Raw genomic sequence first — 143671 nt, 5'->3', positions numbered from 1 at the left:
GATTTGCTATTATGTAGTTTATTGAAAACGTTTTAACAAGATTCATTTGAAAAATGCTTAGTCTAAAGTAATCACAACTTTCTGAAATGACTTTTTGAAAAGCTGTTTTTCTTCCTGAAAAATCTTCACGACGTTGTAGCAAATGACAGATCTCCATAGCTACATATTTAGATCAACAATTACTAGCTACAAATGCAAAAGAGCTGGGGAGAAGATACCATATATGTTTTTAATCAGGAAAGAAAGAGACGTTTCTAGTGCCATGCTATAGACTAAACTGCCACAGTTCTAAACTGATGCGCACATGGAAAATGTCAAGGACCCGTCATGCATGCATGGCAGGGACTGCTGTTTTATAATAGCTGATGGACACACGAGTGGAAAGGGCCTACAGTGCCATGTGCCAAGTGGCTAAAGAAGCCATGAGTGAGTGGATGTCATAGCTAAGTTGAGAGAGAAAGTCAGAATTCTCTCCCCATAGTGAAGAAGCCACACACTTTACTCAGAGCCTTGGTGTGTAAATCATTACAGTTACAAAGAATGGAACTGACAACACATAAAGGCATTGCAGTTCCTCCTTTCCCCCACTATGTTTATAAACTTTATAAACTGCCCGTTATTTGATCATTTTGACCTTCATAAAAGGTAGCTTCCTGTGATCCAATATAAAATATTCAATTAATGATTAATCAAGCTGATATGCTAAACGCACCATGTGAGCTTTGGGGACTAAGGGTTGGATGAAAAACACTTTCCCTTTCTGCAAACCCTTGGAGGGAAAAACACGTACTGATCCTGTTAATAATCGTTCCAAATGTACAAACCACTTTGGGATCACACTGTCATCTATGCATAGAAAACAGTGACTCGACAGCGGGGACGTAGCTGGTGGGAGCTTATGAGTCTGCACCCTCTGACGTACACATTCTATATAACAATGGCTGGGGAGATGGCTTCATAAGCTTGCTCTACAAATGAGAAGACCAGAGTTCAGATCTCCAACACCCATGTAATTGCCCAGTGTGGGAGAGTTAGAGAAAAGGCATCACTATGGGGCAAGCTGGTTAGGCAGATTAGCCAAACTGGTGAGCTCTGGGTTCACCAAGAGATGATTCTGCCTTGATGTATAAGGTAGAGAATGATGGGGGAAGAAATGGGCCTTCATATGAGTGCATGCACACACATACATGTATGCACCCACACATATATGAACATGCATATATGCTTGTATATCGCACTTGTACACCCAAAGCCTCAATGTTTTATTAATGTATATGCCATAGTTTGGGATGAAAAGTTCATGACGATGTACCATGAACATTGCAGAGCTAATGGCTGTTAGTGGACATGTATAAAATGGAGGACTTCAAAACAAACACATTAAGACCACCTAGGGAAAACAAGTGAGACACTATGCAATAATACGATGACTGACCACAGGAAACAATAAACTCTGGCCCACAGCCCTCAGAAAACAGCCCATTATTTCTAGCAAATACCCTTCAGAGTCAAACAACCATTTCAAATAAACAGCCATGATTTTATTAATAACAGATATCCACCCTGATTTTTGTCCCCAATCAAGAGAAAACCAGTGATGTTCCCACAACCAATTACACAGGATGTCTTGCCTGAAGTCAGCCACCTCCAGCTTCCACTGGCCAGCACCTTCCAGTCCGGCTTCCTCTGTCTCCTTCTGACACGATAAAGTTTTCTAGGCCTAGCGTGCCACCCAGTCTCCATCAAGTGACAGTGTCACACCCCCTTGCTTAGCAGCAGTTAGTAGGCAGCCTTGTTTTAGTTTCATTGGTTGGTCTTGTTTCCACCGAAGAGGAAGAAAGAGAACTAAGGGACGAGAAACACACAAATGAACTCAGTGCTAAGGCCGTTTCACCTATGAGAACTGCTGATGGAGGCAGCCCTGGAGCCCCCTGTCCAATCAGAGCAGGGTAGGGTCCTGCCATGAGCCACAGGAAGATGAAGTCATTTTACAACTTGTTTCCTTCATCATTACGTCTTCCTGTATACTCTACTCAACCTTTTATCCTGAAGAGACTCCCATACATAGATCTGTTTTGTTTGCCCTTCTAAATCTCAGTATGTATCAAGAGCTGGGAGTGGCCAGATTCTCCAGCACTCACTATAAGCTCTACTAGGTGAGGGATATGTGGAACTGCTCACTATGTGTCCAAAGGAAGGGCTGAAATAAATACCAAGATGCATCTAGCCAGCTAGCTCATAAACACAAGACTCGCATGAACACAACTCTTGACGTGCTCATAATGAAAATCTTGTTTCCTCTGAAGTCTCTAACCCAATACAGTCTGAGAAAAACTAGATACAAGTCACCAAATAAGGCCCAAGGGAACTCCTAGAGCAGGAGTCAAAGATCCGGGTGTTGTTCTAATTCGTCCATGGTGCTCCGTGCTGACTACGACACAGATGCATTTCTGAGCTCCATCTTTCTCTCATGCTCACTGGGTAGTGAACGTGAATCACCATTAATAATAATTTTCCACTGCACGTCCAGAACAATCCATCCAGAGAAAATTGGAACTTCTTCTTTACTGAGGTCCAGTCCCATCAATTTGATGCTCATTTTATAGAAAGGCCATTGAGCAAAATTAATGTACCCAAACAAATAGAGTTTGTCCTTGTAACTGATTCAGAGTATGACAGGAAACAAAGGGGCCGCCTTAATGGCCTCCTTGGGGAAATTTATTTTCAGAACATTGAGTTATTTTCTTCTATTCTGTGAGATTAAATTAAACTCCTTTTAAGAACAAGGAGAGAAAGAAAAACCTAGTTGTCTGCTTTCATAGCACACACTTGAGAGCGAGCGTCTTGTTCACTTGCTCGTCAGTGTCCATGTCAGAGTAGACTGCAATCCTGGTGTTATTTCAATTTTCTGTTTTCTTCATCCCACTCAAGCATGGCTTACCCCAAACCCTTTAACATGAAGAGTAAACTAGGGAACTACCAAAGGCAGAATAAGAGATTTCTTTAAAAATATCACTATGTCTGTCTGAGACATTGCTTTGGACATCATCACTGTGGGTTAAATGTGTCTTCCAAGATTCATGTGTTAGAAATGTAATCCCTCACTTCATGTTAATGGCACACAGATTTGGGGTTCTTGGTAAATAGGATTAGATGAGGTCATGACAAAGAAGGTCCTATGACATATTAGTGGCTTGATCAGAGGAGAGAGAGACTCTAACTTGTTCTGTCACAGCTCATGTCCTCTACCATGCTATGACACAGCAAGAAAGCCATCCCCACATGTTCTTTGACTTCCCAATGTCTAGAACCATAAGTAAGACAAGCCCCTATTCTTCATGCATTAATCAGTCTATGGTGCTCCATTACAGAAATGGAACACAGCCTAAGAATGACTATTCCCCCAAAACTCTAGCTATCTTTTTCTAATGGACTGGATAGGCCAATGATATTATCTAACTTACACTCAGGAACAAAACAACAAACAAACAACAAAAAGAAAGAAAGAAAAAAAGAAAACAATGCTCCTCTATGGTCTCTCTGCAGAAAACACATTCTAGTCTATGTGTTCATTGACAATCATTGTCAACGAACAGAAAAAATAGCCTCACTAAAGTCTCTTGGGGGAATACTGAGACCTGACTGAATAAGCTTGTTCAATCATATTGAGAGTAGGCATGTTCTAGCTGAAGAAGGGACGAGAAAGGTGGTCCATGTAACGGTTAGTTTATATACCTCAGGTTAGTTGGCCGCAGTAGTCACATTGATAAAAGGACAATACAGTTGTTACTGTGAAGCTACTGTGTACATATGGTTACCATCTGCAATCAGTTAACTTTAAGTAACGGACATTGCTCTCAACAAGGTAAATGGGCCTCGTGCCATTAGTTGAAAAGTTAAGAGCAATCGAGACTTCACAAGGAAACGTCTCCTGATGAGGTGTCTCCTCCTTCTTGAATGTCCATCCTACAGGCCTCTCCTAGAACTCCAAACTTTCCAGGCTCCACCACAATAGCCAAGTTTTAAAAATGACTCTTATCTTACTGTTCTGTTTCTCTGGAGACTTTGACTGATGCAGTCTAGGTGCAGAAGTAATCCAAGTCCTCAGATGAAGAGGCCTGAGGGACTGGCTGCACCAGTGAGGGGCAAAGGCCATGTCTACATAAGTGCAGGAAGTTCAGACTCCTGAGAATTTGGAAAACAAAGTCTGCTGAAAGGCACAAAAGTGTGTCAACATGCACATATGCATAGGAGCTACTGAAGCTACGAAACTCACATGAAGAGTGGGATGGTTGAGGCTTAAGTACTTTCTTCACACGATAAAGGGGCCCCGGGCATGGTGGCTCATTATACGATCCTAGCACTTGGGAGGTGAAAGCCGAAAGATCAGACGTTCAAGGCCAATTTAGCTACAGGAGTCTCCCCCAACCCCATAACACACACACACACACACACACACACACACACACACACACACACACACACACACGAAGGGGAGAGGGAATGGCTGTTAAGTACTTTTATAATGACAACGAATGGTTTTTAGGGAACATGATGGTGTAGATGCTGGTGGGAGTGGTACAAGGAAGAGAAGTGGATGATTTAAGAGCCACTTCAGAAGTAGAACTAATGAGGTGGCGGACAGAGTAATGGAAGGATGTGTAGACTAAATCATTAGCAAAGTCAAGTACACACTGACAATTACTTAATAGCCTAACGACATTTGCAATTTTCTTTTCAAGCAGGAAGGGCTGTGGCTGTGCTTCTGATGTTCCTTTGCATCTCATTTATTGCCCAACAATCCCAACTCTGAGATTAGAAGTTAAAAATAGCGTCTTCACGTGAGGGCTTTCAAAAATTGTTATAATACATTGGAATCCCAAAGTCAAACTCAGGGACCAGGAACTATGATTCACACATGCTCCAGAGTCAGAACTGATATCTTCCAATTGGTACAACTTCCTTGGACTAAGGCTGTACCTTTAAATTGTGGCCACCTTGAGGAGGCTTAGCAAAGAAGCAACTCCAAGAAGAACCTTTTCTCAAAAATATTGCAAATAGCCCTTCAAAATGGCCAAGAAGGGTAGAGGAGCTTGCCACCAAGCTTGGAGACTTGAGTTCAATCTCCCGAGACTCACAGGGTGGAAGGAGGAAGCCAATTCCCACAGGCAATCCTCTTACCTCTACACACTTGCAGTGGCGCACGCGTACACACACACACACACACACACACACACACACACACACACACACACTCACGCACAGTGTGATAGATGTATTGTAAATAGAATAGACTACAAGTGCCATTACATTTGAATCAGGTGTGTGTGTGTGTGTGTGTGTGTGTGTGTGTGTGTGTGTGTGTGTTTTCAGAACTCTTACTACTCTAGATCAGTCACATAGCATGGCAAGCAGCCTCTCAACTTTACAATTGCCACTAGTGAGTGAACTTCAAACTGTAAACCACTGCCTTAATTGCGGTAAAAAATAAAAAAGCCGCAGAACCAGTTCCCACAAGTTCTCATTCTAGTGTTTTTCATTTTCACACAGTCCCCTTGGCGGGCTGTTGCCACGCCTGACACACACATCGAGTTCCGAGGGCTGTGCTAGTGAGGCACCACACCACCATGCTAGCCCCAGGCATTCTATAGCCGCCCTCTCCAGGCTGTCTCTCGGCAAAATCAAAGCTCTAGAAACTTCTAGTTTAACAATTAGATTTATATGTTCAATTCTCAATCTACAATACATCCACCGAATACATACATCACTGCCGACTAATAAAGATCGAAACTGCCCACCTAGACAAGATAAAATTGACCTAGACCACCTCAATCAGCATCCTCCTCCTCTGTCTCCATCTTTTTTCTTTCCCTCCCACTCCTCTCTCCTTCCTAGACTTTTCCCCACCTACCCTTCCTTCTCATCCAATGATAGGCTTCCCCTTATCCTGGACCCGCCTTGCTACTTAATAACATTATCCTACATGCCTCATGTTTCCCCAACTCATGACCAAGTCGGATCAGAACTGTGCCTGGCACACAGCATTAGCTGATGGCACAGTTAGTTCAGTGCAGCACAGCTCCTCCCTCTTAGCATGCTGTCACTGTGACGCTGACTTCTGACTGTTCACTTGACACAATCTAGAACCGTCTGGGAAGGGGGTCTTAATGTAGACTTGTCTAGCATAGGTTGGCTTGTGGGCATGCCAGTGAGGAATTTTCTCTTAAACAAGGTTATGAACTTACCATTTTAAACAATATTGATTAGATTTATTCATTTTATATTATGTGTGAGTGTTTCGCCCACCTGTGTGTCCCCCTGGAACTGGTGTGTCAAGGATGGCTATGAACTACCATGTGGATCCTGTGAATCAAACCCATTGCCTCTGAAAGAGTAGCCAGTGCTCTTAACTACTGAGCCATCTCTCCAGGCCCTATAAAATTATTTTTAAATAATTGTATTATTCTCAGAGAATTGTATACGTGCATACAATATATTTTGATTATAGTTATTCTTCACTCCCTAATTCTTCCTAGACCCACTCCTCTTCCTGTCTCTTCAACTTCAAGTGGAGAAAAGTTATCCAAGAAATGCAGGCCCCGTACTTACCCTCGGGTTCCAGATTGTTTCCTATTGCTGTGATAAACCCTCTGACCAGAACCAGCACAGAGGTGTTTAATTGGCTTATACTTTCTGGTCACGGTTTATCATTGCAAGAGGAGGAACCGAAGTAGAGGAATGCTCAGCTTGGTTCTTATACAGCCCAGGTCTATCTGTCTGGGTTCTGCAGGCCCCTAGCTGAGATGTTGAGGTGATATTCACAGTGGGCTGGGCCCTCCCACATCAATCCTCAATCCTCAGACATGCCACACAGGCCAATCAGAAGACAAGTAAGGGTCTCTCTTTCCAGAGGACTCTAGTTTGTGTCAAGCTACAAACTAAACAGTACACCAATGCAACTTTGTTATCTCAGGTGAGAGAAAGCAACCATGTAACATGGGCTCTGGAGGCCAAGAAAACTGTTCAAATGCCAACTCTTCTCATCCGTTCCAGAAAGATGGATGAGTTATTTAGCTTCTGGAATGTCGGGATCTTCATATCTATAAGGCTAAGATGATGAAAACCTTCAGGGCTGGGGTGAAGACATGGGACATGAATCAAGCATGGGCCAGGTAGACAGCAGATGCTCTCCAGATGCCTAATTATGGACACTGCTCATCCCTTCTAGTCCTCAAATCTCCTTTCCCATCAGAACACATTCACCTAGTTTTAAATGTCATTCCCAGAAAATAACAGTGGAAGTCTAGAGAGCAAGTATCTGGAAGAGCTTAACCCACTTTCAGTGAGATTTTGAAGTACATAGATTGCTACCCGGTTTTGTTAAAAACTTCAGGTATAAACTATCTTTACATCTGAAATTTGTGCTTCTCTGATTAAAATATTGTACATTTTAAATGTGAATCACTTGCTGAGAAAAGAAATGCCCTGTTCTCCATCTCTGTGTCATTAGCTTTATCATTCCATTGTCATTCTTTTCCTATTTCAACAACTCTGGTCCATTAAGGGATGTAACAGAGGCCGGAGAGATGGCTCAGTGGTTAAGAGCACTGGCTGCTCTTCCAGAGGTCCTGAGTTCAATTCCACAACCATCTGTAACGGCATCCAATGCCTTCTTCTGGTGTGTCTGAAGACTGCTACTATGCACTCATAAACATAAATAAATCTTTTTTTAAAAAAAGAAAAAGGAAAGTAATAGATCCTCTGACTCTTCAACAGAACCCCTCTAATGCTAGTTGGAGACTTCAAGTCCTGAATGTCTTGTCTCCAACTCCTCACCTGCTCTTCATCTGCGCCCTATATTACCTTAAGCCACCTTCCAATGTGAATGGATTCTAACCTTTCCCTTTCTCCTTTTGGACACTGCCATGTTTAAAGCAGCTGACTTCTGTGCTATGGTGTTTTAATCTAAAACCAGCTTATGCTTTAGACACTTGGCTCCCCCAGATGGTAGCATTATTTTGGAAAGTTCTGGAGACTTAGTGTGGCCTAATTGGAAGAAGTGGGTAAATGGAGGAGGGGGAAGGTCTTCGAGGAGTACATTACCCTGGCTGTCCGTGTGGTTCACTATTCCCTACCCTGCTGCTTATGTGAGCAGCTCTCCTCTGTCCTGCGGCCTGGCCACCCTCATGCTCTGCTCAAGCTCATGGGACAAAGCAATCATGAACTGAAATTTCTGTTGTTAATGTTCCTCTGAAACTATGAGCCCCCAATTTTTGTTGTTGCTGCTTCTTAGGTGGTTTCTGTCTGGTATTTTGGCTATAGCCATGCAAATGTAACTGATACACATTATATATGACATATATATATACATACATATATATGCATATATATACATACACATATATATGCACACACACACACACACACACACACACACACATATATATATATATATAATGAGGTTTTAGAAGGAGTGGATGAGCTCATTTAAAGGTTGGGCCACCCCTAAAAGTGCCTATGATAAAGAGTCCATTCCTTTCTAGGTGGTATTCTGTGGGACCAAAGCAGTGAAAATGTCAGTGTGAATTACTCAAGGATTAGAATCTGTCAAGTTCAAGCATGAGATGTTGGCACAGTGGAATAGACAGACGTGTGCATGTGTGTCTGTGTGTAGGTATGTGTGGGGCTCTTGTGCATGTGTAAGTCGGTGTTGTATGTGTGTATGTTGCTAGAGATTAAGCTTGGATTCTCGTAAAACCTAAGCAAGTGCCCAGTCACCAGGATATATCCTGAGCCTGACACTGGGATATCTTAATATGTTTACAGAGCAGAAAGCAAGTCTGTCCTGGCTGACTGGTTTGACACCACAGATTGGCACTGCTAATTTACTCACAAGTTAGATACTTTACTTACAGGGAATGAGACAAATCTCCAATTCCAAAGGTTTTAACAAAAATGTGTGTAAAACTCATTATAATGTAAAAGCACTTCTGCAAAAAGTATATTATTGAATGAGGGGTTGGAGGAGGGCTCAGCAGTTAAAAGAACTGGCTGCTCTTCCAGAGGACCTGGGCTTGGTTTCCAGGACCCACGGTCATGGAAGCACACAACTGACTGGAACCCTAGTCCCCATTTTTGGTGCCCAGGGACACATGTGGTACACAGACATACAGGTAGGCAGGCAGGCAAAACACCACATACAAAAATACATGATAAAAGAAAACATTGGGGGCTGGGGATTTAGCTCAGTGGTAGAGCGCTTGCCTAGGAAGCGCAAGGCCCTGGGTTCGGTCCCCAGCTCCGAAAAAAAGAACCAAAAAAAAAAAAAAAAAAAAAAAAGAAAACATTGAATGAGCATGATTCTGACATGAATATTAAAATTTCTATCTTCTCAACCGAGTTAAAAAATAAGATCTCTTGAAAAAAGTTATAACATAATCATTAATAACTTGATAAGTTTTGTTGCTCGAAAAGTGGTTTATAAGCCCCTCAGGATGCATCCCACAAATTAACCAAGTAAATAAATGAAACCAGATATGAGTGAAGTACCTGATGATAAATCATAAACCTTTTTCATAACAAATCACTATAATTTTTAGTAGAAATCTTAGAGTTTTTATAAAAATTGCTGTCATTAACCATTTGTTTATTTGTTTGAGTTTTGGGTTTTGTTTTCTTTGAGACAAAGTTGCTCTATGTAGCCCTGGCTGTCCTTGATCTCACTCTGTAGACCAGGCTAGCGTCAAACTCAAGCTTCTGCCTCTGCCTCCCAAATGCTGAGACCAAAGGCATTCGGCACCACCACTGAGCTGATTGCCATGATTTTGCTAGTAAAACTATTTTCCATAATTCACCTATTTACTTGGAAAGGCTTTTCCTCAGTGTATAAATCTCTAAAAAAAAAAAAAAAGATGAGCAAAACTGATACTGAATCTTGTCTCATATGAGAGGCGACATTTCTTTACTAACCATGAGCTGAGAAAACTGTGACACTATTCATTTCACTAAAAGATGCATTTGTAACAAAATATGTCATAGGAGATGATATCAGACTAACCCTCTTATGGATCAAAATTATAAACTTTGGATAAAAATCTAAAAGCAATTATTTGAAGATGCAGGCAGCCAGCCAGAAGCAGGCAGGCAGAAACTGGAGGGATGGCTACTTTTCAAAGGATGTTAACATAATGAGTGAGATTTATGTTCAAACATTTTGCTTGAGGGCACTTCCTACTATGTACTGTGCAAGGCAGCTGGCACTCAGTCAAAAAGCTTCCGTTTTACTGGGTTAAGGAGCGGTCTCAAAGTAACTGGAAACCCCAGGGTGGGGGGTGGGGGGGAGTTCTGAAAAGCACTCGCTGAGGTACAGAACTTCTGAATCTCCACGTGTTCTCTACTCAAATCCTTGCTGCATAGGGGAGACTATGCAAGGAGTCCAAGAAAACAGCAGCTGCATTGTTCAGAGACATTGTCAGAAGTCTGACTGCAGACAAGTCAATTACTTACGAGAAAAACACTCATTAAGGGAGATGACAGAATTTAGAGCATATCACCCACTGGAATATGTGTGTGTGTGTGTGTGTGTGTGTGTGTGTGTGTGTGTGCACATACATACATAAACACACAGACACACACATACACACATATATATGAACATAAAATATAAAATTTTGGCTTGTAGTCAATAAGGAGTAGAAACTGACTTCAACTGGCCCAGTTTCATTTAGAAAGTCATTATATGTTTTCAAGAACTGAAGAAAAAACATGGTTGTGATAAATTAATGATATTTGGGACTCTCAGCAGAGAAATGCATGGAAACTCTAGAACTAAAGTTGTGGAAATATTTAATTTCAATTGGGGGCTTTGACCCCACATTTTATATACATACAACTTTTATATTTACAATAATCAACATTAGAGCTGGGGAGATCTACCTTCCATGTTACAAGACTCTATTTCCCTGTTGATAGCCCCATTTTATAATTTCCCATGTTCCATCTGGGCAGCTCTAAACTTTAAATGGCTCACTCTCATGGCCACACTTTTATGACTCACTCCAGGGTGGTTTTCTCCTCTCTCCTCAGACCCCCAGCCCAGGAACCCCAAGCCCTGCCTATCTCGATTTTCCCCAGCAGTGAACTGTAGGCATCTTTGCTTAACTAATAGTTTTAAATTAAGGAGCAAGGTCACATTATACATGCAGATTTTCCTGTTCCTGGGAGCAACCAGGCCTTGTGGGGAGGGGCAGTATTAAGCATTAAAATTTGTAGCAAAAGTTCAAACCTCAACAATTAAGGTAAATTTTTTAAAAATTTACCGAGTGAGTTGAAAAGTTATTTTATTAGATAGCTAAAAGCTCAGTGAAACAAATTAAGAAAAGTTTCCATCATAAACAAAAGTGATTTTTCAAAAAACAAGCTTAAAAGGAAACAGGTAGGCAGAGCCTTGAGGGGCAATATCAAGAAGTCTAACATGCAGTTGGTATTTTAGAAAGAAAAGAGAAAATGATATGGAAAAAACATTTGAAGATCACCCCCCCAATTATTTTACAACATAAATCTACAGCTTAAAAAAAATCTCAGCCAGGACTGGAGAGATGGCATGGTGGTTTAAGAGTACTAGCTGCTCTTACAAAGGACCTGGGTTTGATTCCCAGCACCCACACAGTGGCTCACAAAAAAACCTTAGCAAAATCCAAACAGGATATCTCTAAACAGAAACCACACTATGGTGTAGTTATTTAAAACCAAAGACAAAGATGAAATCTTAACGTCAGCCAGAAAAATACTTAACGTCACAGTACAAATAGGACAGGTAGCTGTACTCAGAGATAATGAAGGCCACAGAAGATATTTTTAGAACTGAACTTGGATGAAGGCCTTAATGTTAGCTGTTGTGGTTGGCATCTAGAATGCCCTCCGCAGCTCACGTTTTGTTCCCAAGCTGCTGGCACTGATTTGAGAGGTGGTATAGCCATCAGGAGGTTGGGCCTGGTGGTGATAGTGCTTTTGATATGGGACATGGCTTTTGCTCCCTGTGTCTCCCCTAATGGGGGGGTCTCTGCCTCATGAACCTCCTGTAAGACCTTTTCCTACTTTGATGGCTTGAAACTTCTGAAATCATAATTTAAAATGATCCTCTCCTCTCTTAGGTTGTCTCTGTCCGGTGTTTTGGTCACGGTGGTAAGAAAGGTGAGCAACTGGCAATCCACTATCTACAGGAAAATAAATCACCCCAAATAAATAAGACCATAGACATCATCCCCAGATCTGCGTTATAACTAATCGTGTTAAGTTCTTCACTCAGGAGAGAAATGGTACTAGGTAAAAAATCAGACCCACAAGAAGGAATCGAATAGTAGCTTAGTAATTACAGCATAGTGTAATGCTGACTTTAGGAAGAATCTTCACAGGTAAAAGAAGGAGCATATGACGTAAATTCAAGTATGCAATTCAAATTTACAAATTATAAAAACTCTCTATTTTATAGCCAGTTTCTTTTTAAGATTTGATTAGATTTTTTTGTCCTGATGCCATTTTGTGGGCATCGATTATGGAAATAGTGCCACATTGTTATGTCATGTTTGCTTTAAAAAGTCGACTTAGTCTTTGTCACACTAAAAAATTCAATATTTTCAATATTAAGAAGGAATGAAGAACACTAGAAATAGTAAATATAAAACACTAGAAATTATTAATTTGCTTAAAATACACGACTGTTTAAAGCCAAAAATTTACGTTGCATTTAATGTGTGCGGGTCTATTTTACATGGCAATAAAAACATTAAAGGCAGATAAATGAGCTACAGTTTTGCAGGGTTCTTGTATTTTATGACAATTAGTATAATATAACCTCTTAATACATTAGAATAATTTAAAGTTGTATACCATAAGCCCCAGAGCAACCATTAAAATTTTATATAAAAGAAGTATTTATTAGCAGAAAATCAGTGGGGAGGCTAGAGTCAAAAAATACTAGATTAACACCAAAGAAGAAAAAAAAAACCAAGCAAACAACCCCATCACCACCAGAAAGGTTGAAACAAACAAGATAAAAACGTCAAAATGGTAGATTTAAATCCATTCATGTTATCATTACATTATATGTAAATTCTAATTGAAGTATAAAGACTACCAAACTAGATTTAAAAACTCTAAACTGTAAACTATATATGAGGCATAGAAGAATTAAATATGAAGACATTAACAGAATGAAGAGTGGAAAATATTTACCAAGGACAAACAAGTCTAAGAAAGATAGAGCAGTTATACTACTATCAGACCATACAGACTTCAAAGCCAGAGAATAACCAGAGATAAGAAAAATAGTCACAATCAGTAAGAAGGTCAAATCAGGACTGGTGCAGACCTTGCTACTGATCTTGTGTTTTATTCTGCAGGACTTATAGGCTAGAAAGAAAACAGTAACTTTTCTAAGTTGTCCTCTGACCTTCGCATACTTTTAATTAAAAAAGTGAAATTATTAGGAAGTCATAAAAGCCAATCAAGCAAAAAGTACAAATCCACAGTAATAAAGATTGTAATAACCTCCTCTGAGTACTAGATGAAAAAGTCTGTGGTCAAATGGTTAACCTACACAACACTGTCAATACTTATTATTTATAGAATCAACTGGGAGATAAAAACCACTCAACCGCCTTGGAGGAACACTGTTTACTGGTGTGCTCTCTGTGGATTGTTCTGCTTTCTTATACAACCCAGGATCACCTGTTCAGTGAATGGCATCCCTCACAGTGGGTTGGGCTCTTTCATATCAATCATTAATCAAGAAATTCCCCACAAACGACTTTGATGTAGCCAATTCTTCAATTGAGTGTCCTTCTCCCCAAGAGAGTCTATTTTGTTTTTGACAAAAACTAACCAGCACAATATTTAAGCTAGAAATAACAATTCAGGAAAGAGCTTAAAGGTTTGAAAATATATTTCAAAGTAGTAGCTCAAAGAGTAATTAGAAACTATTTTCAGCTGAGTCAAAAGTGAAGCACACTACATCGAAAACAGTGGAACTGCAGCTAAAGCAAATCTCTGAGGACAACTCATAGCTCTAAAAGCATTATATTTAAAGGGTAGGAGCCTCCTCGATGTTTTAATCTTTACTAAACAACTAGAAAAAGAAAAGTTAAAAAAAAATGAGTAGGAAGCAAAAAAAAAAAAGTCAGTGAATTAGGAAAAAGAAATTAACATAGCCAAAATACAGCCTTTGAAAGACTTCTAAATGTTGATACGCCTTAGTTTACATCAGTCAAGGCAAAAGAAAACTATAAATTACCATTATCAAGAATGTCTAACAAATGGACTGACCCTGGACTCTGACCCCATAGGTAGCAATGAATATCCTAGTAAGAGCACCAGTGGAAGGGGAAGCCCTGGGTCCTGCTAAGACTGAACCCCCAGTGAACTAGTCTATGGGGGGAGGGCGGCAATGGGGGGAGGGTTGGGAGGGGAACACCCATAAGGAAGGGGAGGGGGAGGGGGATGTTTGCCCGGAAACCGGGAAAGGGAATAACACTCGAAATGTATATAAGAAATACTCAAGTTAATAAAAAAAAAAAAAAGAAAAAAAAAAAAGAATGTCTAACAAAAACTTCCTTCTCGATGTTAGTATCAAATAAATGTATATAATGTACAGATTATGGTTACAAAACCCCACTTTTGTCTAAAGAGATGCTCCCTGCTCTTGTGGACTTCTATTCCAAGATGTTAGTCAAACAATCATATATATATATATATATATATATATATATATATATATGTATGTATAACATATGGACTATAGTAATAGTTCTCAGTCTTCACGAACTTTTAGAGAGAAGTTAGTGAAATAAATGTATGTGTACATAGTAGTAAAGGAGGACTATTAGGTTGGAAGGGAAGCACTTCCGCGGAAACGGTACTGGTCCAGGCTCTCTTGCTGGATCCACAGCAGTGGCAAGCAACAACACATCCTGGAGTCCAGACACAGGTGGCCCGTGCTGCCCTGCCCCGCCCCGCCCCGCCTGGCCCTCGCTTGCCCCACCCCCAGTCCTTCTGCGCAGGCGTGAGGAAGGCGTCCCGGGGCTCGAGGGGCGGGGCGTGGCCGGCGGCTGGGCGGGGCGGGCGCGGGCTGGTGGACTGGTGAGGTGGCGTCGGTGGGAGCGGTCCGCCGCGGTTCGGCGTGATGCTCGGGCCCCAGTCCGGAGCCCGGCGGCTCTGAATGCCCGAGCCGCCCCGGGACATCATGGCGGAGGCCTGCGAGGCCACCCGCCCCTCGGAGGATGAGGACGAGGAGCGGGAGCCGCTGCTGCCTCGTGTCGCTTGGGCCCAGCCGCGGAGGGGCGCGCCCGGGAGCGCCGTAAGGCTGCAGGCGGACCAGGGCGCGGCTGTCCTTCGCGAGCCCGCCACCGAAGAGCCGCCGGTGGTGTCCGAGGACCGGTCGATCTCCGCGAGCTTGTCCACCGAGCTGGACCGGACCCGCAACGCAGTCTCAGGTGCGACCGGTGTACGCGCGCGTAGCCCGCCCCTCCCTGCCTCAGTTTCCTCTCACCTTTACCCCTGTGGCAGGAGTTACAGGGACCCCTAAAATCTCACTCTATAGGCTCCCCAAAAGAATCAGTCCAACTGGGAACCAAACACTGAAGGAAACTTCACCCAGGACTGTGACGTAAGTTGTTTGTTCAAGTTTGGACTTAAGTTCTGAATTAAGAACTCACAACGATCCAGAAAGTTCTCCTCGGAGTCATGAGTTTACGGGGCGGATGAGAGCTGAGAGATGTGAGGAAAGAACGACCATTTGCCGCTGGGACAAGTTTCAAAACTTTCTATTAAATGTTGCTATTGTGACGTTAGCCAGAGGGGGCAGAGGCGGGTGAAACCCTGCCGCCAGCTCTCTGAAAAGTATATTTGTGCGCTTAAAAAGAAAAACACCTTTTCGTTATCGTGTGGGCTGATTTTAAGTGGACCTTTGAAAGAGAGGCTAACAAGAAATGTTTAAACTAAAATTCAGGCATGCTATTGTAGGCCCGGATGTCTGTGTGGTGAGTTTAGACCGGTGGAGTGGAATTTGGCTGAAATGGAGTATTTTTGTATGAGATCCATCTGGAGTCTAGACTGGCTTTTTTGTTTGTTTGTTTTGTTTTAAAAAAAACTCCTACTAGTTAATAACAGGATGGACCCAAAGGAGTGGCATATGTACTTTTCAAGAGGATCATTCTATATGACCCTTTATGGAAAAGCCACAGGGAAGGTAGTTATTAATAATTCATTTCCTAGAGGTTGTTAAGTCTTATTTGACCTACCAGTGTGCTAATGTGACTTGAAATGATTTGGGCAGAACAAATCAAGAGTTCTAACAACTTTTATGCAAACACAAATCCTCGAAGTAGTCTCTTGACATTAAGTACCCGTCTACCATTACCCGGACATTAGCTGATGGACGAGTTCCAACACAACACTGAATAGAGCAAGGGAATGTGAAGTTTCCCACTTTCACAAATGCACCTCTGTTCAACCAGCTGCAGTGGACACTTTGACCACCTAGGAGTTAGATTCTAGTCTGTGAGGTAGCTGAGATCCATGTGGCTGCTACTTGCCCCAGAGTTAACCTTGTGTGTTAGATTTAAATAGAGCCCAAGGTCTTGAAAAACCTTTACTGTTGGACTGGGTTGAATTGGTTGGTTTGTTTTTCTCCCTTTGTTGATTTGCTGGCAACACTTACATTAAGGCTAAAAAGGTCAAAAGGATAAGAATGTGGTAGTTGGAATGCAGATGGATTGTCAGAACTCTTAACTTCTTGGTGGTGCTATCTGTATCATATTTTGCAGTTAGTTAAGGTGATCTTTGACCTCACAGCAGCACAATAGGTTAGTTGTCTCAGACCCCCTTTGTGAGAACTGAAAATTAGTAAAGCTGTAATGACTGGCGGCTCCTATACTTGAGGAGTAAGTAGTTTGCACAAAGTCACTTATCCAGGAAGTGGTCAAGACTAAGCCACTTCTTTTCTCTTCCAGGTCCTGAACTTGTCTGTTTTACTATAGGAGTCTGTGTTATAGAACAACTACTACTTTGGGGTATTATGTAGGTTCTTCTTAATAGGATTTTTTCCCCTTGATTCTTCATTTTACATTTTTAAATAGGATTTTAAAAATAGTTTGAAACTATTAAAAACTAGCAAAAGGTTTATCATTGGATAATTAACTAGGTTTTTGTTTTATTTATCAAAAGTGTCCATTAGCTCTTTTGTCCACTAATCTACCTACCATTCAGATGTCAGGAGAACACCTTTAATTTTAAGATAGGCTTTTAGATTAATATTGACATTTCTGGTGTCTTAACTATTTTGTTTTTTTTTTTCTTTTTTCTTTTTTTTTTTTTCGGAGCTGGGGACCGAACCCAGGGCCTTGCGCTCGCTAGGCAAGTGCTCTACCGCTGAGCTAAATCCCCAACCCCTTAACTATTTTATTTATACAAACAAGAACTTTATGTTCTTGAGCCAATAGAGGATGTCATGTATCTGTGGTCTTTATATTAACAATGTCGTTGGCAAAGTCTCATAAACTATGGTGTTATCAAGTCAGTATTCGGTCATCCTAATCAGTGAATGAGATTGTAATAAAGATGACAGTTAATACTGGTATACTAGCTGTGTGTGCTGGGCAGAATTCTCTGCACGTCACTTGTAACGGATGGTAACCAGCTTATGAAATAAGTGCCACTTTGGATTCCCCCATGAAAAAGCAAACTTGGTTAGGTGATACCTGTAATCCCAACACTTAGGTAGGTGAAGCAGAAGGATAGCCTTGAATTTAAGCATAGTGAGTACCAGGCTAGCTAGGGTTGCATAGCAAAACTCTCAAAAACAAAACAAAACAAAACAAACAACAAAAAAAAAAACCCATAAAACTAAAATAAAGGGTTTGAGAAAGAAGCAGGGGGTAGAGAGATGACTCAGCAGTTAACAGAGTCACTCACATGGTGGTTCACAGCTTCCTATGACTCCAGTTCCTTGGCATCTGATGCAGTCTTTTTATCTCTATAGACACCAGGCATGTACAGGATGCGCATACATACCCATGGGCAACACATTCACATCATAAAATAAACAAATCTAAAATGCAAATAAAGAGGCAAAACGTAACTTGCTGAAGTCTATTGGGTGGAAGGAATCTCATCACTGGTGGTAGGGGTGCCTGATCAGGGATCAAGAGGCAATAATCTTAAGTATTTCAGGGCAGGTCTTTAACAATACATGTTTCCTTTGTCTTGACAGTCCACCATACCTGAACTTTGAAAGTAAGCAATTATGGAACTAAAAATGACTGCTCAGCCTGCCAGGTTCAGAATACAGCTATTGCAAGCTGAGCATGCTGACTCACTCCTGTAATTCTAGCAGGAGTAGAAGGCTGAGGCAAGGAGGATCAGGCTTGGGGTTAAGGCCAGTCTGGTCTATATAGTGAGTTCAAGGCCAGCCCAGCCTAATTCAGCGAGACTCTTCTCTACAAAACAAACACAGTTTTCAGCCATCCTTACCGATTTATTACATAAATGGACATCATTCATCAAATATTTGATTATCTACTGACCACCAGTAGAATGTAAGTCTTGAGGAACCCACAGCAAGTAACCTGTATCAAATGGTGGCCGGTGGTTAACTGCTGTATCTCCACATAGCTTTGTATCCCAGAGGAAGTAGTGGTCACTTAACACAGTTCTGATGAGCTGTGCATGTGACTAGACAGGGAAAGCTAAGGGTTCCTGGGAAGCCTGGAGCTGGGGTCTTAGATGAAAGGGCCAGGGGAGTGGCATCAGTCGAAACCCTTGGGGCATGCTTAATCACCAAACTCATTAGCCCTTTTTCTAGAAAGAACTCTAGTAAGATGTAGGAAAGATGGGTAAAATATAGTCCTAATCTTCGAGGGAGGATGAATTCTTGTTGGTTTATTTAAATGAAAGTATGTTAAGTTACCAAGCCTGCTTATATTCATCTAACCATAAAAGGTAACACGATAGCTTTTTAGAATCCGTATTTTCCAGAGCACCCATAACAGCCTTTGGTGTAATCAAATGGATGCTTCGTTAACCTTTTAGATGGCTTTCTTGAGGTCCATCTATGTGCTAGGTACATGTGATACATCAGAAATCAGAACAAAGTTCTGTGCTTTCCCAGAATTCAGGTTATTTTGTTACAGTTTTAAATGTGAACAGTGAATGGGAGTTGTGGGAAGGAAGCTTAGTTTTCTATGGAATCATTAAAGACCATTCAGAGAGTAAGCTGGATGGACATCTTTAAAAGCCAGGAACTGAATAAGGCTGGAACTTGACTACAAGGCCACCACCTCTTAGAGGTGACACAAATAATGCTGCAAAGATAAAATTGAGATTCTCCTTAGAAAATATCTTTTGAGAACCGAAATGGTGTTAAACACTTAATTAAAAATCTTTTATTGAAGAAGAAAGAAAAAAATTGAATTTTCTGACATGTACACAAGTCAAAAGAACAGTTCCTTTAAAGTATGAACATAATTTTAACTAAAAAGCAAAGTCAGCAGGGCTGGAGTGTAGTTTAGTGCTACAAGGGTCTTTAAGTTCAGTCCCTCTCACACCCCTTCACAGAAAGAAAATGCAATTAACTATGTTTTCTACTACTGAAACTCAAACCAGGTGCCAACAACAAGTCTTCCAACCAAATCACCCATAGCACATTAGGCACAAAGCAGCGTGATATCAGTGAGTGTTCAAGTTAAACCCATTACCAGTGTGTATTTAAATCACCGAATGTAAGAACTTGTAGAATGTAAATGCCAAGGAAACAGCTAATGAAAAATTAGCTACTGAAAACTAATTGCTTTGATTTGAATATAGTTGAAGCTGCCTTTTGTCTCATGATAGTTAGGGCCGGCTATCTATCTATCTATCTATCTATCTATCTATCTATCTATCTATCTATCTATCTAACATAAAAGTACCTTTGTAGATTGTGTTGGTGAATCCAGGCCATCTTCAAATAAGAGAATGGGCATTTCCAGTGGGGAAGATGCTGTTTCTTTAAGAGTCTGAGAACATCCTGACTTATTGTACAGAAAGACCTCTTGGTTGATCTGATTTGGATTAAGCTGAGTTACTAAATATTTAGAGAGTGGTTGTGGGTTCCGTGACAGCAAGGAAGAGAGTGTGTGTGATAAACTTTAAAGTATAACCCATGTGTCAGTTCAGTAACATTTAATAGTAACAATGTGCATGGAGTATCCTAAGGAACTGTTGCAGATGGGAGAGACCACAGTGGTCTCAGAGTTGAATCTTTTTAATTAACTAGTAGTGTATGGCAGGGTCCTAAGTAACTAATGATCACTATAAGGCCTCTTCTCTTGAGTTGATATCAGTCTAGAGAGTCTGTGTTCTGCAATGGGTTTCTTAGTTCTGGAAGCCTTATTCTGTGGAGAGACTGGGAAACTGAAGGATGGGGCTGGAGAGATGGCTCCATGGTTAAGAGCATTTACTGCTCTTCTGAAGGACCTGGGCTTGGTTCTCAGACTCATTGCCGTCTGTGATTCCTGTTCCAGGGCCTCCAGGGTTCTCCTTCAGCTTCCATAGGCACCAGGTACTTAGTATACATACATACATGCAAGCGAGACATATAAAATAAAAATAGTTGTTTTTTTTTTTTTTTAATCTCAAAGATAATAATGGTGGGGGCATTGAATAGGCAGGGAATGAGGCTCTGGTAATTCTGAGCACTTTGGTGTGAGAGGAAGTGGACAGTGAGAGACTGGGGAATATGGAGTGACCTTTGTCTGTGGAAGAACTGTCACAGAAAGAAAGGGGTAAATAGACTTTGGATTTGCTCCAGATGCCAGGTCTAGGATAGAGAGTCAAACTGCAAGAGACTTCATTTCTGGAAAAAGAAGTTTGTGTTTGTTTTCGTGTATACAAAAAATGTTAGTAAGGAAAAGAAATGATATTTCTTTGAGATCATTTTGTTGTATTCCCTCTCAAGATCACTTGCTGGTGATACATTTTGGCTATATTAGTTCCCCAGCACTAGGAACAAAGTTGAAATAAGTAATTTTTCAAGATCATTTTCATTTAGAACCTATCCACTGGGGCTACAGAGATGGTTCTGCTCTTACAAGAGGACCTGGGTTCAGTCCCCAGCACCCACACGTACGGACAGTCAAACACTCATGCACAGATAGATCATATTGTTTAAGGAACCTAAGAAATATCATTTGACTATTGATAATGGTTACTGGTGTCTTTATTATTCAAATAAATATCAATGCCCACTATATCCTGATCCCTGTCCAGAGTCATCAAGGTTAGAGGTCCTCACTTAATTCTTAGTTATTTTCAAGGGACTAGTAAGGGTTGTTTGGAAGGAGTATAGACATGATTAAAATACTTTGCTTATTTTTGGTAGGTTAAGTTGTGTCCAAATAATTCTTTTTGTAATACTTTTGTCAGCAAAGACTTTTTTAAAAAAGTAAATCACATTTTTATTTCTGCCTGAATTGAAGTTGATTGTGTTTTGAAGTTTCATAATAATGTACATAGAGAGTTGAAGTACCTTCCAAATTAAAATGGACGTGGCTTTCGGTTTGTTTTGCATTCTGAATGATTCATTAGTAATTCACCAGCAGGTGATTAGTGACTGCTTATTTATCATGTTCTAGAAACTGCAAGTTCTGAGGACACACCAGAAAAAGAAATCCTTGTCTGCTCAGAGCTGACAAAACAAGTCAGAGATATGCTCAAATAAAGCAGAGATTAACAGCAGTTGGGTAACGGGAAGTAGAGGCCATAAGGACATGGCCTTTTGCTTAGAGTGAAATGGGAAACCCTTAGGCTGTTTGGTTTATGGGATATTATTGTGAATTGGCTTAATTTAATTAGGAAGGAGTTGATAGGGCTGATTTCATTATAGGAGCAGAGGTTATAAGAGTTTGTGTTTTGGATACTTATGGTTGGTTTATACCTCATATGTGGCGATTGAGAGGGTGAGATCGTTGATGAAGCCAAGGTTTTTGATCCAAGCAACTGGAAGAAGATATCGCATCAGCATAGGGCGACGTGGCTGTATTTGGGAGAGGTGTAGAGATACGGAATTAAGTTCTGAGGGTAGTGAGTCTTGAGCTGTCTTAGCAACCAAGAAAAGAGGTTGGGTACAGAAGTGGGGGTTGAGGGTGGAAGCTGGGAGTGAAGAGTGTTGATACAGGAGAACAGGAGAGCATGCAGTAGACCTGGGTGATAGATACATTGTTAAGTCAGTACACTGGGAGGAGTAGTCTGCTGGAAGAGTGTGGGAGAAGAGCTGTAGAGAACAGAGGGGCAGCTTGATAGAAAAATGCAGTGCTGCTGAGGCAGAGACAGCGGATCCCCAGGGCTCACTGGCTGGTCAGCCTAGGCTAATTGGCAGGCCCCAATTCCCAACAAGAGACACCTGTCTAATCTTAAAAATGTTGGGGTTGGGGAGGTGGTTCCAGTCAGGGAGGTAAAGGGGCTTGGCTGCCATGCCTGACCACCAGAGGCCGATCCCCAGGACCCATGTGATGGAAACTGAAAAGATTCCTGAAGTTGTCCTCTGGCTTCCATGCATGAGAACGGCACACATAAAAGCAATGAATAAATAAGTAAATGAATGACTAAATAAATGTTTAAGGTCTGTGTGTGTGGTGGGGGTTGGTTAGAGAGATAGCTTGGCAGTAGGAGCACTGACTGACCTTCCAGAAAACCTGAGTTGTGTAGCTCTAGTCCCAGGGGACCTAATGCTCTGTTGTAGTGTCTCAGGATACCAGGCACAGACATTTGTAAGCAAAATGCCCATACACACACACACACACACACACACACACACACACACACACACACACAGAGAGAGAGAGAGAGAGAGAGAGAGAGAGAGACAGACAGACAGACAGACAGACAGACAGATACTGTGATTTAAAAGGATCCCTCCTGAGGAACCCATCCTGAGAAACACCCCAACGTTGACCTTTGACCTCCGTGTGTACTCATACATGTACCCAGGGACACACAGGCACCTAGGGTCAGCTAAGAGGATCAACGCTGCTATCTGATGTCTGCTTTGCTGCTTCTGTATCTTACTGTCCTGGGGGTGCTTACACAGGTCCTGGGGGTGCTTACACAGGTCCACAGTAAGAGCATGCACACAGCTGGTCTAATGTAGTGATTGCTGTTATTTCAGAAACAAACACATTCTTGGAAGATCCAGAATTTGCTGATGTTGTACTGAAAGCAGAGCAAGCGATAGAAATTGGAGTTTTCCCAGAGAGGATCTCTCAAGGGTCAAGTGGAAGTTACTTTGTGAAGGATTCTAAAAGGGTGAGAACTTCACATATATTACCCAGACTTTCAAGACACTACCGTAAATGTGAACTGTCTGAGTTTCTGAAATTATCTTCCTATTACATCTGTCTGTTCCCTCTTTTCCAAACTAAAGGTCAGCGGTTACTGTTGCTTTACTAAGTGCTCAATAATAGAGGAGTGGAGCTGCCCATAGCCAGTTGTAGCTTCCGTTCTCATACTCTGTTTAGTTTCAAGCGTTTATCTTGTACCATATTTACTTGAGGATTTGTTAAATGCATGTTCACAGTCCCTCCTTTGTAGCCCTGATACCTACCGTATTGACCAGGTACAGTGCAAGTTGGAACTCTCAAAATCTGTCTAATGTCACTTCCCAATGCTTGATTTAGTTTTTAAGGAATAGTTCAATGCCCCAGGAATATTTTCCTAGCAGTATGCCAAGGAAAGTAGGCATGGTGAAGCTGGAAGTCATTGGAGTGAAGCAACTTGAAGTGAACTCTGACTCTGGAGTGGAAAGAGAAGTCGATATGTGCTTTCTCCACTGAGTCCAGAGTTTCTCAGAAACGGTACTGTCCTTTCTAAAAGCTTTCTGTGTGGTACATAACCCATTGTCCTTTCTTCATGAAGGAGAAAGTTTATTTCAACCCCCCTCCCAGTAATTGAAGTTACATTTTAAAAGTGATTTTTAAAGCATAATCCTATTTGTTAAAAAATGAACACAGCCAGGTATCGCATATGTGCCATGCTCAGATCCACATTTTTTCTGTAGGGGAGTAGGAATTTGGAGACAGGGCTGGTGACATCTACTCTGCCTGCCTTGTGAGTGCCAGGCTTACAGGTGTATGCATATTGCCTGGTTTTCAGTGATTCTAGGGACAGAACCCAAGGCTGCATGCATGCTAGGCAAGCCCTCTGCCAGCTGGGTTATACCCAGCCCATTCCACCTCCACCCCTTTTCTTATTGTAGGCACTGTCAGTATTTCAAGTTTTGTTGTTATTGTTGATGATGATGATGATTTTTGGTTTTGAGGCAGTCTTCCTCTGTAGTTCATGCTGACTTAGAACTCATTCTGTAGCGGCAGGATATCTCAGCCTCTCAAGTGTTGGGGGGTCATAGATGTGAAGCCACAAGCCTTACTTCCAGGCTTGACTTCTTAAATTGTTCTTTTATTATTTTTAAGTTAATTTTTTTAGAACTTACTACATTATAAATAAATTATGTTTAAATTATATTTTTATTTTTTTGTCTAAGATATTTGAGTCATGAATTTAATAAATACATTTTGCTAGATTAGTACTAATAATTGTAGAAACTTTTAGACACCCATAAACATTTTTTTCTTTTTTCTTTTTTCTTTCTCCTCTTATAACAAGAGTTTTGTTACATGTCTCAGGCTAGCCCAGAACTCACTATCCTTTTGCCTTAGCTAACCCAATAAGTTCTTGGATTACAGGTATGTGCCACCATCCATGGCAAAAATTTTTCTTGCTGGAAGAGAGTTATGATGGGTTCATGAAAAACATATCTGGAAAAACCTTAGGTGAGAGCTGCTGACAGCGTAGATGTTCAGTGTATGTTATTTGTTAGCATTTTTTTAAGAATTACTTGTGTACATAGTATGTGTCAGGAACTGTTCTGAGTACTGGAGATAAACTAATGGACTCCTTGTCTTTTTTAGACTGTTTAGCACAGTGGGGAAAAGAGGTAGTGAGTGAATGTCTTCATTGGATATTTAGTAGATCATAAGTAATACACAGTACTGCTTGCCTTCATCAAGTACAGCCTGAGACAGGAGAAATTCTTAAGCTTGTGAGTTTGAAATTGGGCTGGACAACCTAGCCATAAGGAGAAGGGGGCAAGTGGACTTGGGGAGGGGGCATAATCTAATGTTACTGTGTAAGAGCAGCAACACAGAGCACGTGAAATCAATATGGTTAAAGGGCATGAAGCCTCGCCTTGCTTTCTAAGGTTTGTCCAAGCACATTTTGCAAAACACTGATACATGGGATTGTTGATTTTAGATGCAGTTAGTTCTTAGGATGTGATTGGCATCAGTCATCTTGTACTTGGGAGTTACACGGAAATCTTATTTATTGCCATGCATTTTGTGGATTGTTACCCATCTGACCTTTAAAGACTAATAGGACTTCTACTTTTTCCCCATAGACTATAATTGGTGTGTTTAAACCCAAATCAGAAGAGCCTTATGGTCAGCTGAACCCCAAGTGGACCAAGTATGTCCACAAGGTTTGCTGTCCCTGCTGTTTCGGCCGAGGCTGCCTGCTTCCTAACCAGGGCTACCTTTCTGAAGCCGGTGCCTACCTGGTGGATACCAAGCTTCAGCTGGGCATTGTACCTAAAACAAAGGTAAAGGCGAGCTTGCTTTACATGTCTGAGTTCCTGCACGTAGCTCACTTAATGTGGACCCTCAAGTGAAGACCCCAGTGGCAGAGCCTAGAGTAGAATCCCTTTGTCGTCCAGGGTCTGGAGCAGCTGGTTACGTGTACTTGGGTGTAGCTCCATACAGTAGTGAAGGGAATGTCTGTGTTCCTGGGAGTCACAGATGCTAACAGAAAGGAGAGAGGACTAGTGTTTAGAAAGCACAAAAGATCAGGGTGGATCTCGAGATTCCTTTGACCCTGCTAATGTTAGCTTACTAATGTGGCCACAATATTGCTCTTGTCTTCTTTGGGGGCTGTATATAATTTTACTTGATGCCTTCCCTAAAATGTTTGTTCTTAGTTCTGTATTTCAAGGTTCTTATTTTTTTTCCCGCTGGAAACCTTGCTCATTTACAGTTTTAAGTGGATTTGATGGTCTGTGTGAATAGAAACCCCATGATCTAAACTCTATTTGTCTAGGTGGTTTGGCTTGTCAGTGAGACATTTAACTACAGTGCGATTGACCGTGCAAAATCAAGAGGCAAAAAGTATGCCTTAGAGAAAGTACCAAAAGTAGGTAGAAAGTTCCATCGGATAGGACTTCCTCCTAAGGTAAGTCACTCTATAATACGCTTTGCTTTCAGAGCAGTTGGACATGTACTTCCTAAGCTCCTGGGGTGAGGCATGTAGCTAGACATGGGCACCCTGCTGAAGGCTGTGGAAATACTGAAGAAGAAAAGCCTTTCTCCTCTTGAGCTCATAGTAACAAGGAGTTTCAGTGCAGCTGTGTAAAGATGTTTGGAAGGAGCTCTGAAGGGATAGAAAAAAGATGCCTACAATAGAGTTCCAGTTCCCAGTAGAGCACTTGGCTGGCATGCATATGCAGGTTCTGTGTCAAGTCTTTTCTGGGAGGGGAGTGTACTGAATTAGGAAGAGTGAAGAAGATGTGGGTTAAAAGGCTTCTTAAGTTACAGAAAAGTACAGGTTAGACATAGAACTAGTTTCCAATCTCAGCCCTTCTGGAAACAGTTGCAGTGTTTACAAAATGAGATGAAAACCATGCCATCTTTCAGGTTGCTAGGCTAAACTGAAGTCATTCGCATCAAATAGTTGGCACATAGCAAGGACACAGTAAGTGGTAGTTAGGTAGTTCCGTGTGTGTTCACTTCGAGCCAAATTTATTATTTACCTTTTCAACTAAACTCAAAGGTCTTTGGTCACCTAGCTTAGCAAAGATGCAGAGAGCTAATGAGAAGGGCATTCTAGAAAAATTCTTTAGCATTTATTTTTAATATATTTGGCTTATAATAATTTTATTGTTTCTATGCAAGTGTCTAAGATTTTGAGTAAAAAGTGATTTTAACTTGTTTTTCTATTTAATTACATTTCAGGCAGTCAGTTTTGAACATTTTTGCCATTTCTTTGGATGAGCTAAAATAAGTGTGACTAAAGGAAAACCTAGGAAGTTAAATTTTCTAACAAGCGTGTGTAGTGTTAAGCCAGTGAGCAGGCTTCTTCATGGCAGTGTATTTCCTTGCATTTGTCAGGAAGGATAGGTTGCTCGTTATTGTGCATCATTGCTGATGAAATTTGTATTCTGACACAACTTATATAGCATTAAACTCGTAATTTTAATAATAAAAATGCATCTTCAAATGGGCATATCTTCAAGGAAAAGACTCTTTTAAAAGCCTTTGGAAAGGCCACAATCAGTTGATTAAATCTTTAAAATGTATGACATGATTTCTTATTTGCCCAAAGAATCCATTGTATTTTAATTTTTTTTTTTACTTGAGTTTTGAAAAGAATACAGAAACACCGCTTCAGTGAGAAAATTGTACTATCGTGAAATAACCAAGACACTGTACCTGGTCTCTCAGTTAAAGTCATGTTGATGCCTATTTTAGCAAGTAACCTTCTTAAGGGTGTCACCTTCAGGGCACATTTATTCGCTTTTTTAGTTGTTGTATGTTTAAGCTAATATGTCAAATGATAAACGTGGCTTATCTAGATTAATGTTCAATGCTATTTTTCTTGCTGTGCTTATGTAACAACTGAGAAACTTAAAAAGTAATGCCTTTGTGCTTGTACTTTTCCTTTCTAACTATTGTTCTTGAAATTATAGATTGGTTCCTTTCAGCTGTTTGTGAAAGATTACAAGGAGGCTGAATATTGGCTTAGGAGGTTTGAAGCCGAGCCTTTGCCCGAGAACATTAGAAAACAATTTCAGTCACAGTTTGAAAGATTAGTGATTCTGGATTACATCATCAGAAACACAGGTATGGCTTCTCTCACTTGCTCCATCTCTTTAGCTGTAAACCAGCTTCTCGTTACTAAAATCAAAACCATAAATATTGGTTCAAGACAGTCCCAAGGCCCAGTACTCTTTGGTCTTGAAAAACAGGAAGAGACTTTCTTAATTAAATGGTCTTAAGTTAATATTAAAACTGGTCCAGAGTACTCAAATGTTGACATTGGATGAGGCTGCTTTGAATGTGCTTACCAGCCAGGGTGCATGTGCTTTCTTTCTTACTCAAGTAAAAGGCATTATGTCTGATTAAATTAACCTTGATCTAGCCATTGCCTTTACCTTACAGGGTGGTTCTGAGGGTCAGTTTAGTTAGTATAGGTAAAACACTTAGAACAATGATCTGTCACAGAGAAAAGTTTAGTAATGTCAGCTTACACTGACAGTTTTTTTTTTAAGTTGTGTTAAATCATAACTTTTCTGTTCTTAGGGTTTTTATTGCTGCAATGAAACACCATGAGCACAAAACAAGTTAGGGAAGAAAGGGTTTATTTGGCTTACACTTCCATATTGCTGTTCATCATCAAGTGAAGTCATCAAATGAAGCAGGGACCTGGGGGCAAGAGCTGCTACTGAGGCAATGGAAGGGTGCTGCTCACTGTCTTGCTCTCCATGACTTGCTCAGCCTGCTTTCTTACAGCCCCATCAGCCCAGGGATAAACTACCCACAGTGGTTGGGCCCTCCCCCAACAATCACTAAATAAGAAAATGCCTTACAGCTGGATCTTATGTAGGCGTTTTCTCAACTGAGGTTCCCTCCTTTCAGATAACTCAAGTCTGTGTGTCTGAATGACATAAGACTAGTCATAGCATATCTGGGGGGAATCTGCTACAGAAAAGCAAGGAAAATCTCAAAAACTTGGGGATTAGATTTCTCCCCTTAGTACGAAGCCACACTATCTGTAAGTATCAACTAACAGACTTATTTCTTTTGAAAGACAGGGGAAATGATAATTGGCTAGTCAAATATGACGAGATGAAATATGCAAAGAAAATTGAAAGTGAGGTAAGGAAATTTAGTGTGTAAAGTATGTGTTCAGTTTACATAATAGATTTCTTGAACTTGTTCTTTGCCTTGTTGGTGCCGGTGATGGGGGGTTATTTGTGTAGTTTGTTTATTTTTTTTTTTATTTTTTTTTTCGGAGCTGAGGACCGAACCCAAGGCCTTGAGCTTGCTAGGCAAGTGCTCTACCACTGAGCTAAATCCCCAACCCTGGTTATTTATTTTTAACGCAGCGTCTCACAGAGCCTCAGCTGGCCTCAAACTTGCTCTATAGCCATAGTTAACCTTGAACTCTACTCTGTCTCCCCAGTGGTGGATTACACTTGTACATTGCCCACCCAGATAGAGCCTTGGTTTCCGATCCCTTTCCTCTGTTCTCGTCTTCCCTTCTTTTGTTCATATTACATTTCCTATGTGTAAACACAAGTGGGGGCTTGTGTGCAAATACACTTGAAGGCCAGGGGTCAACTTGGGATGTCATTCCTCAGAAGCCATCCACCTTGCTTTTGAGACAGGATATCTCACTGGAGCTTGCCCAGTAAGCTAGGCTGGCTGGTTATTGAGTTCCTGGGGCCTGTCTGTCTCTGCCTCCTTAGCACTAGGATAGCAGGTGTGCACTGCCATACCTGGCTTTTTCATGGGTTCTAAGTATAAAACTCAGGGTCTCAGGCTTGTGCTGCAAGCATTTACCCACAGAGCCATATCCCCAGCTCTATACTACATTCCCAGAACAAAGACCACTCCTCTTTCCTCTTTCTTTTTCCTCCTTCCTATCTCTTTCATATGTGAATTGGAGACCTGAGTATGATGTACACTCAGTACTTCTATAAAGCTTCAGACATTTTTAGAAATACCACCTTTACCCTCCTTTTATGTAATAAAGGCTTCTGATATCTAGGGACATGTGAGTATTTACTAATTCTGTTTCTTCTGAGTATTTTGATTCAGTGTTAGGTAATAATGACACTATATACTAAAATGAAATATGTTTTACTTGTGACTCATATCTTCTGAACTTTTAAAGAAGTACTTCCACTTATGACAAACGGTTTAAACTTACGTAGTAGGTTGTATGTTCACATTCTCTACAGATCTCAGATTCATTGCTATCAGCTGGTTACCTGTCTCAGTTACTGTTCTACTGCTGTAAGAGACACCATGTCCAAAACATCTTAAAGAATAAAGGATTTATTAGGGGCTCGCAGAGGATTAGAGTCCATGACTGTCATGGCCGGGAGTGAGATATCAGGTTGGCAAGCATGGTACTGGGCAGTAGCTAAGAGCTCGTATCTTGGTCCATGAGTACAGGGCAGAGAGAGCTAACTGGGAACCGCATGGGCTTTTAAACCCAAGCCCAGTGGCACACTGCTCCAACAAGGCCTCACCTTCTTATTGTTTCCAAACAGTTCCGCCAGCTGGAACCAGGTTCTCAAACACCTGAGCCTATGGGGGCCATTCTCATTCATAAGTTCAGATTTCAGATATTTACATAAGGTACACTTTTAGGATAGTTTAAGTTTAAAAGAATATATAGACTTGTAGACTTAAACAGTCTTGTAGACTGTTTAAAATACTTTCTTCAATATTTGATCTTCACTCCCAAGTTAGCACTTAAGCTGTTGGCGTCACTTTGCAATGTTTGTACTGTTAAGTAGTTATTCGGGAAATTTGAAAATTGGTATGCATAGTGCTTAGTAATATCAAAAGACAAACTTTAGTCATAAAGTAACTTAAAAGTACGCTAGTAAAAGAAACTGTTTTGGGGCTGGAGAGATGGCTCAGTGGGTAAGATCACCATCTGCTTTTCCAAATAACCTGTGTTCAACATCCAGCCCTCACATGTGCCTTACGGTCCTCTCTGTAACTCCAGTTCAGGAAGTATGTCGTCCTCTTCAGGTCCCTGCGTGTGCTGTACATACATGGAAGCAAGACACCCAGATACATAAAATCAAATATGTTTTTACAGAAAAGCAAGAGTAGGCAAATACCCGGCATGTAAGCAATGGGGCTGTATTGGAGACTCTCTCTAAAGTTAGCATTGTCCAACTTTTCTCCAGAGAGGAAAAAATATGTTACATAATTTACTAAATAAACATGTAACCCTAATTTTTAAAAGTAACAATTATGAAATGTTTATTGTTTTTGAAGACTGTTTCTTGTATGATTTTCCCATTCTTGCTGGAAACCTAATTTTAATTTTACAGATTTTCAAGAGAGCATACACTTAAACCTCAATAAGTATTGTTTGTAAACTGATCATTTTGAAATATTTTTATAGAATCTTATCAATAGATCATTTTTCTCCTCTTTAGGAATCAAACTGGATCGATGATAAACAATTGCTTATTAGAATAGCTGCAATTGACAATGGGCTAGCATTTCCCTTCAAGCATCCTGATGAATGGAGAGCATGTAAGTGTTTAGAGTTCTCCCAGAGAGGAAGAGCTCAAAGGAAAGCAGACAACGTGTGGTTCACTGCGGCTCAGTTCTAGCCCTGGAGCTTTGAGGATATAGTAACTTGGGTCTTGCTGTTGTTTGTGTACTTCTCTGGATGAGCTGGTTTGGTTTGGGCCTTGGAAATAAGTTTGGCAACTCTAATTTCTACGGTATTAATATAGGAGTGATCTATCACACGGTCTTGGTAGATTTCTATGCTGATGTTTTGGGCCTCATTCCTTTAGCAAGATTCAGACCCAAGTGCCACTTCCTGTCTCTCTTGCCGCAGAGTTATCGTTTTGATACATTAGGAGCCAGTTTTGGAACTTTTTTGTTTGTTTCATTTTGTTTTTCTTACAGGGATTTTCTGTGTAGCCCTGGCTGTCCTGGAACTCCCTCTGTAGACGAGACTGGCCACAAACTCAGAGATCCACCTGCCTCTGTCTCCCAAGTGCTGGATTAGAAGCCTGAGTGATCACCACCTGACTATGGGATATTTTTGTTGTATTTTAAATTGTTCTTGAATTTCTCCTCTTCCTCTTCTTCCTCCTCTTCTTCTTCCTCCTCTTCCTCTTCCTTCTCCTCTTCCTTCTTTACAAGATTTCACCGTGTAGCCCTGGCTGGCCTGGAACTCACTCTATAGGCAAGGCTGACCTTTAACTCAAGAGATCCATTTGCCTCTGCTTCTGGAGTGCTGGGATTAAAAATGGGTGCCCCACACCCAGCCATTGTTAGCATTTTCATAGCATCCCTTAGTACTGTTTTCCAGTGCACTGTGATATGATGTAAGAATACGACCTATGTGAATATTTTTCACATTGTTAGTAGTTTCTTCGTGATTGTAAACATGATCAATATAAAGGACTTTATTTGAAATAATATGGGCACAAAGTTTCCTATGTTTATTCATTAAAACTTGTTAGTTATTAGTTCTAGAATGCCCTCAACTTGTCTTTAACTTAGTTAGCTTTTGAGAGGCTAAAGGTGATTTTTTTAAATGAATTTCTTCTTTTGACTTTTTGTTTTATATGCAAAAGACCCAGTGTTTAATATTCCTGGGTTCATTTGTGTAAAATGTAATACACTTTATTATTCTCCGTGGGTTTGTATTTTCTCCTGTTGTAATGTTGCTGCATCACCTTTCATTTTGTCAGCATTTACTGGTTGTTATTCTCTACTTTTGTTTTTAATGTCCACCATTCTGTTTTAGGTATATGACATAAGCATCAGCTGGTTTCTTTTAACCCAGTCTGAGGCTTTAATAGGTAGCTTAAAGTGTTGGTAAATTTGAAGTTACCTATTTTTTTTAAATTTAACCTAAATTCTAATTTGTTTGCTTTTCTTTCCCTGTGTTTTGTGGAACTTATTCAAAATGCCTTGTGGTTGCAGTTTGCATTTTATTTTTCCCACTAATCACTTGAAACCTATATGCAAATTGCTTTTTTAAAGTGGTAGGTTTGTAAAGTTCCCATAAAACATCTGGGAAGTTTTGCCAAACATGCAGTTGGGGATCAAGGGTCTGGAGCTTACAGAAGAATTAGTATTGAGGGTGTAGGGATGTTTTAGCTGTCATCTTCATAGTGAAAGCCATGGCTTTATTTATTGTCATCCAGGGAAATCATGGAAAACAAATACCATTGCCTGATACAATGCCAGGACCATAAATACTCAATAAAAGTTTGATGAGTGCCCAGTGAATGAAGGGAAAGGGGGACTAATAGAGTCTTGGGAACAGTAACATTAAAAGAAGGCAGAGAAAGCCAGCTGAAAGGGGGAGTACCTTCCTTACAAGACAGAAAGAGAACTAAGAGAGTGGTATCCATAAAGCCACAATGGAAGAATTTCATAATAGGGGTGAGACTCGGCACATCACTGAGGCTGAGTAGCCTGACTGCACTTGGGCTGTGAGAGGTCCTTAGGCAGGCCCAGAGGAGCTGGAGGTGGTGGATGATGATAGCGGAAGTTGAAGGACAGGGTTTGGAAGCAGAAAGAGACAAAGAATAAGGGCCTTTTAAATGAAATTGTTAAGAGAATGGAGAGAAAACAGTAGCTTAGAGGAATGTGGGCCATACATGTAAAACACAGAGTTTAAGTCTCACACCAGGCAAAGAGGTAGATACAAGTAAGGGATGACCCTAAAGGCAGTTGACTCTTCTTCTCATTGCCGTGACCAGATGCCTTACTGAAGTAATGTAAGGGAGAAGAATTTGTTCTGTCTCACGGGTAAAGGCACACAGTTCATCTGTATAGGGAATGAATAGTGGAGACATTAAAAACGTGAGGCAGGCCTGTGCCCACATGGTGGTGCTCCTATATTCCAGGATCCAAGAGGCAGAAGGAAGTGGATCTCTTGAGTGCAAGGCCAGCCTGGTCTGTATAACATGTTCCAGAATAGGTAGGGCTATAATAAGAAACTATTGTGGGGAAGGGGGACAGAAGCATGGGGCAGATACTTTACATTTTTAACCATTTAGTTTAACTATAATTTCCTATCTCCACTCCTGTAGCCCTACATCCACTGTTTAGACCCCATGTACAGAGCATCTTCAAATACCAGGTGTTGAAACGCATGATGTTGTGAGGGGCATTTCACATTCAGACTGTAATAAGTAGAGTTACCTGGTTGGTGATTCTGGAATCTATCGTGTCTCCTCCTTTCCTGAGATTCCACCGGGCTACTAATCTTCCCAGTCTATTTCCTAATTACTTAAAGTTTTGGAACTTCCTCTGTGTACAAGTTCCTCAGATCCTGATCATTTGTAGTTATGGAAGATAGGTTCTCATCCATGGGACTTAACCTGGGTGTGTGAATGATTACAGGTTCCCACCACTTTCTTAACCCCAAATGTGATGTGTTCTGATACGGTTTTTTGAGATAGGGCCATTTGAATTAGACTCATTATCAGATCCCACCTCTTTATTGTGCGAAGCTGAGAAACAAGTCCAGACGAGACCTTCTGTGCTGCGGCATCCTGACTGGCCATCGGAGCTTAGAGTCTGAAGAGCTCATATTGTAAAGAATGATTGTGTTCTCAGAGTTTCTTTTTCCTTTATTTGGGAGAAGCTGGGAATTATAGGGAAGAACTAGGTAAATGTGAGTCCCAACAAGCTGTTACTCATTCCTCCCTCGTGATTAACATGTGTTTCCCACTAGATCCATTTCACTGGGCTTGGCTCCCTCAAGCAAAAGTTCCTTTCTCTGAAGAAACTCGAAACTTGATTCTACCCTTTATTTCTGACATGAACTTTGTCCAAGACTTGTGTGAAGATCTTTATGAACTTTTTAAGGTAAACATGATTAATTGGGACAGTGTTTCAGCTTCACAGGTATACATTTACTGTTTTCCATGTTAAATTTTATTTTTTATTTCTGTGTTGCTGAGGATTGAACTGAGGGCTTTTGGCATGACCACTGAGTTCCCCCTCAGCTCTCATACTGTTTTGAATGACCATTAGGACTGTAGGACAGGCTGCCATAAGAAGGGGCCACAGGCTAGGCCACTCATGCAGTGCCCAAGTCTTCCTCAGTTTGGGGGCTAGAAGTCTGAGGTCAGCTGGGAGCATGGTCAGCTTGTGTTCATTGACTTCTCATTCGTTACATCCGCACATGCTCTGTGAGAGCAGGCTAGCTCTAGGGCCGCTGCTTCTACCGGGATTAGCCCCATTCCTGGGAGGTTCACCTCCATGACTTGATTACCACTCAGAGATCTCTTGTCCAAATGCTGTAACATCATAGGTGAGAGTTCATCACACTGGAGACACGTAAGCCTTTTTTCCATAATAAACACCATGCTTTCTTATATTTATATTCAACTCTAAACATATAACATCCCTGCAACATTATTTTAATCATCTAACTATTGGTGAAAAAAATGTTGAGAAAAATCAAGTTCATTGCCCAAATTTGGAATGTAAATAAAGATCTGTCTTACATCAGCAGCTAAAAAATATTATTTATCATTTTAGTATATGGATGTTTAGTCTGCATGGGAATCTGTGTCCTGTGGGAGGGAGTATGGGGGCGTGGTACAGGGACTGGAAGAGGCTAGAAGAAGGTTGTGAACAACAGTGTAGGTATTAGCGATCAAACTGCAGGTACAGCCACGATTTTCATTTCATACCCATAGTTTACTCTTGGCCAGATGGACACATGTATGCATAGTTCTTAGGGAGGAAAAGATAGACAAACGTTTTCCCATACGTTAGTTTTTAGAATAATTAGTTTTGATTGCCAAAGAAAATAAAGACTTTAAAAATAGGCCTACATTTAACCTCATTTGCTTACTTGTCCTAATAGCATAATCTGACACAATAGAGAGGGATTAGCAATTTTGTTTTTATAAATCATACATTGGTAAAGTTATATTTACTAAGTATTAAATCAAGACTTTTTTTCAAGCTGGAAATTTACAGAATTACTCTTTAAATTGTAACGTGTGTTTTGTGACTTGATAGGATTTAATTCTTATAAAAAGCCTGAATTCATTGACTCAAATTCTTTCTGGAAAAGTAGGAGGGGGTATAAGCAAATCTCTTCCGTTGTTCTGGGCCTTTCCAAAACTACATCAGATTAAAGCAGTCTTTTCTCCTGTTTTCAATAGGGAAGCTTTCTTACGGCCTTATTTACTACGTGGAAGGGTTGGTTTGTTTAAAGTTTGGGATTTGTTTTAAAGGTGTTGGTGTTGGGAATTATACTAACCTCCTCCGCCCTTTCTGTAACAGACTGACAAAGGATTTGACAGAGCTGCTTTTGAAAGTCAGATGTCTGTGATGAGAGGCCAGGTAGGTCACTGTTTGATATTGTTTGTTGAGAAGAAGGTCTCCTTTCCAACTTTCCCCACTGTGACATAGTGTGGCTCCTAAAGCCACCTGTCACGCTGCACCTAGATCATTCAGGTAGTGGTGCTAAAGTTGATTTAAGTAGCACTGCATCTCTACTACCCTATAAATTAGCTATTTTTCCCTTGTGTGTTGTTTGTTTAGCCAGTTGTTTGCTCAGCGTAATTGCTTCTGCCCCTTTAAGTGCTCCACATGGAATCTGGCTTGCACAGTGCATGTGGGCAAACATTCTCTCGCTGAACTACATCCTCAGCCCCATTCGTCCCCATTTTGCTGACTACTTTCTGTGTGTTCCTAACTTTTTCTTCCTCAGATACACCTGTGTGAACATTTCCATACCAAATTCTTTTGCCAGTAGGTAATTTTCCATCTGGAACACACACAGTTTTTCTAGAGCAGTCGCATCAGTAAGGTTGAATGCCCACAGTGAGAGAACTACATCATTTCAGCTCAGTCTTGCACTCTCCCTCAGCATGTGGACCTGAGATAGAGGCTCGAGGTCTGATGGCATGGGCCTGAAACTCATGCTCCCTCACATGCAATACCGTCTGCTTCAGCTGATTTCCAGAAGGAAGATTAGAGATGAAAACTGGTTTTAGTGACTCCAAACTAATGTTCTCATCCTAAAAGCATAGATTTAATGTACTGTAGCTATTTGATGCTGGGATGTGGCAGAGAAGAGTGTGAGTTCGGCCCTGACTAACTGGTAGTGGTACAGTAGCAAATGTAATGCATCCGGTATCTGCAGACTTAACTAACCAGAGAGCTAGAGTGCAGAGCCCTAAGAGCCAGGGTAGGAATCCCTGTGGAAGAGATCGCATGAAAGAAGAGTTGTGACCGAAAGGACATAATGGAGGGGGAACTCTTACCCTGGGCTGCTTCTGTGCACTCCCTGAAACTGTGTGTTGGGTGAGGGCAGGTAGGACTCAGCAGCAGGATCCCTAACGGTAGAGGCTGTGGAGAGGTGAAGCAGACAGTGTTGTCCATGTTCTTCACAGTCGAGCCAGGGCCAGGGAGCCCAACTAGGAGGCTGCTGTGTCAGTGGAAGGGGGAGGGGAACCAGTGGTTATGCTTAGATAGCAGAGGGTTATCCTCCCCAAATGGATTGGAACTATACTTACAGGTAAAAAAAATTAAACAGTGAAGACCTGGTTTGACTTTTTGCTTGAAACAAATTCACTTGGCCTATGAGTGGGTTCATCTTCTAGATTCCTGTCCCTGAGTGTATAGAACAGTCTGCTTGTATCCTCTGGAGCTCTGTCCAAAGTTCTCAAGCAGACACCTGAGACCAAGCACTGCAGATGAATAACTGATGATGACGTTTGATAAGCAATGACAGTAAGAACATGAAACAGTTATAAAATATACTGAAACGTACAAATGGCCTACTTTTTAAATTTTCCTTTCAAAAAATTTAAACTTAAGTTGACCGTGATAGGTAACTGTAACCCATAGATTAAGAGGGAACTTTGTGTAGCACCATTTTAAGTTAACACTGTTATAAACAATCTTGTAAGTTTCATTTATGGATTGAAGTTTACACGTGAGGAATTTAAAAAAACAAAACAAAAAAGCATTGTATCTGCCTAACATTGAGTTCTGAAGTTAGATAAGGCGGTTGGTATCTTTATTTATAACCTTTCATTAACAAAGTAGTTAACTATTAGAAAAATAGGTACAGTAGAACTGGGTATAACAGTGCATATTTGAGATCAGTATGGACCACATAGCAGGATCTTATTGGGGGTGAGGGATGTTTACAGGACAGGTCAAGATCTGAAGAAAGAACAAAAGGGTGGGTAGTATTTGATCACATAATTTGACTTGATATCCTGATTTTATTTCCTCTTTTGAATATGTTTATGATTTCTGTACATGCATGTGTGTTGATATGTGTACACAGGCACACATGTGTGCATGAATGTAGAAGCCTGAGATAGACATCAGGTATCTTCTTGGTTACTTTCCTCCTTACATATTGAGACAGGTCCTCTCCTTGACCCTGAGACTGTCTTTTTCCTAGTCTGACAAGCCAGCTTGCTTTGGAGCTCTCCCTCCCATCTTTGCTTTTCTTGCATGTAAAGGTGGGCTGTGAGCCAACCTTGCTCTGTGTGGGTTCTGGGAATCCAGTCTCTGTTTGGTCTTCATGCTTGCATAGCCAGTGCACTAGCCAGTGAACCATCTCCCAGACTCAGTTTTTTAGTTTTAATTTGATTTTAGCTTTCTGATACCCAAAAGGCATAATGTATTTTGACCATGGATCTGATTATGTAGCTCTCTAATTTTAGCTTTAAAAAAAAAAAAACTGCCCTAAAAAGGAATTAGTCTTTCTTTTAAACTAAATTTCCATTAGAAAATGGTGCTCATCAGTAAGGATGTGTTCTACACAGAGCACCATCGTCCCATCTCTGCCCTGAGCCAAGAAGCCTGTGCTATTGCTGTCAGCTCATGTCCTCTCCAGTGCTTGTTTTGTTTTGTTTTTGTCTTGTGGTTTTTTTTGTGTGTTTGTTTGTTTGTTTGAGACAGTCTTTATAGCCCTGATTGTCTTGTAACTCATGTAAACCAAACTGGCCTTAAACCTACAGGAGATCCACCAACCTCTACTTCCAGAAACTATCTCATAACAAAACTAAGAGGAGGGGCCAGGCCAGGCATGGTGGGAGGGGCTAGGTGTGGTGGCACACTTCTTTATTTCCAGCAGAAGCAGAGAGATAGATCTTTGTGAGTTTGAAGTGAGTTCCAGGACAGTCCGTGAGACCAGTGAGACCTAGGTGTCAAGTCTCATCTGGGTGAAAACCTCTGGTCCCCACATGCTGGAAGGAGAGAACTGATTTCTGCAAGGCGTCCTCTGACCTTCAATATATTTCTGCAGTAGTTGCACACATGATAAACTAAATATTTTTTAAAAGTTGGTTTTAAAATCAACATGTTGAATATTGTGAAGTTAAGCAGAAAACCCATATCTGTGGTTTTATGTATGCAGCATGGTGGTTTTGTCTGCTGAGCTGTGAAGAAACCAGTCATTGCCGCTGTCTGCTTTTACCATTACCTGTGCTGAGACTAAGGTGGCAGTGCACGCCAATTGGAATAGAATGTTAAACATTTTGTTTATTTATTATGTATGAGAGTACACCATTGCTGTTTTCAGACACACCAGAAGAGGGCACCAGATCCCATTACAGATGGTTGTGAGCCACCATGTGGTTGCTGGGATTTGAACTCAGGACCTCTGGAAGAGCAGTCGGTGCTCTTAACCACTGAGCCATCTCTCCAGCCCCCTGGAATAGAATTTTTAAAAGCCCAAGTTAATTAGAAGAAACTAGTCAGAACTCTTCTGTAGTCTTAGTGGTCCACATTTTTAGGTTCATGGTATGGACATTGCTTATAAACTTAAAATTTGTAAGTTGTTACATAATAGCCTAGAAACTTTGAAAGACATTGTAAAATATAATCTAACTACAATTGTTAGTAATGATTTACATCCCTGATATATTAAATAGCTGAAATAGTTGAATCTAGAAATATATCTGATTTATGCTATTCAAAGTACCATCAAGTTTGCTCACAAATGTCTTCCTGTTGAGGCTCCTGCTAATCACTTTTTCATAAGAACTGGGGGGTGCATAGCGTATGTATATCAGATGTTTTTTTTATACCTGAAGGGGGGCGTTAATGACATTCCTAAAATAGAAAATAAGGAACATTTTCTACAATGCAGGAAAAAGGGAGATGAATCATGACCGTCTGTCTATGGTGTGGACACAGCACTGTGGAAGTAGTGGCAGGTGGAAGTCTGAACACCTGGTCTACATAGCTAACCTCCAGGAAGCCAGGGCTACATACAGAACGAAAGAAAAGACTGAACAAAGGATAGCTGGCACAGTGACAAGCACCTTTAATTCTAGGATTCAGAGGCAGAGCAGGGACGATCTTTCCAAGTTTGAAGCCAGCCTCATCTACATAGCAAGTTCTAGGTCAGCCAGACCTACAGAAGGAGACACTGACACACTGTCTACATCCCAACTATATGAACAAAGGGTAAATTAGCTATGAGTTGAAGTTCATAGACATTCCTACATGCCCCAAAGTAGAGATTCTAAGATGTTTTGACTGAGCACAGATTATATGTATTCACACAGTAATAAACAAGTAAAAGTATGTGTGCGTATATATAATTCTTATATACACATCATCTGTATCCATACATATTTATATATTACTTTTTCTTATTTAATTTTCCTATTTGAAAGTAGGGTTTAAAGACTTTTTTTTATTTATTTATTTATTTTTTGGTTCTTTTTTTCGGAGCTGGGGACCGAACCCAGGGCCTTGCGCTTCCTAGGTAAGCGCTCTACCACTGAGCTAAATCCCCAGCCCCAAGACTTTTTTTTAAATGGGTGACTTTCTGACTTATCTCCTCTACTTGGGCCTGCTTCATGTTTCCCCTTCGAATGCACAATTTACCTATTACTGTTTCCTGATCCTTTGTCCTCTGCTAAAATGAAGGCAGAGAGAAATTATGTGCATTTATTTCAGCAGTCGTCCCAGCACACAGAAGAAAAGGCCTTGGAAATGGTAGGAAGGCAATAACTTCATTTGTTGAATAAGTGAGTCATAAGGCAAGCATTTAATACAGTATTTAAGTTCTCTGTCAATGGATTGTTTACAGCCTTTTGATTTCTTCAGTCTGATTTCACTGCTGCTGGACATCGGCACATTCTGCAGTGGGTTAAAATTCCAGTTCTAAAAGCTATTTAATTCTAATCTTGTGTAACCATGTGTATTTAAGTGTGTCTGCATCTGGTACATATTTACAGCACTTACTCCAAATCGATGAGAGTCTTCCGTCTTTCCACAGATCTTAAACCTCACTCAGGCGCTGAGAGATGGCAAGAGTCCTATGCAGCTGGCACAGATGCCATGCGTGATCGTGGAGTGCAGCAAAAGTGGTGGCCAGGGGCGTGTTGTACACCTGGGCAGCTCCTTTACCCAGACGGTCCACTGCAGGAAGCCGTTCTTTTCCTCCTGGTAGCAGATGTAAAGGGAACAGCTGTGTGGTGTTACTGTGCTGATAAAATATTAGTGACGTAAATCTCTGCTGCTGAGGGCACTAGTCGCCAAAACCTCAAATAATTCAAGTCTTTAAATATATAGAAAATAATACTATATTTTGAATGTAATCAAAAGTTTACGATTTTTTGTCCAAATATTAAATTTCTATTTCAGGGAAGAAGTGCTATATCTCCTATATTGTATTTTTATAGAAAAATTGTATTTTATGTTGTTATTACTTTAAAAAGTAACTTCATGGTTTACACATGCTAGAGAAAGGTTGACTTTGAATTCAGGAACATCTTGTATACTTTTTACACATGAGAAGAATCTTCTTGCATTCATTCCAAAAGACTTTTGAGGATGGCCAAGCCAGAAACTGCTCTTGTAGACTCTCAACAGAATAGCCAGTGGGTAGAGCAGACAGTGATGGTAAAGCAACTTTACCTTCATTTTAAAAGCTGCTGTTTCAAAACTGGAATCAAGTGCCCAAAAGTGGTCGTTACTGGGAACCTGAAAGTTATATTCTGTCTAAGTGACAGATGACTGTATTAATTTTTGAACTTTGGTATATTTGTTGATGAATTATTCTGTTTTAGTGAAGGGGAAAAAAATCTAAAGACATCTCCCTTCCCTTCTTTAAAACAGGAAATAACTGAGAATTGAATGGAATAATATAAATTTAAGGTAGATCTTCAGTATTTTTAAAATTATAACATTACCCTAAAAATTCTTGTTTTTTCTCATATGGGATCAAATAATTGAAAGTTCAAACACTAATCTTAGGCAGTTCAGTACTGCAGTTAGTGTTAAACCATCCCCTGAAGTGTACACTGAAGTCAGTAACAATGCTCAGGCACTCCTGGGGCAATCGGTGGCTGATCTCACCGGTCATTTTTAAGTTGCTATCTTATGATTTTTTTTTTAATGAGCTATTTTTACATGAAAAGGTGGCTATGTCCAGGTGGTTAAACTAAGGTGTGGGTAGACGGTCTCTCCCATCTTTGCCTGCATCTTGGTGGGTGTAAGGAATGAGCATACCACTGCCCTGAGGAGTCAGGGAAACCTGCATCCTCCTACCTCTTTTGACCTTCCATTAGCTGGGGGTTGAGAAATGGGAACTTGACTGGAATGTCAACCCATCCCACCACCTGGAGGTGAACACCAGTCGTCAGTTTGTGCCTTTGTGTCTTCTGCAAGGGAGGGCGGAGTTGCCTCTGCTGTGGTACGGCTTTCACAAATGATTTTCTTTTCAATGTTTTGAAAATTGCTATATTAATTTTTATAACAGAGAACCTAGTAAATTGCTACTGTTTTATAGGCTAAAATTGAGCTAGTTCAAGACTGTTTTTAAGTGTCTGACCATGTTAGAGTAGTTGGGGTATTTAAAGATTACAAGTGAAAGTACTTACGCTGTACTTTGTAGACATTCATGAACTTAATTCTTATTTAAATATTGTGGGGTTTTTTAATGAGCATATTTATATTGTCAAATATGATAAGCAACAGGAATAAAAATCATTGTCTTGAGGCTACATTGCTCCTGTGTATTAAATGCTTAGAATGCTTCTAGTTATATACAAACAAGAGGTAACTTGGGTGAAAGGGCTTGTTCTGACTTACCTGTTGGAGGGTATACAGTCATTATTGTGGGGAAGGCATGGACACCAGATATGGAGGCACTTGGTCACACCACACCTGTAGTAAGGAGGCAAAGACTGGGCAGGAAGGGGGCTGAGTTAAAAAAAAAAAAAAACAAAAAAAAAAGCAAAAACCTCAAGGCCTGTCCTTGTGACCCTCAAGACCTACCCCAGTGACCTTCTCATGGCCCACCCCTAGTTGGGGAAAAAGTATTGAAACACACAATCCTAGAAGGGAACATTGCACATTAAGTCATTGGACCACTGACCTATATCCTGAGGAACCTGCCTTTGCAGTGCTTACAGAAGCAGTGCAGTGAATTGGAGACATTAATGAAAAGGATACCATTCTTTTTCATTTAGAGCACTGTGCTAGTAAGCAAAACCTCACTGAAAACAAAGCATGCTTAAATGATAGACAAGCAGCTCGCATATTTTACACAGCCAGCTGCTTTCCCTATGTTGCTTGGGCAGCTGTCCAGACGTGGGCAAGAGATTCTTAGTATTATTCAACCTTTACATCTGTGGCAGCTTGACTGTAATTGACCCCATAGGCCCTTAGGAAGTGGCACTGTTAGAAGGTGTGGCTTTTAGAGGAGGCATGGCCTTGTTAAGAGTAGATGTGGCCGGGGTTGGGGATTTAGCTCAGTGGTAGAGCGCTTGCCTAGCAAGCGCAAGGCCCTGGGTTCGGTCCCCAGCTCTGAAAAAAAGAACCAAAAAAAAAAAAAAAAAAAGAGTAGATGTGGCCTTGTTGGAGAGAGTGTATCACCATGGGGTGAGCTCAAGCCGTGGCCAGTGTGGCACACAATCCCCTTCTGCTGCCCATGGATCAAGACATAGAACTCTCAGCTCCTTCTCCAGCACCATGTTGGTCTGGGTGCTGCCGTGCTTCCCACCATGATGATAATGGACTAAACCTCTGAAACTGTAAGCCAGCCCCAATTAAACATTTTCCTTTGTAAGAGTTGCCTTGATCCTGGTATGTCTTCACAGCAATAGGACCTAAACTACAACAACATCCTCTTTTCAATCAGAAGGTGACAAAAACGTGATGGTCTGAAGAACCTCTGATAGTGTCATTGTCTCAGATGGGGAAGGGTCAGTGGGCAGTCAGGAAAAGCTTGCCTGGCCTTGAGTTGGCAGCTTGGCAGCTAGCAGAGGGATCTGGAGAAAGGAACAAGGGTGCCCAGATGTCTGGGTGACTGGGAGCAATTGCACTGGACAGAACTGTCGGAATAAGCAAGGCCTGACAGGTAAAGAAAAGGTTTCAGTGCTGATGAGACAGGTTGCCAGTACTGCCGAGCCAGCCTGATTCACCCTGACAAAGGAAGCATTGTAGTAAATAGAGGAGAGATCCCCAAACCATGAAGCTAAGAAACAGTCCTGGCATCAGAAATCCACAAAATTTGAGATTTAAAGTTATTTATCTTTTGTTGAGACATATCTGCTCCTAACAGTTCCCCTCTGGCGGATTTAATGAAGAATCTGAACATCTCTACCTCCAAGTGAGGCAATACTTTGTGGCTAGGCAGCCACTAGACAAAATTGCCTGTTTCATTTGCAGACTAATGCTGTCCAGAAAAAGACACATTATGCAGAATAGTTGACTGATAAACTCTGCCAAGACAGGGTGATCAGCCCTTCAAAATCTGCATTTCAAGAGTCTGTCAGTTGATTTTGGGCCAGAAGGCTGAAGACTTGCGCTCACATGTTGCTAACAGGGGGCTGTGCTAGTGGAGATTTGTCTGTACAACCTCTCAGTTCTAGAAGCCATGTTAGGCTTCCTATGTGTATAGATATTTGGTCATTTTCAGATTTCTGATGGGGTTGAAGACTGATTATAGTCTCATAGCCTATCAGCCTGTATAACTCTGAAAATACATATTTTATTAGATAGTTATCAGATAGTATACAAGCTAGCCAAGATACAGATTTTAAGCCTTTCTTAAGCTGGAATGGATAACTAAATGTTCTGTTTAACTGATATAGTGATGGATGGGGTGTTGAGAATATCATATGCTTTATAAATTGTAGAATGGTAATAATTGTACTCAATTTATATATAAGTGAAAAGGCTTTTTAACTGGACAAAAAGGGGAAATGTGGTTTGCCCTGAAGTTATCTGTATTTTGATGCTAATTCCACTGCCCCAAGGACAGCTGCCTAGTCACATACTCAGGAATCAGGTGACTTCACCAGAACCTCATACAGGTGAAGGGCAGGAACAGGATAGAAGGAGGCCTGTCATTGGAGGAGAAGGCAGGATGGGCAGGAGAGAAATTCAAAGAAGAGGAGGGGACTAGAAGAGAAAGGAAGAGATAGGACGGAGGAGAGGGTGAGAAGCCATGGCAGGTGACATTAAGATTCTGCTCTGTGAGGAGTTGGGGATTTAGCTCAGTAAGGCCCTGGGTTTGGTCCCCAGCTCTGAAAAAAAAGAAAGGGAAAAAAAAAAGATTCTGCTCTGTGTATTTACAGGTTGTTATTAATGTTCGTAAGGGATGGATGGTACTGGGCTTTGTATGTTTAAGTGGGCAATTATATCTTATCAATTGGATCTAAGATTATTGTGTTGTGTCCTTTTATGTGACGGTTTGAGTGTAGGAAAGTGTGCGGCTGGGATGTGTTTCCGCCACGATATCTAGCAGATATCTTGGGGCACTGCGGTGCAAGACCTAGCGGGGTAAAAGAGAAACTATACCTTTTTTATTTTTATATTATTACAACAACACATTCCCAGCACAGGAAGCTCGAAAAAAAAAATCAATAGGAAAATTTACCTCAGTTAAACATGACTACAGCTTTCAACATGGCCTCAGAAAACACAAGGTAATAATCTGATAACATACCCACAGACAATGAGAGCATCACAGACTGAGCAGTGAAGCAGAACAAACAGTAATCTGGTTTTTAGGAGTGTATTACCCCATGCTTCCCCGGTTGGTCTCCACCTTGTGCACTCAGTGATCCCTGCAGCCTCCCCAGTAGCTAGGTCCATAGTTGTACATGGAACTACATCCAGCTCAGTCTAATGCTTAAAAGCATGACTCAAAAGAGGCAAAGACAGAGCACCATCACATTAAAATCAGATCTTAAGGAAGAGGGTAAGCCACAGAGGCAAGCTTTCAATACATGAGAGCTGACAGAGCTCAAAGGAAATGCTAGAGATAAAGATCTGTTTCAAAAATAAAATAGAACATGAACAAATAGATTACACAAAAGACTGGGGCAAAAACATCACAGTGAGTGTTGAAATGTCTAGATTATTAGCTGTACATCTCCAGCTTGCAAGTCTTGTCAGGTTTCAGTGAAATAAGCATCAGGCCCACATGTTCCTTTGTGGAGGCTCAGAATCCATTTCCTTTTAGCTTAGGCCACTCATTCCTTAGCTGTAGTCTGTCACTGTCCTTTACTGTTTTTGTGGCATTCAGACTTGAAGCTACGGCCTTATGCACACTAGGCAAGTTCTTTTCCATGAGCGAAGTCCAGCTCCCATTTTATTTTATTTTATTTTATTTTATTTTATTTTATTGACGGGATCTCACTAAGTTATGTTGCAGGATATTTGATCACATTTCCAACCGTGACATTGTGGTGTTTACTGGAAAAATATGTTTCTCTTTGTGGTGTGCCTCAGTCTTAGCACAGACCTTTAATCCCTCTGGCTGGGATACAGACACACCCTTAGCACACACCCTTAATCCCATACAATGAAGGTAAAGTTGGTCTGTAGAAGGAAGCACCCATATTTGAAAGTGATGTCTAATTGAGTGGCAGACAAAGTGACAAATCAAAGATTTGACAGGATAGGACATCCCGACTCTCAGGAGAACAGAGAGGAAGGAGAGGCTACTTAAGGGAGAGCAGCCCAGAGAAAAAAAGGAAGGGAGGCAGTAAGTATAGAGACTGAAAACATTCTAGGCCTAGGTAAGGTTGTGCAGAGGCTAGAAGCTTCCAGAACTAGGCCTAGGTTAGCAGAGGGAGGCAGTAAGCCTCTGAGAGGACAATTGATTGAGGTGAGTTAACATTACTTTTAGAAAGTTGCCCATGTTGTCATAGCCCAGGCAGACCTTATACTTAGTGTCCTTTTAGTTTCAGTCTCTGAGTAGCTGGGAGTGCAAGAGTGTAGCAGGCACAATCTACATAGGGCCCATCCAGGTAGAATAGTGTCTTGTGTGTGTTCATGGGTGTGTGCGGGTACATGTGCACAGATACATACATGGAGGCCAGAGTTTGACACCAAATGTCTACTCAGTTGCTCTCTGCCTTTGATTTTGAGACAGAACCTCTCACTGAAACTGAAGCTCACCAATTGGTCAAAGCTAGTCGGCTGGCTAATTCCAGGTATTCTCCTGTGTTTGCCTTTGTGTGTTAAGATTATAAGCATAATCCCCCGTGTCCAGCTTTTTACATGCAGGCGAGCTACCTACTGGAGCCACTGTCTCACCATCACTTGTAGTGCAGACTGAACCTAGGTCCTCATACATGCTTATGCACTCTACCACTGAGCTATACACCCTTATGCCCTCTCCTATTTAAATTTTTTATCTTATATATGTGTGTGTGTGTGTGTGTGTGTGTGTGTGTGTGTGTGTGTGCTGTGTGAGTTTATGTGCCCCACTTGTGCGCAGCATCCTGTGGAACAGAGGATGCCATTGGATCCCTTGGAACTGGAGTGACAGACAGTTACGAACCACCGTGTTGGTACTGGCTATCAGACTCAGGTCCTTTGGAAGAGCCAGTGCTCTTAATCACTGCCGAGCCTGCTCTCCTAATTTTAAAATCGGATGTTAAACAACTCCCATTCCATCTGTATCTTTAATCCCTAGACATAGGGCACCACTATCTCTCTACACTTTCTTCATGGGAGCCATGTGGACTCGATGGTTTTGTTTGTTTTGGCTTTTTGGTTTTTTTTTTTCTCTGTGTTCTGGAGAGCTGGACAAGCAGAGACAAGTGTCAGGTACCAAGATAAAGACATGAAGATCAGAGAAGAAATACAATGATTTGAAGATGATTTTTTTTGTTTTTTTTCGGAGCTGGGAACCGAACCCAGGGCCTCGCGCTTGCTAGGCAAGCGCTCTACCGCTGAGCTAAATCCCCAATCCCCTGAAGATGATTTAAATTAAACATTTAGAAAATTCAAGAATCTATATAAATGACTATTAGGATTAAAAACTAATTTTTAAATTAAGTAAGTTTAAAAGATTATATACATTATATATATATATATGCAGGATTAGAAAAATAATTAAAAAACACTATTTGTCAATAGTATCAAAATACATTAGATATTAGTACTAAGTCCAACTGAAGATACACTGGATTTCCACACCAGACTATGAAAGAGCACTGAAAATAAGGATTTAGGAGTTGGTTATAGCTCAGTGCTAGAGCGATACTTTGCATACTCAAGTCTCTACATTTCAGTTCTCAGTCTCACACAAAGTAAGATACATTCACATGAACAGAGGGCTTAAAAGCCACATCTCAAGTTCATCAGTTGAACACAAACTACTGTGACTTTTTGGCTAACACTGATACAGGTAGTTTTGAAGGGCATATGAAAATGTTTTGGCCAAAATAACTGGAAAAGAATAGTTGTTAGAAGTATTTTACTGGGTCTCAAACTTTGAAAGCTGTTGCTAGGCAGTGAGGTAAGATAGAACTGTAATCTCAGTAGAGAATTCAGAAGGAAGGCCTAGCCATCTGGTAAACTGATTTTTAATAAAGATACCAAGGTAATTCAGCAGGGAACAAGCCTTTTCGACAAAGGATACACACAGTAACCAGGTAACACACAGGATACAGCATCACTCAGGTGCCCTTCACCTCATGTACAGACTTACAAGAGTTTGTAAATGCCAGGCACAACAGAACAATCCTGTAAACCCCGACAGGGTTACTCTTGTGAGCTAGAGGCAAGGGGATCACAAGTTCAGTAGCTTGCCAGCACTGTGTACTAGGACTCCCTCGCCACCAATAAAAGAGAACTGGAAGTTCTAGAAGCAATAGACGATCTTGTCGACCACCTTAGTTAGGATTTCTATTGCAGTGATAAAACGTTACCAAACAGAACTCAGGAAAGAAAGGCCTCATTTCATCCTATACAGCCATATCACAGTCCATCCCTGAAAAATGTCAGGGCAGGAAGGCATCTGTGTTTAAAATTGGAGTTATTGCATAAAAGGAATGTGTACAGAAATAGATTCTTTGGAGTAAGTAGATTTCTTGGTGTATGGTGACAAAAAATAACAAAGCTGTTGTAAACTTATTGTCTTACCTGACAACAAAGAGTTAATGTAGAATCCTGTCAGGAAAGATGTGACATTTCAACAGGTGTTGGTACAGGTTCCTCCTGCCTTGGTCTGGTCTTTGAAAAACTAGACTAGCAGTTTCGGTGGCTTTGGGTCTTGTGAGTCATCTTGCTGGTCCTTTAGAGCTGAACATTGAGAGCACATCTTTTCAGTGCTCGGCAGCTAATCTCTATAGAGGAAGAGAGAGGCACAAGTCTCGCCTGCAGGCTTTAGAAGCTCCAGCAAAGAGCAGGCAGTTTTCCCAGCCTTGGGGAGTTACATAAACACCCAGGAAAAGGCCTAGGAAACTGGTCTAACAAGGTGTAGGGCCTGATGCCACGAGGGTGAATGACACTGCCTTTTATCTTCTGATGATTTAGGAAACATTTTCTACTCCTTAGAGTAATGGGAGAGTGCATGGAAACCGCATGCCTGGTTCAGGCCAGAGTGGCAACTGCCTAGCTTGTTTACTAAACAGTTTAGCTTGTGGCCACCTTTGCTCTCTGCCTTCGAGGAGATGGGAGTGCATACTGGCCCAGATAGCTAGCTAAAATGCTGTCATCTTCCCGGGACAGTTGCTGCTTCGCTTGTCTGCACAGCAGGTTTGATGACCTCCTTGTCAAATCTCAAAAGCCTACAGGGCAGGCTGAGTTGTCAGCATTGATACAGGAGTTTGGTATACGTCCTGGAGGACTGCCAAGGAGAAAGCCTCTGACTCTGAGCAAAGATGCTAAAGAGACCACAGTGGGGACTATGCACAGTGAAGCCAGGGAGCCTTGGTTTGCTGTGTATGTGTCGGCATGTGGATTGTAAGTATCCACGGATGTGAACAAACTCACTTTCTTATCTATCCCAAGTGTTACCTGGTACGGATTTCTTATTTTACCAGATTCTGTGCTAGAGTTTTCCAGACCTGACAGGACACCATCTGTTCTTGTAGATCCCTTCTCCCTTGCTCTATGCTTGATTGGCTGAACATTGTGGCAGCATTGAAAGCCCTATTACATCTTAGTTTCCATTGCTTTCTGACGACAGCAGACACAGCAGAAGAAAGACATGAGGGCCCCCAGGTTCAGTAAACCACTTTGGAGAGCACACACATTTTAACAATATTCACCCAGGTGCCTGTGTGTCCCCATTTTTAAATTCATGTTTACCCAGAGCTTTTGACCTGAGGGATTGGCATGATTCCATGACCCGCATTGAAGACCTCATGTTTTATAGGATTGTCGTTTTCTCAAATTTTCCCCTTTGGTTTTGTTATAGGGAACCCACAAGAGAAGACCACTCGGACACAATTTTATAGCCAACTGAAAGTCTTTATTCCACCGAGATGGAATTTCACTGATCTTTGGTATCCAAGTATTCAGTGTGTAGATAAGGGACTTTTCAAGGCAACCTCATCCTGTTCTCTCATTTAGGAATTGCAGTGGGAGGTTTTGCGCACACAAGCAATTTAACAGAAGCTAAGATAAATCAGCTGAGGTATCTTGACCTCGGGTTCCTAGCATAGAGCTGGGTAATTTTCCAAGGGGTTTTCCCTCAGGGAGATCAAATGCTAGTAGAGTCTAAAATGGCCTCAGCAAGAAGACAAGATAGAGGAGTTTCTGCACTGTCTTTCCCTGTCACAGTTTCCAGAAACTATTATCTCCCCTTGGGTTCTCTGTGTGACAGCTAATTTGTGTTTTAAGTTTTAAATTACTATGTTTAAAAGATGTGTTAAATGCCTTTAATTTGTAAGCCTCACTTGCCCAAAGACTAATAACTTCCTGGAATGCTGGGGGCTGTTCATCTAAGATACCAAGCCATATGTTTTCACTCCTGTGAACAAATATGGCTGCAATAATTACACAGGATGTGTGATTGATCACACATAGGCAGGAAGTACATCATGCAGTATGCTTGCCCCTGATTGGATGAAGGTAGGAAGTACATAGCCTTGTGGATTTGTCATTATAAGTCCCGGTCTAATGTAATTCAGTGCCATACTCTGGGAATCTTGAGTATGGACCCGGTCAACATTTAATAAAGCTTGCTTCAAATGTGGCTGAAAATTGTGATATGTCTTATTCTTATTGGGCAGGATTAACATCTGTAGAACAGGGAGGAAATAGCAGTCACCAGTCCAAAGGTCAATCAGGCTCCTTGGTGGTTTCGCTTACCACACAAGAGAAAAAAGCCTTTCTATGAAACCTCCCTCAATAACCCACTTGATTGTGTCTTCTGATTCCAGGTTGGACCTTGCTGCCCAAATGGGTGATGTTTGACTCTTTTCTCAGGAGAGCTATGTGTTATCTCGTACACACTCAGAAAAGCTTTATATGTGGGAGAGCAGGGTATAGGTCAAGGTTCCCTCTGACTCAGTCCCCCTGTTTTCTCATGCCTGAATTACACTGAATTGGCTCTGGGGTTCCTATACCTGAGGGTACCCTTTCATAAAACAAAGTTTTGCAAACCTTGACTCCCTTGGTGTGAAATCTATAGTTACTGTGGAACAGTTTCTTTGAAACAATATTTTTTTCTCCTTCCTCTTCTCCTCCTAAGCAAGGAGGTTGCATTGAATTCAATGTGTAGCAGAGGATGACCTTGGACTCTTGATTTTCCTACCTTCCTCCCAAATGCTGGAATCTTAGGCTTGTATTACCATGCCCAGTTTACTGGGGATTGAATTTAGGACTTCCTGCATACTAGGCAAGTGTGCTACCAATGGAGCTGCATTCCTAGCCTCTAAACACATAATTTCAAATAAAATAAATGAATGAAAAGACAACTACTCCTAATATAAGCTCAAGATTCGCTCTCTTCTTCATTCTGGGAGTGTCTGGGCTCAGACACTTTGAAACACTGAGTCTAGTTCCTTTCTGTTAATATCAACCATTGTATTCCTCAAAGACCATCTGGGCTGGGAGGGGGTTAACTCAGAACAAACAAAACATTAACTGTGTGCATGTTATGCTAGTAATAAACGATATGTGTTACTGTTTCCATTTTATAATACAAAATACAAGGGTATCTCTACAATATACCACTCAAAAGTATTCTTATCTGTCCCTCCTGTGCCCTATCCGTTCCCTGACTCAAGACAGAGGACTTCCGAGCTTGGTCTACCTCTCCCTCTACATGACCTTTGTCACTAATCTCTATGTTGCCCTCCAATGTCCTCTTCTAAGGGTGCTGTTTTAGGGACTTTTCTGTTGCTGTAACAAAGCACAGTGACCAAGACAACTTATAAAAGCACTCGATGTTGATGACTCCGGAGGGTTGGAGTCCATGACTGTGATGGCAGGGAGCATGGCAGCAGGCACTGTGTGGAGCAGTCACACAGAGATTATATCTGCTCTCCAAGCACAAAGCAGGCACTGGGAATGGTGTGGTGGTTTCCTTTTTCTGTGTTCTTGTTCTTCTTAGTTTGTTTTTGAGACAGGGTACTTCTACCTGGAACTCACTGTCCCTTGAACTCACCAAAAAGACCAGGCTGGCCTCAAACTGCCAGCGATCCACTTGCCTCTGCCTCTCAAGTGCTGGATAGTGCACCACTATGTCCAGCTTTGTCGTGGGAGTTTCAAACCACAAAGCCCATCCCCAGTAATACATGGCTACGCCTACCAATCCTTCCTAACAGTCACACCAACTGAGGACCAAGTGTTCAAATACATGGACATAGGAGAGCCATAAATACCACCACAAATACCTTAGAATCATTGGCTATCTACCTACCTCTAACCTATCACCATATTCTCAGCTTGATGAACAACCTGGTATTTCTGAAAAGACCAACACAAAGGAAGCTGATATGAGTTGCGGATGGATGGGAGTCTTGGAGAACACCTTCAGCCCACCATTTGTACAGCTCTATTCTGTAGCAGATTTCTTTATCTTGAGGTTTCCATTTTTCCATGTCTAGAGGGGACACTCACTTTAATAAATGAGTCCTATTTCCTCTCACCCTTCTGCCTAGCTCTCTTGCCAGAAAGGATTGGCAGGCCAGAAGAAGGGACTGAGCTGCTCTTCCAGATTTGATGAAGGGACTGTTGGAAACTTCTGTACCTGCGGGGCTGTCTTTTGTTGTCTTTGGGAGCCAGGGTCTCCTGCACACCAGGCAATCACTCTGCCATGGAACTGTGCCCTCCCATTGAGGGCTGTCCTGGCTTCTACAGACCCACTCCAAGGGACTTGTGCCCAGCACATCAGATAAGCTAAGGTGAGGCCAGATGTGACAGCATCTGCCTGTAATCCCAGGACTTTAGATGCTGAAGCAAGAAGATGGCCACAAGTCTCAGGCCAGGCTGGGTTATGTAGTGAATCTTGGGCCAGCCAGTGATAGTGAAATGTTGTCTCTAAAAACAAAACAAGAGCTCAGTGAGTCTCAAGGGCTCAGAAATGGCAGTTCTGGGATGTGTAGCTCTGCAGTGTTCTCACGGTTTTTCAAAGATTCCAGAAATCTCCCACGGTTCCTTTCTGTCCCATGCCTTTCCAGCCAAGCTTTACAGTCGGGGCTTTTTAGGCTGGAGAAGGAAAGCAGAGAGAGGACATCTAGGGGGCTTCCTGACCAGCTCAGCAGGGCATCACGGTCCAGATGTGAGTGCTACAGGGTATTTGAAAGGGAGAGTAGGAGAACACAAAAGGGGAGGAAGGAGGCAGTCTCACTGGGACAGCTGTATAGAGACAGGTTGCAGAGAGAACAAACTAGACATAGGTGAAGACAGAATGAGGCAGAGAACAAGAAGAAGCCAGAAGATTAGAACAGATTGTCAAAGTTAGTATGAGATCAAGCAGAGCCAAGAGAGAGAAGCCAGATTGAATCAGTCAGCTTGGAAAGGAGTTTGTGAGCCAGAACTACTGAGTTGAACCAGCCAGCTAGAGCTCAGAAAGAACTAGAAAGGACGAGCTTATTCACAAGAGATCTCAGAGGCTGAAAACATTCTAAGCTCAGCTAAGATTCTACGGAGGCTAGAAGCTTTCAGGACCAGGCCTAGGTTAGCAGATTGAGACCATAATCCTCCCAGACAACAATTGGACAGGCAAATAAAAAAAAGTTCTTTTACATCTGTGACTGAAGTAGTAAAGCAAAAGTCTGCAGAGACCATATTCTACCAAGAATCTGGAAGATTTGGGGGAGGCCGACAGGCAGAGCTACCTGTGGTAGAGAACTCAGGGCCGGGTTTGAGTCTCAACTGGAAAAGGATGTCACAGTAGTGACTACACGCCTCCATCATGATGGCTGTGGTGTCAGTTGTCGCTGTTGCTTGTGATTGATCAAAGTTTTTCAAGCAGAAGATAGAGACAGTGCTAAGACATCTTCTCCAAAAGATCTGGCTTCATGCATAGTGTTTGAAGGAGATTTGGGGATTCAAGGTCCCTGAAGACAATGGGACAGACTTCCTGGTACTTGTGGGAGTTCGCCATTTTGTCTAGAGACTCTGTGGGAGGAGTTTCCAAATTACTTGGGCCTCAGTCTTAGGACCCAGCTCCGAGTAACAGGACAGGCAGCCAGAGTCCACCCCTGTTCTCAGGTCTAGTTTCAGTTTCCATCAGAAACACCCCCCCCCCCCAAAGGATTTCAGAGTATCTCCGCATCCAGGAGTTCCCAGGATGAAATGAAGACACTGTTAGGCAATAAAAACACTCATAACTTACTGTCTATGTTATGACTATCATAACCCTGCTAGCAAATAAATACAGATGTCTGCTAGCCATAGTTCACACCTTAGAACATTCCAGTTGCTGATGGGATATGCACATAAGTGTTCAAAGCAAACCCAGAGGACCTTGGTGGTGTTGTGGCCTTCCCAGTTATTTGGATGTTTATGCAACAAAATCCCCTCGGGGGCAGAGTTTCTAGAATCCGTGCCTGTTGTGAACTGGGGAATAACTGTGTGCCTAAATATAGGTGTGGGGTTTTCTCACCAAAGTTTTTCCTCAGGGAAGAGAAGACTGCATCATTTTTGAGCCCTGTTTTATTATCATAATTATGCAGTGCCTCCTCACGTACTCATGTAGCTTATTCCAATCAGTGTGCGTACCTGTGCGTGTGCATGTGTATTAGGGATGTTACAATGACATGTTTTGCAATTCCATTGACAATGCGATGTGTGTACACATGAGCCTTGACTACTAACTACTACCACCATTTGGAATTAGATAGACTGATCTCTCCCACTCTGTTACTTTCTTTTAAAGTTATTTTAGCCATTTCTTTGCCTTTTCCTATACAATTCAGAATAATGCTTTGTATATCTGGATGATGTTTTGCTAGAAATTGTACTAAATCTGTCTGCACCGAACCTGGGAGGAGCTGGCATCTTTACTGTGTTCCGTTCTATGTAATGAACAGACTATGCTTCCACATTTATTTAGATCTCTCTTGATTTTTTTTTCGGCAACATTTTCTAGTTTTCTGCTCATGAGACCTGTGCACGTTAAACAAATACATGCTTCTTTTATTTGTAAAGTCTAAGTACGATATTCTAAATTTTATGTTTAGACGATCACTGCTAGTGTACAGAAATATGACTAATTATGTATGCTAGTCTCACCTCCTGAAACTTACCATCAAGTTAATCTAGAAGTTATAAAAATTGTCTCTTCTTTGATATTTTTTATGTAGACAAGTGCCACTGGCAAATGGGGACATTCTTTTACTGATGTACAAATGATAACAGGAATTCAATAATCACGTGCAAGAGTAAATGTTAGGAGCTCCAGGCATGGTGATGCATGTTTGTAATCCCAGCATTTGGGAGGTAGAGGTGAAAAATCAGGAGTTCAAGGTCATACTCTGCTACTGGGAGGCCAGGTTGGATTATACGAAACCCTGTCATAGATCAGAACAACAGAACAGAACAGAACAGAACAGAACAGAACAGAACAGAACAGAACAGAACAGAACAGAACAGAACCAAACTAAACCAAACCAAAAATCTAGACAGTTTTATGGCTTTGTAAAAACTCAATACAGCTGCTGAGCTGATAGTTCGGCTATTGTTTCAGCTCTTTGTTGCTCTTTTGGATCTATAATCTAATCAGATCTTTGTTCGAAAAATTCATCTCTTCTCCTGGTTATAGGTGTGCTCTTGGCATAGGTCTACCAGCTTCACCCAAGAACAGCCACGGGGTTGGAGGTGTGTCCTGCTCAGTCTCCCCGGCTCTGTGTCTGGCGGCGGCGTGATTCCTCCAGGACCCGTGGGGCGCTGTGGGTCCGGTGTGCCGCGGAGGCGCTCTTTCTTTGCCTCCTTGGTTGAGACAGAGGCTTTCGGGACCTCGGCGGAAAGATGGCGGCGCCCATGGACTGTCTTGAGTCCCTGGAGGGTGAAGGCAGCGTGGGGCGTAGGGCGTCCGGGGTGGAGGTGGCGCTTCCCTCGAACCCCGGGGCTCCCGCCCCGCAGTGCCCACACGGTGGGTCGGCGTGTGCGCCCAGCTTTGTCGGCTCTCGCCAATGGCGAGGCTTGGGCTGGATGCTCTGCGGGCTTTCCGGATTTGTCTCTGGAAGAGAAGGCTTTCCCCCCACCCCTGTCCCTCTTCCTTGCCTTGTGTGATGCTTGAATAACACCCGTTTTCAGAAAGAGTTTTTTTTATTATATTTAATAAACCCCTAGAGAGATCCTGGCTGTTGGAGCTTTGTCTCCAGAGCTGTTAACATCTCTACTTTGGGAGACGGGTTAGGGAGGTAAGCAGAATGTAGAATGCACGGAACTGAAGGATTCCTGTTGCCAAGTTCTTAGCAGAATTTAATCTGTTGATTTGATTGGTTTTTATTGTTTTGAAGTTAAAATGAACAACATCATCCTGGAAGCCAAATTAAATTTACCTCTCCGAGCTTTCCAACTGTAAAGCTCAGGGTTTCATTGGAAATGGTAATAGTAAACCTTGCCGTTCTCTGGGCTTTCTCTTTTGTTTTATTCAAGTCTGTTCCTTTAAACTTACTTTTTTTTTTTTTCTTCCGGATCTGGGGACCGAACCCAGGGCCTTGTGCTTGCTAAGCAAGCGCTCTACCGCCGAGCTAAATCCCCAACCCCTTAAGCTTACTTTCATTATGGACCCAAGCTGTTGACTTTTGTAACAGAGACAAAAAGCATTTTCTTCCTGAAGAGAGCAGTTTTTAAAATTATTTCTAATATTCAAATGCATCAATGTTGCAACTGAAGAAAATAAAGTTTATCAAAGAGGATAGTACATTGAATTATAAATTATACATAATGTCTAAATTTTATTTAAGGCAGAGAAAGCAAATAACTTGACACTTTTCTTCCTATTCTGGAACCAGGGCCCACTCTTCTCTTTGTAAAAGTGAGCCAAGGGAAGGAAGAACCACGCAAATTTTATGCCTGCTCAGCCTGTAGAGATAGAAAAGACTGTAATTTTTTTCAATGGGAAGATGAAAAGGTACGGTAACATTTTGACCAGTTTTACTGAGAATGATCCAGTAAACATGTAGTTTAAGCATTATATAAAATGATTTCTTTATTTTAATGCATTGGTATTTTTAAAGATTTTTTTCTTTCTTTTTCTTTTTCTTTGTTTTTTCAAGACATGGTTTCTCTGTGTAGCCCTGGCTTTCCTGGAACTGACTCTGTAGATCAGGCAGGCCTAAAACAGCGTCAGATCTGCCTGCCTTTGCCCCTAGTGCTGGGATTATAAGTGAGCGTCACCACTGCCCAGCTTAATTTTTAATTATGTGCATATGTGTGTCCGTGTATTTATGGGTATGTACACATGAGTGCAAGGACCTGTGGATGTCAGAAGAGGTCTTCGGATCCCCTGAGACTGGAGTATAGTCAGTTGTGAGCCTCCTGATGTAGGTGTTTCAAAGAGAGTTGGGCCTTAAGGTAGTATTTGGTCTCAACTGCTGAGCCATCTGTCTACTCTGAGATAAATAAATACCTTAGGAGGGATGAAAATTTCATGCTCTGGATTTTTTTTTTTTAATGTTGGGCATTGAAGTTAATACTTAACTCTGAACTTTGATACAGATGTGTTACTATCTCAAAAGAAAATTAGTTCCCTATAAGATGTGATTTGTTACATGTCTTAACTTCAATTTTATTATTTATTTATTTATTCATTCATTTATTGGTTCCTTTTGGTTTATTTTATTTATTTTTTTTTAAAGATTTATTTATTTATTATATATAAGTACACTGTAGCTGTCTTCAGATACACCAGAAGAGGGCATGGGATCTCTTTACAGATGGTTGTGAGCCACCATGTGGTTGCTGGGAATTGAACTCATGACCTCTGAAAGAGCAGTCGGGTGCTCTTAACCGCTGAGCCATCTCTCCAGCCCACCTTTTGGTTTATTTTTTATTAGTGTTTGGTATCTTACTGTGTAACTCTGGCTGTCCTGGGTCACTGTGTAGACCAGGTTGGACTCGAACTTACAGAGATCCTCTTGCCTCTGCTTCCCGATTGTGTCATTACTACTGGCACCTTCTACTTTGTAACAAGAATATTGAAAAACAACAGTCATTTATTTCTGAAGAGTTCTGGAGAATGAGAAGTCCCAGCCAAGGAGGGAGTAGTATTGGTGGTGTGTTCTGCCCTTCTGATAAGTAAGCAAACAAATAAATACGTTTGTTCTGTCTTTCAGTTGTCAGAAGCTAGACTTGCTGCCCGGGAAATTCATAATCAAAGATGCCAGCCTCCTCTATCCCGAGCACAATGCATAGAAAGGTACTGGTGTGATGTCTTCTTTTCTTTATTGTTTTGGCAGTAATGTTGCTTTTTAAACTTAACTTTCATTTATTTATTTTTTAACGCTTTCTATTTTAATCATTTGCAAGTATACAATTCACTGGTGTTGATTATATTCATGATCTATGCAGCTATTACTTCTGTGTCCTAAACATTTTTATCTCATCAAACAATCAGAAGGTTTTCACAATGAAGTAATAACTCCTTATTCTATTTTCCCAAAACCTTTTTGTGGCTATTAATTTGATTACTCATATATTATTCATATATTATTTGTTTTTGATATCTATGATTTTTCCCTTTTCTTTTTTTTTTTTTTCTTTTTTTTTTTCGGAGCTGGGGACCGAAGCTAGGGCCTTGCGCTCGCTAGGCAAGCGCTCTACCGCTGAGCTAAATCCCCAACCCCGATATCTATGATTTTTACATTTAGCATGTTTCCAAGGTAATCCATGTTACTATATGAGTATTTTTGCCTTCACATATGTCTGTGCAATATATTTGCACCTTGTGTCTATGGAGGCCAGAAAAGGGCATTGGGTCCCATGAAACTGGGGTTAGAGAGCATTGTAAGCCACCACATTCATGCTAGGAACTGGACCCAGGTCCACTGGAAAAACAGTATCTGTTCTTAGTGGATGAGCCACCTTTCCACTCCCTTGTTTATTTTTAAGTAGGATATCACTGTATAGCTCTGGCTGGATTTGATCTCATAATCCTTGTGCTTCTGCCTCTCAAGCCTAGCAGTATAGGTGAGATCTTTTTCAAGCTGTAAACATCTTAAAACCCAGCATTATCAAACTGTTATTGGATGCATTAGAATCCGTACATGTAGTTCCATAGGAAACCTGTGACAAAAATTCATGTCTGCCCTTGGGCATGGTGCTCTATGAGCTGGATGAAGCTGTCCAGGAAACTGACACCCCTTACCCCCATCTGATTGTCAGTTTGCAGATGACAGACAGGTTTTTGTTTATGGTGCTTTCTTCTGCTACCTGGGCATCAGCATTCAGCACTGTGAGGCCTTATTCTGGCCACATGAGAAGGAGTTCTGGGGTGTGTCTTGTCTGAGGCTAGGCATGGTTGTGAATAGCTTTAATCTCAGCATTGGAAGTCAAGATGGTGGTGCTCTGTGAGTCTCAGGTTAGCCAGAGCAAAGTAGAGAGGGATCCTGCCTCAAACAAAACCCTCAAACCCAACCCAAAACCAAATAAGTGAATAAATAAATAAAATCTCTTGCCTGAGCTTCCTTAGACTCTAAATCTTGTACTAGAGAGTGCTTTTCTAAATATAACTTGATTGCCTCTTCACTTCAGTACTTAACTAGAGAGAGAGGTCTGTTTCCTGTTCAATCCACAATGAGGAAGGTTGAGAAGGCAGTGGTATGAGGGAGCACTCCCTCAGGGCTGGTGCTTTGCAAGATGCTTTACCCGTGTGACGTCAATCCTGCCAAGATGGCCAACTTGGGTGGGAAGGGGCAGCTTGGAGCAGTGAAGCAACTCGAAAGTCATGCTGTTAGAACGTGACTCACACTTTCTGCCTCTCTGATTCAAAGGATCATTTTAGACATGAAAGCAGATAGCAATTAGTGATCTATAATAATTTACTATATGTAGACAGGAGATGAAGATATGTCAGGATGTGATTATCATAACTGTAGGAAACAATATTGATGGTTTGGGGAATAGAAACACATTGCCTATGCTTCCTGCCCTGCACCCCATCCCCTTTGCACCTGTAGGATTTGATCCTGGCTTTTTCCCCTCTGTTAAGTGTGATAGTGCAGTGATTCAATGGAACTGGACCATAGTTGTGGGTTTTTCCAACCTGGCCACTTTGTTCCCTGAAATAATGACTCATGAATTGTTATTATTATTTCATGAATAAATGCTCAGGCCTTAAGCTCATATCTCAATAATCCAGTTATTCTAATCTAAGCATGCCACATGGCTGGTTACCTTCTCAGTTTCATGTGACTGTCTCCTCAGAGTTTGGGGTGAGTCTCCTTATCTCTTTCCTAGACTTCCTCTCTCCGTCTCTCTGTCTCTGTCTCTGTCTCTCTGTCTCTGTCTCTGTCTCTGTCTCTCTCGCTCTCTCGCTCTTGCTTTCTCGGAACTCACATCTCCCATGTCCTCCTTTAGCTCATTGGCAACAGCGTTTTTATTGACAGGTGAATGCTTATACACAGTGCACAAGAGTTTCTCTCTATACTGGACCAGTCCGTGGGTAGAAAGAAAGGTTTATAGGGGATCAATCTGTCAAGGCTCTTTTTGGGGGTGGAGGAAGAGAAGAGAGCTAAATGGTGGAAAAGCAAGAGGATTTCATGACCATTAGCGGGATGGGGTCTTTGGGCTGATTGACCTTTGGGGGCAGATTAAGAGGGTAGTTTAAGGGTGACTCCTAGTAAGCAGAAACCCATCTTTAGTCTTGTTTATTCAATAACAATCCTTTTGTTTAGCCAGCCAAAGTTCTTCTGTTTAGGACATTGTCACCGCATAGCCATTTGGGGGGAGGGGGCATAGTGACATTGACACTAACGTTTGCTTGTTCTATGGAGTCATAGTCATATTATGTACGTAGCTTTGCTCTGTATCTCTGTTGCCATTCTTATCTGATACGTGTGTTTTCATGTCGTGTAAGGATATTTACTGGTGATATGGTTAGAATCTGACTGAGAGTAGCTGGGTGATCCATTTTTCTGCATAATAAACTTTAGTCTGGAGTGGGGTTCTGCTCTGTCTCCATGCTGCCAGAGTGTGGGGCTATGTTTCACACATGCCTTGTGTATTCAAGTCAAGCTCACCATTTAACTATCTTTCCAAACCTGATAGAGAATTTTATTTATTTATTTATTTATTTAGGTTTTTCATGGCAGGATTTCTCTGTGTAATATCCCTGACTGCCCTGGAACTTGCTTGGTAGACCAGGCTAGACTTGAGTTCATGTAGAGCCACCTGCCTCTGCCTCACAAGTGCTGGGATTAAAGAGTGCACCACTAAACCTGGCTCATAAAGAATGTTTTAAAGACTGTTTTTAAGATTTATTTTCTTTTATGTATTTTGCTTGCGTGTGTGTGTGTGTGTGTGTGTGTGTGTGTGTGTGTGTGTATTTTTTTTTTTTTCATCATGTGTGTTCCTAATGCCTGAGGAGGCCAGAAGAAGGTATTAGATCCCTTGGAACTGGAGTTATGGATGGTTGTGAGCCATCATTTCAGGACTGGGGGCAAAACTCTGGTCTTCTGCACCAGCAACAAGTGTCCTTAACCATGAGCCATCTTTCCAGCCCCTCTTAAATAATTCTTTATTCGCATATTTAATATTTAAAACTGGCTAAAATCTAAAGTATTGAATTTCCAAGAGGCTATATTTTGAGGGGAAAGCAGTAACTTCATCTGCCTTTTGCTGATCTCTTGACAGTATGTTTTGATAAAATTATCTTCAACATCATAAACCATGTGTGACCTATAACCTTAGGTTTTATTTCTAGAAACCTCCATTCCTCCAATTGTTTGTTCGTATACCAGGTATTTGTTGAGAGTTCAAAGAAAACATAAATGCTGGCATTGGAGCCCATGCATGTATGTATAGATACAAAGATGCACAGGACGAAGAACATGCTGAGTGTAGGCTGAATTCTTTGATAAGGTTTACGTGCCCAGGAAAGTGAGAACGTTGTTGCTGACTTGTGCATTAGCTGATCTGTACCCTGTAAAGATGTGGACTCTTAACAGGTTTTGAGAAATTCACAGAGGCTGAATTGATTTCATGGCATTGCTTCATGGTCAGTGCTCCTAAGTTTTATTACATGCTGTGTGGAGGGAAAGTTCTAGGTACAATACTCTTCTAAACTTTACCTTAAGATAAATCATGTTGAGGTCAAGTCAAACCTCAGTGGATCGATTACCTGTCCCCTTAACATGCCTTTGTGTTGAGACCAGGAGTTTATTGTGTGTGGATGAACCTAAGGATATACATTCTTGGGATGGTTTCCAATTACAATTCTTGTAATTGTCTTCTAATTTGGGTAATTTAACTATGTCAACTCATCTATAAATTAGCTTACTAAAGAACTATATTGCAAGTATAAATTGTCTTGAGACTTGATACTTAGTATAGGAAGACCTTTCTACTGCTTTGTTTGTTTGTTTGTTCGTTTGTTTTTTAGAGAAGGTCTTGGTAGGTAGTCCAGGCCAGCCTTGAACTTGGAGTCTTCCCGACTCAACTTCCCAAGTGCACACGAACCATGATTCCCAGCTGGCTGGGGTTCTGAAACTGTTAGAAAAGAATGGTGGCAGTGAGATGAATAGATCTTCGTTACCCAGTTTTCATTATGGGTCTGGGACTGTTGCACAGATTTCTAGTTTATGGAGCAGGATTTGATAAGCATTTGTTCCTAACATGGTCTTTGAATTGTGTTATATTTCATCGGTGCTCAGCTGACAGATTTACATTTTGTGCCTCAGCTTTGCTTTTCCTTATAGTTTTTAGCTGCCTGTTATGCTTTAAAACATGTTAATATTCTATTATATGGTGTGCCTCCATCCTTATTGTGACCTATGAAGTCTGAGGGGAAGATAAATTTGAATGTGGAGATCAGTGTTAATTTATGTGCATCCAGATAATTTTGTTTGGTTGATATTTCATTTGGTTATGTTTTTTTTTTCCAGAACTCATTTAAACTTAGATTTTCAAGGTCTGCTGTTAGACAAATGCCATAAACATAATTTGTGTACTCCAGGAAAGGCAAATGGAACATCAAATAGAGATCAATAAAAATGACATTTCAAAATGCTAGCCTGCAATTTGTGAATCATGCTGAGCCATGCGGCAGAATAAAATTTCCTCTCCCTCAGGGCATGTGCAGTAAACAGGAGGCAGGAGCTGAGTACTCTGAGCGCTTCCGGCTCCTGTTCCTTCTTCCCTCCAACTTCAAAAGCCTGTCTGAATGCTGAATTTAAAGCAGCATAGGTGAGCAATGTTGTGCTCCTGAGATATGGGATGAATGTAAAATCTTAGTTTATCTTCCATCAAGAAAAGCTTAACGAGCTGGTGCCGGAGCCCTCTGCCGAGCATTCTGGGAGGCCTTGAAGGAAGGAAGCGATTAGGGTCAGACAGTAGTGCTCTTTTCTCTTTGATATTGGTCACTCTCAGGTGGGTGAGTTGTCCTGCCTGCCCACTATGGCTTTTTGTATTAGTTGCTTTTCTGCTGTTGGGATAAAACCGCACAGCCAAGGCAAGTCTATAAAAGAAAGCCTTTAATTGGGCCTATGTTCCAGAAAGTTAGAGGCCATGATAGTGGACCCGAGAAATGGTGGCAAGAACAGCCAAGCGTTCACATCTTGAACCACAAACTGGAAATAGAGGGAACTAACTCAAACTGGCATGAGCCTTTTGAAACCTCAAAGCTGGCCCCCAGTAACATACTTCTTTCAGACTTTTCCTGTTGCCATGGTAAAATATTCTGACAAAAGCATCTTAAAGGAGAAAGGGCTTATTTTTGCTCACATCATGAGAGTGTGGTGTATCTTGGCAAGAATGTCCTGGCGTCAAAGGCTTGAGACAGCTGGTCACTTAAGTCTGTAGTCAGGACACAGAGTGCTCTATTAGTCTCCTTTTCATGCTGTGTAGGACACAAGTCCAGGGAAAGCGTTGCCCTTTATCTGGGCGGCTTTTCCCATGTCAGTTAAGCAATTCAAGGTAACCCTTCTCAGTCCTGTGTGGAGGCTTGTTTGTAGATGCTGTCAGGTTAGATCACTGCGGACCTTGCTTCCTTAGGTCTTATAAAGCCCGTGTGTGTTGTGGCTGGCAAGTGTGTTCATCTCCAGTACCAAATGTGTCCATTGGCTGTGTGGTTGCACTCTCTCTACTGAACCATGGCTTCACGGAGGACTCTTCATAGGGATCCCAGGAACATGCAGTGCTGACTTAAATACACGATGGCATTAGGAACTGGGACCACACTTTGATGTGAGCATGCAGTTGAGCTGCACCTCTGCTGACAGCAGTTATCCATCCAACCTCAGTGGCAAATACGCCAAGATAAAAACGTGAAAACATGTGCTTCGTGGTAGTGATGACATACTGGATTTTGCTTTGATCCAGAGTGATGCACTTTCTTTGATGGAGAAATCGTTCTTTCTTGGATGAAACAAGTTCTAAATCCTACTATAATGAGGTTGAAACACTCCAAATATTGAAGGCAGGCACTTCCTGCAGCTCCTTCCTCCAGAACCCATTCCAACCAAACAAACTCACACAGTTTGGCACAAACCAGTGGTTTTTATAGGTACAGTGCAAATTCCATACCCTGGTTTTTGCTAGTGGGGAGTACTTGGGAGGGCAGTCTTCATGATCAACTGGTATACCCTGCCCAAATTCCCATCCTTTTGCAGCTCAAGATTCATTCTCCACTCTGATACACAGTCTTAGCCAGGAGGTAGACTAACTGTTCTACTCTAAGATGCACTGTGGGTTTGTAGGTAAGTGGGTACCGCCTGCAGGGAAGACCCCAGGGGCCCAGGGCCTTCTGCCTCCTGCTCTCTGTGATCTGGAAAATGGAAGTCTGCACCTCTGGCATGGGAATAAGTCACCTGTATTTTATTCTCACAGCAACGTAGACCATTTTTGTTCTGTTGTAACAGTTCTGCATGCCTTGGGTTTGGTGTCCATCTACTTTGGCTTCTCTTTTGTTCACTTTATATATCGTTTACATTTTTCTCCTGTTGGGAGGTGATGGTGTTTCTTTTGTATTTTTCTATCACCCTTGAAACTTTCTTACATGTATGATATGTGTACGCAAGTGCAGGTGCATGTGGCCACAGCCCGGGCATAGAGGGTGAGGACATTTCTTGGGATTCAGACCTCCCCATCACTGTGGTTTTGTGAGTCCTGGGGATCAAACTGGCTTTCATGGCAAGTGCTTTACATATTCAGTCATCTTGCTAGTCCTCCTTTGTAACTCTGTACCCCATGTACAACCCTTTCTCTGACCTTCATCCATGTAAATGAGAAATGACTGTTTCTTATGTTTTATCATTTTCCTTTTAGTTGAAGTACTTTTCTTTAGATTATCTTTGATGCTTTTGAATATGTCTTAGAGTTCTTTTACTTGATTTTCTTAGTTTTGGTTATATGTGTGGGCCTACACACTATTCCAGTGCAAAACCTCCCTGCCCCTGCTGGATTCCACAGTCTCTCTCCTTCTGCCCTTTCTTTCGTTGTGCTGTAGTCCCCCTTTGTTCTAATTCTACGTCGAAGCTTTAGTGCCCATAATAGCCCTTTGGCACAACTTGCTGTATGTATCTATTTGGCTGAAAGTCAAAGCACTTTCCATTTTGAAGCAAAAGTCTTTTATTTAAATTTCACATAAGTATCTGCATGTGTCTACTCTGTTATTCCATTGATCTTACATGTCTACAGTAGACAAAGTCATGTCTGGAGTAGACTAGAGGTAGATTAGTGAGACTGGGGGTGGGGAAATGGGGAGCACCTACCAATGAGATGAGCTTTTTGTGGTGATAAAAATGATCTGGAATTAGGCTGGGGCAATGTAACACAACCTTGTGCATGCCCTACCCACCAGTGACTTGCACACAGAAACCTGTGAATTGTAGGAATTACATCTCAATTTAAAAGATGTGTCTGAGGCAGTAGAAACATAGTCCTAAGGCTTCGGAAGGAAGCCCGCCAGAGTAGCTACAGTCAATTCTTTTGGATGATTTCTTTCAGGTTTAAAGATTTATTTATTTGTGCTTTTATGTATGTGGGTGCTTTGTTTGCATGTTCAGCTACACACCAGAAGACAACATCTGATGGTTGTGAGATGCCATGTGGGTGCAGGGCCTTGATTCAGGAGCTTCAGAAGGACAGTGGGTAGTTTTAATCACTAAACCTTCTCGCCAGCCCTTCTTTTGATTTACTTCTCTTCCTACTTCCCTTTGGGTACCGTAAGGCAGGTGCTAGTTAGTTATTCCCATTTTATGGTATTGAGATTGATATTAGGTAGCTTACACAATCTCCCACCAGCCTTTCCTCTGGTGATTTTTTTCAGCAGTGAATGACCGTTGCCTTGTGGTCAGGATGGCAGAGTCTGATCGTTGCCCAATTCACGTGTGAGTTGTAGTTCTGTAAAGAACGCTGTGGAGCAATCCACTGTGGGCTGTCTCATTGCGTCTCATGTGGGAAAAAGTCAAGATATGTGTTCAAGTTCTTGTGTTATTTGTTTGGCTGCCCTGGAGACTAACCTCACAGCCTTGTAGTCTGTAACAGTACAATGAGTTTCTACATTAGCGTTTGCTTTGTAACCCTGCTAAGCTTGCTTGCTACTTTCTGAAGATTTTCTTAGGACCTTATGTGTTTGACTGTGTTGACTGTGAATCAGTAAACTTCAGTGTTCCCTGTTCCATCTATGCCCTTTCTTTTGTCTAATTAGGTTGGAAGAAACTCCACAGGTGCTGAGTAGAAAGGTAAGAATAGCTTGCTTCGAGTTTAGGGTGAAGACATCGAGTCAGCCTTGAGGCTCCTTAGATAGTCTTTACAAGGCTGTGGATGTTTACTCTTTTTTGTTTTTGTAAGGGATCTGCCTGCCTCCACCCCATAGCCACCCCTCACTGCTAGAGTTCATAGCATGTGCAGCTATTTGCAGCTTTTCACAGAGGTGCAGGGGATTTGAACCAGGTCCTCATGCTAGCAGAGTGTGTGCTCTCGCCTATTGAGCCATCTTTCCAGTTCTTGGGGCTGTTTCCCCACACTACTGAGGTAGGTCTTTTCAGCTTGCTGACCCCAGGGTTTGTATAGATGAGGATTTCCTGTCTTTGGTACACATCTCTTCTGGGGTCACGTGGATACTTCAGTCACGATCCATGCTGGCTTTATGCGACAACTGCCCAGTCCCTCTGCTCCCCCTAGTCATGGTTGTAGGTGACCAGTTGTACAGTATCTGAAAACTTACCCTGTATGTTCTGTCAGGGCTTCGAGGGTCAGAATGGTCAGTGTGGACCCAGTGAATACTCAGTGGGGAGAACCAGCTGCTGTGATCTGAAATGAGTGCTGCTGATGGCGGCTGGTCCTCCCACAGGGCATCTGTGGCTTAGGGCCTTCCTTGCTGACCTTACTGTGTGTCACTGAAGTTTCCTCATCTCCTCTCTCGGTCTTTTAGTCGTGAATAAAGCTGTCAGAGGAGCACTCATCATGGGGCTAGAGACATTTCAGTTGCAGGCAGGCAGCTGATTTCTTGCTCTAACAGTCTCGAATATTTGTCACTGCCTTGAGGCCTCTGAAGGGAAACTACTTAGTCGTTCCAGTGTTCTCTGGATCCCTCTTTACTTTCTGTTATGCAGGTCCCAACATTCGCTGGGCTGCCCCTGTTGACTTGCCCGACTGCAGGAATCCTGCGCGGTGCCATGTGTACTGTGTACATTTACACACCTCTGCCTGACCTCAGTGGGCTCCTTCTCTTCCTTTTGTGTTCCCTTCTGATTTTGTAACTGCCTTCTCATATATAAAAGTTACCAGCCTTTAAGACAGTGGTTCTCAACCTTCCTAATGCCATGACCCTTCTCATGTTGTGGTGACCCCAACCATAAAATTTTCATTGCTACTTCATAGTTATAGTTTTGCTTATTATGAATTGTAATGTAAATATCTGATAACGCAGGTGGTCTTCCACAACCCCTGTGAAAGTCACTTGACCCCCAAAGGGGCTGTGACCCACAGGTCGAGAATCACCGCTTTAAGACATAATGACTGTATTTTCTTTCTCCAACAATCTTTAATAAAGTGCAAGAAGAAAAACTGAGCTGTAGTAACTCTGAAATCAGATTTGGGAGCAAACAAATTTTAAGACTAGTTTGTTTTTTTTTTTATTGCATGAAAAAATTTTTTTTTATCTTTATTAACTTGAGTATTTCTTATTTACATTTCGATTGTTATTCCCCTTCCCGGTTTCCGGGCCAACATCCCCTAACCCCTCCCTCTCCCCTTCTATATGGGTGTTCCCCTCCCCATCCTCCCCCCATTACCACCCTCCCCCCAACAATCACATTCACTGGGGGTTCAGTCTTGGCAGGACCCAGGGCTTCCCCTTCCACTGGTGCTCTTACTAGGCCATTCATTGCTACCTATGAGGTTGGAGCCCAGGGTCAGTCCATGTATAGTCTTTAGGTAGTGGCTTAGTCCCTGGAAGCTCTGGTTGCTTGGCATTGTTGTTCATATGGGGTCTCGAGCACCTTCAAGCTCTTCCAGGTCTTTCTCTGATTCCTTCAACGGGGTTCCTATTCTCAGTTCAGCGGTTTGCTGCTGGCATTCGCCTCTGTATTTGCTGTATTCTGGCTGTGTCTCTCAGGAGAGATCTACATCCGGTTCCTGTCGGCCTGCATTAAGACTGTTTTTCTGTGTAGCCTAGGCTGGCCTGGATGTCATCCTCCGTTTTGGTTTATGTTGTAGACATGTGCTGCCCGCCACACCTAGCTCCAGGTAGTCTTTGTAAAGGCTTTGGTACTGTCCTGCTGGCTCAGGGAGGGGCTGCTGACAGCCGCTGTCAGTACTGCTAAGAACAGACAGTGCCCTAGGAACATCTTTCCTTTTAAGAGGTAATTTTTCTTGCTAAATATGTCATAAGAACTTGAAGAATGATCTTGATTTCTCGCTTTAAAATGACTGCCAACTGAGCCAGACTGTTTAACGTGTCAAAGTTAGAGCACATGGATTTGTCAATAAATTTAAATGTGCTAGTAGTTGCCATTACTACTAAATTGTTTGAGTAATATATTATATTCACATTTTAAATGGATATTGATCTTCATTCAGTGACTAAATTGGAGCATCTCAGTTCTTATGAAATTGCTGACTCTTTTCCACTTTGTAGGTATACAGTCAGACATAAATCCTCGCCAACGTTCCATAGATCCTGTTTCTCATTTTCACTTCTTTATGCACTACTCTTTGGGAAGTAAGAGTACTTTGTGGATGCTAAAAATAGCAAAAAAAAAAAAAAAAAAAAAAAGTTAAAACACAACCTGTTCTGTGTCTTTCGTTGTGTCTTGAAGGTACCTGAGTTTCATTCAGTTGCCATTGACTCAAAGAAAGTTCTGTCGAAGTTGTCAGCAATTGCTGTTACCTGCAGATTGGAGGGAGCATGGCGAGCACCAGCTATCAGCTGACATTTCCACCACCCAGATTGCAAGGCCCAGTCAGCTGCTCTACCCGCTGGAGAACAAGAAGACACACGCCCAGTACCTGTTTGCCGATAGGAGCTGCCAGTTCCTGGCAGGCCTCCTTGCCACCCTCGGATTCAGAAGAGTGCTGTGTGTTGGAGCACCAAGGCACGGTCCACTTTCAAAAGTTCTCTCAGGGCCATTCTATGCTTACGCACATTTTTTATGAAGCAGTCCTACGGTGTACACAGTTAGGCGTGAGGCTCTAGATGCAAGAGGACAGGGAAAGTGTGTCCGCTCAAATGGTGGATACTTTCTGATCTGAGATTGAAATTTTTATGTCAGATTTCTTGGTTAAATTCTGCCCTTAAAAAAAAAAAGAGTCTGGGGGTTGGGGATTTAGCTCAGTGGTAGAGCGCTTGCCTAGCAAGCGCAAGGCCCTAGGTTCGGTCCCCAGCTCCGAAAAAAAGAAAATGGAAAAAAAAAAAAAAAAAAAAAAGAGTCTGCAAAACTAAGCCATGCCAGATTCTCTGCAGTGCTCACCGCAACGTGTTTTGTTTGCTGCTTGTCTGTGGCATTTGTCGTTTCTTATTACGTTTGCTTTCATTACTCGCTTCAGGCTACACGAGCAGATCAGGCTAACAGCACCAGGTGAGAAGCCCGACATGAGGAGCCTTTTATTGGATATTGACTTTCGGTAGGTTTCTATTACCACATTTCTTCTTCATTCTCTCGTTTCTTTCTGTGTTCTTCTCTTCTGAACTGTTCCTAACCTGCCACATGCTTTAAGTAACATTCAGGAGTCGTGGTAGGTGACGGACCCCTTATCAGGTATATAAAGTCAACGCATAGCCTTTGTTTCAAATAAATTGGCATTGGATTTTTTTTTTTTTTTTTGATCCTGTGGAAGGCAGATTCTCCTCCGTGAATGAGTGCCCTTGCATGTGACTTAGGATTAGAGATCATTCCTACTAAATGCTTTTTCTCGTGTACTAAGGCTTCCAGGGAAATGGCACTGCCTCATTTGTGGTCAGAGTTTGGGGATTTTGTTTCATCTTCAACTCTTGGTCATGTGGTAGGATGTTCCTGATGATGTGCCCCTCTCAGTGTAGCGGGAGGAGGAGGGAGCGCTGCCGTGCAGTAGGCAGGTCATGGGCTGAGAGAAAATAGGTTTATTTGTGGGAGATAGCTACGTGTGGGCACTGCAGGGCACTTCTTGTATTGGGGTGCACCTGCAGTGCGGTTTGCCCCATACAAGGAAAAACGTCCATCCACTGCCTAAGTGTGCAGGCTGAAATGTTCCTTAGTCTGTAATGTTTGAAGTCAATTACTCTTGGCGATTTTTACATATCATTGACTGTATTAAAGGATCTGGCTTTGTGTCTTCCATTTAGATCTGTTTGAACAGTGTCACCGTATTTATATGAGACATTAAATAAGCTTTTTCTCCCTGCAAATAAGTCAGGATTAGAAAACTTTTACCTACATGTTTTATGGATGCCACATGTGCTCCTGATGCCCATGGTGGTCAGAAGAGGGTATTGGATCCCCTGAAACTAGAGTTAAGGATGGTTGTAAGCCACTGTGTGTGCTGGGAACTGAACCTGGGTCCTCTGTTTAGTGCACCAAGTGTTCTTGAACACTGACAGCCCCAAAGAAGGTTTGTAAAGAGTCAAATGTGCCACACAGCAGCATGGCCTGGGGCTGGGAAAATGTTGCTGGGGTAAAGAGTGGGGAGGTTTGCAAACATAAGGACCCAAGTTCTGGTCAGAGGTGAGCATGATGGAATGAACTGTTCGCCCTAGCTCTGTGAGACGGAGATGAGAGCATCGCTAGGGCTCGATGGCCAGCCAGCCTCACTGAAAAGGTGAGCTCCAGGTTCAGGAAGAGATCTTGTTGTGTGTAGTTGAGCCCTCTTACAATAGCCACAAAATAGAGTGGAGAAATGATTGAGGAAGATTGCCAGTGTTAACCTCTGACTTCCTCACACAGCCACATACCTGTCACCTCCAAAAGTACAGACTATACATGTACCTTTATACTTCCAGATCAACTGTATACTGTCTACAGCATACAATTCTTAGCTCTTCACTCCACATTCTCAGCCATTATGAACAGGACTGACCTGTTAACCACTTATCCCTGTTGATAGAACTTGTCTGTGTTCAACAGAAGTGATCCTTCTCAATGTGGTAATCCAGATTTCTTTTATAAAGATATACTTAAAATTGTGTGCTTGTGTGGGTATGTGCATGTGTGTGTAGGTACTCTCAGAGACTCAAAGGGCATCAGATCCTTCAGAGCTGGGATCAGAGGTGGTTGTGAGCCCCCTGGTATGGGTCCTGGGAGCTGAACGTGGGTCTTTTGCAAGAGCACTATGTGCTCAGAACTGCTGAGCCATTCATCTCTCCAGCCCTCAGTTGTATTTTTAAACTGAGTTGTAATTATTATCACTTACCTGTTTGAAGTGTGTGTTCCCCTGGCTTTGAGTCTGTGTTCAGTAGGTTGTGCAGATATACCACCATCTACTCTCAGAATATTTTATCTCTTTAATTTTTGATAGAGGGTCTCACTGTGGCCTTGAATGTGATTTACGGATCAAGTGCTGGGATTCCAGGTGTGATCCACTATGCTTGTGTTAGAGCATTCCTGTCACACAGACAAGAAACATCATGGTCACTGCTGCTGCCATCCACTTTCTGGCCCCATAGATGCATTTAATATGTGACCTTTTGTGTGGTTTCTTTTAGTTAACACAGTGTTGTCAAAAGCTTATAACATGCAGCATATAACAGCATTTTCTTTCTTTGTGACTTTTTTTTTTAAAGATTTATTCATTTATTATATATAAGTACACTGTAGCTGTCTTCAGATACACCAGAAGAGGGCATCGGATCTCTTTGCAGATGGTTGTGAGCCACCATGTGGTTGCTGGGAATTGAACTCAGGACCTCTGGAAGAGCAGTCAGTGCTCTTAACCGCTGAGCCATCTCTCCAGCCCTCTGTGACTTTTAATATCTATTGTATAGATACATCAATTTCTTCTTAAAATTCTATCTATATTTCTTTGTTTCCTAAAGTATTACTATTAGTAAATATATTGTTTTATGTGCAGAAGTTTAACTTTGAGATTCTTTTTTTTTTTTGGTTCTTTTTTTTGGAGCTGGGGACCGAACCCAGGGCCTTGCGCTTCCTAGGCAAGCGCTCTACCACTGAGCTAAATCCCCAACCCCCAACTTTGAGATTCTTATCGTGTATCAACAGTACCTAGTATTTTTTGAGTTCTTGGCATGGGTCAGGCCCTGTATAACTCGTTTCTCATAATAGCCCTATATAGTAGGTGCTGCAATCATTCTTATTTTCCAGATGGAAAAACTGAGGTACGAAGATGTGAAGTAACTTAACAAAGTCATTGTTAGTGAGCGAGCCAGAGTTGAAAGCCATGCAGTCTTAACTCCAAGTGGAAATATTATCCTTCTGGAGATGAACCTATCTCAGGCACTCCTCCCTTCTTCGCCAGGCCTCCCTCTCTGCGTTCCTCCTACTGGTTCCTGTGAGCCAGTAACTGTAGCTGAGTGAATTACATATTCAGAACAAGGCCTTCCTATTGGCTGCAAGTGCTTCCGTAGAGCCCCAGCCATCTGTTCCTATGAAAGGCCTTGCTTGTTTCGTGTTACTGGAGTCCAGGACACCTTCAGCTTTGTCCCAGTTATTGTCTGAGCCTCATACCACGGTGTTAGACCTCTACCTCTCTGAATTGCCTTTTATCATCCAACAGTGACTTTAGCTTCCTTTGTACTGCTGGGGGACTTTGGTGGCAGCAGAGTTAAGCTACCTTACCCCTGCTTACCCAGCAATAGAAAGGGGTCGTCTTTTCTGAGAGCTTTGGCAGCAGAACTCCAAAGTGCTTTGTTTAGCTTGATGAACTTGTGAGCCAGAGCCAATCCCCATTCTAGAAGCTGCCACCATGGGCAGCCCCTGACAGGGCAGAGGGAGTATGCTGCATCCAGGATGGAAACTTGACTGGGAAGCAGAACTGGAAGTGCTAGAGAGAAAAAGCTGATGTCTGTAACCGAATCATTCAAGACAAAACAGCAGGGTTCCTTCCTGTGTTAGTTTTCAAACTTAAGCAGGAATGGTGCAGTCCTAGTGCTTAACCACAGGGACTTCCTGGAGTTTATATTGTTGTATGATGACTCTCACTTTGTCCAAGAGAAGCTTCTTTGAAGGCAGCCGTGGTAGGGAGCACCGTCACAAAAGCAGGGGGAGGGAGGATGGTGGGGAAACAAGGAAAGGGGATAACATTTAAAATGTAAATAAAAAATATCCAATAAAAGAAAAAAATTTAAAAAAAAAAAAAGACGAAGAAGGTAGCAATGGATGCTTTAGGCAGAAAGGAACCGGAAAATTCACATGTATCTCCTGAAGAACTTCTCAGAGGATTTCAAGGATTTCAGGTTTGTTATGTAAAGGAAAATTTTGTAAAAGCTACCCAGATTTTTGGCTTTTTCCAATCTTTTCCCATGTTCTTAAACATTTAAAAAGATAGGTCCGCCCATTTCCTGTATTTCAGGTGTGTTCTTTTTAATTGAGATGTATTTTACACATACATGACAGTGCCCCCCAGGTATGTTCATAAAATTGTAGCACCACCTCACCTTTACGAAGAAACGTTCTTCCAGCGAGCATTTGCTTCCTGCCCCCAGCCTTTGCCCACTTCTTTCTGATTGTTTATGAGTTTGCCTGTTCCAGTATTTCTGTCCATGGGGTCACAGAGCAGGCAGCCTCTCGAGGTCCGTCCATATGGGATCATGCACTAGTATAACTGTTTTGCATATGTGAGTAATATCCCAAAGTGTGGCTTATGGCCTATTTTATTCATACTATATTTCCTCCAGTGGCCCATGTGTTAAAGGCTTGTTTCCCAGTGTCTCCCAGATGTGGGGCAGTAGAATCTTTAGGGTTAGCTGGGGCCTAAGGGGAGGAGGCCCTGGGTGAGAGAGTGTACCCTTGGAAGGTATTCTCGTAGCTCCCCAAGAAGCCTGGCCTGCTGGCTATCATTAGGATAGCCTGTAGTTGTAGCACTTAGGAGGCTGAGGCAGGAGGATTGCCACAGGTCCGAGGAACTCTAGTTTCTTTTTGCCTGTAAAGGCCTGTCTAAGGTTGTACCTCAGCAGTAGCTCTCCGTCTGTGGCTGTAGATAGTGGGGGCTGAGAGATGTGAGGTTAGCATTTGCTACGATGGCTTCTGAATGCTCTAATTTTAGCGTGAAAGATGTGAGACTCTATTTGGCAAACTATTATCCAAATAAAGTTAGAGCAAAAAATGAATTTCTGAGGTTCATTTCTGAAGTAATTTTATTCAGCTGTTGATTACGTTTCCTGTGGAAGAGCGTGCTTCACACTCGGTGACTGACTCTCATTTAAAGAGAATGAATGGCCAAATTAAGCGAGTGTCCTTTTGAGCGGTTTTCAAGTGCATGCTTTTCTGATTGGTTTTGTTTGCCTTGTTCAGTGGAGAGAATAATTTTTTGTGGCCAATTTCATTTTAAGAGGGCAATGTTGGGTTATTTTTTAAAAAAAAACATAATTTAAAATATGACTAATTATGTTCCCTTGTTTGTGCTTGATGGAAATCTAGAACTGAAATGTTGGCCTTTCCCCTCTCTGCCTCTGCACACTGCTGCCCAGACTGCTTTGGACAGGTGTGCTATGCTGGAGTTTGTGTAAATCAAATCCTCTCTTTAATTTTTAAAAGTGACTTTGCCTTCATGAAACAATGAAAGAGAGAGAGAGAGGGAGAGAGAGAGAGAGAGAGAGAGAGAGAGAGAGAGAAAATTAAAAGAGAGTTGTATTTTTTTTTAAAGACAGAATACACTAAAATAATAATATTTGTCAACAACTGCCTGCACCAGTATTGATTAAAAAACAAGAAAGTAGGGCACAGTGGTATATATATAAAATCTTATCACTTAGGAGCCTGTAACAGGAGGCTGTTCAAGGCTAGCCTGGGCTACAAGTGAGTTCCAGGGTAGCCTGAGCTAAAAATTGTCACCCTGACTTAGAAGATTAAGAAACAAATAAGCAGCGAACAAGACCCTTGGATAGGGGAACCTTGACATTTAATTAGCTCAGAGGACTTGCTTGTTTATTGGTGGTAACTGTCATTGCCCCTGCAGTTTGGGGATGGCCGTTAAGCTTGATGTACAGTTTGACTGTCGCTAAGGTAGCCAAGCCTTTATTTACTTCTTCAGCGCAAGTTAATATTGTATGCAGTGCTGACTGCCTCTTAGATATCATTAAGGAATGGCGAGCAGCTGCTCTTCCCTTTCCACAGAGCAGGCACCAGGGGTTTAGATCACGATGGTGAATAAAGACATAATTTCCTAGCATTAGTGGCACTGCGATGTAAGTCTTCATGGCTAATGTATATTAAAATAAAGGCACACTTTAACGTGTGCTGCGTAGCTGACATTCTCTCCGTGAATCCTGGGAAGCTGAGTCTCAGAACGGTTGACTGACTGACTGACTTCCTAAGGTTACACAGTACACACGGGTCTAGCATTTGAACCTGGACCACGGAGCCTGTGCTCTCACTGTGGACGGAGGAGAGGCTACGCCACAGCTGCCCACCGTGGGAAGCTAGCCCTGGATGGCTGGCCCGTTACCACAGCGATGGAGGTCATAGAAGTAAGGCTGAGCTCCTGGTTTTTATTTTATTTTATTTGATCGTTCCAATAGGATGGCATGGTTCATATGTAAAATTTTTATAACAAGACAGGCAAAGCTTAAGATACTTTGAAGTTTCACAAGTTCTGTGTGAAAAACTCAGGAAACTTAGCAATGAAGACAGCAAGGTGCAGGCACACAGATGAGGAGACAGATAGTTCAGCGGGGAGTGGAGGATTCAGTCTTCTACATAGTCAGATAAATAGAAACTTCAGCCACTGTGTGGTGCGAGTGATTCATAGCAAATTAGAAGAAAGAAAGATTATAAAATGTTAATTTCCGAAGCTGGCACTCTGATTCGTTTTTGATGGCATTTTAAAGTAGTAGTTAGAATAGAATAATTCATCCAGTAAATAAATAGTCCTCTGTCCTGGCACAAATTCAGCAAACTCTAAATGTTCATACTTCTTTCAGTATTTTATTGAGAAATATATTTTATTAAACTAATTTGCATTATACAAGGAAAACTTACATTAAGTACTTTTGTGGTGTGTGTGTGTGTGTGTGTGTGTGTGTGTGTGTGTGTGTGTGTGTGTGTGTGTGTAATCACAGGAGAAATAAGAGCTGTTGAACAGAAATGTTGACTTAGTGTTTCCTTAAATTTCTAACTCTGAGGAGCTAGAGAGATGGCTCAGGAAAATACTGCTGTCTCAGAGGACTGAATGACTGGTTCCCAGCTCTCACATCAGACGCCTCACAAACACTGATAATCCTAGCTCCAGAGACTGTGGGCGTCTTACACTCATGTACACAAATCCACATGTAGACTACAGACATATACACATAATCAAAAATAAAAATAAGATCTTAAGAAACATTAATCCAGAGAGACTTTTCTAAATTATAATCACTCTGCAAACCTACATTGCATAATATGTTTTGTAGCCCAATTTATATGTGGTGTTTTGGTCCATAAGAGCACGTGTGTTTCGTTTGCTGGTGGTGTAGTTCAGAGAGTTGGACAGAGGACCTTTGGAATGTTAATTAGGCAAGAGTTCTGTCACTGAGCTCTGTCTCAGCCTTTACTTTCTATCTGAGACAGGGTCTTGCTAAGTGGCCCTTGAACTCACTCTTAGCCCTAGCTGCCTTTGACCTTACAGTCCTCCTCCTTCAACCTCCCAACTACCTGTGCTTACAGGCCAGAACCACAAGCCCACTTGGAACCTGTATCTTTTATGTATGATTATTCTTTGTGTTTGGCACTGGCCTTCTTAAGAAAATAAATTCGATGTGCACTGTTTCAGACTCCCTTAAGTTATTGTAAAGTATTCTTTATTTTTTAAAAAGCCAAGGATGATGAAATTTACTTAATCAAAGTGTGATTTTGGAGTTTATAGTTTAGTGTTTGTTCATTTACTGTATGTACGTATGTGTGTATGTGCCTGGGCATGTCACTTGGTAATGAATTATTTTACAGATATTCACAGTTTTACCTGGAAGAGAGCTTTTGCCGCTATAACATGTTCAACCATCATTTCTTTGATGGAAAGGTAAGACTTACGACCGTCATCTCTTTCTTCAGTTTTTGTTGATTAACAAAGTCAGGAGTGCCTTTTTTGTTGTTGTTGATGTTTTAAATCGGTTTTTAGTGTTTATTTTTCCTTTATCATATGTTTTGTTTACTGGTATTAGGGATTGAGTTTAGGGCCTCGTGTATGCCAGGCAAGTTCATCTCCTTCCCTGGTTATTTATTGAACAACTAGAGAAGTCTTTGTTCCCTTTTGTTGTTTTTCTTCAGACGGGGTTCTGCTATAAAGTCTGCATGGCCTGGAGCTCTCTGTGTAGGTTCGATAGGTTCGCTTGTCTTCAGACATGGGAGCTCTTCTTGCCTCTGCCTTCTAAGTGCCCTACATGGCACCCCCACAGGGCTCCGTGGGCCTGACGTCCATTAACCTTTCCTTCGTGTTCAAGATGCATGTGTGCTGTGTTCCTTCAGCTAGTCCATTGACCACAGAGCCTTTTTTCCCTGCTGGTCCCCTGACTTCTTTCCAGGGCTCTGTTCCAAATCCTTTCCTCCAGCTTCCCCTGAACTCCTAACCAGGTCAGAGTCTTCTTTGTTTCCTAACATACTGAATTAAATGCATATTTCAGGGCAGGGGCTGTATGCAAAATCTGTACCTTACCCTTGAACTTGAACTCGAAGTTTTTTTAAAAAACAATAAGTAAGAGCTAGATGGGCTAGCCCATGCCTTTAATCTTCATACGAAGGAGGCAGAGGCAGGTAGATCTCTGAATTTGAAACCAGTCTGGTCGTCAAACACCAGGCAGACAAAGCTACAAACCAAAATAAATACATTTAAACAAACACTTTAACAAAACAGAAGTTGTTTGGGTGTGCGTGGGGGGGGGGCAGCTTTCAAGGTGATACTGAAAATGTCACTGAGGAGAAATGGATCATACACCTACTTGTCTGATCCTAGCCGAAGCTATTAGTCATGGAGTCACATTTGTAATTAGCCAAATAGTCATAGCTGATGGGGAGGCTGTTCAGAGGTGTTTGGGAACGATCAAGAATGGTCTAGAACCTATCCGGAGGTGTCACTGTAAAACTGTGACCCATGTTTAACTTTGTAGTGTCCTTTGCAATATTAGATACTGATGAAATGGAAACCAAGCAGGATGACAATAGAGCTTTCAGGAAATGAACACAAATACTGAGTTATTGGTTAGGGTTGAAAATAAGTCTTGTGATGTAGCAGACCTACTTTTCCACTCATGGGGATCAGTTTGCTGTTGAGATGGGTGGATCTCAGCCAGGAGAGCTACCAAAAACCAAGGATTGAGACGAGCAGAGGTCAGAGTTAGGTGTGTGCCACTGTCCCCACAGGGCGTCAGTGGGAGTCAATGCACCTGACTGGTTGGGGCTGTGTGGAGAAGAGCTGAGGTCACCTGACAGTGGATGAGGGACATTTCACAGCTAGGGGAGGAGGAGGCAGGAGGTGGAAGTCAAGGCAGACTTGCTCTGTGGATTGTTCTGAAGAACAGAGGGCTGGGTGAAGAGTGAGGTCTACAAGTGCTGTGTTGCTAAGGCTGGTGGGTACTGATGTGGAGTGGTCAGCATAGCCATTTGAAGCGGGGTGGGTGTGGTAGGGGTAGAGGTGCAGGGAAGTGTGAACTTAGAGTTACAATGAAGGAAGTGGGTTTGCATCCTTGATGCTGCATTAGTGGGCTATGGAAAGTCTAAAGTTCTACTTAACCTTAACATCTTGTGTTTTTGGAATACTGAAGGTGTTGATTTGCACACTTCTTCCCAGTCGGTAGACTAGTGATACTATGATAGATGTACCTCCTGTTAACTGCATTCAAAGCAGAAACTGATAAATATCCTAGCCGCTGTTAGTTTGGCAGCTACTGGAAACACTGGCAGCCTGGAGGGAAAGTGTGTTACTGGCACAGTTTCCAGGACCAGATGGGTTTTTGCCGTTTGTAAACTTCCTTTATTTACTTGCTATGCATGTGCAAATGTGTCTGCTCTTACCTAATACTGTGAAGTGTGTGCGTGCTTACCTGCTGACTCACAGCGCTTACTGAGCCGAGCTTGTGGCAGTGGACAAGGCATATAGCAAACCCCACAACGGGTTCTTCCGAGTGTCCTCAGGGCTCAGCACCACCCCCTGCTCCTGTTTGTTGGACTGAATGTGTAGGTTGTTTTCACGGGTGATGGCTTTCTCCTTTTTGGGTTACTAAATTTAGTTTTTTAATTTAACTGTTTGAAATGTGGAGTTGTCTGATAGTGATGGTATTTGAATTTGCAATTTAAAAACCTGCTTATCAAGGAACCCGAAGATAAAATCTGACGTGAGTGACTAAGAGAGACTTAGGATGTCACTGAGGGACTCTGCAGTGGCAGGGTGACTTGGTGACGTTTCCAGCCCTAAGTGAGACCAGGCTTAATGCATTCTCCCAATAGGATAAAGGGCCTGTCACTGGTTCTAATTTAGAAATGACGTTTTATTTGTTACAGGCTGCCCTTGAAGTGTGCAAGGCATTCTTACAGGAAGAGGAAGGCAAGGGGGTGATTATGGTGACAGACCCTCCCTTTGGCGGCTTGGTTGAGCCACTGGCTGTTACATTCAAGAAGTTAATTGCTATGTGGAAAGAAGGTCAAAGCCAAGGTGCCTTTTTTTTTTTTTTTTAATTACTGCAAAAGGAGTGAGTGTTTATGTATCTGCTTCCTGTCAACACTAGCCAAGCCCAGCACTGATGGAGTATGCAGCTCTCGGGCTCTTTTTCAAAGCACATTTGATGCTTTTGATGATGGCAAACTTCATGATCATGGGGTGCTTCCTCTTACCTTAGTCATGGTTTGTTTGTTTTTTTAAATTGGATATTTACTATTCCATCCCCCTACCCCTGCTTCTATGAGGGTGTTACCCCTCCCCAACCACCCACCCCTTCCCGCCTCCCCCCTAGTCATGTCTTTAAGTGGCTTCTCAGGAACATGGTTGTAAGATTATGGAGCACAACTGGAACTGCTGTCATTTGTTCATAAAGTACTCACCGAGGGGCTGCTGGGTGCAGGTGTATTTGGGTGCTAGGAACAGATTAGTGAGCTTTGTGGCCCTTAGGTCTCCTGTTCCTGAAGTCTTTCTATTGCTGTGATAATGTCCATGACCTTGGACACCTTGGGCCAGAAAGGTTTATTTGGCTTACTCGTCCTGAGGCACAGTCCACTGAGGGAAGCCAAGGCAGGAGCCTGGAGGCAGAAGCTGATGCAGAGGTCATGAAGGAGTACTGCCTGTTGGTTTGTTCACCAAGGCTTCCTCAGCCTGCTCTCCCCTACAGCTCATGGCCACCAGCCCAGGAGTGGCACTACCCACAGTGGGCTGTGTCCACATCATCATCAATCAAGATAATACCCACTGGCCAATCTTACAGAGACGTTTGCTCAGGTGGAGGTGGCTTGAGACTTCTAGTGTTTGGTACAATTATCCCATTCGTCAGTACCCAGCTTCTGACCTGTGGGTGATAAATTCCACGAGCGGCCAGTGGTGGCCAGGCCTCTCCACTAAGTGAGCCACAAGAGTGTATGCTTCAAGGGACAGAAGTTAGGGGAGTTCTGAAACATGGCTCATTGTTAAACTCTACTTACTTACTTAGCTGCTCTTAAGATCACTCATCAGAACAAGGCAAGCCTGTGCTTTGTTTTAGGCATGTAGTATTTCCGTTGACCTTTGGAAAAGGTCAAGGTAGCATGGCACTGTTGCAAGCATCATGTGACAAGTGCATGTATAGAACAACTGAAATTTCTACTGAAGATTTTAGTTTTGTTTTTAGAATCACTTGTTATTTCCTTTTCCTTCTTTTTATTTATATTTTTATTTTTCCTGTGTTGTCCATTAGATGACAGTCACAAAGAACTGCCCATTTTCTGGATTTTCCCATATTTTTTTGAGTCACGGATTTGTCAGTTTTTTCCGAGCTTCTGCATGCTGGATTACCAGGTATAGTAACAGCCTGTCTTCTGGTGTGGTTGGGAAATGGATATGCTGCTGGGATGTTCTGATAAGACTAACCTTTGATTTTAGTAAATTAAAGTGTTTTGAAGTGTATCAACAACTAAATTATACTGTGTATAGAATAGTGCCTAGCTCCTAATGTCTCCAAGTTCTAGGGTACTTACTAAAAATACAGATTCTTGAATATATACATATACATATGTATATATTCAGATGACAACAACAAAACCACAAACAAGGGTTGGGGATTTAGCTCAGTGGTAGAGCACTTACCTAGCAAGCTCAAGGCCCTGGGTTCGGTCCTCAGCTCCGGGGAAAAAAAAAACAAAAACAAAAAGAAAAACCCACAAACAATAACAAAAAACCCACCTTTGTCAAACAAAATCAGAGAGTAAAGCCCCAAGACAGAATAGCTCCCCAGTGTCATGGTGACTGCTGGTGCAGCTGGGTGTTAGGTCACCGATCTGTGCTTTCTTCAGCACCAGCCCCCAGGGCCATCAGTGTGGATGTAGCTTTGTTCTGCTCACAGATATAGGAAAGTAAATCACCCTTTCTGGTTGGTGGAAAGTCTTGTTTCCTTTCCTGTGTGTCACTCAAGGATGCTAAGAGCTGTAAAGGGACATGCTATCCACTGCGCAGTGTCTAAAGAGGCAGACGGCTGTGTGTGAATGTAAGCCCACTCGAGTGGGCATTGTTCTGGCACCGCCAGATGTGACACAGGCCAAAGCCCAGGTAGCTCTACTCTGCCCCTCAGCTGATTTCTTTCCTTGGGTTCTCAAGTTAACCACCAGCCCTGTTGTCACTGTTACTCTGGGTGGCCATCAAGTGGTATTGTTCCTTCTTTTGTAAAGGCGGTTTTTCCTTTTGTGTTTCCTGAGCAATTGACTGACTGAAGGTTTTCAGCCCTCAAATTGTAAACATGTCTACCAGCTGTTGTGAGGTAGCACTTGCTTTCCTTGCTTTCCTCTGTCTGCTGTCAAAGGCGTGTGACACTGAAGGACACCCTGAAGTGATGATAGTTAGCCAGTGTGGGGGACCGCACCTGCCGTGCTCTGTGGAAAGCAAGCGTTACAATTTTAATTTTTTACTTTGTTTTCAGCCAGTTTAAGAGACTTTTTAAAAATTCTTCTCTGTTTTCTGTAAATACATACTTTTAAAGGTAACTACACAATCTTTATTTAGTAATTTCAGTTATTAAAATTAGTCTATCCTTTTCTTCTTTCTTGTGTTTCTTCTGTCTTTAAGGTACTATAATGAAACTGCCATAAGCAATTCTAATGAAAGGTATTTTGCCATGGCTTCCATAGTATAGACTTTGAAAACTGGGATTATTTTCTCATTTGTGATGACTTTTCTGTGGCTGTTGAACCATATCCACAGTATCCTTTGCGAAAAGTGGGTAGTATAACCTTGACTTCTAGGTACACAATAGCCTCCTTCAGCTGTTTGCCCTCCTCCAGCTTGCGGGGCTTTGTGTCTTGTTTGAGGGAGAGCTGCTTCAAGAGTTAGCATTTGCAGTGCAGATGCAGCTGACTTAGTCTGAAGAAGTTAACTAACTAAACTGACTCCAGTCTCCAGCGGCACCTGCTTCCTTTGGAGGAAGTGGTGCCCTTCTGTGATGATCGGCACACAGTAGGTGTCCATATATTTCATATGAATTGAATGAGAAGGAGCACCAACTCTAGTGGCGAGAGTTCTGAGTTTTAGTCTCAGCTCAGTTGCTTAACCTCTCTGAGGCTCTTCTTAAGTTATATGGTGAGTGACTACGATGACGATAATAATAATGATGGTGAAGTTAGCAATGTATGGAAAGGTGTACCCCGAATATAGCAATGTATGGAAGGTGTACCCCAGCCCTAGATATTCGACACTTGTGGAGTCCAGGCTGTTGTCCACATGATCACCATTCAGATAGCTGCAAGGCAAGGCAGAGCTTTTTCTCTGTCTTTTTTTTTTTTTTTTTAATACCTCAGACCTTAACGTTGGTTAGCACAGGTTTCCTGGAAGGCGGTTGCATTTGCATGTACAGAAGTGGCAAGAATTTGAAATGATGTTAGGGCAAAAGAAGACAACTCTTTCATAGGACAGGCAAGCGAATGGTGCTAGTATAGAATTGGCACTCACGTGTCATTTTCTTGGCCTGCCTGTGTCCTTAGGAAAGGGCTTTGGGAAGAGTTGACAGCCTGAGCTTACTGGAAATAATTGTACAATTCACTGTATTGTTAAAGAAAATGTTAAGGTAAGATCATGTGTGTCTGACTGGGAGCAAAGCAAAAGCCAGCCACTGAGAAGAAGAGGAGGAAGAAGAAGAGGAGAGGAAGAGGAGGAGAAGTAGTTCTGGAGACAAAACACAGAATGCCTGAGGCCTCAGGTTCAGTCCCCAGCACCACAGACAAATCAAAGTAAAGCTGCAGTCCTCTGTTTTCCAGTACAGGTCTTTCTGCATAGATCTAACCCCTTCCATGACCATCGCAGCCTCAATAAGACTTCAAGCCACAGTACACTGAAAAAGCTACAAACACCATAATCACTGACTCTTGTTGTAGGAGCAGGGAGGACACTGTTCAGATAAGAGCAAGACTCACATGCTGCAAATCTTCATGACACATAAACTATGTGGCCCTCAATGATAAGCAGGCAATGAAATAGTGATCAACTGTGGCTTTAGTAAGGGCAGATAAGAAGGAGGGAATCTGATTTCAAGTTAGACGCCTGAGACCTAGCACTGCCTGTAGAGCAGTGTGACTGGGGTGATTGGCTGCTCTCTCCAGAGCTCTGTTTGCCTCAGCTATAAAGTAAATGCTCAGAAGAGCAGAGGGGTGGCAGACCTCCTGGAAGTGCTGCGAATCATTCTAGTGATGTCCTAGAAGACTTGTTCAGAGAATGAATGCCGGGCTCACATGGCAAACTAACAAGACTGATTAGTGACGTTTGCCCCAGGATGAGGGGCTAGGAGCAGGACTGCGAGTGTCAGTGATCATGTGGTTAGCACGCCCCCGTGAGATGGTTTCATTCCTCCCCCTCCTGAGATGCTCTCTCTAGACTTCACGTCGTCTTACTTGGAGCACACCTTGCATGTTGACTTTGTCAAAGCTAACCTTGTTTATAGTCAGCCTGTGTAGGAAACCCTTCTAGCTCATTTTTACAGTAGAAAAGATATTTTGATAGGGATTTTGGGGGGCTGTTGAATATTAAAAGATGGCAACCAAGTTCTTGAACCTTGGTGTATAATGAGGACTCGGTAAGTGTTGAGTAGGGGCGCAGTCTACGTGGAAATTTAAGATCTGGTTTGAAGGATGTGAGGCTCACTATGGTGGTGGTGGGTGGTAAAGCCAAGGCATAGCCTTGAGATCTTAGTATGACTACACAGCTCATAGTCCTCAGAGAGGTGTGCAAATGCTAGTGTGGCCTGGCATACTGCCTGGAGCATAGTAGGTACAAAGTTTGCGCTCTAATGCCTCAGTCTCCATCTACCTTCAGTCGCGTGTCGCGGAAGCCATTTGTGTAGGGCTCAAATTAAAAGTTGGGGATTGCAGGGATTTTGTGCTTCCCTCATTTCTATACAGTACTTCATCACATTAATCAGTTCTGTGGGAGAAATTTTCTGTTTGAAAATGCCTCTCATCATCATTGTGAGTGAGATGTCAGGGTAATGACGGGAACATGGTGGATCAGCTCTAGCCGCAGCGATAGGCAATTTGCAAAATTGTGTTTGCTTTATAGCACTTCCACAGGAGGTTTATTTGTGTGGATGAAGCTATGAAATATGGATGTATGTTAGAGGTACATTAATTTACTCTAGCAGCATGCGTTTTACATACCATATGTTTATAGTTAATTAGCACAACAAACCCGCATTTAAAAATAATAATAATCTCAATTAGGTTATGCAAAATCGAGCAATCAGCCACCTTCCTGACACATGCATTCTCCAGCTCCTTGGGAAACCATAAAGAAGCTGCCCTTCCATCTGCTGTTGTAGCGCAGAGTATCCCACACAGTAGAGGTCCTCCCACTCTCTAACTCTCCAGCGTTTCAAAGTTTTCAGCAGTCTCGTGGGAAGCATGGCTTTTCTTATGACACTAGTAAGTTTATGAGCAAAATACCTTTCATTGAATTTAATAAGGTACCACATGTATTCTAGTCCACAAAGGAGTGTACCAGGGAAACATTATAAATTGAAATCTCTTCAAAAGAAAACTAAACTACTATTTTAGGTTGATTTTTTTAAAAGTAAAAGCCATTTTTGTGACTTGCCTCTAATAGGTAACATATATTCATAGGATTTTGAAAGTTGGAAAGAAGTGGCGAGGTAACCTGGGCTGACTTCCCAGTGTAATAATCCCTCTGCTGAATTCATGACAAGCGCTCATCCAGCCTCACTCGATGCTGTCGGGCAGAGTCCTACAGCCTTACAAGGCAACTCAATTTATTTAATAGCTCTAATCGTTAGAGAATTTTCTCATATTGAGATAAAATATGCTCCCCATTAACTCCTAACCATTGCTCCTGGTTCTGTTCTCCAAAGCAATAAAGGATAAGTCTGATTTCTATTCCATTTGAATCTCCTTCAGTTATGAACTGGCTGTCCGTTCCTCCCAGTCTTTTTTGAACAAACACTCCCAATTCGTTAAACTCTAAATCCTATTCTTTGCTATTATTTTCAGTAGAAATGAGCAAGTTTTATCAGTGTCTCTCTTAAATGTGGGGACTGAATGCAGGGCTGCAAATGGGCCCTTAACTAAGTCTTCCTTTGTTGGGGCACTGGGCATGTGTCAGTTTCCAGCCAGCCTACGTGGTGCAGTCAAGGCATGACTGAGGACGCCCCTGCTGGCAGCCCGTCAGAAACCCTTGGGACTTCTCACTTGTCCCTTCCTTCCCTCAGCTCATCTGCTTAGCTTTTTCTCACTGCTGCAGTTTGAGCCTTACTGCATGCATTTGCTTGTTACTCTGGTAATAGTGGGCTATACTGGGCTAAACCAGAGCCATGGACAGTCAAGCAGGCCGCCATCAACAGCTTGACTCTTAACAGTTTGGACAGTGTGGGGAAGTAGTGACTGCTGAGTGCTCAGCCCTAAATGGAACTCTTTTATATCATATTTGTATGTATTCGTTGAGAATCTCATTCATGCAGATGATGTATTTGGGTCATAACCACTCCTGCACTTTCTCTCTGACTCCCCGGAAGTGGGATACTTATATCAACATCTTCAGGGTCCAGGAAACATGGTAGAAGAAGGAGTGAAAGGATGTAAGAGTGAGGACGGCGAGGCGTGCTGTGAATGACACTTTCTGCATGGGATGCAATCCAAGTGTTCACAAACTCACAGCAGTTAGGATTCCTGTACAATACCTGTCCTCGGCCTACCGTGGCGGGGAGGTTGACGAGTGAGGATCCACCCCTAGCTGAGGAGGTGTTAACAACTGACGGCTGCTGGAAGAGGGAGTGAACGCAAGTCTTCTAGGGTGTAGTTGCCTGTAGGTCATCTATGCTGAGTAACAACCTCCACACCCATACACATGCAGATAGTTCTAATGATAGCTCTAACTGGACTTGGAGGGGTGTGTGTGTGTGTGTGTGTGTGTGTGTGTGTGTGTGTGAAAGAGGAAGTGTTGGGTGGGGCTAGAGGGAATGGGAAAGGGAGTTTGGGTAGGATATGATCAAGATACATTGTATACATATATGTATAGTCTAAGAATATGTTTTGTTTTGGGACAGGGTTTCTCTGTGTTGCCCTGTCTGTCCTGGAACATGCTCTGTAGGCCAGGCTGGCCTCAAACTCACAGAGATCTGCCTGCCTCTGCATCCTGAGCGCAGGGACTAAGAATACATTTTAAAAATTGTTTTTAAGAAAAGTCTGTCTCGGGCTGGAGAGATGGCTCAGCGGTTAAGAGCACCCAACTGCTCTTCCAGAGGTCATGAGTTCAATTCCCAGCAACCACATTGTGGCTCACAACCATCTGTAAAGAGATCCGATGCCCTCTTCTGGTGTATCTGAAGATAGCTACATTGTACTCACATATATAATAAATAAAATAAATCTTAAAAAAAAAAAAAAGAAAAAAAAAAAAAAGAAAAGCCTGTCTCATAGTTTACCTTCTTGCTTATTTAGTATCCAGCTTGTAAGCCTGGTCTGTTCCAACTTCCCAAGTGTATCTTTGTTTCTCATCAAAAGAGTTCATGGCATCTTATGTGGAAGTGCGGACCCACCTGTCCTGAGCTCATTACTGCCATGGTAATCTTGAGGAGGCTCTAAAGTAATGGTTCTCAAACTTGAGCATGTGAGGAGGGCTTGCTAAAATCCACTGCTCGACCCCACTTCCAAAGCTTCAGATATAGTAGAACTTGCATTTCTAACTGGAATTCGTCCCAGTAATGTCGGTGTTTCTGAAACACTTTTTTGAGTATTATTGATCTAAAGAAAGACAAGTTTAGTAGCTAGGTGAATTCGCAACAGATCGAAAACCAAACTAAGAGTGTGAATGGGTACTAGCTGAAGGAGGACAGGGAATTTAGGAATATAAGACAATGCTTGCTGGCCTCCCTTTGAAGATAAACAGTAAAAATCACAAGTTCAGATGCCGAGGGAGGTCAGTGTTAGGAAGAGTTCCTGTGGGATACACAACCAAGGGTGGACTCCTCTGCATTTCCATCTTCCTGCCTTATGTCAGCCAGACTCTGGACTAAGTGTTGACCCTCACTGTAACTCTCAAGGTCAGGACCTGTGACCTCCTTTACATTTAACAAACATTCCCCAGATTGTCTATGGTCATCTAACAGGTAAGTGACAGCCATGATCTGATCCAAACCACTGTTCATCCAAGAGTGCAAGGACAGATTTTGAGTAGAGGGCTGGACAGAGGCCGTGCTTTTCCTTGGCCAAGTAACAAGCTTTTCTCTAAGAGAGAGAGAGAGAGAGGACCATCTCAGTGATGTTAGTAACATCTTCAAACAAGGTGGGGGTTTAGCATCAGAAATAAAGCTTTTAGTTACAAAACAGACTTTGTTATGTGGCCTTTTAGATAAGTTGGAGTTGTTCCCATGAGCCACCAACAGGACTGTGATATAACACATCTTGTTTTAATGAAATGCCACTGCCATAGGGACCTTTGAGTTTGGCCGTGAGTAAACTTGCTTTTAGGACTTTCTTATTCTCTCCTGCAGTACCTCAGCGTGTATCTTGGCATCAGTTTGTTTGTTTATTGGTTAAAGAAGCTTAGAGAATGTTGACTCATTTGAGTGAATTTTCTTTTCACTTGTTAGGTAGATTATGATAATCATGCGCTTTACAAACATGGAAAGACAGGTCGAAAACAGTCTCCTGTCCGGATTTTCACCAACATTCCACCCAACAAAATAATCCTTCCATCAGAGGAAGGGTACAGGTGAGAGCCCTTTGAATTTCCCAAGTCACCTGAAAATGCTCTTCTATGTACCTAACAGTAAAATGCCTTCAATGGTGAATCGTGTGGTTCTTATATTACCCTCAGATTTGGTCCATAATTTCATACTGAATTGAATTCTGATTACCTCCAATTTTTGGAGCAAGTACCTTGTTTGCTTTTGTCGGTCCTGTGAATCTCAATGAACACATACCACTCATTTCCCTGTTTCTCTCTCTAGGTTTTGCTCCCTCTGTCAGAGATACGTCTCTCGCGAGAACCAGCACTGTGTGCATTGTAATTCCTGCACATCCAAGGTATAGTTCTCTTGTGTCCTCCCTGTTTATCTAGGGTTTGTTTTATGTTAGTTTGTTAGTTTTATTGCTTTTACAATGTTATGTTAATACTTGAATTCAGGTGTATTATTACCGCCTAGCCTCAGTACAGTAGTATTCTAGTTATAGAGTCCGCAGGCTTTTAGACATAATCTTATTTTGTACATGAATGGTGTGTGTGTGGTGTGTGTGTGTGGTGTGTGTGTGTAGTGTGTGTGGGCACATGTGGGCCATTGGCACACACATGGATGGTGGAGGACAGCCTGCAGGAGACAGTTCTTTCGTTCTACTGTGTAGGTCTGTGAATTCAGTTCGGGTCATCAGGCTTGGTGATGAATGCCTTTACTACTGAGCTATCTCTCCAGCTCTAAAACAGGCTTTTAAAGTACTTAATTTCTTTCATCACGGTAAATAGCTATTTCAATCATTTTCATATGGTACTTATGAAGAGTGCTTCAAATAAGGCACTAAGTGCTGAATTTATATGTCTGTTAAGGGTAAAATTATGATGTTTCAAATCAGGCTTTGGACCATTAGATACCATTGCTGTTCTGATGAAGTAATGGTTAGTGACATGTACTGTGCATGTTTTTATGTGCTAGGCTTGCTCCTAAGGGCTTTGCATGGGTTAACAAACACATTTAGTCCTCAAGGTAGCCCCTGAGGTAGGCACGGTTACTCTCCGCTCTTAACAGCTGCTGCAGGATAAGGGATCTGTCTTGTGTTGATGTCTCCTGTTGATGGGTTTTTCTCCTGTGTTTTCCTAAGAGCCTTTGTTTTTGAAAGTGTTGTAGATTCGCAGCACAATGAAGCAGAAGTATTGGGATGTACTTCCTCTCCCCGTTCCTGTGCACAGCCTTCTCTCATGAGTATCCTGGATTACAGTATACCTTGTGTGACAGTTGAGGAGTCCGTGTTTTACTCTGAGGTTCACTTTGGGACTGTGTTTTCTTTGGATTGGTTGAGGATATAATGTCCTGCTTCTGCCACTGTGGGCTTCAGAGTCACTTCACTGTGTTCCCTGAAAATTTTCTGCAACCTGCTTGGTCACCCTTCCCTAACCTCGGGAAACTGATCTTTTTTACTGTCTCTATAGTTTTGCCTTTTCCAGAGAGTCATAATATTGGAGCATGTGTAACTGCTTTTCAGACTGGCTTTGCTTACTTGAAACGGCCATTTCAAGCTCCTGTCTGTCTTTCTGTGGCTAAATGGCTCATCCCTTTAATGACTTCCCATTGTCTGGGTGTATCTCAGTTTGTAGGCATTCACCCACTGAAGGACATCGTGCTTTCGTCCAACTTTGGGCAGTTCTGAGTAAGCTTCCTGCTTGCCTCTCTGGAAGACAGGATGACCTTCCAGCTCCGTCGCTCATTTTGACTAAGCCTTGTCAGAAAGAACATGCGGAGTTCAGCTTGGCTAAACAGCACAAATTATTTTCCAGAGAAAAGTTTCTGTTCATGTGACTGTTAGTTTAGGAGTGGTCTGTATTAGCCCAGGTTATATAAAGTTTAAAACTGAAAGAAAATTTGTTTAGGAATGTGCACATGAGTGGGACACAAGCACAGGGAGACGAGAGCCTCACATCAGGACCACTTCTGTCCCGCGGAAGGGGGGATGAGGGGTGGGTGTCCCGCTGCCAGGCTTCGGGGGCTCAGGGCCCAGTTCCTGACCAGCAGTTGTTAATATCCAAAGGTGCACACATGTGTTCACTGTTCTTTTCTAGGTGTGCTTTATTTCACAGTTAAAAAATTACTCAAATAGTAACCTGTAATCTATCTCTCTAAATTACACGGAGCTCTCAAATATGAATTTCATTAAGGACTATGTAGTATAGATAACCTAAAATTATGAAATCATTAATTCTCTTGAAATTTTCATTTGAGTCCTTCTTTGTGAAGATTGGATGGCTTGAAGCGGAGTGGATTTTCAAGATCATTTGGATAAATCTAGTTTCATAGTTAAGGAAATTGAGGCCCATCAAGGAGGCATTTGAGTTAAGTGGAGAAATGCATAAATTAAAATCAAAGTATTTAATTGTGAAGCCCAGGAAAGGAAGAAATAGGGAATGAATAATTTACACATATTTTAATAAGACATTTTAATTTTTAATTGTGGAACTTGGCTTTTACAACAAATTGAACATTTTAAAATTTGTTTTTGTAGGATGGCAGGAAATGGAGCCATTGCTTTTTCTGCAAAAAGTGTGTGAAGCCTTGTAAGTGTTTGGGTGTGTGGGATCCTGGGAAAACGTTTTTGAGTTCTGTTCATATGGATAGAATTTTTATTATTTTCATAAAATAATGTAGAGATGACATTGACTTTTATAAAGAGCAACGTGTATGTCCTTCACAGGGAGAGCTGCCTGCCAGCCTGTATTGTGGCAAATGCTGTCATGTCCATGGCCTGCTGGGCAAGGGCTGACTTTGTTAAGTTATAACAGAAGACGGGTTGCTGTGGGATTCAAACACTGCTCCTCGATCTCTTTAGCCAAATTCAGAGGAGCTAAGCAAATCAGCCACAAGATTCGAAGTACACATTATTCATAATCACCTACCTCAGAAGTTAACAACATAAAAATCACATTAAAGGAACCTCTTCTGAAACATTATTTATCTTTTACAGCCTGGATCCATTGTAACACCTGCAATCGCTGTGCACTCCCAGACCATTCCTGTTTGGGGCCGAAAGATGGCTGCTTTATTTGTGGTTCGTTGGATCATAAACGCAGCAATTGTCCCAGCATTGGCGCCTCGCAGAGAGCTAACAAGTTAGTTGAATTCTTTTGCTTTCTAGAAAAAAGATTGCTCGTGTCAAGCTTTCTAGGAGCAATCTACCGAAGTGAAAAGCTTTCAGAGGGCTCAGGAGCTAAATTGCTACCTGATTCTCACCATTACGGGTTATTTCGTGGATTGCGGGCGGGCTGGGGGAGCACTGAGGATTCACACTCTGAGTGTGTGCATCAAGGAGCCCAGCCCTGACAGGTTAGACACAAGAGAGCCAAGATCCAGGAGAAAGTAGATACCATCACCTCTCCTATGCTTCATACAAAATTTAAATTTAGGGCGAAAGTTGAGACTTACTGAAGTCGGGCTCTGTGGGGCGATCAGGTGCAGACACCTGGTGGCGGGAGGAGGTAGTGGAGGCATTCAGCTAGAAGGAGCTCACCATTCTGTAGCAGAGAAGTGTGAATTCCAAAGTAGAGAAAGGCTGGATTTGTTGTGTTATTACTGAAAGCAGTTATGGGTTAATGTGGGATTCAAACACTGCCCCCTTGAACTCTTTAGCCAAATTAAAATGAGTGGAGCAAACCAGCCGCCAGATTTGAAGTGCACATTATTTATGTTAGTACTAGTTCTGTAAATTCTGTCAACATCGACACATGCTTTTTACTTAAATACTTAACATGTTATTCTTTTTCAAGATCGTTTTCACATCTCCTACCGACATTTTCATTGATAATGCAGAGTAAAACTCAGAGTAACCTGAGGCCAGGATAACGTGTTTAGGAAAAACTAGCAGCTGGGCTAGTCCAAGTGAGAGGGCGTCAGACTCTGGAGCTGAAGTTCCAGGCCGTTGTGAGCTTCCACAAAAGTGCTGGGAAGTTAACCTGGGTCCTCTAAACCACTGCGACATCTCTCCAACCCCTGAATACACCCTTTATAAAAATTAAAATTGATAATAAGGATCGTCTTGTCTAATTCCAGTGATTTACATTAAAAAACAAAAATAGAACCTTGGTGCTACACACTGCCTACAGATTACTAAATAGCTAAATTTAGCATTATGTAAAAATTGAGATTATGGTAAAAATTTCCCCTCATATTATTTGTGGTGAAATGAATGGATAATATGAGAGGTGTTTGAAGCTTTATCTGCTGTGATCCCGTCATAGTCCTCGTCTGTCTCATTGTCTGTCTGTCTAAGCCCAGCAGGCCATCTCCATTTAGGTCAGCCATGGAGCCAGGTTTCCACTTACACCAGGTGTTTGCTTTTGCCATTGTTTTCATAAATCTACTTTGTCATTAGTCCACTGAGTAGTTCAAGGTAGAAGAATACATTTTAAAAGTTGGTTAAGTGCATTTTATAATTTCCCCCTTAGAAGGCTTCAATAATAAACACAACCCATCTAGTTCTTGGTCTAGGAGGCCATTTACAGTGTCATTTTGAGTACAGTCAGGAGTCGACATGCCCAGCCTTTAAGTCTGTGAGTTAATGTATATGGAAATTGGATCTTCATGTTGGTGGGAGTTTTGATTTTAAGACAGTTTTGCTATATGGCTCAGGCTGACCTGGAAATTGTTTCCCCACATGCTGGATGCCCAGCCTGTACTACCATACTGGGGTGACATTGACTGTAGGCTCTCTCATAGGCTCTCTGTAGGCTTGCTGTTGAAAAAGCTGGTCTAGCCTGGTGTTGTGATGCCTGCCTTCCATCACAGCACTGAGGAGGCCAGCTGGGGCTACGTCTGGAACCATTTTTTTTTTAAAGCTAGTCTTTTATTGGAGTGTTTAGTAACATTCTGGTTGGGGGGAGGGGGGAGCAGAGACTGTCTTTCAGTACTGGATTTTGTCAACTTTTACTCAAAGAGCAAATGCGTTGTGCTACAGTGTGCCTGTGATCCTGCCTGTGATCCTCAGGTAATGTTGCTTCCTCCAGCCAAAGGACTCTTCTTGGCTCAGTTACTCCTCTCCAAAACAAACAAAAAACTCTGCGTAATGAAATTGACAAAAACATTTTAAGACATTTATTTTTATTTTATATTATGAGTGTTTTGCCTGTATGTGACCATGTGCCTGCCTGATGTCTGCAGAGGCCAGAAGATGCCCTGGGACTTGAGTCACAGGGTTACAGATGCCACCTGGGTGCTGGGAATCAAGCCTGGGCCCTCTGCAAGAGCATCAACTCCTCTTACCTTGAGCCACCTCTGCAGCCTCACAAAACGCTCCTTCATTATGAATGGCAATACTTTAACGATGTATTTGAGCATACCTGGCATGCAGGATCTTTCAGTCCTACACATTTTACAGCTGTCTTTTGTAGTTTGGTTTTCCATGGTTCATTTTCCTTTAGATGTGAACTGGAATGGTGCTGGCTCCCTCTTGTGGTGAAAGCTCATTCTGTCAGTTACATAAATTGTAGGTTAGAGGACAAATACTAGGTCAGTGTAAACTTAAGGCAAACTGAAATGAGTAATTTTACTCAGCCAGCGTATCACAGTTCATATTCTTTGCTCGTGAAGGTTTTGTTTATTTACATTGCAACTGAGGGCTTTTTAAATTCTTTCCTTGTGCTTATTCCCTAGTGAAACCTGGTTTATTTTTAATCCTGCTTATGAATAGATGAACCAAAGAGAAATTTAAAATTTGAATAGAAGACACAAGGCTTCATTGACTTTTCTATTAGAGATTATACTTTACTCCATTAAATTTGCTAAGTCCTTACTTATCAGGAAAATTTCCTACTGTAAGGAAATGAGTAAAAGAAGTTTATGTGACACACAAAGAAACAGTATAAAGTGGGTTTTATTTTGAGCTGGTGGGTATTCTCAGTCCATAGTATAACACATGGAAGATATAAATCTTAGCGTTGTACTGAGTGGCCAAGTCAAGAGGCTGAGAGCTGGTGTCCACGGATGATCCTGCAGGATGGCTGTGCTCCTAGTTGGGTAGTCATTACCAGGAGAGTCTGAACAAAGATTGTAGAGCCAGGCTGGCCCTGCCACTCTCTCCTTGGGGGGATTTTAGGACTTCAGAGCATTGAGTTTTTTACTGAAAAAAAAAATAGGGAGAAAGGAAACAGCTACGTAGCAGAGTTCCCTAGTTCCTAGTTCCTTGAATTGCAAGACCATGGCCACTCTTTCTTGTATTTCAATATCCAGTACAACCTATGCTAAGGGAACAGAAAATGAGGCCCACGTCTGCTGTTCATGAAGGCCTTTCTCCAGGTTTTATCCTGGGAAGACCAAGAAGGGCCTAGCTCACTATGGCTCACGGGAGTCATGGCCTCTGCCTCTCAACAACTGATGCTGGTAGATGTCAGGGCCATTGCCAGGTGTGCTCACTGGCACAATGTATGTGCCAGCACAGTCCTCCACAGGGCACGTGGCATGATTCTGCTGGTGTGAAGAAGTGCGTGAGCAGTCGGGACTCTGCCGTCATAGGCTGCCGCATCATGGTGCAGAGAGCGGCGGGCAGGGGATCTGTCTGCTGTGGTGGGTTGCACAGGGGCTGCACCAGCCTGTTAGTTAGAAGCTTGTTTTCAAGAAGCTTGGGACACAAAAGCCAGGCATCCCTTGAGGTGCTAGCTGGCACTTTTACACCTGTGAGAGAAAGGAAGATTAGCTTTGAGGCTTTAGGAAATGGGCCCTCTTTAATGTGGTCAGTTTTTCTTTTCCTTTAGTGCTGTTTCATTTTTCTGCCCCTGCTGACTGCCGCATGTATTAATCCCTTTCTAAAAAAAAATGTAATTCAGGGATTTGGAAATGGAAGTGCTGAGTTGAGCAGTATAAATGTAGCAAAGAGACAAGCCCATTGGTGTGGCTGCTCACTTCTGTGGCGTGTCTGTCCTGAATAGCTTGTTCTAAATCTGTAGTGACCATCTTTTAAAGAAATGTCTTTGGAAACGTTTTGCGTGATCAGGCCTCTGTCTGTTTCCTTGTCGTCATGGTTAGAACCCCGGGGATTTATGCTTACCACACAGTAAATTCTTTCACGTCTTCTATTTTCCTATTTGGATAGCCAGTTAATTAAACTTCAGCATAATTACATAATTCACTGTGCTCATTCCATAAAATAATTTAGCACCTTGCTTTTCAGCGCTGTCAGAAAGCAGAAGCAAAGAAAAAGTAATAAGATAAGAAGGGAGGCACTAAAGGACAATCCATGAATCACACATCTGCTCCGAGAAGAAGGAAGAGGAGGAAAAGGGCCCATCAATATCCTCGCTCCTAAATGTCCAGTGACTTGAGAATAAGCAAGATTTACAGTCCAACCTTTGATGCCATTTTCTCCGAGTGCCTCACTGGACTTAAATCCAGCTGCTTTCAAAGGTGTGCCCCTTCGTAAGGCTGGTAACAGGCAGGTGGCATTTGCTGGCTGAGTCCCTTCAGCTGCCTCTGCAGACCCGGGAGCCTTCTGTACGCAGTAGGTTGCCCGGCTCTCTCTCTACATGTCTTTCCACTCTTTAACTCCTGACAAGTCTTTATTTTGGCCTCTTTTGTCTGAAAAATGGGCATACAGCATATGTTTACTTACAATACCAGATAGAAATGCAAATGAAAATCTATACTTTTCCTTATGTCAGTCAAGCTTTTGTTTTAATTTAGGTATGAAACTTCTGTTAGTGACCACGCAGTACATTAAAGCACACAGCCCATGGGCCACATGTGCCCCAGGATAGCTATGAACGTAGCCTAACACCGAATCATAAGCACACTTAAAACTGAGACTTTGTGTGACTTTGGTCATAACTTGTTCTCACAGACTTTGATAGGAACTTTGTAGATGATGTCGCGTTGCAATGTCAAAAGTTGGACACATGGGGTTGGGGATTTAGATTTAGCTCAGTGGTAGAGCGCTTGCCTAGCAACTGCAAGGCCCTGGGTTCTGTCCCCAGCTCCGAAAAAAAAAAAAAAAAGTTGGACACACCCAGACTCTTTCAACAAAAAGTGTGATACATAATTATTTATAGATTGCATCTGGAGATAATGGGGGAAGTTGTCATTGAAGCACTGTAAAGATAAAAAGATTGTAATTGTTTTATTATTAAATCTTTATTTTTCAGTACTGTTTTCATTTGTTATTCTTACTTTTGTTTTTAACATCTTACAATGGATTGTTGTACGTGTGTCCATGTGTACCTGTGTGTGTACCCATGTGTGTCACCGCACTCATGTGCAAGTCACAGGACAACTTGTGAGAGTCTATGTTTGTTCTCCAGGGGGATTGACCAGAGTTGTCAGACTTGGGGGCACATGGCTTTACCCACCTCCGAACCTGTCTTCTGATGGTATGGGCTCACTCAGATGCTGGCTGAATGTTTGGCACGTTAGGGTCCTAACTCACATCTTTGTGAAGGCAGGATAGTGATTAACTCTGTCACTCCTGTTCTGGGAAACACTTGCTGGCCATGTGGCCTTGTCAGATCTCCTCTATAAGCCTCTGAGCCTCAGGATGGTGAAGGGAGCATCTCGTATATGCTGGCTTTGGTTTGTGATCTCCATTCTCTGTGGTGAGCGAGCTGTGTAACCACAGATGGTTATCTTCTTTCGTCCCAGTTGCCTAGCACTGGAGAGAGTGGTTCCAGATCGTAGAACAAGCAGTTCTTTGGTGCTCCGTTTGTCAGCCAGCTACCTGGCTTTATCTCTTTAAGACTGAATAGTTGTAAATGGCCTAATTTGCATAATGGCTTTTCTTGTTCCTAACCAGCTGCTCTGGAACTCATCCTGAAGCCTCTTGGCTTGGTGTTAGCTGGAGCCCTGTGAGTTCTCTATCCACTCCCTGTAAACCTGGATGGTTGGATGCGTGGTGTGAGACTCTTAAGCTTGGTGCAGATCGAATTGATAATGGTAAACATCAGGTGACATCAAAGGATAAGCCGATGGTTCAGTGGGTGCAGGTGCTTGGTATGCAAGCCTGCTGCTCTGCGTTCTTCCCTGGAACCCACGTAAAAAGCCAGATGGGTAATCCAGCACTCCTATGGGAGGTAGAGACGGAAGAACTGCCTGAAGCTCATGAGCTAAGTAGCCTAGGGTGCCTATGCCGCAGCAAAAAGAAGAGAAACCCTGAATCACGGCAGGGTAAAGAGAGAGCTGACTTCATAAATATTTGTAGCACATGTTCCCCTGCTCGCAGGAACATACACACGTACATGTGTATACACCCAAATATGTTATATATAGTGTCTGTATATAAATATGCATATGTATATTATATATATAATGTATATATGTATGCACATACACACACACACACATATATATATATATATTTTTTTTTTTTTGAAGACTAGTTAAGCCCTGGGAAGCTTTAAGAAACTTATCTCCCTGTGTTTTGTGTCTACTTGTTTGGTTTCTGTTTGGTAAAACCCAGGCTTTCGTGTGTGTGTGTGTGTGTGTGTGTGTGTGTGTGTGTGCGCGCACACGCGCGCATTGGACAAGTGTTCTACCCCTGAGCTTTACATCCTGTCACTGTACACAGATGGCTGTGATGATAGTCTGAGACCTGGATATCACTGAGTTCCCCTCTGTTTTCAGCCTGGGTAGGGTAGGGGCATTTCCAGATGTTACTGTGTCTACTTAACCATGGTCCAATCTATTGAGTTCTCTGAAACTCAGATATCTGAGGGACTCGGGCCACTGAAGAGTTGGGTCCTGGTGGCCAGTCATCGTTTGTATCTCCATTTTCCTTAATTTTAAGATACTATCAGTTATGAGGTAGACTGTTCAGCGAGGAGTCACGGAATATACCTACAATCTGGCTATTCTAGAGGCTGACGGGAGGACTGCTGGAACCTGTGCTCAGGCCTAGCACACTCAATACAAATAATTCACCATTGATTTTATCCTTGCTTTCTGTAAGGGAAAGGAACAGTGCTTCATTAGTTGCACATAATAGTTTTTAGATTTTTTGATTTTGGAAATACTGAAATGAAGAAAAATTATCTTAGAATTGAGGAACCTGAACCTTAGTAGTAGTCAAGAGTAAGGTATTAGAAAAACTCTGATACATGCATGTAATCCCAGCATTTTCAAGATTGCAATCCTATTCGAGTAATTAAGATCAAAAGTTCAAGACCACCTTGAGCAATTTGGTCAGACCCTGCCTCAAGTCAAGAGAAATAAAATACAGGGTAGGGATATGGCTTAGTTAGTGGTGTGCTTGGTATGAATAACCCAACAATGACAGAACAGACACAGGGAACAATGATAGACACATAGTACATATGAGGACCATTTGTTACAGGGTCTAATGGTGGTTGTGCTGGGAGGACACTGGAGCCTTGAACTTCATAAAAATGCACAAAAACCAGAAACCTTTTGTTGGTACCTGCCCACTTCTATGTAATATAAAAAGAAACCATGAAAAGCAGCCTACAGAGTGCCCTGGTTTGCTGCCCCCTCCTTACTATGTGCTTTTCGTCCTCTCCTATGGAGCTACAGAGCTGGGATACATTTCTGGCTAGTGAAGTAAATTCTGTGTGTGTGCGTGTGTGCGTGTGTGCGTGTGTGCGTGTGTGCGTGTGTGCGTGTGTGTGTGTGTGTGTGTGTGTGTGTGTGTGTGTGTGTATTTTCTTCAGGGAACTTAAATCCTTCCATATGTTATAATAACCTGGTGTACTCTTTTAGCTCTGTACAGATTAGAAGCTGACGGCAGAAGTCTCTTCATTGAGTTTGCCTGGATCAGCATCATGTATGACCTCCATTCATGGGAAGCTGACAGGCAGAATAACATGTGCCAGTCAGTGCACATAAAGTCCAACTTAGTGAAGGGAATGCTGTGTAGAAGAACGTGTTCTGCCTCAGCTCCCTAACTGTTCCACAAGAGCCCAGTGTGCTAGGAGCTGCACAGGTAGAAGGAACACTGCCACCAAAAGCAAAGGGAAAATCCAATTTTACTTATTTGATGTGATTTTAATCGGAACATTAAGACATGGTTTAAATGACTTGAGGGTTCGCTAAAGAGGTCATCTCAATAAAGTGAAGATAAGGTGGTTACTGTTTGGTGTCAGGCACTCTCAGTATCCGTGTTAACTCAGCAAGACGGAGGAAAATAGGGGCTGGAGAGATGGCTCAGTGGTTAAGATCACTGACTGTTCTTCCAGAGGTCCTGAGTTCAAATCCCAGCAACCACATGGTGGCTCACAACCATCTGTAATGAGATCTGATGCCCTCTTCTAGTGTGTCTGAAGACAGCTACAGTGTATAATAAATAAATCTTGAAAAAAAAAAAGAGGAAAAAAAGACTGAGGAAAATAGCACCAGAATGACTGAAGAGCTCAACACTCTGTGTCAAGGTGGCTTCTAGGCTATCAGCTGGTCAGTTCCAAGATTCTGAGTGTTTACTTACATGTCACTGTAAACCAGCAGAACTGTACTGTTAAATGTGCACTCTGGGGAGCTAAGTCTAAAACTGGGCATGGAGTTGCATGCCTGGAATCCCAGCTACTCTGAAAGTGTGGTAGTTTGAATAGGTGTGGCTCCCATAGGTATGTGAATGCTTAGCCCATAGGATATGGCACTATTAGGAGGTATGGCTTTATTGAAGGAAGTGTGTCACTGTGGGGATAGGCTTTGAGGTCTTCTATGCTTAAGCTCTGCCCAGTGTGGAATTAGAGTCTGTACTGGCTGGTTTTGTGTGTCAACTTGACACAAGCTGGAATTATCACAGGGAAAGGAGTCTCAGTTGAGGAAATGCCTCCATGGAACATGAAAGTGTAAGCTGAATAAACCTTTTCCTCCCCAACTTGCTTTTTTGTTATGATGTTTGTACAGGAATAGAAACCCTAAGACAGAGTCTCTTCCTGGTGTCTCTTCACAGCAATAAAACCCTAACTAAGACACCAAGGCTGAATTGTGAGTTTGAAGCCTGCCTTGGTAATGTAATGAGACTCCATATGGAGGCGAAGAGAAGGACCCTGAGGAGGTGGGCCTGTTCCTTCATCTGCAGACGGGGAGAGCGAGGCTGCACAAGCATCCTGTACGCTTGTTGAGCTTCTGCTCTGCTACTTAGCAGCTTCTCAGTAGCTGTGTGCAGCAGGCGGTTGCAGAAAGTTCAGAGTCTCTCGTACTGCAACCCAAAGAAAACCAGCTACCACTTCCTTAATTTTTCAGTTAGATTCTTTTATAAGTAGAGGTATGAAACTTGCTAAAGCTACCCACCCCCCAAAAAGACACCATAATTGGAAATGCTGCTTAGTGCTCTGTACCTTTTCATAAATATGAGAATTGATGTCTATAAAGATGGAATTCTTCAGGATGGATATACCATATCTTAAAAAAAGTGTCCTATGGTTGGACATTTGGTTTGATTTTTTTAAAACTATATTGAGCAAGTCTACGTTAACATTTTTTTTTAACCAAATCTGGAACTTCCTTAAAGGTAGACAAGTGTGTTAATAATCACTGTGTATTAATTACTATGCAGTGCAGTGTTTGTTTCATATGTAACAATAATCACACTACTAAATGTGTGTTTCATATAAATGCAAATATTATGGTTCTAGAACTCTTATTAGAAATTCTTCAAACTGGAATCACATGAGTTAGTCTCTGGATTTCTTTCCAAAACAGTAAATGAAGTAGTGGGGGTATCATGGTTTGATTATGCTTTGCACAGGGTGTGACTCCATTTGGAAGTGTGGCCTTGTTGGAATAGGTGTGTCACTGTGGGCATGGGCTTTAAGACCCTTACCCTAGCTGCCTGGAAGTCAGTATTCTGCTAGCAGCCTTCAGATGAAGATATAGAACTCTCAGCTCCTACTGCACCATGCCTGCCTGAATGCTGCCATGTTCCCACCTTGATGATGATGGACTGAACCTCTGAAACTGTAAGCCAGCCCCAATTAAATGTTGTCCTTATAAGAGTTGCCTTGGGGGTTGGGGATTTAGCTCAGTGGTAGAGCACTTGCCTAGAAAGCACAAGGCCCTGGGTTCGGTCCCCAGCTCCGAAAAAAGGAAAAAAGAAAAAGAGAAAAAAGAAAAAAAAAAAAGAGTTGCCTTGGTCATGTCTCTTCACAGCAATAAAAACCCTAACAAAGACAGAAGTTGGTACCAGAAGTGGGGTATTGCTATGATGGTCTGACTATGCTTTTGTCTGGAAGAATGTGGATTGGGGGACTTTGGATTTGGAAAGCAGTGGAATGCTTTAAATGGAGTTTAATGGCTATCTTAATAAGAGTATGAAAGACTTTGTTCCTAAGATTGGTTTGAACTGTGCAAACCTGGCTCAAGAAGGTTCAGTAGAGAAGAATTTTAGTATGGCTAGAGACTTTTTGTGTTATTTTGGTGAAGATTGTGGTGCTTTTTGCTCTTGTCTGAAGAGTCTACCTGAGTTTAAGGTAAAGAGATTTATATTAATTACATCGACAAAGGAATTCTTTTCAAAAAAGCCCAGTAGAGTTTGTTCTCTGGTTAAGTCTCACGAAGAACAAGTGTAGCAAGCTTTAAAAGGAAAAATATAAAATATATGGTTCAAGTATTAAAGGGGTGTAGGATGATGTCACAGGTGAGGCAGGCACAAGATAGAAGGAGGCCTGTCATTGGACAAGAAGGAAGGATGGGCGGGAGAGAAGTTTGAAGGAAGAGGAGGAGACTAGAACAGAAAGGTAGAGACAGGAGAGAGGGAGAGAGAGAAGCTGTGGCAGGATGATGGAGGCTGACGTAAAGATTCTGCTCTGTGTATTTACAGTTGTTATTAATGTTCCTAAGGGATGGTTGGTACCGGGCTTTGTATGTTTAAGTGGGCAATTATATCTTATCAATTGAGTCAAATGTTATTGTGTTGTGTGTTCTTTTATGTGACAGTTTGAGGTAGGAAAGTGTGCAGCGGCAGGAGACAATGGGCCTCCACGGAGTTGGGATGTGATTCCGCCAAGATATCTAAGATTTCTTGGGGCACCGCGGTGCGGACCTAGTGGGGTAAAATACAACTATACTTTTTTTATTTTTATATTTTTACAACAACAAAGGGGCACCAGGAAGTGAACTGGAGCTGAATCCTATGTTCTAGGAGATAACAGATTAAGGGATTTGGGGGTAAGATCCCATACAGCTAAGTTTAGATCCAGGCATTGTGGTACACACCTTTAATTCTAGCGTTATAGAAGACAGAGCCATGCAGATCTCATGAGTTCAGAGGTTTAGTCTGTCAAGATGGGAACATGGCAGCATCCAGGCAGGCATGGTACAGGAGTTGCTGATAGTTCTACATCTTCATCTGAAGGCTGCTAGCAGCATTCTGACTTCCAGGCAGCTAGGATGAGGGTCTTAAGCCCACTCCCATAGTGACACCTCCAACAAGGCCACACCTCCAAATAGTCCACCCCCTGGGCAAAGCATATTCAAACCATGACAGGGGGAGACAGTTTTAAAAAACAGTACTGTCTCTTTTTTTCCTCCACCATCATGCACTCTACACCTGATTCGGCTTCTTGCCATGTTGTCTAACAAGACTTTCAGAATCAAGCGATTCTTGGCCAAGAAACAAAAGCAAAATTGTTCTGTTCCTCAGTGGATTCCGATGAAAAGTGGTAACAAAATCAGATATAACTCTAAGAGAAGCCACTGGAGGAGAATGGAGCTGGGTTCATAAGCATTCACACAATGGCAAGACTGAGGGTTTATACTGAACTGAGATCATCGATCAGTCCTACCAGATGGATTTCAACAATTTTAACCTGGAGACTTGCTTGCATCTAAATTAGGGTGTTTGTTCAGTAATAACATTTAGAACCTTTCAAAAAAAAAAAAACTACTACACATGACAAAATGTAGACTTTGCTAAGAAGGATGAGAACTCTCCCATCTTGCAGGATGGTCTTTGTACTTAAAACTGTCCCCCAGAGAAGTTGTGATCAACATATTGATTATTGAAGTTGCCTGGCAGTCAGTTTCTGTCCAAATTTTCTCACAAAATTGAATGTTTAGATAGCCATAGAATAAATCCTGCTTCCTCTTAACTGTGGTGAGTTTGTTACAAGTTAAGTGATTATTTAAATAGGATGAGAAGTCAAACTATTTGTCCCGTGTCCGGGAGGGTACAAACACTTTAACATATTTTTCTGTAAACAGTGTTTTGTTTTGTTTTTAAATGTTAATTTCTGTCCAATGTTAATTCTCTTTTAGTTTGCTAAACTTCTGCCTGATAGAGAGGGCTTTTTGTTGTTTTAAATTCTACTGTGCAGCCAGCGCTGAAAACTACTATGAGTGTCCCAAAGGAGGTGTGTGGATCGGGAGTTTTGATTAGAGCCTAAACCTGGAACAATCAAGGGATTATCTGCATTGAAGCAAATTTCTGAACAAACGGCAAAGACCTTAAAGGGGTTCCCACTATGAGTGTCCCAAAGGAGGTGTGTGGATCGGGAGTTTTGATTAGAGCCTAAACCTGGAACAATCAAGGGATTATCTGCATAGAAGCAAATTTCTGAGCAAACGGCAAAGACCTTAAAGGGGTTCCCACTTGTCCGCGTATACACCGTTAAGGATCCTTTGGAGCTTGCTGGGTACTAGGCAACCCAGAGTAGCGGACCTTCAAGGCACTAGAGCTCGCTCCGCCCCTAGCCACGCCCAGCCACGCTCCTCTCACTTCTAGCCCCGCCCACCCCTGCTGTAGCCCAGGCCAACTTTGCCTTAGGCACTCGCTTGCCGCGTCCACATAGCTCCGCCTCATATCAAGCCCCGCCCAAGTGCGCAGCCCTGCGTTCTCCCCGCCCCACCTGCGCGCCGCCGCTTTGCCACTCACTTCCTCTCGCGAGGACAACCTAGCGTCGGCGCCGGAAGCTTCCTCTGAGCGCGGAGGGCGGAGTGAGAGGGCGGGGAAGGCAGCTGGCTAGGAGTAGGCCGAGTTTGAGAGTCTGGCAGGTACCGCTGCTGGCAGGGCTTTGCGCCAAAGCTTTGTGGCCGGGTGCTCCGACGGCCTTCACGAGAGCGTCGTTGCAGGGCCGCACCCATGCTGCGCTTTCCGACCTGTTTCCCATCCTTTCGGGTGGTGGGAGAGAAGCAACTGCCGCAAGAGATTATTTTCTTGGCCTGGTCACCCAAGCGAGACCTCATTGCTTTGGCCAACACTACAGGCGAGGTAAGTGAGCTGGTGAGAGTTTGCCTATGCTGGGACTCTCGAGCCTCAGTTTCCCCTTTCGCAGACATGTTGAATCACATATCTATCCTGTCCCTACATCTCAGCGTGGCTGTTCACTTGAAGAGAAAGTGTAAAGGACCGTGCCTGCCAAACATGGTGTATATTCCATTTCCTGTATGGCCAGAAGAACAAATTCCCTCAAAGTTCTGCACACACAGGTCTCCATGAATTGATTTGGCCAGGGATGCAACATCAGACCCCGCCCAATTGGCTTTCAGATGAGTAGAGAATGAAGATGAACTGTCAGGTCCAACTAGAAATGTGTGTGTGTGCACGCGCAGTTGCTACGGAGGATGTTTGGTTTTGAATTTTTATATTTTTGTTACATCTAGCTATTTAAAAGATCTTTAAGTTGAGAGGCTGTGCTTCACAGAATTGCAGACAGAATGTGTATGAACATCGTCAATTAGCATTTCTAACATTAGAAACGTGAACACTCAGTATCAAGTATAACCAGAACATACCCAACTTTTTGTGGGGGAAAATTATTACCTGGCAGCCATCTTGAAAGGAACCCTTCAGCTGTGCCATTTAACATCTCACCTATGTAAAACTAGGTGGTAAGGAAGTCCTAGCATCCAGGGCAGTTTCGTGTGCCAAATTGCATTATCGTGTTGTGTGTCATGATGGCTCTGTCTCTAAGATCCATGGCTGGTGACAAAGCTAAGAGCAGTCATGGTTGTTATTTTACTATGTCACAGCTACCTTTTGATATTGTTTCTGTTACTTCTTTTGTTTGTCATCTGGGACAGCCTTCTTAACCTTTTCAAAAAAGTAAGCTTAAAAGATATGAAAGGGGCTGGAGACGAGCTCAGCCATCCAGAGCACATGCTGTTCTTAGTGATGACCTGGGCTTGGTTCATAGCACCCACATGGGTACTCGCACCTGTCAGTAGCTCCAGTTCCAGGGAGAACTGATGCCCTCTTCTGGCCTCCTTGGGCACTGGCTGCACAAATGTGATATAAATATATACATGTACACACGTGTACTTTTAAAAAAAATGAAGGCCGGACAGATGACTCAGTGGTTAAGAGCACTGACTGCTCTCCCAGAGGTCCTGAGTTCAAATTCCAGCAACCATATGGTGGCTCACAACCATCTGTAATGAGATCGATGCCCTCTTCTGGTGTGTCTGAAGACACCTACAGTGTACTTAAAAAATGAAAATATGTAGAGTGCAGGTCTGAGTTGTGCCCTCTGAGTTCATCCATTTCTTTGAAAATGTCTTACATTCATTTGGACACAGTTGCTTTGTGGACAGCTAAATACTCAAAAGTGGTAATTAAAGTTTGTGTTCTGGGGGTCTAGGTTCATTTTATTTCTGCAGATGAGTTTCTGCTATTACATCTTTTCGTCTTAGGTTTTACTGCATCGCCTTGCAAGTTTTCATCGCGTCTGGAGTTTTCCACCAAATGAAAGTACAGGAAAAGAAGTGACCTGCTTGGCCTGGAGACCAGATGGCAAACGTATGATAATGCTACGAATGTGTATCTTTTATTTTCAAAAAGGATATTCTAAAAAGAATACATTTTTCTTGGCACATTTTAGAATTATGGTTTTGTTTCTGTTATATAGGTCTTACCACACAACCCCGACTGACCTAGGACTTGCTGTGTAAACCAGGCTGCACTAGAACTTACAGAGACTCACCTGCCTCTGCCTCCCCCGTGCTAGGCTTAAGAACATGTGTTACCTACCATACCTGGCCCTATATTAGAATTGTAAATACTAGTTTGAGACTTTTTCTTTTTAGAATGTTTAAAATATTTTTCGTGAAAGTCTGTTGTTGGCAAGGATAACTCTTTATCAAGCCCTGGCTTTGTGGCAGATAGGATCGCAGTCTGACACAGTTATAGACCACTTGGCTTTGGTTCTCTCTGCTCTCTTGTCCTACATCATTTGACCCAAGTACCGTTCACCACTCATGGGTCAGTTCAGTGCCATCACAGCCCTTTTCTCCCCCAAATTCAGTTGGCACTAAATGTGAGGTTCATAAATTTTCTCTATGTAAGGCAGTTTACCACTCCCGAGAAACCTCCCACTGGGACTCCATTTCCCACAGGTCTTTTCCTGCTGTTGTTGTTCAGATCATTCATCTTGCATGGGTGTGTGTGGGGGTTGCATGCGTGTGTCCAAGTGGGTGTGGGTGGGTATGTGATTTGTTTAGTTTTTTAAATTGATAGTTTTTTGAGCAGTTATTCCAAGTGTTAGAATAGTAAAATGCTATGGGCTACAGCTTGTGGTCTGTAAGTCACATAGGGCTCTGAATAACAATGAATGTGGCCCATGGCCCAACACAATTTTTTTTTAAATATTTATTTATTTATTTATTTTGTGTATGTAAGAACGCTGTCTCTATCTTCAGACACACCAGAAGAGGCCATCTGATCCCATTGCAGATGGTTGTGAGCCACCAAGTGGTTGCTGGGGATTGAACTCAGGACCATCTCTCTAGTCCCCCAACACAAAATTTTTAACATGCTCAAAACATGGGCTTTTTGTTTCTTTATTTGTTGAGGGTTTCTGTTTTCATTTCAATTTTTTGTTTTTTGGTATTGTGATTATGTAGTTGCATAGTTCTCTGATGTGAACCTCATAGTTAACAGCATTGTGTCACTGCAGCACAGGGTGGAACAGGCATAGAGGTACTTTAAGGTACAGATTACCTTTGTAAAACGAGAATGTCCTCCTGCTTAGTTTTTTTTTTTTAAAGATAAATATAAGTACTTAAAACTTGTTTGAAAGCGTATAACCTAGAAATAACTCTGTTTTGGTGATCAGCTTTGACAGTAATCCCTGATAAAATGTGTGTAGAGATCTGTTTGTGTACTTTGATCTGAATTCATTTGATACATGCTATTCCCATAGGTTTTGTTCAGGCCATTATAAACAGATTTGCCATGATGAACGATAAATGAACACTAACCATTGTGTCTCCATATTGTAATGTACACCTGTTGGTCGTGATGATTATTACATTGCAGCTCTCTGCTTTTGTAAGCAGTGGGTAACCATTCTGAGCATGTGGGATTGACTCCTCAGATTAATTCCTAAACATAGAATTTCCAGGAATGCTTTAAGCATAGCCATTCTCCTTTTTCTTAGAAGATGAATAGAGCATATAAATCAGAGGGATGTGGGCCAGTGGGATGGCCCCGTGCAGATTACAGTGTTGGCTGCCGGACTTCAAAACCTGGGTGATCTCCAGCATCCACATGGTGACAGAGGAGCAATGATTCCCGCAAACTCTCCTCTGTCCTTCACACATGTCCCCGGCAGACATTTGCACCTATGAGCACTCAAAAATAAGAAAGTAAATATAATAGAGGAATTTGCTAGGCGTCCCACCCCTGGTAAACTCGGTGCCTCCTGCTCTTTTATTTTATTGATCTGTAGCTTTGAAATGAGAGGTTTTGTTATTGTTTTGTATTTTGAGATAGAGTTGTACTTTGTAGCGCAGGTTGGCCTTGGGCTCATGATAGTCCTCCTTCCTCCTACCCCAGATGCTAGGATTACAGGTCTGAGCCACCACACCTGACTCAGGAAAAAAATTTTTGTGTAACATTTTGAGGACTTTATTATTTGCCTAAAAATATAGGATCTCAGGGCTGGGGATTTAGCTCAGCGGTAGAGCGCTTGCCTAGCAAGCGCAAGGCCCTGGGATCGGTCCCCAGCTCCGAAAAAGAGAAAAAAAAAAATATAGGATCTCCCAGAGAAATCATTAAAACCAAATGTGTTTTAAAATTAAAATGTGTCTCATATAAACAGAATGTTTCATGTTTTTGTTAGAAAGCAGTTGTTTCAAGTATTTTAAGTTTTTTGAGAATGGTGGCTGGAACCCTGTCTGGTGGTGTGCAGGCCTGTCTTTGGAGTGGTGAAACAGGAGGGTTACTGACTGAGTCTGAGGGACAGCTTATTGGTAGAATGTGTGCAAGACTGTGGATTCAGTTTTCAGAAAACAAACTAAACCGTAAAAGAAGAAAAGTAAAGCAGGCTGGTCTAGCCCCTCTCCTCAGGCAAAGTTGCTTGTAGGGGAGTGAGGTGAAACTCACTGATCAGTTTTGAAGCTCTGAAGTGGAATCTGTGGGAAGGTAGTAGACAGGTCATTTTTTCCCATTCATTCGTCCATTCACTTTACATCCCAATATCAGCCCCCCTCCTCCCATTTCTCCTTCCCTTTCTCCTCTGAGAAGGGGGAGGCCCCCTCCCCTCCCACAACACATCAAGTCCTTCAGGACTAGGCCTCTCCCACTGAGGCCAGACAAGGTGGCTCATTTAGGGGAATGGGGTCCACAGGTAGACAGGTCATGTTTGAACACTTGACAATAAGCTTAAATAATGGGTCTAACTATATGCAAAGATCTCTTTAGTTTTTAAAATATTACTTACAGAAATAGACAACAGCCATAAAAGTCTCACCAACTTGGCTGCTTAAACAGGAACTGAACAAAGAAAACAACAATAGACAGGTTAATATGGACAGGAAAAGTCCAGGAGGCCTCAACCCCTCACACAGGAGAGATACCTTCCTGATGGGAGGGCACACAATTGATCGTCCAATACCAAGTGGTCACCCCTGAAAGTGTCCATACAAGTAACATTATGCAGGTTGAGCAGGTTATATTTATGTATTTAGGGATATGTGTGTATTTATATAACAACTATTAATAGAAAAAGAGGCCATGAATTTGGAAGCGAGTAGGGAGAACTGTATGGGAGGACTTGGAGAGGAAAGAGAATGGGAAATGATGAACTTATAACCTCGAAAAAAAAAAAAAAGAAAGAAAAGAAAAAAGAAAAAAAAAAGAAAGCTTCAAGGCAAAAGCAGTTGTTTTAATCACATTTATTCATGATGTGTGGGTGCCTGTGCCATAGCACATGTGTTATGCCAGAGAACAGCCTATAGAAGTGGGCTTCATTCTTTCACCATGTGGGTCCCGGAGCCTAACTCAGGTTGTCAGGCCTGGCGACAAACTTTTTTCAGTTTTGAGCCACAGGCCCTCAAAGAAGAATTTTAAGATAGTTAGAATGTATTTGGAATAGAAAACTGGATAATAAGTAACATGCCCAGATAATTTCCAAAGTGTTATGCTAATGTATTCTGATTATTTTCTTACTTTGTAGTTTTGGCCTTTGCTCTTGCGGATACCAAAAAAATTATTTTGTGTGATGTAGAAAAGCCTGAAAGCTTACACTCTTTCTCTGTGGAGGCTCCGGTGTCTTGTATGCATTGGATGGAAGTGACGGTTGAAAGCAGGTAGAGTACCCCAGGGTGTGGGTGTGTGGGGACGGGGATGGCGTTGGGGTGGTGGGGGTGATGACAATGGGTGGATTCGGGATGACTGCAGACGTTTTCAGGCTCGTTTCTCATGTTATTTCTCAGACATGTCCTTGCCGTGTGGCTAGGCCACTCTCAAACTTGAGATCTTCCTGCCTCTCGGCCTCCCAAGGGTTGTGGGGATTGTAGACATATGCTACAGATACTTCTAGCTAAAATTTCATTGTTTAGAATGGAAATGAGTTCTGGTGCTGTGAGTGTGCAGACATTGCATTTTTAGTTTAAATTATAAGTGTGAGATGTTTGTTTATTTTATTTTATTTGTGTGTGTGCTGTCTGTTTTGTGAGGCGCTTCAGCCTATGCTAATGGATATTCTTAGGGCATGAACATTGTTCAGCAGAGCAGACAGCCAGTCAGTTCCTTCCATTTGCTTGGCTGCTGTCTTTTCCTTGTTCTTTGGAACAATTTTTCCTTAGTTTGTGTAAGCAAGGAATGCTTGGGTTATAGTGAGGAAAGTCCACGCACCAGTGCACTGGCTCACGTTGGAGACAAAGGGTTTTGAAAATGTTTCTTTTTTCCTCCATAGTGTTTTCTTCCTGATTTTCACTAAATTACTATCAAATGAAGTTATAAGTAATGAATTTTAATGGACAGCTTTCTAAAGTGGGACCTGAAAAAACAGATGACAGGGATTTAGCCTGAGGTTTGAAGTTCATTATAGAGAACCAAAGTGATTAGCACATCTTCAAGTAAGCAAGGATTGCAAATAGTTATGATTTTCTAGAAGGGAGGGAAAGAAAACATGTCTTGTGATTTGTGTCCTAGCCCAGGTACACGCCCCTTAACCAGTGCATTTCTAAAGGCTTAGGAACGAACGTTCCAGGGAGGTTCTGGGGTCTCTCAGGGCAGCACTGTGTGAAAAAACATGATTTCTAGGTTGCTACTTTTTCTCAGCCATTTATTTCTAACTGTATTTGGGAGTGGAATTGAGAAAGAAAAGGCAATAAAGATATTTCTAATCTGCACATGGTAGCACACCTATAATCCCAGCTATCAAGACTATTTTAGGACGCTGGGGAAATGGCTCAGCAGTGAGAGCTCTTGTGCTCTCACAGAGGTCTGAGCGTCCACATGATGCTCACAACCGTCCATAACTAATTCCAGGGACCTGACGCCCTCTTCTGATCTCCTCAGGCTCTATGCACACGTGTTTTATACATAGATTCATACAGGCAGAACATGCATACACACAAATAAACCCCCCAAAATTAAAAATTACAGCGTATTTCAGGATTAATGGTATAGTTTCATATACTCCCCAGGCTGCCACATCCCCAAGTCTGCATGAGTCATAAAACCAGTCATTAATTGGTAAAATAATCTCAGTTGTTTTAAATTACTCCTTGTATTTTGTTTTCTGTGGTTTCTTAGATTAGAATTCAGAAATTATAAGTTCTCAATCTACCTGAATTTATATATTTCATATGCTGACAAAAACATTTATCAATATTCCTCGACTGTAAAGTGAGTAGGCCAGTTTGTCATTTTGTTTTGAAACAAAACAAGAAAACCAAAACATGCATACAAGTAAGTTGGGTGTCCCAGCCCTTTCTGTTCTTGTGTGGGGTTGTTAACAGTGTTTGTTTTACAAAGGTAACATATTTTTTTACATGTATTTATGTGGTAAAGTTATACAACTAAGGATCTTTTTTAATTGCATGTTTAATGGAAAGAGACGTAGAGTTTTTGCTGTTGTATAATGCTTGGCTCCCATTTTTTTAGTGTCTTAACATCATTTTATAACGCTGAGGATGAGTCCAATCTTCTTTTGCCTAAGCTGCCCACATTGCCAAAAAAGTATGTATCAGTTTTATTTCTTTGACATGAGCCTTGCTCTTCTGCTTCTGACGTGGTGCCAGTTTGCTCTGCGTTTCTCAAGTGTATACCTTATCTGTTTCCTCCTAGTTACAACAGCACCTCAAAAATATTTAGGTAAGTATACCTTTCTTATTTACAAACAAGGTGGTCTTTTATTATGTGAAAGTTAATATTGAAGAATGACCCAATTTATGTTTTTATTTTAGTGAAGAAAATTCTGATGAAATTATTAAGCTCTTGGGAGATGTCAGGTAAATCCTACAGATATCTTACTTGATTTCACAAGGTTAATATTTTGTACCTGAGGCAGTTTTCAGAACCGAGTAGTTGATCTTCATCGTGTTACCTCACTGTTGGCAGTGACATCTCTGAACAGCATACAGGTGGCAGTGTCGACTGTGTGGCCGTTGATCTTTCTAAATCTTAGTAATATTATAGTGTGTCTTAAGAGAATAGATGTGCTAGAGTTTCTACATCCAACTTAAAATTTCTAAATTAGTAGAGCCTCTTTAACGTAAGGTTTGTATCACCTATGTGACAGAACTGATGGCACTATGTGTTAGCTGGCAAAAGGATCATTTTGTTACTGATTGTGCATAAATACAGTTGATGCCATATAATTTATTGTAAACAGAATTTTTTTAGGCTCTTGAAAGTCTGTTATTCTTTTGGAAAAAAAAAAATGTAACAGGCCTTAGTAGTAGTGGACTCGCTGCGGTCACATCTGTGTGTGGTGCAGCCGTAAGTGTAGATTACAGCCCTGCCTTGGTTAAGAATGTAGCCCACTCTGCTGTTGGTCAGGCCTCAGTTTGTTGCATTGTTCTCAATTAGGCTGAACATCCTTGTCCTTGGAGGAAGTTCTGGATTTATTGAGCTTTATGCTTATGGGATGTTCAAAATTGCTCGAGTAACAGGGGTAAGTTCTTCAAATTTTTCTGTTTCTATTAGAAAATATCAGCTGATTACTTACAGAGCAAGTGAGAGCAAGTTGAGTTTGTGTTGTTGGTGGTTTTTCACGAGTTCAAGTTGAGATGTTCAGAGGTTAATTTTAGTGACACAGAATTTAGTCTTACTGTGTTCAGCAGATAGGAGCTATTGGTGGAATTAGTCAAGGTTTTTCCTTTCACAGAATGATTGGCATGGGCCATTTGATTAAGGTTTACTGGTTTTTAAGCCTGCAGTGGGCAAGAGTTGAAGTGGGTGATTGGCATGTGAAAGAAGTCACGAAAGCAGCCCTAAGCTCAAGTCTTCCAGTGTTGTAAGTCTTGAAGGGAGAGAGTATCTCAGATTCTCTGGAATATGTTGGTTTGTCAGTATTTGGTGTGGGTCCCTTCATGGGAGGAGGATAGACATTAGGGTATTGGTGTGTTCTTGGACCACTCCTTAGGTAAGTTCGGAACCAGACTTGTGCATTTCTACTTTTTAAAGTTCTATGTTATAAGATGCATTAGTAGATTATTAGTAGACCCAGCCCATCAGTAATAGCAAATATATTTGGCATGGTGATAACTGTTTTACAGATTGCCGGTACTTGTATTGCTCTGTGTTTATCAAGTGATTTGAAGTCGTTATCAGTGGTCACAGAGGTCTCCAGTGGTGGTGAATCAGAAGTTTCCTATTTTCAGGTGAGTATTATAAGTATTCCAGTGTCAGGCACATGAATTATAGAGCTTTTCCCTAGTGCTAGGAATTGAACTCCAGGCAGAGCATGCTCTTTGCTCTGGAGCTGTCCCCCACCCATGATGGGTTTTAATTACTCACATTACTGAAGTGTGATAAGTAAGACATGAGGGTCTCCTTGGGATTTCCAAATCTTGTATATTGAGTGTTATTATAGTGAATGCTATTTCTTGTACACTACAATTTAGTTTTCAGAGTTAAGACTGTTCTGATAGTCTGTTATGACCTTACTAATTGGATATTTGACCAGCTTAGCCCTATACTGAGGTTTTTTGTTTTTTGTTTTGTTTTATTTTAGGACTTTGCCTCTCTTAGTAATGAAAGCTTATATTTATTGGTCACTTAATGTAATAAGTGCTTCAAACACAGCAATTTGATGGATAGGTAGTACTGTGTCATAATTTGTACATAAGACTTTGGGCACAAGAGGAACTGTAGAGCTCACTCAGTGTCATCACAGAATTGGAAAGTCATGCTAGGCTTTCTGGGTCTGGTCTGTGTTCTCAGCCCATTGCAACATGGATCAAAGGATCACTCAGAATTTTTAAACTGTGGCTAGTGTTATAGACTAGGCTACTGCCTGGGCTTTTATATTTATCATAGCTTTGCTTTGTTAGGAAATCTTTCCAGGTGTCTTCACTTCCGTATGTCTGAATTGGAAGGAGGAGGACCAGAAGAATGTGTGGTGTGGTATTTGCACAGTCTATTCAGAACATCAAAGAGCCTGGGACAGTGGCTGTTGGCATTTGCTCTTTTTTTGTGAGACTGAGAAACTGTTGATTAACAAGTTTGCATCTGAGTCTAGTAAAGTGACTTTTTTTTCTGAGAAGTTTGTGATAAATTTGTCTTTTTGTTGTAGTTTTGAGTTAGGTCTCATGAAATGTAGACTTGCCTCCAACTCATTGCACATAGCTAAAGCTGCCCTTGCATTCCTCCTCCTCCTGCCTGCACCTTTCGAATTCTGTGATTACAGATCTGTACCAAGCCCAGACACAGTGGATAATGACTGTCTCATTGAAGTAGGACTCATACTACTGATAGTCATGTGTTAATCCATAACCTTTAGTTCTTTTTACTTGCACGGAGTTTTTACATTGATCTGAGTCCATTTTTAAATGTTGTCATAATGGAGCTGTGGGTTACTGCATCTGTAGCTGCAAGGAAGGGAGGGGTGACTCACAGATGTGCCCCAGTTGGAAATCCTGAGGCAGTCATCTACTAGTTTCCAAACTCAAGGGGCAGAGCTCTGAGTTTTTCTGGCATGCATTTAGATAAAGACTCTTTAAGCTAAGGGCTTCTCTTTGAGCTGGATATAAATAATTTGTCTTCAAAAGAAGCAAATGCTCCTGGGAGTCATTTTATTTATTGTTTTATTTTGTAGCTTGAAACCAATCTGCTGTATTCCTTCTTAGCTGAAGTAACTCGGATGGCCAGAAAGTTTACTCACATTTCGGCTCTCTTACAGGTATGTGTCCTAGCCTGCCTTATGCTATCCTTCACTGGGAGCTTCTGACTTCTGACTTTATGGAAAGCTTTTCTTTCCATGAAGAAAAACCATCAAAGGTTCATGTCATAAAGATATATACATATATACATATATATATGTGCTATAAACTAATCTTGTAATATTTATTAAAGTGAAAGAAAAATTTAATTGAGAATCTCCAGTCCAGCCCTGTGTACTGCCTCCAAAAAAGAAAAAAAAAAAAGGGGAAAAAATTCTGTAAATCTCCTAAACTATTCATAATGAGAATGTAACTTAAAAATTCTTTGTAGAAAAGTTATTGTGCAAAAAGTATCTTCGTGGGATGGAGAGATGACTCAGTGGTTAAGAGAACTGACTACTCTTCTAGAGATCTGAGTTCAAGTCCCAGCAACTACATGGTGGCTGACAACCATCTATATTGGGATCTGATATCCTCTTGTGGTGTGTCTGGAGATAGTGACCTTGCACTCACATAACATAAAATGAATAAGTAAATCTTTAAAGAAAAACAAAAGAATCTTTATATAACTCAGCTTTTTTCATAATAAATCCATTCTAAGTTAGTTCGTGGTTCTGTACTGGAGCAGTTTGGGCTAGGCTGATGTAGAAAGAAGGTTCTATGGATCTGTGCCTGAAGTAACTCACCTTAAAGAAACTCGTCATGCAAACACATATGTGTTCCAAGGCTGGAATGGCTGTCTGCCCCACATCCTTCATCCTCTTGCCAGCCCGCCCGCCCATCCATCTTGTTCACATGGTGATAGCTGCAGGATTCTCAACAGTGTGAGTCTAAAGGTGCGAAGACTTTGAGACCTGGAGCTCAGTTTTGCTATTTCTGCTGTGTTCTGTTAGAACAAGACACGGGCCAGGCTAGACTGTTTTTCCTGATTGAACACCCTCAAAGAAGTACTGATCTTTTGTTTGCTTTACTACAGTCTTTATATTGCTTGATGTTAAAGATTTCTAGAGGTTTGTTTTTTCTTAGGGGTCCTGTCTGACAGTCAAGTACCTAAACAAAGCAGCAAGCATTGTGACGGTATGCGTCAAATATTAAAAGAGCACTTATTTTCCCAGTACTTGTTTTTCCAGATACAAACTTGGGAATGTGTTATTGTGAATTTGTATGAATCACTGGATAATTTAGTTTCTTAATTAAGTGATCACCAAAGCTTAGTCGTGTTTCTCTTTTTTCCTATAGCTTTATTGAGTTAGAGGGTAGTTGAAAGTAGACTCTGCCAAAGAAGAAGGCAGCAGCATGTTGTTGTGGTGGTTTTTACTGTACTTTCTCTTTGTTACTAGTACATAAATTTGTCGCTGACATGTATGTGTGAAGCGTGGGAAGAAATCCTGATGCAGATGGACTCCCGTCTCACTAAGTTTGTACAGGTAATGCATGCACTAGTAACAACTTCCTGTGGACATATTGAGCGCATTCTGTCTGCATTTACTTTATGAGATGTACGAGGGTCAGAACTGGGCATAGCAGCTCACTCTGTAATCCCAACACTGGAAAAGATGAGACAGAAAGTTTGCCACGAGTTCAAGGTTGATGTGGGCTACAGAGTGAGACCCTGTCTCAAAGAAAAGGTGGCAGGCTGGAGAGGTGCCTCAGTAGTTAAGAGTGTTTGCTGCCCTTGTGGAGGGCCCAAGTTTGAATTGGTTGGCTCGCATCCATCTGTAATTCCAGCTTTAGACAGATCTGATAGTTATATACCTATATTTATGTATGTGTGCATGCATGCACACGTACAGACACTTTAAAATAAAATCTTGGTTCTTTTTTTTTTTTTTTCGGAGCTGGGGACCGAACCCAGGGGCTTGCCCTTCCTAGGCAAGCGCTCTACCACTGAGCTAAATCCCCAACCCCAAAATAAAATCTTAAAAGAAGAAAATTAGTTTGATTTGCAAAATGTGAAAAGAATTGCATTAGTCAGTTTTCTCTTGCAGTAACAGAACTGTGACTTGTAAAATGTCAAGAAGAATTTTTTTAACTCTTAGTTTTAGATTCTGACATTTCAGGGTTATATAGCAGCATTTGTTTTCCATGTGTTGAGGAAGGTACTTCCCAGGTGGCATCTTGGCGACAGCCTGTTTAATAGGGCTCACACTACAGGAGGCCGGGCAGTGTGGTCGGGTAGGCTCTTTCTAATGATCACTGACCAACCAGAGTCCCCAGAGTGTCAACCTCATTTCTCCCGCTGACTTGCCACCTTCCATCCTCAGCTACTCCTTACAGGGAAAGGGTTCACCATGCCAGTGTCGTCACACCCAGCATAAGCCTTCAGCACAGACACCCTGGCTGGGGACAAACCACATCCAAACCGTGGCAGACTCTTTGGTACAGCTGGGTGGAGCTGTGCTAAAATTATGGCCCTATAATTTTGAATAAATATGCTTATATTTATTGTAATATAATATAAATATAATAAATGTATAACTTACGACTATAATATATTTATGAATATAAAATATGTTTTGTTTTGTTTTTGGTTTTTTGTTTTGTTGTGTTTTGTTCGGTCTAGGAAAAAACTACAACCACATCGGTACAGGATGAGTTCATGCACTTACTGTTGTGGGGGAAAGCCAGGTGAGTGCACCTAGGTGATCTCAATGAGACTTTCCTTCCTATCTTCTCTTGACAGTAATTATTTCCTTTGTAAAGATAAAGTATAAAATTCCGGTAGAAGACCTCTACCCCCAAAAAAGTATGTGACTTTTTGGGATTTTTCTCTGAATTTTTCATATAAATGTGATGAGTGTGTGTGTGTGTGTGTGTTGGATATATAAAAGTTCCAGAACTTTTATGTAGCCAAGAGAGTCTTTTTCTTCTGATACCTTGGGTAAATAACTACCCAGGTAACTACTTCCCTTCTTCGTGGTCAGAAGTGTATAGTTCATTTATTTCTGGATTTTACTGGGACAATTCTCTTTTGGATAAAACACAATCCTCATTTTGACTGATACTACTTCTTCATGTTTATTTTGTTCCAAAATCCTGTTTGCACTTTGAAATTTAGGATCTAAATGGCACGTTTAGAGTTTGAATGGAGACATTACTAAAACACTTCCTTTTTCTTGTAGTGCTGAACTTCAGACTCTCCTGATGAACCAGTTAACAGTGAAGGTGCTGTTAAAGTCTCTATGCTTAAATGGCTGTGAACATATTTTTAATAGTTTTCTTTTTTGGGAATGACATATAGTATCATAGTTACATGCTAAATGTATTTTCTTCTCTTAATTAGGGCTTAAAAAAGCTTGGCCAGTCTATAGAGTCATCATATTCCAGTATACAAAAACTGGTTATAAGTCACTTACAGAGGTACGGAAGTGATGTAGAATGTTTTGATACTGCATTCATACATTCATGGCATTGGTCATATTTCTGCTTCCTTCTCTCCACTGTTTGATATTGTCTTTTCAAGCCTTTTCTAGCTATTTGCATTGGCATTTCAGGGAACTTGGCATACCCAAGATTGAATCAGTAATGACCATTTTGTGTGTGTGTGAAAATGGTTTTCTAACTCTTTTAGCCAGGCTGGACTTTTTAAGCATTTGGGCTTGTTTCCTATTTGACTATAAAATAAGCCACATAGCTGCTAGTACTTTACATATTTTTTCATTTAATATTTGGCAGTTTGTTCTTGTCATCTTCGTTTCACACCAAAGTTAGTTATGTGACTGGCCAGTGTTCCTCAGTGTTAGGCCACGGCTTGCTCCTGGGTGTTCCAGGTCTCCTGCTGCCTCTGTGCACAGCGGCTTGGGAGAAGCAGTTTGTAAGTGGCTGCTGACTGTTCGCTTTGTATTTTAACAACTCTTATGCTGGGTTTTTAGAAATACCTACAGTCCCTTGAGCTCCCTGAATACCTTCTGTTTTGTGTCTGTTTACTTCACCTTCCCCACGGAGTGTAATGTTACTTAAAAACGTGCAGTATGTTTGCTTTGTTCTTAAAAGCAAAACCTTTTCAAGGCCTTGAGCACATCTGCTTCTGCTTTACCCATGCTAAGTACCTTTTGGTTTTCCAAGCTTGACACTGTATCTCCCACTCAGGGAATTTTTTTTCTCCCACCACCTTTTTAAAAATAAATATCTTTCTTCTGATTTGTTCATTTATTAATTATGATGCTGGGAATGGAATCTAGGGTCTTGGGCATGTTGGTAAACAAACTCTACTATTGAGTTACATCCCCAGCTCTACCCAAGGACTTCTATAACCTTCCTTTCTTTTTGGAGCACTCTCACCTTCTTTCTCTTTACTCGAGTTCTTTAGCTCTTTGCTCCTTCAGAGAAGCCTTTAGGAGCTCCTGGGATAGGTCAGGGTCTTCCATTTCATCTGTGCACGACTGCTTATGACTAACTCTCTCATTACATTAAATGCTTCAGGGACCTTACCATGATGGACACCTTTCCACTGTGTCCTCAGCAGCTGGTGTCTGACATGAAGTCAGAGCTTAAGAATATTTGTGAGGATAGGTTAGTGTCGTATGTCTTTATTCCCAGCACTCAGGATGTAGAAGCAACTGGATTTCTATGAGCTGGAGGCCAGGCTGGTTTGCATAGTTCTAGGCTGGTCAGGGCTACATAGTAAGAGCCTGTCCTATAAACAGACCTGTCTGTTGTTGAACAAATGTCCCTGTGGTAAAGTGCCAGGATTAGGACTAGAGGTGCAGCTCGGTGGGTAGAGAGCTTGACAAGCACTGTGCGTGGTCTGATCATGATAGAGAATCTAATCTGGTAGTCTTGTGTTTTCATCTCAGTTGCCATGATGGATGAATAAATGATTCTTCTAGTTCTTAGAAATAGTTTTTGTAAATAATTCTTTTCTGTGGAAAGACTTAAGATTTGTTTGGTTTTATTTCTGAAATCAGCAAGTGATTGTTGACTCCCACCTTGGTGATAGTAATGGTTCTTATCTCTGCTCCTTTGCTAGTGGCTCAGAGTCTTTACTCTATCACTTGAGTGAACTTAAAGGGATGGCCTCATGGAAACAGAAATATGAACCTCTAGGACTGGATGCTTCAAGCATTGAAGGTATTGATTGACTTTCTCCATAGACTGCACTAGACACAGTTCACTTCCTCAAGTCACACTTTTTTGTCTGTTTTTTCTTTAGATGCTATTACTGCTGTGGGTTCTTTCATCCTTAAAGCAAATGAACTTCTCCAGTAAGTAATGTGCTAACCAAGAATGTGGATATGAGAATATTTACTTTTTCCTTAAATAAAAACCTACCAAGTTGACCTGATTCCCTTAGGAATTTTTTATCAGAATATGTCAGTAGCACAGAGATCATTTAACGAAAAACTTTATTTTCTGCTCTCTCCATCTTTATCCTTATTCTTACTCCTTGTCTCTTTCTGTTTACTTCCTTTAATTTATTCTCCTAAAGGCTTATTTCTAGTACCTACCAATTTTATTTTATTTTTTTGTTTGTCCTGATTTTCCTGAACACTGTTGGCCTTGTCTTACTACATTGTGTTGTATCGTGTAAGGAACTCCCTGTATTCCCTGAACTTTCAGCCTTTTAAATGCTGCAATCACATCCCCCCGCTCAGACTCTCTTGTTTTCTTGCACTGTCCATCATCTCTAGCACACCCTTCCCTGGCTTCTCTTTCTGAAGGTCGTGCACCATCCTAGCATTCCTCTGCCCCTCAGCTCGTCCCTTCACCCTGCACCTGTGCTTCTGTGCTTCGTACTTTTGCTTCCCTGTCCAGCTGTTTGCAAAAACACTGTCTATCTTGCTTTCCTGCATTAGACCAGGGCTTTCAGGAGAGCATATCCTAAAGTAACTTACTCAGAAAGATGTAGAAGGTAATCTTCCCCAACTCTTTCTTAACCTCGTATAAAATTGATGTGTTTTGTGGGACTTAGGATCTGAAGAAATAATTTCTCCTATAACTTTCTTTTTAAAAAAAGATTTATTTATTTATTTCATACATGTGGGTACACTGTCCCTGTATTTAGGCACACCAGAAGAGGGCCTTGGATCCCCATTACAGATGGTTGTGAGCCACCATGTGGTTGCTGGGAATCGAACTCAGGACCTCTGGAAAAGCAGTCAGTGCTCTTAACCACTGAGCCACCTCTCCAGCCCTCTCCTATAACTTTCAAAGCATTGCTCCATTACATTTAGGAGTTTTTTTTATTGCTGGTAGACAGTTACTTGCTTTCTGATAGCTTTGAAGTCTATTTTTTTAATTTCATTTCTGTCAAATATTAGTTTTACTCCTTGACATTTTGAAGTTTTATAGTAGCAATTCTAGGTGTGGGTCTTTCTATTCGTGATCTGATATTAAAGAGCTATCAAAATTTTAATATTAGAACTTGACAGACACCCTAAAATTGGGTGGTGGTACCAAATGCTTTCAATCCTAGAACTTAACAGGCAAAAGCAGGCAGATTTCTGAGTTTAAGGCCAGCCTGATCTACAGATCAAATTCTAGGACAGCCAGGGCTACACAAGGAAAACCTGTCTCAAAAACCCAAAAACAAACAACAGAAAACCCCAGCTTTAATCCTGTTAACTTATTCTAGTGATTTCTCTTTTTCCCTTATTAACTGAAGTTTTCTTCTAGAAATCTATTTGGACAGATAGTGGACTTGATGGATTTTTCTTTTTTTTTTTCCTCAATGTTTCCTAAAGTTTTTCCTTATAACTTTGCAGTTTCTCTTTTGAGAAACTTTCTTGACTTAATTGTTCAATACTGCCACACATTCAAATGTCAGATAGAACACTTTTGTATGTTTTGGTTTTGTTTTCTTTTTTTTTAAGATATGGTCTTATGATATATATCCTAGATTGAACTTAAGCACCCTATGTACCTCAGACTGGCCTTGAACTTGTGATGTTACTGCCTCTGTCTCCCAACTGCTATGATTATGGATATATCCTTTACTCTGAATTCTAACCTGTGTTTTATAGAACTAGAAACTGAGTATATAACATTGACCAAAACTTACGTAAGTCTCTGCCCTTTTTTTGATTACAATGAAGCTTTGATTATAATGTGGTGAGACAGGCAATATTCCAATGGGTAGTTGAAGTAGATAGGGGTCAGTAGTTCTATGTAGAAATGAGAAAAACCAGGCAAAGAGTGTGAGGTGTGGTAATGCAAAGACCCCCTATGTACATGGATTCCATATGCACATACCCAACCAGCTGCAGGTCAAAATACTTAGGAAAGGACATTGTCTCTTTATCATATAAGTACAGACTCTCCCTTGCCATTATTCCCTGAATAATACAGGAGGGCTGCTAGCTATTTACACAGCATTTGTTAACGTTATAGTATACCCACTAACTCGCACCTCACATCTTTGGTGTGGGTATCCTGCTGCTTTTGTTGCTTTTCTGTTTGTATGATAAAACACCATGACCAAAGCCACTTAAGAAAGAAAGTGTTTAATTGGGCTTATGGTTCCAGAGGACTAGAGTCTGTAATGGGGGAATGAAGGCAGGAATAGCTCAAGCACACACACATCCTGATCTGAAAGCAGGAAGTAGAAAGCATGTTAAGAATGGCAGGAGTCTTTTGAAACCTCAAAGCCTGACCCCACTGTCAAACTCCAATAAGGCCATACCGTTTAATTCTTCCCAAACAGTTCCACCAAGTGGGAACCAAGTATTCAACCATGAACCTGTGGGGACCATTTTCACTGAAACACTTCACAGCTGGTGGGGAAGAGGGGTCCTTTAACTAATCCCCTTCAGGATGAAGGACAAATGCAGAATCAAGAGAGGCCTCATGGAGAACATGAAGATAGGGGTGGGGGGTGTCCTCTTGACATTTGGAACGTCTTTGACATGGTCAAGGAACTTCAAGAGGCAGTGTAGCTGAAGTGGATTGAATAAGCACAAGAAGTGGATCAAATTGAGAAGAACAAGGGAGGGTGGGCTGTGTGTATGTAAAACCCACAGGCAGTGTAGAAGGCATAGAGCTTTTCTGTGGGCGTAGAAGAGGCCCTTGGGTGAGTATAATACTTGGTTTTTTTAAGGATCTTTGCTGGTTAATGTTAAGAATAGATCGTAGTTAGGCAAGGGCAGTCTCTTAACAGATAGGGCCTTTTTCTGTAATTTATCTATATTTTAGTACATTTCTTATATCCTACCTAGTGCTTATTCTTTGTAAACACTTGAGAATGTCTTGTGTGTATTTTGTGCCTTTTCTTTAAAAGGCATTTGCATGTGTTTTCTTTTTTTTTTTTCCTTTTTTTTTTTTTTTCGGAGCTGGGGACCGAACCCAGGGCCTTGCGCTTGCTAGGCAAGCGCTCTACCACTGAGCCAAATCCCCAACCCCTGCATGTATTTTCTAAGAATATGGTTACTTTCCTTCATACCCGAGTACAGTCCCTAAGACTTCAGCCTCGATGTAGTTCACTTTGGATTTGCAGCACTGCAAGAACGCCTCATGCATTTAGGGGAGTTGAGGATGGGATGCATTAGTTGTCATGTCTCTAAGTCTGACTGTCTCTCACTCCTGCTTGTGTTTTCTCTGGGCTTTGCTGGCCCCAACTCTGTGCCCCATCTGCACTTGACCTCTGCTGCTGAGCCCTGCACTCACCAGTCCTTGGCGTTGTTTTTTTGTTTTTTTCTTTTTGTGAGTTTATAACCCTTCTACCCCTCCTTATAACCTACTGTCCTTTAATGTGGGATGAGAAGACAGAGGCTCTGATGCTCAGAAGGCAGATGAGACGAGAAATGGCATTGCTTTTCTTCCCGGGAATTAGTTTGTGGTTCACCTCGTTAGCTGAAAGCACATATAAAACACTAAGCCGACTGTCATTGCCTTTCAATACAATTGAAGGCAGCTAAACTGCTCGTTTTTTTTTTAAAGTAAGTAAATCGCAGCTTGTTATACTAGCTTACAGATGGAGAAACTGAGGCAATGAGCATTTTGATGTTAGGCTGATTGCTTGGCTGATTGAAAGCTTTCAGAAAAGGCACAAAGAAACTTCTTGTTTTCATTGTTGCTGCAAAAGTTTTTGTTATGTCATTTGGTAACTTGTGAGAAAGTTGTATTAAATGTCTTTATAGAGAAAAGTAACATACTGGCTTAGTTTAATTCCTGTTGTCATAAAATACCCTTACTTTTTTAAAAGCAGATTGAGGGAGAAAGGCTTATGTCACAATTCATTGTTAACAGAGAAGTCAAGGTAGTAGCAACTTAAAATAGCTAGTTACATCACATCCACATTTAGGAGTAGAGAGAAATGAAAGCACAAGTGCTTTCCACTCCGGTGTAGCCTAGGACTCAAACTCAAGGAATGGTGCTGCCCATAGTAGGCTATGTCTTCCTACATTAGTTAACATAATCAAGGCAGTCCCCTGCAGACAAGCCCACAGCCTGTTTGAACCTGTAGAGACTCCCTCGTTAGACTCTTGCCAGTGACTCTATGTTGTGTCTAGTTGATGGTTAGCACTAACCATCACTGATGCTAATTCACCAGCAGAACTGGTGTGCACCATGATTCTGGGTGAGGGTTGGAAAACCAGGAAGGAAAGTTCCCAGTGTTACTTGCTTGGGCTGATTGTCTCACAGATGTAAGTTAAGGAGTTCTGAAGTGGTTTCTTTAAGATAAAGATTTACAGTACTAAATTTGGAGGTACATGTATGCAATGCCCAGGGAAATTCAGTTTTTGGGAGATTTATTGTCAGAATCAAAAATAAGCTTAGCGTGCCTATTGATGTTGGAGGTGGCGACATACAATTTTGTAATGAAGATTTCCTTTTGGAGTTAATATTTTTCTTTTTACTGACCAATAATATTATTTTTTAACTAAAATAATATTGAAAACTATTTTTTTCTGATTTCTTTCTAAATACTGAAGAAAGACTGTTGTACAGCTTATAGTGAGACTTTGACCCAGTTACAGTCTAAATTACCAGCTTCTCTTCCTTTCTTTCTTTTCTGTTTTTAAGAACCAGTTTGATTTTTAAAGAATATTTTTAGGGATGTGTTTGATTTGTAAAATTGGCTGATCCAGGTGCTTAAGTGTCATCCAGACAGGAAAAAATACAACAGTAAGGTGTATTATTTCTCATGACAGTTGAGCAATGATATATGAATTTCACATGATAATCTTTTCTCATTCATTTTCTTTTTTTACCTTTTTAGAGTTATAGATAGTAGTATGAAAAACTTCAAGGCATTTTTTCGGTGGCTATATGTAGGTAAGTTGAATGGTAATATAAATCAGATTTAAAGTCTTTACCATTTAAGTTTTGGGGGGAGAAAAGTGTTTTTCTTAGTGAAAAGAAACTCTTCAAAATGAGAGGTTTAGTCCAGTAAAGCACATTTAACCTTTGAAAAGTATCTGTAATAGAAATTGTTTCTAGTGACCTTTACAGATAATTTTTTAAAACCCTTTTCTTTTCAGCAATGCTGAGAATGACAGAGGACCACGTGCTTCCTGAGCTGAACAAGGTAGTGATGGGAGCTTGAGCAGCCTGTCCTGCATGTCCACATGAGCACACTCTAAGACAGTTAGCACAGAGCGATGAAGGCTGTCCTCTCACCTTCCCTACAGAGCACTGTAAACACGAATGCTTCCACAGCATTTACATCCTGTTGGGTTTTATAAATAATGTGCGCATGCAGGAGGCTGTGCTTGGGTTATGTACCCTGCCATCTTATGTGAGGGTCTCCCAAGTACCTGATTCTGTCTGTGCGGAGTCGTGGAAGCAGTGTCACGTAGATCACTAATGACACCTGCTGCTTCTCTCCTGGGCCAGGTGTTTCTGGTTGAGCTCAGCATTGCAGTCTTATGGAACTTTCATACAGTTACTAGCTGTCAGGATGTCAGCTATAGACACCAAACAGATCTCAGAAGTCTTGGTTTTTCGTTATTTTTTTTAAAGAGCTTTTTGTGTTTTATGTCTTTTTAATTCTGACACCACATTATTATGGCCACCTATAATATGTGTGTCATAAAGTTCTGTGACTTGTGATAAAGCATCCTTTTAATCTCTACTTAAACTTCCTTAAGTCTTAAATGCTTGATTCTTTTCCTAAGTCAAAGCTTGGTAAACAGTAGTTTTTAGTTGTCAGGATTGTGTTAGGTGTCTGTGGCCTTGCCTATCGGGTGTCTATGGAGCAAGAATAGAGTCTGAGAGCCTCACAAGCCCTCCTGTCTGAACTGTGTAGACAGGAGTCTAGTTGGGAAGCTTTCTTGGTTTGATTTGTTTTGTCTCGTTTGGTTATAGATGACTCAGAAGGATATCACATTTGTTGCTGAATTCCTCACTGAACATTTCAATGAGGTAAGAAATTTGTATTTCTTTAGTTCTGAGAATAATTTTGTTAACCCTCAGTAGTGATAAAAGGTGATTGCATTTACATAATTTAGTTGAAGACCTTAGCAATTACTTAAAAAAAAAAACCAAACTATTGCACTAATCAGTGCCTGTACTTAGAAACCTCCGCCTGCTTCTCTGTGTGTCTCAGTCTTTCAGAGCAGCCGCACAGCAGCTTTCTTATAAAACTCATATTTTTTGTTGAAATTTAAGATTGCTTTCTTTTTCTTTTAAGCTAACTTTACAACTAACCTGTATTTATCCCGCAGGCTCCAGACCTTTATAATCGGAAAGGAAAATACTTCAATGTTGAAAGAGTTGGTCAGGTATGGACATTAGGTTAAAGTTTTTGATTGTAATAACTAACTTTTAAATTGAACATTGTTAATTTGAAAGAGAGTTGGGGGTGAATAGGTAAGGCTAGAGAGAAGGGGTATAGGAGGGACTGGTGGGAGAAAGGGGGAAGGGATGAAATGTTATTATATTTCAATTAAAAAATATAAAAACATAGTATTAATCTATATTATACAAAGTTTATGAAAATTTAATATTCAAATATTATTGCAGGTCAGCCTTTTTAGTAAAATGACCAAAGATACATGTTACTTAAATATTGAGAACCCCAAACACTATAAGTTGAATGTTAATTGCCACATATAGATACTATTGTTAGTGTAAAAAAGTAGTTATTGATACAGTAATTAAAAATATCCACTTGTCATTATGTTTGAATGGAAAATTTCAGTGGTCTGGCATTCCTTTATATGCTAGTAACTCTCTGCTGTCCAGCTGGTAGGAGGTACTTTAGGTCCCTGTTCCCCTCCGTGACCAATCTCTGCTTTGATATGCTGATCTGGTTACGGGCAAGGGTATCTGGACTCATACACACTTTTTCTTGGAAGGGACAGTAGTGTGATGTTGGCTTCTCAGAGGTTTGTGTGAACTCTGAGATTTTGCCAGTGAACTCTCCATTGCTAGAACCCTAAATCTGTCCATTTTTCTTACATGAGGAATAATCTTTTAACCATGTGTGGCTTTGTAAAATATGGCAAGGATTGGTTCTGTGAGGTCATCGATCTATCTCCTAGATGCTGCTGTCTGTCCAGAAGGTACACTTTGTTAGTCACTAGCCTCATCAGAGAACTCTAATCCTGTGAAGCTGTCAGACATAGCAGTGGCAGGGGCAATTTCTTCACTTTTCATTCTTGCTTTAAAGTTTGTTTCTTTATTGAGAGATCTCACAAAGCTTGAGCCTGCCTGCAGTCCTCTGGCGGGGGTATAAGTCTGGGCCATCACAGCTAGCTGGACGTTTAAATGTTAGTTGGCATAGGATACCTTGGGCTCGGCATGACAGGCTTATTTTATCTTGAGAAAACATCGTCCTGATGCCTCAGATGCGTTATTACAGTCTCCCTCCAGTCACCTTTTCAGTAAAAATGCAGTCCATAGCTTCAAAAGTGTCTTGTCTTGGGTAAAACAAGAACACTTGCGTAAGTGCCTCTCCTTAGGGTCACTTTCCTGTTGGTGTGCAACAAGTGTCAGGTGCCTTCTTCCCATTCTGTCACACAGAATGTTAAAGATCTGTTCAGAGGTTGAGATTTAATAAATACTTAAAAGCTCTTTAAAGATAAATAAAACTCTGTCCATATGGTGGCTGGGGACTGTGGAGGGTGCCCTTCTGATCTGGGCAGCTACCTTGACTCAGCTTTTCCCACTAGCAGTGCAAATGCCAAGAGACTGATGTTCGGGTTGTTACAGAACTGCTGTTGACCTGTTGTGTCCCTGGAGTGTCCTGACGACTTGCAGGGGTCTGTGGGCACACTCTAGGAGCAGCTGCTCTAGAGTACATGCTAGTTGGCACTTAATTTATAACTATTAAAACTTTCTCATGAAAATGAAGCAGAAACTTAACCAGTTTGTGGTCTCTATGGTAACCATTCTGACCGTCCAACTGTTTACATTAGTTTGCTTGACATTTAGCAGACTTTTGTCTCCTCACTTTTTAAACAGTGAGTGGACTTGCAGAAAATTTGGCAGTAAAACACAATAACATTCTAAATAGAAAAAAAGTGATTTGGTGAACTTCATTCTTTCCTGAAATGCAATGGTCCACTCTTACTTGTAGTATTTGAAAGATGAAGATGACGACCTTGTGTCACCCCCTAACACAGAAGGAAACCAGTGGTATGACTTCCTCCAGAACAGCAACCACCTAAAAGGTACTCATGCTTACTTCCTTGTGGTTAACTGGGACCAGATCCTTAGTCACCAGGTGACAGTGGAGCTGAAACCTGCTGAATGCTGCGGCTCTTATGTCCATGGTCTTTGATTGGAGAGACAGCAAAATGACAAATGGGGTGTGATACTCTCATGAAGTGTGTAAAACCCTGGGACACCAAGTGAGATGTTTCTCCTTTCATGACATCAGCCAGTCACGGTTCCAACCGAGGGTTCTGATGATCACTTCAGTATGACTCCAAAGACCTCTAGTGAGTGTCACACTGAAGGAGTGAGGGCTTAATATCCCCACTAGACTGCCCCAAAAGGCCAGGCCCCAGGTCGCCTCTGCCTCTGCCTGGCAGGCTACAGGGAGTTTCCACACCTTCCTTTTCTTCCACTTAGAAAAGGATTTCTAAATTGCTTACTAAAAGGTAAATACAGGACAGCTAAGCAGGAGATGCATGGAGTGGGTGTGGAGGAGAAGCCAGAGGCCCTAGGCATTTTAAACCTTAGTCTGTTGTACTGGCTGGTTTTGTGTGTCAACTCGACACAAGCTGGAGCTATCACAGAGAAAGAAGCCTCCCTTGAGGAAATGCCTCCATGAGAAGCAACTGTAAGGCATTTTCTCAATTAGTGATCAAGGTGGGAGGGCCCACTGTGGGTGGTGCCGTCCCTGGGCTGGTGGTCCTGGGTTCTATAAGAGAGCAAGCTGAGCAAGCCAAGGGAAGCAAGCCAGTAAGCAGCATCCCTCCATGCTTCTGCATCAGCTCCTGCTTCCTGACATCTGAGGGTGTAAGGTGTTGTGTGTAGGGGACACCTGCAGAGCTTTGGAAGAAAGGGCTTCAGAGTCAGACTCAATACTCACATCTCAGGGAAGTCATTTCAGTGTTGAGCTTGCTAAGCCTGTTTTGTTTTATCTGTAAATTGGGGAATTCAATGCTTACTTCATACAGTCATTGTAAGCAGCACTGACAACGGAAACATGATCTCACAGGGGTTGGGGATATAGTTCAGTTGAGAACTGCTTTCCTCTGGCAGAAGACCTCATTTTGACTCCCCACACCCACATCAGAGGTTCACAGCTGCCTGTAACCAGCTCTAGGGGACTCTGATGCAAGCACCAGCACCCATGCGTATAGACCCACACGTGGTGTAACTGAAAATAAACAACAACACAGAAGAATTCCACACAACAGCAGGGGAACGCTAGTTCTATACCACTTTCTACTGATGAAGTAACCTTTTAAAAAAGTAAAAAGCTATTGTGAGAACTGGTTTACTTCTTGTTTCTGTTTTAATGCTATACTCTCAGTGTAACACTGCATGCCCCTTGTCATCATTTCACAGCCAAAGCATAGAGCAGGGTGAGCTTGCTTCATTATATGCCTATGGCTCCCTACACACTCCTCCTCATTAGACCAGCACACATGCACTTGGGCTTGGGTGAGACCACCTGTCCTGAGGTGGGGTTAGCCGCTGGAGAGGATGCTAATAGGATATAGATGCTGTGGTCATTCTGGATGAGGTATATTAAAGTATCATAATCCCACCATGAGGTACGGGGCTGGTTCTAACAGTGTTTTCTCCTAATTAATGCTTTGCTTCTGTTTTTGTTTGAATCCAGAAAGTCCTTTGCTGTTTCCTTACTACCCTCGAAAATCACTGCATTTTGTGAAAAGGCGAATGGAGAACATTATTGATCAGTGTTTGCAAAAGCCAGCAGTAAGTCTGAAAGAAATAGGTGTCTTCATATGGCAGTGAGAAAAACAGCAGTATCTGGCCTACTTACATAAGTGACCATGATTTATAACTGTTTTTCATTATTAAAGTGGGCAGTTTCTCAGGGTTAAGTTTCTCATCTTGTTAATTCCTTACACAGATTTTAAAAGTGGTCTAGTGAAAGTGTTGGCATCTTTAGGAATTTGTTCCAACTTTGTTCCAAAGTTGTTTGAAGTTTTAGTTCCAGAGCTGTTGTCCTGTTTTCACTTCTGAATGGTAGATGTGGAGAAGCTAGTGAGAGGTGTGCACCCTCTTGTGCCTCACTGCCAGCTCCTTTACAACTCAGAATTCTCTCTCTCTTCCTTCCCATTCTGCCACTAAGGATTCTTACCTCAAAGTCTGATGAAAGGGATGTTTTTAAAACCAGACTTTAATAGCAGTACACACATTTTCTGTGTTGAGTATTTCTTTATGTAAGAGCACTAATTATGTCTTTCTTTTTCTTTTTTTGTTTCATGTTGGGGGTTGGGTGTAATTAGGGTCAAACACAGAATTTTGTGCTTGCTGGCTAGACATTCTTACCACTGAACTGCATCCCCACCTCTGATAATTTGTTTTAAATCTTACCTTATATAGGATGTAATTGGAAGATCGATGAATCAAGCAATTTGCATTCCATTATATAAAGATGCTAGGAGGTAATTCTCTTTACCCATTGTGTGCTGTAAATTTAACAATGATTACAAATTTTTCTCATCTTGTTTTCTTGTTGTTTTAGTATGGATGGTGCACGTAGATTGTTAAAATTCCCATTCTTGTAAGTATTCTTCTCCACCCTGTGTGAGTAATATAACTGTGCTTTAACCCTAGGCAACTTCATACCATATCTTACATTACATTTTGTTCCTTAGGTGGAATAATAAAACTTCGAATCTTCATTATCTTCTTTTTACTATTTTAGAAGATTCAGTTTATAAAATGTGCATCTTAAGGAGACATACTGATAGTTCCCAGTAAGTATTACTCTGAAGTTTGAGTTGCAGAGATAAGATTTTACTATGTAAGAGTTTTTAATTCTAAAGGATTTGTTAGCCCTGCTGTGTGTATATGTGTGTGTGTGTGTGTGCGTGCGTGTGCGTGCGTGCGTGTGTGTGTGTGTGTGTGTGTGTGTGTGTGTGTGTGTGTGTGTGTATGTGTGTGTGTGTGTGTGTGTGTGGGGTTGGAGGTAGGGAAGGGGTCGGGATTATGTCCGTGTATGTGCAGAGGCCAGAGAGAGCACTGGATCCCCTGAAGCTAGAGCTGCAGGCCAGTGTGGGTGTGAGGAGCTGAGCTCTGCTCCCCTGAGGAACAAAAGCTCTCACTGTGGAGCCGTCTCTCTAGCCTGGTCGTGTCTTAGTGACGTTAACCTCATGACTTTACAGTTGTTCCTCAGTTGTGGTTTTCACAGCATTAAGGTAGTGACGCTGAAGCATCTATGATTTCTCCTAACTGTAATGATGTAGAGATAGTGTGTGCCGACTTCTTTAGGTCAGGAGAAAGTCTGACAGCTGAACCAGGATTCCGTATTAGGAACTCCTTCCAAGCTGTGTTCTGGGCACATTATGGGCAGGCTTTTTGTTTTAGGCTAATGATGTCTTTTAGTAAAGGGGAAGCTCTGTCCACAAAACCTTACTTTGAATTTTTAAAGAAAAATAAGTAACCTGTTCCATTAGCATCTAGCATCTAGTTGTTGTCATTTTGTTTATCAAGACAAGGTTTCTCCGTGTAGAACTCTGTAGAAATCTGTGCTTCTGCCTCCTCAGTTCTGGGATTAGAGGTGTGTGCCACCACCACAGTCTCCATTACCATCTTAAATGGTGCTAAATCTCACTTTAAAGACAGTTTGGCCTTTCCCATATCCTTCTTTAAGTGACTACTTCATGCTTTGTCGTTGTTATATGTTTGTTGTTAGTTTCTCTTGAGACAGAATTTACTATGTGGCTCTGACTGTCCTAGAACCTACTATGTAGACTGGGCTGGCTCAGGAATCACAGAGATCCACCTGCCTCTGCCTCCTCAGGGCTGGGATTACAGGTGCGTGCCACCTTGCCTGGCAAGTATCTAAGCACTTTGGTAACTGAGATTTTAAACCAAGGTGACCGGATGCTCAGCCTAAGTCCAGCATTCTGCAGCAAGAGTGTGATGGTTTCCAGTTGCCAAGTGCATTGTTTCAGCTATCCAGTTTGTTTCCTAAAGTCTCCTTTATTCCCTTTTTTCTTCAAGATCTGTAAGTAATGGACTAATTGGTATCAAATTTGGGAGCTTCACATATGCCACAACTGACAAAGTCAGAAGAAGGTAAGTCTTGAGCCTGGATTCCATGACAGGCACAGGTCCTGGGGAGGCGAGGCCTTTGTATTCTAGCTATTGGGTAGGAGAATGTCAGGCTCAGAGATGGTAAGGGCAGAAGGGCTCGCTCTCTTCCAGAGGAGCGGGGCTCTTCATATTTTATCACAGAAGCTATTTTACTTAGAACTGGTGAAAACTTTACCATCCACAGGAATTTGTGTGTCTTATATGCTATAATTACTTTCCTGTAATTCTTTTAAGCAAGGAAGTGATGTGGTTCAGGGAACAGATGTTCTGTGAGTCTGAAGTCTTTGTTACAGCAGCAGAGTGGTGGTCATCTCTTGGGTTTTCTTAAGGTACTGGGGTGATGGTAACTAAGCCAGCCCCAAAGGCCTTTAGAGAAAGAGCCAGCACTGAGCCCTGGCTGGTCTCCTCTCTCCCCCTACCCAGTGCTTTTAGTGATGCCTTGGAGATAGGTCTGTGTTTTGCATGTGAAACCTTATTTTCACCTTTAGAATATAGCATGAGGTGTCACTCGTGAGGTATTAGCAGACATAGGTGAGCCATTGATGTCAGGTTTCTTTAGAGCTGCGAACCAACTTCACAGGTTTTTTTTTTTTTTTTTCCTCATGGCTGCCTATTTTTAAGATTTAATTATATTGGGAAAAATTAGTACAGAGGTAATTTAGTGATCTTTTTAATAGAAATTAATGAGATAATTTGTCTTGTAGAAAATGTCAATGTCTTAAATTATTCTTTTGGCCTTGTGCCAGTATGAAGTGATCCATGCAGCGTTTTCTTAGTGGTGGTGATCATTTTGATTTAATGGATCATTTTGATTCTAGCACTTACAGTTGTCTGGATGCCCAGTTTTATGATGACGAGACTGTCACAGTCATCCTTAAGGACTCCATGGGACGTGAGGGAAGAGACAGGATTTTGGTTCAGTTGCCACTGTCCTTGGTGTATAACAGTGAAGACTCTGACGAGTATGAGTTCACTGGGACTTGCTCCACCAGGTATGTACCTCATCAGGAGATTGGCGGCCTCAGAACAAGAGGCTTTTCTGTTATCCTGTCTCCTTTCCTCTTTTTGACAGCCTTGCCTTAGCTGGCCTTGAACCCATGGTCTTCCTGCCTTGGCCTCCCTATTGCTAGAACTATCAGTGAATATCACCATGGGAGCTAATAATTGACTGTTTTTAATGTGGATTTTATTTGTTTCATTGAGGTTTTTTGTTTTGTTTTGTTTTGAGACAAAATCTTGCTATGTAGACCAGGCTGGTTTTGAACGCGTGAAGACACATCTGCCTCAATGTGCACCACCATGCTTAGAAACTATATTTTAACATGAATCAAAGATTCTTACTGTTTTACACATGACAGATAATGGATTTTTTTTTTAAGTTAGTTAGTAGGGATATCTATTAAGGCACCTGAATGGAAATATGCCTACATTTTATTTTTTGATTTTTATTTCTATATGGTTGATATACTAGAAATTGAACCCCAGATTTTCTACGCACTAAGAAGGGGCTCTACTATGGTGCTATATTCCGGCCCCTTTTTTCTTTCTTTTGTTTTGTTGAGACAGGGTCTCACTGTGTACTTTTGTCTAGCCTGAAACTTCTGAGGTAGATTAGGCTGGCGTTGAATTCATAGGACTCTGCCTGCCTCTTTCTCCTAACTGCTGTCTTTAAAGGCCTGCGCCACCACACCCAGCCCTCCAGCCTTCTTTTTATTTAAGACAGTCCTACCAAGTTGCCCAGGTTGGTCTTGAACTCCTCTGTAGCTTGGTAACTTGTGATCCTCTTGCCTCACAGGTTTCCAGATTGCTGGGATTACAGACCTATGTGCTGGGCTCGGCTTGCAGACTTGCAGACTTTACTTTGTTACTTTGATTTAAAAATTAAAGAAAAAGGATTCCTAAGAATGGGGTGGCTTTGTTCCATTTTCAGATGCATCATTAGCTTTTGTTAGTAGTGGAATTCAATTTAGATCTGTATTTAGTGTTCTCCAGATTTAGGGCTTCGCTGTTCATTTTGAGAGTAATTGCCTGTTCTAGGAGGTGACTTCAGTTGACTCTGACTTGCAGGTAATTAGATTCTCTCTCATTTTGAAAGGCACTTTCCTTGAAAGGAAGTCAAACCTTAACCACTGTGACATTCCACGTGTTTGGCATTGCGGTGTTTTACAGACTCTCTTATTACCACTGTTTTGTAGTGGCTGCTAAAACTCTATTGAGAATGAGAGTGTGGGTAGAAGAGTCCCTGATAGTCCAGGGAGGAGAACTCCCCTTTTGACTCCTGGTTCTTTAACTGTAGGCTTGATGAGCAGGGCAGCATTATTCCCACACGCACCATGCACTTTGAGAAGCACTGGAGGCTGCTGGAAAGCATGAAGGCACAGTATGTTGCTGGGAATGGCCTTCGGAAAGTGTCCTGTGTGGTAAGTATTGTAGACAATGCAGGATGTGACCTTGCTACGATGGGGCCATGATTAGATACCTGGCAGACATACAAAGCCCTTTCTTTGTGTCATTTTATGAGTCATAGTATCTGTTAATTATGAGCATGGAGTAGCCTCAACTGTATTAGTTTCTTATTCTGACAAAGCTTGCAAAATAGGTAAAAATAACTGGATTTTGCTAATGTTAGGAATTGTTTTACTTAGAGGTCATTTTACATAAGGTAAAAGCTGAGTTGAGTGGCTTTATGATAAATAATTAGGAATATAACTCCTGTAAAGGGTCCTTTGATTTAAGCTTCTGATTTTAATTCCTTAATACATGATGGATTTATTAAGCCGTGCATTTAAACAGTATGCGTCTGGCCTTGTTTACATTAGTTAAGTTCAAACCTCCGGCACGTGAGGGTGTTTGAAATGGACATCGATGATGAATGGGAGCTTGACGAGTCTTCAGATGATGACGAGGAGGCTGCCGGGAAGCCTGTGAAGATCAAGGAAGAGGTGTTGTCAGAGTCGGAGACAGAGGCTCACCAAGATGCTGCTGCCCTAGACTCAGACGTAGTCATCAAAGTGGAGAAACTTGACCCTGAGTTGGACTCCTGACCCAGTTTGACAGCATGTGTTAGTTACTGTGGCAAAAAGACATAGTGGGTGGACTAAGATGGTGTGGGTCACACTGAATTGTCTATGTATCAAAGAAATAAATGGTAAATTTTATTTTTTCATACTCTGCTTCATCCTTGTGGAGGAGTGTCACTGTGACAGACCCCTTTCTTGCTGAGCTCTCTTTTTCATAGTGTGCAGAGCCAATGTGTAAAGAAAACACAACTTTGATCTGAAGAAAAAGGCAAATCATTTCTGTCTAAAGCTATTCTCATTATTTCTGTGTGAGGGAGCTACATTTGAATAGTGAACACATATGCCTACAATCTCAGTACTTAGGAATCTGAGGCCAGGGGCTGGAGAAAGTTCAAGGGGAGCCTGAACTAAGTTTACATAGCCATTTATCCCTGTATTTTGGTATGTTTTATGTATTTTCTTTAAATATTTTAAATATTTAGTTTTAGACAAGTTTTAATTGCTTGTCTTAGTGTGTGTGTGTGTGTGTGTGTGTGTGTGTGTGTGTGTGTGTGTGTCCCCTCGGAGGCTAGAGGTATCAGATCTCTGGAGCTGGAGTTAGAGGCATTCGTAAGTATAGGTGCTGAGAATTGAACCCAGGTCCTCTTGGAAGGGCAGAGAACAGTTTTAACTTCTTAGCCATCTCCCCCCTGCAGGTTTGTTCAGCATTTGTAGAGTGAGTGCAATATATACATTTACCTAACTTGGAAGGCTTAGGAGAGCAAACCATCAGATTATTTTAGTATGAATTGTTCTTTCATAAAAGCAGCTGGTTCTTATTAGCCAGGAATCTACTCTTGTGACTTGAGTGTTAAGCTTGTTAAGGCTTTGGCTCATGCACAGCGACTTCCTGTCGTTCCAGCAGAGGCCTAAGTTGGAGCTGAAATGCACAGACTTTCCTAGAACCAGGATCATGGGTAGGTCAGTGACTCTATGAGGCTGATTTAAGTTCCAGTAGTTTGTGGTTAGTGCTTTTCCTATATAACAAATGTGAACTAGGTTCCCATTATATCCAAGTGAAAAAATGTAAACTGATAACCAAAAATATATAGTACTTTCTACTACTATGTACACTGGCCCTTTTCACCATTGCACACTTTGCTTTTAAGTTGTTCTTGGTACTGAAGAGCAGAACTGGGGCAAATACTTGAACACCAAGCTGTATCTAGAACAGTTTAGTCACTGTAACTGTCACTTCTTCAGTACATAGAGCTGCAGATGCTGAAGTTACGTTTACAGTTAGGGAATCAAAGTGGAGTGCGGGGTGTGAGAGGAAGGGTAGGGCCTGGCGTGTAGAAACACTACTGCTCCTAGTGTATGGAAGGAACACTAGGTAATTGCTCCCTGTCTAGTGGGGCTTTGGGCTTGAGGAAGAAATGAGGGGCTTGAGGCATGTTGCTGGTGGGCACATGTGTGATATCTGACAAGATTAATTTGGAGGGACGTAGTGAGATAGAATAAATAGCCCTGGCTCTCCTGGAACTCACTGCGTAGACTAGGCTGACCTTAAACTCAGAGATCCATCTATCTTAGTGCTTAGTAATACACCTTTGTAGCATCTTACTCTCTCCCCTTCCCCTCTTTTCCTTTTACTTAGTTATTTAGCACTTTATGCCAGACAATATGACTGCAATTAATCTTTTCATTTTTTTTCTTTTTAATTTATTTACATTGGTGTTCTGCCATGTGTGTCTGTGTGAGGGTGTCAGATCCTCTGGAACTGGAATTGCAGACAGTTGCGAACTGCCAAGTGAATGCTGGGATTTGAATTTGGGTCCTCTGGAAGAATAGCCAGTGCTCTTAACTGCTAAGCCAAATCTCCAGCCCCAGTAAATCCTTCCTATTTCTCTGGTTTTGTAGTTGTATTTCCTTCCCATTGTAGTCTTGATTTTTTTTTTTCCCCAAATGGGAAACTAGACTCCTCAAATGCTAAAATATTCCATCTTTTAAAATCAGAATAGTTGAGTCTAAATACAAAAGGACACCATGAAGTATTACCTTGGATTTATGGCAATATATAAATCGCAGAGTTTATACATGTGAGCTAATCTACTAGTTTCGTTCTTTGGGGAATGTCCAGTTAGTCAATATGCTAAGTACTTACTGTTAAAAGATGCTGTAGCTAAAATTGGGTTTCATGAATTCACTAGGAAATAGTCACTCATTTCAGTGGCACATTTTGAAGTTGTGACAATCATCTATAGCCTTGACATCAACCAGCCTCTTGTGTTGTTTTTGTTTTTTTGTTTTTTGTTTGTTTTTTTAGTTTCTTGTAGAGCACAAGAAACTAGTGCATAAGATTATACTTCCAGGGTCAAAATCTTACAATGTGGTAGCTAAGAATACATAAAACCAGAAATGACCTCATAAGGAATATGCAGTTCAGGAACATTTTCATTTGTTTGGTTGCTGGTTGGTTTGATTTGGCTTTTTTAGTTTGGTTTGGTTTGGTTTTCTAGACAGGGTTTCTCTGTGTAGCCTTGAATGTCCTGGGACTAGCTCTGTAGACCAGGCTGGCTTCAGACTCACAGAGATCCATCTGCCTCTGCCTCCTGAATGCTGGGACTAAAGGAGTGGCACTCACCTAGCTGTGTTTTTGTTTTTGAGATAAGGCCTCACTATGTAGCCAATCAGACCTTCAGACTCACTCTGCTCCAGCTTTAGGTTCCCCAGTATGAAGAGTACAACAGGGGCTGCAAAGACGGCTCGGCAGTTGGGATCACTGGCTGCCTTTGCAGAGGACCTAGGTTCAGTTCCCAGTACCCACAGTGGGGTTCATGACATCTCTAATCCAGGCCCAGGGCATCTGATGCCCCCCTGTGCCTCTGCAGGCACTGGGCACATACATACATGGTATACCTAATACATACACGTAAAGCACTCATAACACGAAGTACCTTTAAAAGAATTACATGTTCCTCTGTAGCCAGTGCTGGCTGCTTCCTCACTTCTGTGACGACATACCCAGAAGAACAACCGACTGGAGGACAGGCTTGTTTTGGCTCATAGTTCCTCATGTCATGAGTAGGAGAGCAGGGCCACAGACCTACTCTGTCATGGCCATGATAGTGGAAGGTAGAATCCTGAAGCGGCTGGTTACACTACAGTGGCAAACAGAAAGCAGAGTGCTCATGCCCAACGTGAACCAGGCTACAGGGCCCAGAGGCCCATCTCACAAGTTCAGGGCTTCTCCAACCTCTGTAGTGTCATTAGCTGGGGTCTACGTGCTGAAACAGACAGGAAGGACTTTTCACATCAAGTAGTTAATTGTAGGAAATGCATTGTTAGTATGGTAGGGAGGCCGTAGATGTTTATATTGCTCTGTGTTTTCTTCTTTCAAATCACAGTTTTCCACAAAGCACACCACTTACATCAGATTTTCCCCAGTTAGTGAATACACTGCAAATTCATGGTTTTTACACACTCAGCATATCTGGTTAGGGCCCAGGCCTGCAACCAGGACAAAGTCTGTCTCAAGGTTGAGAACTATTTTGAAAGCTGTTTTTTAGAAATTAAATTTTGTGGCTGTAAGAACATAAACTGCTCCCTTACAGACATTGGAAATTATTTCTTGTTCTTAAGAAATGATCCTAACTGGAAGTTAATTACACATGCAAGATGCTCACGCATCTATAAATCTGTTTAAATGACGGAGGCATAATTGTACCTCAACTCTCTTTATGCACTGCAGCATGTAGAGATGAATCCCTTAGGGCACCATTTCAGTCCTAACAAGATTAGGTTCCACTGAGAAGGAGTTGCCGAGTCGGATATGTATGGTCATGCTGGTGATAAGCCATTACAGTTCATAAATGTCACCTTCCCTCTGGTGCCCCGAGACGCAAAGGGTAACGTGTACTTATTGTCGTATGGATGATAAATCTGCCCCATGACAAGACTTGAGATGAAACTAGTGTTTACTAGCTTGTTATGTTTTCAAAGCTGAAACGAGAAGGCAAGCTTATTGTTTGCTCCTTGCACGGCCTGCCATCAAATTTACAAGACTAAAAGCTTTAGGGACCATTTTTCTTCATTTGTGCATTACCGACTCCTGTTCGTGAGTGAACATTATTGTTATGCTAAGTTGTATTTCTGGCCACCATTTAGATGGTAAAGCTCTGGTTACTTGGGAACGAGATGGGAGGCATGGGCAGTTGCTATAAACCTCACTGCAGACCTGTCAGGGGAGCTGTAAAACCCCTAACAGCGCAGGCACCTCCTCCTCCTCCTCTCTGCTTGCTTTGCCCACCGTGGCAGGAAGAGGTGTGGGGGGTCTCTCTTCACAGGGGTAGGGTCAGCATCCCCACATGTCTGTGGGCAGCAAAGGGCTGCAGCTGCTGCCCCTCTGGCCCTATACAATACAAGATCATTTTCTCCTCTGCAAGAGCTGAAGACGCCATCAGAGCTGGTTGATAGAGTGTCAGGCTGGAGAAGTCAAGCGTACTAAATGCTGCTGGGAAGTGGAGAAAGGTAAGGTCAAAATGGGCTTGTATCTCAGAAAAGCTGCACATAAATGGGGACACGGGTAACACATGTGCAGGAGTGTTGGGGCTGTGGAGAGATGTGAGGTAAGGACCTGGAATCACGGGTAGGCAGTTATGGTTACAGAAGGCAGAGAAGCAGACAGTGGCCAGAGATGACTGGTATTAGGGAGCTTTTTCAATGACAATGATATGAATGCATAGTCATCCATCAACAAATAGAGAGTGCCCATTCTAGAGAAGGGAATGTGTGAGCGAAAGCCTTGACTGGGGAAGAAAGGGTTAAGACTGACAATGGTGAGGCCAGCCTCAAGGCAAAGCACAGGTCTCTTGACAGGAGGGACACAGGGGGCAGGTGGTTCTAGAGGGACAAGTGCAGTTTTTCCTATGACATAGAAACTATGGCCTTATTGAGAGTTACTGAGTAGCACTGTCCTCAGCCAAATTCAAAGGTTAAGTTGCACCCCTTACAAAAGGTCATCACTGCTTGTTGATATTGGTATTCCCACACAGGCAGTGGAGGTGGTCATGGTAACTTCATCTGAGTGTCTGGCCATGTCTCCCAAGAATGTTTGCCCTAATAGCACGAGGTCTTGAGGAGGGGCTAAAGTATATAGGCCAGGAAGACTGGGTAAGTGGGGCTCCATCTATGCAGCCATGGGGAAGTCAGCAATGCTGGCCAAAAAGTTTTCCATGGCTGTTTTGAGAGTCACCCACATTCTTGTCAGTAACCCCTCACTTCTACAAATAAGCCCAGGAAACTCATCGTTCCCTACAGAGAACTTCAGTGGAATCCAACCTCCGTTGTCATCGGGACCCTTAGGAGGAAGAAGGCTGGAGGGCCCACTGTCCTCCCCAGCACAGCAGTGGTGCAGCTGAGGCCAATCTTCATGGATTTACTTAGCAATGGTCCACCCTCAGCCCTGCCAAGAAGCAGCCCATGAAGGACTGATATTTTGGTTCTCTGCAGACTGGAAATAGAATTTGTGGAGTTGGGAACAGAACTCTGGCTTCTGACCTCAGTTGAGTCTAGTTTCTTTCCATGAGACACCACCATGCCTGTCTCTGGTGTCACCTTTGTCTCCTGTGGAGATCTCTCCTGTTCTGTCAGGTCTCAGAGAGACACAACTTTCTCCATCCCCAGACAGGTGACCAGCTCATGTCGCAGAAAGAAGGGCAATGGGTCATGTGTCCTCTCCAGTCCATTTCCTGATTTGCCAAGATTATTTTGCATCTTGCTGGTGTGCAGACTTCAGAGTCCCCAGGGAAGACAAGGGGCTAAAGAGAGGAAATGGGATGCTTCATAGATGAGCCGATGAGCACAGCTGATGGCAGACTTGGTGTTCACAACTGGGACTTAAACCTTGTGACTTGGTGAAACACAGATCAGAAAGGCTCACATTTGACCCTCAGATGGAGACGTCAAACTACGACAACACAGTATTCAGAAAACAACTGAGTTTTGGTTTAGTTTGCCTGAGTGTAGGCGGTGCATGTGTATATATGTGCTTCCTATCTGTGAGTGCTTTCTACCTGTCTCTTGAACACAGAGCTCCTTGATTGGCTAGTCTAGCTAGCTGGCTTGTTCTGAGGATCTCCCGTCTATTCCCTGAGCCCTGGGATTCCAGGCAGGCAGCTATGCCACCCTGACATTCATGTAGGTGCAGGGATCATACTCTGGCCTTACGTTTTCAAGGCAAGTGTTTTACCTGCTGACCCATCTCCCCAGACCTAAAATGTTTTATATTATAAATTTCTCCATCAAATAAAGCACCGTAGACTGACTATCATCTTTATCCTTTCAACCTACAAAGAGACTTGGTGGAGAAAGACTATCTTGAGAGTAGGAAATGGACACCAGAGGAGTGAGTCTTTCCAGAAAGGTTGAACTGAGCAGGAAAGACTCACCTTGCATGGGAATGGCACTGCCCTGTGGGCTGGCAGGTCTTAGATTAAATAAGAAGGAGAAAGCGGGGGCGGGGGAGGAGAAAGCAAACTGAGCACCAGCCTCATCTCTCCGGCTGAGATGCTCTCTGACTGCAGGTGCAATGTGACCAGTTGTCTCATGCACCTTCTGCCATGCCTCCTCTGTCATGATGGACTGTGCCTTCAAACCATGAGCCAAAAATAAAACTTTCCCCCTCTCTCAACCTCCTTTCCTCCCCTCCCCCTCCCCTTCCCCTTCCCTTCCTCCCTCCTTCCCTCTCTTCTTTAAGTGGCTCACATGGTTAATAAACTTCATTGCCTTCCTCATTGCCCAGTTAAATAATCATTCTGATTAAAGCAAATTTCCCTGTTCAAACGTCCTTTCTTTGGTTTTGAATCCCCTTAAAACTTTCAAATGACAAGATG

The 143671-nt window shown here is 41.9% G+C and overlaps 4 protein-coding genes across 7 annotated transcripts; all 4 read left to right on the top strand.

Annotated features, from left to right (window-relative positions):
* The first annotated feature begins 15155 nt into the window (after positions 1-15155).
* Positions 15156-41514, top strand: Pi4k2b (phosphatidylinositol 4-kinase type 2 beta). The gene is given in 10 exon segments (NM_001005883.1): positions 15156-15488; positions 23198-23334; positions 25484-25684; positions 26179-26310; positions 27824-27977; positions 28945-29012; positions 31322-31421; positions 34600-34733; positions 36168-36227; positions 41143-41514. Coding segments are annotated over 10 exon segments (1434 nt in total). The 5' UTR covers positions 15156-15214; the 3' UTR covers positions 41317-41514.
* A 14999-nt stretch (positions 41515-56513) lies between these two features.
* Zcchc4 (zinc finger CCHC-type containing 4) lies at positions 56514-97803 on the top strand. 3 transcript variants are annotated; one of them, NM_001401428.1, is given in 13 exon segments: positions 56514-56664; positions 57533-57651; positions 58856-58938; positions 70001-70276; positions 70728-70805; positions 78254-78326; positions 80801-80951; positions 82180-82280; positions 89560-89681; positions 89920-89995; positions 92177-92228; positions 92636-92780; positions 96830-97795. In NM_001401428.1, coding segments are annotated over 13 exon segments (1470 nt in total). In that variant the 5' UTR covers positions 56514-56540; the 3' UTR covers positions 96900-97795.
* Positions 97804-104121: 6318 nt separating this feature from the next.
* Positions 104122-104379, top strand: LOC148001367 (large ribosomal subunit protein eL39-like). The gene has a single exon (XM_087584549.1). The coding sequence runs from the start codon at positions 104168-104170 to the stop codon at positions 104321-104323; it is 156 nt and encodes a 51-aa protein (XP_087440675.1). The 5' UTR covers positions 104122-104167; the 3' UTR covers positions 104324-104379.
* Positions 104380-105497: 1118 nt separating this feature from the next.
* Positions 105498-137265, top strand: Anapc4 (anaphase promoting complex subunit 4). 2 transcript variants are annotated; one of them, NM_001107220.1, is made up of 28 exons: positions 105498-105808; positions 107230-107335; positions 110994-111126; positions 112931-113005; positions 113114-113140; positions 113233-113277; positions 113858-113942; positions 114547-114651; positions 116088-116171; positions 117492-117578; positions 118715-118779; positions 119274-119316; positions 119435-119511; positions 121121-121221; positions 121304-121355; positions 126308-126363; positions 126570-126616; positions 127396-127452; positions 127755-127811; positions 129611-129704; positions 131330-131427; positions 132061-132122; positions 132203-132241; positions 132336-132437; positions 133687-133761; positions 134598-134771; positions 136076-136199; positions 136599-137265. In NM_001107220.1, exons 1-28 carry the CDS (start codon positions 105680-105682, stop codon positions 136821-136823), a joined length of 2424 nt encoding a protein of 807 aa, NP_001100690.1. In that variant the 5' UTR covers positions 105498-105679; the 3' UTR covers positions 136824-137265. The 2 variants fall into 2 exon arrangements, with proteins under 2 accessions (NP_001100690.1, XP_087439224.1); XM_087583098.1 differs by lacking the exons at positions 110994-111126; positions 112931-113005 and having other exon boundaries at positions 105523-105808; positions 107230-107356; positions 113068-113140; positions 136599-136937.
* Positions 137266-143671: the final 6406 nt, after the last annotated feature.

Source organism: Rattus norvegicus, chromosome 14 (genome assembly GCF_021556685.1).
Source record: "Rattus norvegicus strain SHRSP/BbbUtx chromosome 14, alternate assembly SHRSP_T2T, whole genome shotgun sequence".
Lineage (NCBI taxonomy): Eukaryota > Metazoa > Chordata > Mammalia > Rodentia > Muridae > Rattus > Rattus norvegicus.
Note: the sequence above shows the minus strand (reverse complement) of the source record. Positions and strands in the feature narration are given on the sequence as shown.

What these genes read in the sequence shown, in the direction of transcription:
- Zcchc4 (XM_087583803.1), top strand. Translation starts at nt 70,774, where the DNA reads ATGAGGAGCCTTTTATTGGATATTGACTTTCG. An exon ending in TTATTGGATATTGACTTTCG is followed by an intron (nt 70,806 to 78,253) that starts GTAGGTTTCTAT and finishes ATTATTTTACAG; the next exon opens with ATATTCACAGTTTTACCTGG. An exon ending in CCATCAGAGGAAGGGTACAG is followed by an intron (nt 89,682 to 89,919) that starts GTGAGAGCCCTT and finishes TTCTCTCTCTAG; the next exon opens with GTTTTGCTCCCTCTGTCAGA.
- LOC148001367 (XM_087584549.1), top strand. Translation starts at nt 104,168, where the DNA reads ATGTTGTCTAACAAGACTTTCAGAATCAAGCGATTCTTGGCCAAGAAA.
- Anapc4 (NM_001107220.1), top strand. Translation starts at nt 105,680, where the DNA reads ATGCTGCGCTTTCCGACCTGTTTCCCATCCTTTCGGGTGGTGGGAGAG. An exon ending in TTTTCGGTGGCTATATGTAG is followed by an intron (nt 126,364 to 126,569) that starts GTAAGTTGAATG and finishes TTTTCTTTTCAG; the next exon opens with CAATGCTGAGAATGACAGAG. An exon ending in AGTGTTTGCAAAAGCCAGCA is followed by an intron (nt 131,428 to 132,060) that starts GTAAGTCTGAAA and finishes TACCTTATATAG; the next exon opens with GATGTAATTGGAAGATCGAT.